The sequence below is a fragment of the Euleptes europaea genome, chromosome 8 (genome assembly GCF_029931775.1).
Source record: "Euleptes europaea isolate rEulEur1 chromosome 8, rEulEur1.hap1, whole genome shotgun sequence".
Lineage (NCBI taxonomy): Eukaryota > Metazoa > Chordata > Lepidosauria > Squamata > Sphaerodactylidae > Euleptes > Euleptes europaea.
Window position 1 is genome coordinate 1888207 of NC_079319.1, and position 130311 is coordinate 2018517.

General features: G+C 49.7%; 3 protein-coding genes and 2 non-coding genes across 6 annotated transcripts; 1 reads left to right on the forward strand and 4 right to left on the reverse strand.

Annotated features, from left to right (window-relative positions):
- Nucleotides 1–17183: 17183 nt before the first annotated feature.
- TONSL (tonsoku like, DNA repair protein) lies at nt 17184–40812 on the forward strand. Its single transcript, XM_056854133.1, has 25 exons — nt 17184–17271; nt 18962–19104; nt 20089–20272; nt 20511–20640; nt 21729–21900; nt 23521–23635; nt 23771–23919; nt 25061–25213; nt 25450–25575; nt 27029–27221; nt 28659–28720; nt 28857–28946; nt 30742–30814; nt 30921–31084; nt 32285–32408; nt 33209–33954; nt 34239–34315; nt 35771–35927; nt 37214–37292; nt 37560–37864; nt 38439–38610; nt 39507–39685; nt 39990–40063; nt 40233–40366; nt 40571–40812. Exons 3-25 carry the CDS (start codon nt 20176–20178, stop codon nt 40810–40812), a joined length of 3813 nt encoding a protein of 1270 aa, XP_056710111.1. The 5' UTR covers nt 17184–17271; nt 18962–19104; nt 20089–20175.
- A 973-nt stretch (nt 40813–41785) lies between these two features.
- Nucleotides 41786–46480, reverse strand: VPS28 (VPS28 subunit of ESCRT-I). Of its 2 annotated transcripts, none has more exons than XM_056854138.1 (10): nt 46455–46480; nt 45294–45380; nt 44892–44920; nt 44610–44647; nt 43850–43939; nt 43656–43761; nt 43385–43486; nt 43236–43289; nt 42336–42427; nt 41786–41914 (listed from the first exon to the last, which is right to left on the reverse strand). In XM_056854138.1, the coding sequence occupies exons 2-10, from the start codon at nt 45328–45330 to the stop codon at nt 41797–41799; spliced, it is 666 nt and encodes a 221-aa protein (XP_056710116.1). In that variant the 5' UTR covers nt 45331–45380; nt 46455–46480; the 3' UTR covers nt 41786–41796. The 2 variants fall into 2 exon arrangements, with proteins under 2 accessions (XP_056710116.1, XP_056710117.1); XM_056854139.1 differs by having other exon boundaries at nt 44610–44643; nt 44888–44920.
- A 4979-nt stretch (nt 46481–51459) lies between these two features.
- Nucleotides 51460–89709, reverse strand: LOC130481486 (protein EFR3 homolog A). The gene is made up of 22 exons (XM_056854143.1): nt 89634–89709; nt 86473–86600; nt 85793–85943; nt 81563–81684; nt 78991–79140; nt 78667–78804; nt 76261–76339; nt 71073–71208; nt 67879–68037; nt 66778–66892; nt 65650–65701; nt 64455–64627; nt 63535–63610; nt 61630–61788; nt 61344–61475; nt 59535–59602; nt 58170–58297; nt 56234–56322; nt 55341–55389; nt 54226–54329; nt 53219–53268; nt 51460–51605 (listed from the first exon to the last, which is right to left on the reverse strand). Exons 2-22 carry the CDS (start codon nt 86577–86579, stop codon nt 51500–51502), a joined length of 2343 nt encoding a protein of 780 aa, XP_056710121.1. The 5' UTR covers nt 86580–86600; nt 89634–89709; the 3' UTR covers nt 51460–51499.
- Nucleotides 55195–55266, reverse strand: TRNAA-GGC (transfer RNA alanine (anticodon GGC)). Its single transcript has one exon. It is a non-coding gene; the product is annotated as a tRNA-Ala (tRNA).
- Nucleotides 89710–110767: 21058 nt separating the features above from the next.
- TRNAR-CCG (transfer RNA arginine (anticodon CCG)) lies at nt 110768–110840 on the reverse strand. Its single transcript has one exon. It is a non-coding gene; the product is annotated as a tRNA-Arg (tRNA).
- Nucleotides 110841–130311: the final 19471 nt, after the last annotated feature.

A 130311-nucleotide genomic window follows, 5' to 3' on the forward strand; every position in this document is an offset into this window, starting at 1 on the left:
GGGATGCAGCCGCGGCTCTTGGAAGCAGGAGTGGGATAAATGGCTTGTTCTGGACCGTGTAGTAAGAAATGCTAGGTGTTTCTTAGCCTACTCTGACTCTTCCTTCAAAGCCGATGAGGGTCCCTGAGTCAGGGTTGGCGAGGCTGCAGTTTAGGTTGGCAGTCAAGATATGGCTGACTATTGTGCCAGGGCTGTTGAGGCCTTAGATAAGTGTACACCTAACCCATCCAGACAACGGGTGTTTGTAATCATGGTGTTCTCAGTACACCACAAAACAGGCTGCCCTCCTTGTATCGAGCATTTCCTCAGAACTAGTGGTCTACGAGAGAGTTCTTAAAATGGGCTCTGAAGGCCAGGACACTGCCTCAGAATGAGAAGGGCTGGCCCCATGTGCATGTGGGGATCTGCCTCGTATTAGGGGAACTCTAGCCAGAGCCAACTTTGGCTGATGTGTTTGGAACCAGGGTGTGCTGTCCCCTGGGGTCGAGATCCGATATGCACACTGGGGGAAACTTGTAGGCTGTTGCGATGCAGACAGGTGGGCGCGTGCTTTCCCTGAAGTGCAAGAGCTTACTTAGCGAAGCTGGCTGGGTAACCTTAAGTTGGAGCACATCTGGCTGTGGCCAGGCAGCTGTGGACTTGACCACAAAGGGACTCCCGTGTTTCTGAATTGTGCATACCAAACATCTCCCCTTAGTGTGTATGGGAATGGACTGTGGAGGCCAAGAGTCTGCCAGAGTTTGTGTGAAAGCGCCAGGAATTGTCTTCAGAGTTAGCTGACCTTTAAGTATGGTTGAGAGCGTATGGGGAAAAGGAAAGCTGCCAAGCCTTGTAGGCCTGCTTCGCACAAAGAGCCACAGGTTACAAACTTTACATGGCCAGTTCAAAAGGCTAGCTGCCCCAGCTTCTCATGAACGTTTCATGGAAGGTGCTGGAGCCATTTGGAAGAGAGCAACTTGCTTGGGGGGCAGCACCTTCGGCTGCATAGCCCAGAGCTACAGTTCTGGGAAGGAAGGGTGGCGCACAGCAGCCAGTTGAGAGCTTTGTGCCGCAGGAGGGCCACGTAGGTTTTCCCCGCCTGTCTCTTTGTGCCGCATCTCCAGCTGCAGCACACAGTTCTCCCCTGGCACCAACTGGGCTGCTGCTAGCTCCTTCCCTCCCCAGGAGGCTCCACTGCAAAGAAGTTTAGCGGTGGCTAGTCCCACTGCCAGGCCAGGCAGCTGGCGCTCGGGTTCTGAACGGCACCAAGTGGCAGCCACAGAGACCTTGGGAAGGGGAGGAGGCACTTCATAATCCCCTGGTTTTGGGGGGGGGCAAGATTAAATCTTGCCCAGTTCTTTCTGTGTAGCTCGTGTGAGTGGCCTGAATCCTAGCAAACAGAATGGAGTGAATTATTCTGTCCCTGGTGGCTGCTGTTTCTCATGTTATGATGATGGCAGTTACCTCCATCTTACCCCCAAGGGAAACCGTCGCGTTGGAAGTGGAGATGGCAGGACTGGCTCAGCGGCCCAGGTGTCAGAGTAGCAGCCACCCTCGTGGGCCGGGTTTCCCCAAGGTACGCCTGGCAGCCCGACTTACCACTGCCGGCCAGCACCATGCTTCTCTGCTTCCGTTCCTCCCCTTCCCCCTGGGACTCTGTCCCCCAACTCCTCCTCGGTAGCTGAGCCTTACCTGTCTAGTTCTGTGCTAGGCGCCTAAAAGATTGTAGCCTGCTCCTCCGTGCCAGGGCCTTGCTGGTGACTGGCAGACCACAAACCTCCTTACAGTATTCACTGTGGGTAATTTATTGAACTAGCGAATGTAGACTTTAAAATAATTTAAGAAGAGGAAAACGAAGGGTTGGGTTGCGAGATGGGTATGTCCTTTGTACTGGGCCTGATTTTCATTGTTTGTGTTCCTGTTCCTTTCTGTTGCAGAGGGAGAGGGTGGGGGCCCCTCGGGCAGGCCTTGGGCTCCAACTGGGAAGCTCCTGTGTGGAGAGAAAGAGGAAGACCGGAGTGGCTGGATGGGATTCAGCCTCCAGGCCCTTTTACACCATGGGATTTGCTGCCTGCTCTGCTTTCTCCACCCCCACCCCCCCACAGGCTGGCTAGGGAGACTCGGGGCAAGGACCACAGAGGGGCCGGGGCTGCTCCAGCGGCACTGCTGAGGGATCCGTCCTTGGCTTCTCTCGTTCCCTCGTGTCTTTCCCCCCACTTTTGTGAGCACTAAACATATACCTAAATGGCTTTTAACATGAGGAATGGTTTTAATGTTGTTGGGAATGATTTCTTCTGTTCCTTTCGTGGTCTGCGTTTGTTTGAAGTTTCTGTATGTAAAGTAGTTTAAAGAAAATTGCCAAACCATCCTGTCTCTGTGTGCGTGCTTGACCAAGACTCGGTTCCTTTCCAGAGTGTTGGCGGACTCGAGGACCGTAGCAAGCCGGGCTGTCTGCTTTCTCTGTCCGTTGACACCTGCCACGCGGGGGGCGAACTCTTAGCCACCACCTTCTGTGGAAGAAAACCTGTGTGGCTTCCTATTCCACAGAAGAGAAACAAATGGGCAAAGAATAGGATGAGGCCGGGCCCTGTGTGGTGTAGTGGTTAAGAGTGGTGGTTTGGAGCGGTGGAGCCTGATCTGGAGAACCTGGTTTGATTCCCCGCTCCACCACATGAGTGGTGGAGGCTAATCTGGTGAACTGGATTTGTTTCCCCACTCCTACACACGAAGCCAGCTAATTGACCTTGGGCTAGTCACTCAGCTCCACCTACCTCACAGGGTGTCTGTTGTGGGGAGGGGAAGGGAAGGTGATTGTAAGCCGGTTTGAGTGGTAGAGAAAGTCGGCATATAAAAACCAACTCTTCTGCTTTCTGGCCCTGTTCCTTTCCCCTGAAGTATCCCAGTACTGAGCAAGTATTGTGATGTCTTAAGCACAAAGCATGCGCACAGCACACTGACTTTGCCATTCTTGTGGTCTGTGGACCGTAATATGGCAGACCAGCCTAGAGGTTACAGAGCCACGGATAACTCTCCCGACATCCCTGCCCTCCTTTGAGGATGAGAGCTGCTGGATGGGATGGAGCGTATGGCTATTTTTGCCATCTGGGAGTCCAGCCCCAGGAGAAGACCAAGACTGGGGTGGGGCAGGGGGAGACAGCATGGATGAGCGGAAGAGCCAGAATTGCAGACCAGCGTCCCCAACATCTCAACTTCGGTAGACTTTTAAAAAAGTGTTTGTGCCCCTTTTTTCCTCCCAGTGGATACTCAAAACAGCTCACAAATACAATTTAAGCAATTAAAAGTTCGATACACTAACATCTTGGATCTACTGCTTGGTCCTGAACTGGATTTGCCAGGGATTGTACCCGGGACCTTCTGCCTGCCAAGCAGAGGCTCTTCCACTGAGCCAAAGCTCCTCCCCAAACTATTGGTCCATGAAGGTCAGTATTGCCTACTCAGACCAGCAGCGCTCTCCAGAGTCCCAGGCAGAAGGCTTTCACATCACCTAATGCCTGGTCCTTTTTAACGAGATGCCGGGGATTGAACCTGGGACCTTCTGCATGCCAAGCAGAGGCTCCCACTGAGCCCCCGCCCCAGCTAGGAGAGTGGGTGTTGTCCAGGGCCTTTTCACCTTGAATTGCAAAGCAGTTTAAAGGACAAAGGTGCAGTTAGGCCCGCTGCCTACTTTTAAGAGGCTGCAAATTGAGTCTGATTCCAGGTGCGCTGCCCTTTCCTAGTCCCTTGGAAGTTTGGTAGTTGAATTGTGCCAGGCCTTAAGTGGTCTGAAGTATTTTGAGCAGACTTAAAGGGTGCGGAAAAGAGCACAGCTGCTGACCCAGCCTAGCAAAGGCAAAACGTGACCCTCTTGTGCAGGTACTTTGGGCGAGGGTGGAGGAAAATGCCCATAAAAGGTAAAGGTAGTCCCCTGTGCAAGCCCCGCGTCATTCCTGACCCATGGGGTGATGTCACATCCCAACATTTACTAGGTAGACTATGTATACAGGGTGGTTTGCCATTGCCTTCCCCAGTCATCTGCACTTTACCCCCAGCAAGCTGGGTACTCATTTTACTGACTTCGGAAGGATGGAAGGCTGAGTCAACCTTGAACCGGCTACCTGAAACCGACTTCTGTCGGGATCGAACTCTGGTCATGAGCAGAGCTTTTTGACTGCAAGTACTGCAGCTTACCACTCTGTGCCACAGGGCCCATAGCCCCATTTAAATGCCCATAGCCACATTTAAAATACCAACAGAGAAGTTGCTAACCCTCTCGTGGGTGAAGGCTTGAACAAATTGTTTTTAAAAGTCATTTTTTAAAAATGGCTTTCCTAGAAGTAGCTTCTGGCTTCTGTTTAAGGCACCTGCTTGGTGTAGTTGGCTGTTTTATCCAAATATTAGAACAGCTTCAGGGCTGAAGCAGATCATAGATGAAGCTCTTGACTGCACTGCGGAAGGCACCAATTGCCTGCAGGGGTTGGGGATTGAGGAGGAACCGTGGGATAGGCGAGCTCCTTTGTCAGAAAAAAGAGAGGAAAGGTGTGTGAAAATTGCATATTTGCGGCTGGGCTGTTTTTGTTCACACTTCCACTTGTTTCTGTGATCGCTTTCTTGAAGTATTTGAAGGGCTGTCACTTAGAGGTGGGCATGGAATTGTTCCTATTGGCATCAGAGGATAGGACTTGTAGTAATGGGTTTAAATTGCAGGAGGAAAGTAACCGGCTGGTCATTAGGAAGAAATTTTTGACAGAGTTGTTGGACACTGGAATCAGCTACCTAGGGAGGTGGTGAGCTCCCCCTTACTGGCAGTCTTTAAGCAGAGGCTGGCAAGCACTTCTCAGGGATGCTCTAGGCCAGGGGTGGGGAACCTTTTTTCCACCAAGGGCCATTTATAACATCATTCGCGGGCCATAAAAAATTATCAACTTAAAAATTAGCCGACCAAGCTCCAAGCAGGCAGCTGCCCCAGATGACCCCCCCACACACAGGCAGGCAGGCATCCAACTGGTGGCGCACTCGCCCACCTGGTGGCACAGGATGATCTGTTGCACCAGCCAGGCGTAGCCGTCCAGCCGCATGCCAGAGTTGCTCCTGCTTTGCATGGTCGGGGCTGGATTCTACAGCCAGCTCCTGCTACCTCCGCCTGCATGGATGAAATGAGGACACACTGGCTAAGAACTCCCCCTGCCCCCCGCACATTCTGGCCCTGCCCTCTTTAACCCCTCTATTGTCACCACTTCTGCCCCCAGCCCTCTTGTAGTACAGAGGGAATATGTTTCTCCAGTTTCTTGGGCAGTTCTAGCAGCTCCATAGCTAACGACCCTTCTGCAAGGGGGGAAAAAGGTTCCTTTTCTCAGCAAAACAAACATCCGTCTTGAATAGAGGCTATTCCTGTCCGTGGGAGGGGGCAGATCACCAGTCTTAGATCCTTCTGAGCTAGAGATCTGCCATCCCACGAAGGGCCAGACCAAATGATTTTGCGGGCCTTAAACGGGCCCCGGGCCTGACGTTCCCCACCCCTGCTCTAGGTTGATCCTGCGTTAAGCAGGGGGTTGGACTAGATGTCCTGTATGGCCCCTTCCAACTCAACAATTCTATGTCCACCATCTCCTTAGAGAGTAGCCTGGTGATCTTGTCACTGTTCTGGAAGGAGAGGCAATGCTCATTTCTTTGCATGCATTCAAGCTTGTACGAGATGACTTTTTAAAAAAAAATTTTTATTGTTTTTTCATACACTCCATACAATCAATTAACATTGCCTTTCAATCTTTTCTAATTCTCAATTAAATCTAACATATATATAACAATCATCTTCCCCTACTTTGACTTCCCCTCTTCCTTCTTCTATCTCTAACTTATCTTCGTAATCCTCTTAGCAATTATTTTCTAATTCTTTATAAAATATTTTATAAAACCTTCTACAGTTATTAACAAAAAAGAAAAAACAAGAAAGTTAACTTAGACTAATTCAACTTGTTTTAAGTTAAGTCATAACCTTTAACATGTTGCACATTAAGTTCATTTTTACAATAAACAATCCACGCCTCCTACGAGATGACTCTTCATTCCCATGTAGACAGAGGAGGTTGCCTTAGAAGGAATCAGACCACGGGCCCACCTGTCTCCATGTTGTATATGCTGACATGCCGTGGCTCTCCAAGATTAGGCAGGACTCCTTTTTAAATAGGGTTCCCCAGATTTGCATCTGGGACCTTCTACAGGCCCAGCTGCTTCTGTTTGATGGAGATATCTGAAGCAGTCTGATTGGTTAGTGTGTGTTGGCCTACCCCAAATGAAATTAAGCATAAAGGCTTAAGAGGGAATGCTGCAGACCTCCAGCAACAAAAAGGGGGGGGGTGTCGGTGAGCTGTGATGGGAGGGAGGAAGGAAATTGGCTGAAGCATGGCAAGGTGCCAAAACTATGGGTTGGCTCCAGCCAGCCTTTTCACTCTGTCTCGTCCAGTTTCCCCCCTCCCTACTACAGCTGCTGCCCCAGGTGGCCTCTGTACATGATGCTTAGCATAGCTTGTTTTTTTGTGGCCGAAGAAAACCTTTCTTTCACCAGCAGGAAATAACCCTCTGTTGTGTCAATTTGGTGGCTCTGGGTGGAACAAAAGCCGTTACATATCTTTTGGGATTTGGCTAGAGAGCAACGGGGCTAGCTCTGTTCCTTTGTCAGTTATTCCATGGAAACGGAAATCCTTTGACTTGAAGCGGTAACTTTTGAAGCTGGCAAGTTCCTGAGGTCCCCTTTTAGGGTAGATGTAGAAAGGAAATGATGAATTAGTATCATGACGAATCAGAGATGTGGGATAAATGGCCAGGGTTGTGCAGTCTGAAAGCAGGTAGTTAGAGCCCAACGTCTTTCCCTGCAAAAAGGTGGCAGCACCTGGCAGAGCAGGTGTGCTGAATCATCACTGGGTATACAGGGAGAACTGCAGAGCACCTGCTTCGCATGCAGACAGTCCCAGGTTTGCCCTGTTCAGAAAAGCCCTCTGGCTGCTGCCACACATGTTGGACAATTTATTTACTTCATTTATATCCTGCCTTTCACCCCAATAGGAACCCAAAGCAGCTTACATCATTCTCCTCCCGCCTGTTTAATCCTCACAACAACCCTGTGAGGTAGGTTAGGCTGAAAGTGTGGGACTTGTCCAAGGTCACCCAGCAAGCTTCCATGGCATGAGTGGGGATTTGAACCTGGGCCTCCCAGATTCTTGTCCGACACTTTAACCGCTACACCACGCTGGCTCTCCATGCGCTACAGCAATCATTTGCAACTGGGTTTCCTTGTTTCACATATGCAAATCCAGTTGCAAACAATTGCTTTAGTGCATTGACAGTACACTACCTAATGATGTGTGAAAACACCATGCTTGCCATTCTGGAGAAACCGCTGCCAAAGAGTACACGGTACTGGGCTAGTTGGGTCACTGAAGGTAGCCTTGAATTTTTATTGGGAGGGGGGATGATGCCACATGGGCAGCCAGCAAATAGGCAAAGGCCGAAAGACTTGTCAGTGGGACTTTTAAAGGGCTGGAAATACTCCAGCGCCTGATGATAAAAGCTCTGCTGTTTGCCCAACTCCTCACACGCGCTGCTGCTAGGACCTTGCCTTAAGAGGGCATATTGTAACCTCAAAGGGCCCTTCAGAATCAACTCTTACAATTTTATTTAGACTAGTTCTACCCCACTGCTCTAAACAAACCAAGCCCAACGAGTCTGTCGTCTCCCTTGTTTGGTAGGAAAGAATGCCTGCCTGCTTTCCCTGAAAGGTCCTCAAAAGAGTTGCCCTCATTTAGTGCCCCAAAACAAATGGCCAGGCAAGTCTTAACAAACTCTTGTTCAAAGCACTGAACCTAGCGGCAGTGAGTTCCATGGCGTCACAGACCAGAGGAAGAAGTACTTTGGTCGTTTGGAATCAGAACCACTTGCTGGCCTCTCTGCATTCTCTCCAGCCCTCCATTCATAATTTTCCACCACCACCCGCCCGTCACTTTCAGTATGAACCAATGAACGCTCATTCAATCAATCAATCAATAAACCTTTAATGGCATATCCAATATTACAAAGAAGAAAAAACAGTATAAATACAACTATCAGCTAAAAAAGCTAAAACAAACATAAAATCATAACACAGAGTTTCCCAAATTTTTCATTAACACATCGACTAAGAAATTGGCCACCGCCACAGTGATCTCTACTGTTGTATCATTCAATAAAATTTGACATTTTATTTCATTAGGAAGATAATATTTAGAATGTATCCAAGTATTTAACCATTTCTTCCTAGCGGATGCATATAATGAGCAATCTAGCAATATGTGCTTGATTGAGTCCAAAGAGTTGGAGCCACATTCACATTTCCGTTCATGTTTAGGAATATTTTGAAACCTTCCATATAACAACTTTGATGGGAAGGCATTTACTCGCGCAAGAGAAAAAACTCTGCGATGGCTAGGACTATCAAGATTGGATAGATAATAGGGGATACATCCCGCAACATTCTTAAGATTTAATATAGCTGATGAACAGACGGGGTTGCGACAGCTGTATTTTTTGAAGTTCAATATCTAAAAGCCTCTGTTTAATCATCTTAAAAATATAAACTTCTGAGGAGAAAGTTAACTCCTCCAGGGAAATGCCAATGGATCTTATTTTAGATCGAATTTTATGATCCCAAGAGGTATTATAAATTTCCTTTAATAAAAAAGAAGCGAACCATCATCAGTATTAAAATACAGTTTAAGCCAATAACGAAGAGTTAACATCCATGCCTTAGTTTCAATTAAATTTAATCCTAATTCAGAACACAATGCATAATAAGAAACACAGTTTGGGAAGCCCATAATTTGTCTAAAAAAGGATGCTTGAATCGCCTCCACTTCATGATTAAAAGTGTTAAACCATATAGGAACCCCATAAAGAACCTGAGGTAAAATTTTAGAGTTAAAAACTTTAACAGCGGCAGGAACAAATTGATTTCCTTTGGAAAAAAGAAGGCTTTTAATTGATTGGAAGACAATTTCCCCAGATTAATAGACCTCCTATGAGTTGCCCACTGAAGGTTAAAATTAAATGTAATGCCCACATATGTATAACATTTAACTTGTTGGATCTTGTTCTTACCAATATGCCATCTATAGGAGACCCACTTTCTATTAAAAACCATAACATTGGACTTGGAATAATTAATTTTGAGCTCATTTAGGCTGCAGTATTTCTCAAAGGCCATCAATTAACGCTGAAGACCAACTTTGGTAAAAGATAGAATTGCCGTATCATCTGCGTACAGAAGGCAAGGCACTGCTCTGCCACCTAATTTGGGAGGGTGGCCGTCCACAGACTCCAACGCTCCAGGCAGATCAGAAAGAAAGAAATTAAAAAGAAGGGGAGCAAGAACACACCCTTGTTTTACACCCTTGTTGGATGGGATTTTGTCAGTAAGAAAACCATTTGAAGAAAATTTGACCCGGCACGAAGTACCAATGTGAAGTTTCTTCAAAAGGAGTAAAAGCCGCTGATCTATTCCTAGATTGCTCAACTTAGCCCAAAGTTTGTCTCTTATAACTGAATCAAATGCACTTTTTAAATCAATAAAGGCAACGTAAAGTTTCTTCGTGCCAGTTTTTATATACTTCTCAGCCAGGGTTAGTAAAGTTAAACAATGGTCCAAGGTTGATTTATTTTTAGAGAATCCAATCTGTTCAGGTCCAATAATATTGTTGTCCTTTACCCAGCAGCGCAAGCGCTGTTCTAGATGTTTCGCATATAGTTTGCCAGTTATGGATAAGAGACTAATAGGACGGTAGTTGTCTGGTATTTTAGGATCCCCTTTCTTGTAGAGTGGAATTATTATTGAATTTAGCCATGAATCTGGAATAATGCCATATAAATCAATAGATGTAAAAAGTTTGGCAAGAACAGGAGCCCACCAGTCAATAAACTCCTTAAAAACTTCTGCAGAAAGACCGTCAGGGCCAGGGGCTTTACAAGATTTCAAACTACCTATCAAGTCAATAATTTCCTCCTCTCTAATGGGAGGCCATCTGGGGATGTGAGGGGGTATAATTATTTCAGGAGAGGGTGCATCATTGCTATATGCATTTAAAAGTTTGGAAAAATGGTCCACCCAAATTTGAGGGGCTATATCAGCTTCAAATAGGGAATTGTTTTTGGATGAATTTACAATAGTCCTCCAAAAAGTCTTACTATCCTGAGATTTAAGAGAAGGAAGCATCTGAGACCATAAATGATGGAAATAGGCTTCTTCCTCGTAACTAAATCTTGAAATTGCTTTTTAAAGGAGAAAAAAAAACCTAGTCTGTCATAAGGTGTATCAAAACAAAGATCCTTAAACAAAACTCTGAGTTGTCTTTTAAGTTCTAAGCACTCTTTGTCAAACCATGGACATTGCTTGGGAGAGCCAGTCCGTACAGGCTCTGCCAGTGAAGAGCAAAGCAGCTCAGTCTGGGCAAATGACAAAAGTACCTCAGAGTGAGAATCAGAGTTCAAAATCATACTTTTCTGAGTAAGAAGTGTCTCAGAATAGAGAAGAGAGGGAAAAGAATTCTTCAAGGATTCAGACCACTTGATTCTTTTAAGAATCAGATATGACTGTGAATCAACTAATGGTTCTTGAGAATAAGCATTTTTATGTAAACGGCCCAAGGAAAGCAAAAGCGGAGAGTGATCACTTTCCGGATGGAAATCAACAATAACAGATTTAACAAGGGATAAAAAACGGGGATGGCAAATACCATAGTCGATCACACTTCTCCCTTGACGGGAGTTAAATGTGAAAAAATGAGAGGATGGAAATTGTATCAAGCCATTAAGAGTTAACAAATTCTGAGCAATACAGAACTCAATTAGTTTGTACCCCATATTATTAGAGCGTGTATCCTGTGAGTAGCGGGGGAAACCTAGCTGCGGGGGTAAAGGTTCAGAGTCAATCAGACCCAGAGTAGAAGCCCAAAACAAAGGGTTGGAACCAATTCTTGCATTAAAATCACCCAAGAGAAACACAGGAATCTCAGGGTATTTATGGACAATATCAGAAACAAAATTGGACAAATTTAACCAGTTGGTATCTAAAAAGTTGTCATTACCAAAAAAAGGAAGATACACATTGATTAAAATAAGACGTGGTAAGGAGAAATGCGCAATATGATTACAGTTCCCAAGTAGCTCAGATTTCAAAAATACTTTTTGTTTAATATTGCTAAACCTGCTTTGCAGCGCCCCCTCAAATTTTCTCGATGAGCTGGAAGAGAATAGGAGTTAAAACCCTTAATACTCAAATTTTCTATCATCAGTGTCTCCTGTAAACACACGCAATCAAAGGCCCCTAAGTAATTGATAAAGTCAAGATCATCTTTTTTCTTGTTCCAGCCCGTGATATTCCAAGAGGCGATTTGAACATAACAGGCAGAGTGAGAATTAAATAGTCAATCCCTTTCCTCGATAATATCCAGCCTCTTATGAGGGTCTTGGAAGATACAGCCATTTGCACTTGGAGGGAACTCTGGAACTGATAAAACAACAGTGGGACCTGAAGGCACTGGAAGGGTGTGACCCAGAGAATTGTCCAGTTGATCCACACTTGCCTGTGGCAGAGAAGTTTGGGAGGATAGGGCAGACACTGCAGTTAAACCAATCTCTTTAGGAGACAAGGGAATAGACGAAGTAGAGGAGGCTTTATACTCTCGCAGACGTTGAACAGTATTTTCCAATCTGTCGATAACATCCTGCTGTTCCATGGGTAAAAGATTCCCAAAGGTAAGGAAATAAGAGTCATTCTTAAAATCACAATCCCCCGGTGGCATCATATCCTTTGGCATTACAGATTGAGCTGGGGGCGGAGAAACTAAATTAGGGTTAAGAGGAGCACTTAATGACAGTTGAGGAGGAACAAAAGTATCCATTAAGGACATGACTTTGCCTGTCTCCATTGGAACATCCTGGTTTCTGTCTGTTGGTATTGTGGAGCTCAGACCAGAAACAGACACTTTCCTTCTCCCATAAGACTTTAAAAGCGGTTGGATCACTGGATCATTAAACACTCTTGAGAGCTGGATTCCAAATTTGGCCAAAAGCTGTCTCTGACGCATAAGTTTTACTGGAATGCTTGAGTTCTTGAAAGATAAAATTAATCTTTTCCCCATAGAGGAAAAAGGGAGGTGCTCAACCTTTACTAAATCAATGAATTTCTTGTCAAGTTTCAAAATAGAGGCCAATGATTGTAAAATAGAGTTTCTACTCTCCCACCTGGCAAAATTAACAGGCCTTGTTGCTATAGAGAGAGCAATCCTTTTACTCAATAGTACTCTCCTGGAACAGACGGGATCAGCTCTAGCAGTATCTCTCCCTGTAGCAGCTGGAGTGATTGTAGTTGAGTTTAACATCAGAGGACAGCTTCCCCCTGCACTCACTAAAGGTTTGCTTGAGATTGATGGGTCTTCGCTAATCAGCAGCCGCTCCTCAAGTGGCCTGTCAAGTATCTTATTCAAGTAGTCCCAAATTTTGGAAACTGTTTCAGCTATTAATATACTATGTTCAGCAATTAGCTTCACAAGGGCAGCTCTAGTCAAATGCCCAAAGGAGTCGTCAACAGAAACCTTGGGAGAGAGAGAAGCGGTAGAAGAAGGAATGTTTTCACTGACTTCCTCTGCTACTGATAGTAAATTAGTCTCTGCCTGCAGCTGTAGAGAAGGTGAAGGAGAGTGAGCAATGCCCTGATGTTCCAGCACCTCATATCTATTGTTGGAACAAGGAATAAGATAGTCCCCATCAACTTCAAAGTTGTTAGCAAAAAAATCCTTTATCTTCAGTTGTTTAGAACCTCGGGGTCGGGGGGAGTCAGGTGAATCAGCAGTTAAACATCCCCTATTTCTCTTTCTCCTGTTCGACATAGCAGGATATAATTAGCAGCTGCTAACTCCAAGCCTTTTCCGCAGTATGAACTCCCACCTTTCAGGTATAAAACTATAAAATTTGCCCACTTAACAGAAAGAAAAAACCAGCTCTTATCTCAAGCAGCAGACACTTGCGTCCTCCCGGCGGCCATTTTCATAACAGAATCCGAACGCTCATTCAAAAGAGAGTCCCAAGAAGGCTTGCTCTCAGTAGAGGGTTGTCAGCTCCAGGCTGGGAAATTTCTGGAGATACTGGGGGGTGGAATCGGGAGGGTGGGGTTTGGGGAGAGGAGGGTACAATGTCACAGAGTTCACCTTCCAGAGCAGTCCTTTTCTCCAGGGGAAAATGGTCACCATCGCCTGGAGATTAGTTGAAATCCCAGGAGATCTCCAGCCACCACCAAGAGAGTGGCAAGCCGACATAAGCAGGCACGTAGGCATGGTTTATTGTGGCTCAGAAGCACAGGGGGGCAGGTCCTGTTCCTGGAGGAAGCGGAGCACCACGGAAGCATGGCTTTGAGATTCAGGCCAAGGTAATTGGACAGCAGGGTCCAACTTCTTTCAGTTTTTGGCACGGCAACTCCCACTTGAGTGGTGCCCAGCTTTATTTTCTGAAGAGTTGTCTGCCACAGATAGATGGCCAAATGCATCCCTTGATTATTGCAGCTGTGAGCTTTCCAGAGTCAGCAAAGGAGCCCAGCAGGGAGAAAGCCATTGCCCCCTCTGGCTGTTTGACACTCTGGCTTTCTAGTTGTAGGGGATGGTTCCTCAGGAGCAATGCCAAGTGGCGATCCGCCTCTTACAGCTTGAAGCGCTGAAGTCTGTCCTACGCCTCCAACTATTAATTAAAATACTTCCATCTTGCTTAATAACACAACCAATGCAATTCTGGGCTGCGTCAATAGGAGTATTGTGTCTAGATCAAGGGAAGTAATACTACCACTGTATTCTGTATTGGTCAGACCTCACTTGGAATACTGTGTCCAGTTTTGGGCTCCACAATTTAAGAAGGATGGTCAAAGGTCTGGAATCCATGCCCTATGAGGAGAGACTTAGGGAGTTGGGTTTGTTTAGTTTGGAGAAGAGAAGGTTGGGGGGAGACATGATAGCCATGTTTAAATATTTGAAGGGATGCCATGTTGATGAGGGAACTAGCTTGTTCTCTGTTGCTCCAGAGACTAGGACACGGAGTAATAGATTTAAAGTAATACAAAAGTGATTCCACCTAAACATTAGGAAGAACTTTCTGATCGTGAGGGCTGTTTGACGGTGGAATGTGCTGCCTCGGAGGGTGGTGGAGTCCCCGTCTTTGGAGGTCTTTAAGCAGAGGCTAGATGGCCATATGTGGGGAGTGCTTTGATTGTGGGATCCAGCTTGACGGGGGGGGGAGGGTTGGGGTCACTGGGGGTGCGGGGGGGGGAGGTAGTTGTTAATTTCCTACATTGTGCAGGGGGTTAGACTCGATGACCCTGGTGGTCCCTTCCAACTCTATGATTCTAACCCTACAGCCCAAGGGACTTGCAGCCATCCTTTGCATCCCACTCACGCACCTGAATGACTAAACTGAAGCTATCATACTTTGGTCACATTATGAGAAGACCAGGGTCACTGGAAAAGACAGTCGTGCTAGGAAAAGCTGAGGGCAGCAGGAAAAGAGGAAGCCCCAACAAGAGATGGATGGACTCTATAAAGAAGCCACAGCCCTCAGTCTGCAAGACCTGAGCAAGGCTGTCAAAGATAGGACCTTGTTACCGCGCTTGTATTCCCAGCGATGTATTAAGAGTTTGAAAATGTTATAAAAAATACTGTTCGCACTTTCTATGTATTCCTACCGATGTATTAAGAGTTTGAAAACGTTATAAAAAATACTGTTCGCACTTTGTTTGGCCCCTTTAGCTGTGAAGACGTCTCCCAACCATTTATAAGCCGTGGTATCCAAAAACCCTTTTAAAGCGATGTTTTTTACAACATTTTTAAACTCTTAATACATCGCTGGGAATACAAAGTGCGGGAACCCCCGCTGATTCACAGGGTCGCCATGAGTCGGAAGCGACTTGACGGCACTTAACACACACAACGCACCTAAAAAGGAGCCACTCAAAGCTCCTCCGCCCAGGCTTGAAGGGAGACAGGCGGCCGCACTCCTGGCACCGCCCACAGGGGCGAAGCTGCACGTGGGAACGCAGAACACCCCCCCCCCGCTTCTCTTCCGCCTTCTCCAGGTAGACGCGCGCCTGCGCAGACGGGAGCCTCCCTTTGGCCGAAGAGCGGCCGTCGCGCGCGATTGGGCGAAAGGCCAGCCAATAGGGGCGAGGAGCGCCGCGCCGCGCTTTGCGGGTGGCCAATGGGGAGGCCGGCGTGGGGCGGAAGGGGCGGGCGCTCGCGCGGCAGTTGGGCGCTGAGGCGCGGAGCGGAGAAGAGGCGGCGGCGATGAGGGGAGACCGGGAGGCGCGCCGTGAGTGGCCGATCGGGGCCCCTCGGGGGGGGGGGCATCATTAGCACCGGGGTCATTAATTACGGCTATTAACTAATAAATGCTAATCAATCACCTCACCCGCCCCGGAGAGGCGATCCCAGCCCGGGCGCCCCTCCCCCACCCGCCCCTCCGGGCGGGTGGGGGGAGGTGGGGGAGGGGAGCCCGGGCTGGGATCGGCCCCGTCTAGCCCCGCCCACCGAGCAGGGTCGGGGGGAGACGGCAGCCCCCCCCCGAGCTGGAGGGTAGACTGCCCACGCACAAGGAGGCTCCACGAGCTCATTGCGAGGCTTCTGGGGTGGAGCCCGGCTGGGACAGACGTGGGGTTGCCAATCTCCAGGTGGTGGCTGGAGATCTCCGGAAATCTTCAGCTCATCTCCCGGTCCGTCTCCCTGGAGGAAATGGCTCCTTTGGAGGGGTGGGCTCTCCCAGCATTGTACTCCACTGCGGCCCCTCCCCAGACTCCACCCTCCCCTGGCTCCACCCCCTGATCTCATGGCACTTCTCAGCCCAGAGTTGGCACACCTGCCCCACGGGCGAGCAGGTGGGGTCTGCACATAATTCGGCGCCACGTTCTCCACACAGGTCCCCTCCCTCTTGCGTGTCCCTGGGGCTGAAAGGTAGGCTGCCTCTGCCCATGGAGGCTCCACCCAACTATCCTGGCTCATTGTTGTTGAGAGGCTTCTCCTGCCCACGCAGGCCCAAAGAAGATGGGACAAGGCTGTTGTGTGGGTGTGGGGGTGTTGAAGGCAAACCAGCCCTGCCCCTTGGTGTGCTTTAATGTCTCACTGCCTTTGAACATGCAGTTTCCGTTTAGTTTCCATCAATAGACCAGTCCAGTTGCCTTTGAAAGCTGCCCAGATCTGTGGCTAGCATCATGTTTTCTGCGGTCAAACTCCCAACCATACAAGAAGGGGGGCCGGGAGGATTTGCAGGGGAGGGGAAGGGCTGTTCCTTCTTGGCCCCCCGCTGCTTTCCTCTTGTTCTGCCTGGCTTGGCTTCCCTTCTCTTCTCCCCCCCCCCCATCATACACCCAGTGTGGTGTAGTGGTTAAGAGCGGCGGACTCTAATCTGGAGAACCGGGTTCGGTTCCCCACTCCTCCAATTGAAACTGTGACCTTGGGCCAGTCACTGTTCTCTCCGAACTCAGCCCATTTGGGGTTGTCAATCCCCGTTATTTCCAGCTAAAAGGATCAGGAAGGAAGTGATATGAAAGACATCTGCCTGAGACCCTGGAGAGATGCTGCCATTCTGAGTAGACATTGCTGACCTTGGTGGACCATTGGTCTGATTTAGTATAAGGCAGCATGGTGTAGTGGTTAGCAGTGGTTTGGAGCGGTGGAGTCTGATCTGGAGAACCAGGTTTGATTCCCCACTCCTCCACATGAGTGGCAGAGGCTAATCTGGTGAACAGGGTTGGTCTCCCTACTCCTATACATGAAGCCAGCTGGGTGATCTTGGGCTAGTCACAGCTTTCTCAGCCTCACCTACCTCACAGGGTGTGTGTTGTGGGGAGGGGAAGGGAAGGTGACTGTAAGCTGGTTTGATTCTTCCTTAAGTGGTAGAGAAAGTCGGCATATAAAAGCCAACTCTTCTTCTCCTTGAATGTCACCAATTGTTTGTCAGAAGCTGGTGGGGAGACGCTGAAATCTATGAGTCTTGACTTTTCTCATGTTCTCCTTAGACCTCCATTGGTACTCATAGGCTGAGCAGGTCTGGAAAAGCCCCATGCTGTTTTTTCTGTAAAGGGTGGTCCTATAAATCTGCATTATGTTTCTTCCATCCTTGGGGATAATCTTGCTTCTCCAGAACTCCAGAAGGCCAAGGAGAAAGCCCAGAAGAAGGGAGACTTCCAGGAAGAAGCTGCCATCTGTAACCAACTGGGCGAGATCTTGGCTCGCCATGGTGAGTGTTTGCCAGGCAGTAGGAAGGCCTGGAGTGCCACCTCCAGCGTGGGCCTTTTGTGGGGGCAACTGAGCTATGGAGACCCCTTGAAGTTGTTCATATGGTGACCATCTCCCAACCTAAGTGGCTAGCTAGGGGGTTCCAACCACTGTGTAGGGCTGACACTGCTATTGGCTCCATGTTAGGTGGGGCTTTTATTTCAATGTCCATGTGTGGGTGGGGCTGAGAACAGGAGGCCCCTGCTAGCGAAGATTGCCAGGCCTGGCGATGTAAGTGCTTGACTCTAAGGTGGGGGTTCCCAACCTTTTTGAGCCTGTGGACACTGTTGGCATTCTGACACAGGATGATGGACACAACCACAAAATGGCCATCACAGAAGGCGAAGCCAACCACAAAATGTCAGGGAGTAAGGTTATCCTTAAATCTGATGGTAGTTCTTCAGCATGGGTATTTTTAGCCTGAAGAGGAGATGACTGAGAGGAGATATGATAACCATCTTCAAGTACCTGAAGGGCTGTCATATGGAGGATGGTGCTGACTTATTTTCTGACACAAGCTCCATTTAACAAGATTCTTTTTTAAAAAATGAACACATAATTTAACCATATTTTCTTGCTTACGCACAAATATACATATTGAGCTAGCTAAGATAAAGTCATCTGGCAGTATCTTTCGGATCTCCAGTTGCCAACCAGAAGTTCTGCTGGCCCCCTCCACTTTCTAAAAACACTTGGCTAGCACCAGGAAGGTATCGGCGGGCATTATAGTCCCCATGGGCACCATGTTGGAGACCCCTTTTCTAAGGGGTAATATTCTCTGGGCCAAGCCCAATAGTGCATGATGTGTCACTGGCTCCTGACTCTTATTCCAAAGCAGCCAGAGGTGACTGCAATCAGGAATGGAGGAAACTTTAACCCTTTACTTGATGGCAATTTTCCCACTCAAAATCTCCCCCCCCCCCCAAAAAAAATCTGGTCTGCTGCCGCTGCTTGTTTTTATTTTGAAACCCTCAGTGCTGGGTTTGTGGCCTGTATCTGCTGCACAACCGTCAGCTGGCTTGAATGTTCATTTACAGTTGGGTAAAACCAGGCTGAGATATTGCGACATCTTCAGAACTTTTCAGAAAGCCCTGAGAGCTAGTGTGGTGTACTGGTTAAGAGCGTGGGGTCTAATCTAGAGAACTGGGTTTGATTCCCCACTCCTGTACACAAGATTCTAATCTGGCGAACCGGGTTGGTTTCCCCACTCCTCCATATGAAGCCAGCTGGGTAACCTTGGGCCAGTCACAGTTCTCTCTGAACTCTCTCAGCCCCACCTGCCTCACAAAGTATCTATTGTGAGGAGAGGAAGGGAAGGAGATTGTAAGCCAGTTTGATTCTCCTTAAAACGTAGAGAAAATGGGCATATAAAAACCAACTCTTTTTCTTCTGTCTTGAGCTGAGAGTTAAACTCAGCAGTCACTGGTTGGAGTCCAGCTGGCTAAATCCTTTGTGGGGGGTGAATAGTTAGGAGATAAGGGGTGGCTTTTGGCTCCATCTAGTATTTTATCTTGAAGAGTTTCCCATCCTTTTGCCTGTTACTTCTGTCCTTTGTCCTCTTGTGGCTGAAGATTCCACAGCCTAGGTCTTGTGGGGTCTTGGAATAGGCAGAGTCTGCCCATGTCTGGAGCTCATGGCTTGGTCCTTGGCAGGGCGCTTCCAGGAGGCACTGGAGGAGCACCGGCAGGAACTGCGTCTCTTGGAGAGCGTGGACGACGTCATCGGCTGTGCCGTGGCCCATCGGAAAATTGGGGAGCGCCTGGCGGAGCTGGAGAGCTATGAAGCAGCATTGAAGGTATCCGGGCCAGGGGAGGTGGGGGCTCAGAGCAAAGCATGCAAGTGCATCTTGGCTCAGAGCGCGGATCGGTTTGGGTTCCAGGTGCATTTTCTGCACCTTGCTGCTACTTCTAGGACAGTGGTTCCCAAATTTTCGGACCCCCCCCCTTGGTTCCACAAACTCAACCCCAGCGCCCCCTACCCTATCCTATAAAAAAGTATTATTCAAAATAGGGGTTTGCATGACTCACTAAAGAAAATAATAACAATAAAATTTAACAATTAATTGCACATATATTCAAAATTAAATTAAAACTTTTTAGTTGAAATTTATTCAACAAAACTGATGACCTTGACCCAGTGGTACCAGCTCTTCAAAGTCTGGAAATAAAATTCTGATAGTTTCCACCAAATTTGCCAGCATGGTGCCATAGCTTGATCGATTGTAAATTAGTGAATAACACAGTTGAAGGGGCCAACCTCTGGTGCCCCCCTGCTGCCCTCTTGCCTCTTAGTGCCCCCCTCAGGTAATCCCACCGCCCCCCAGGGGATGGTACTGCCCACTTTGGGAATAACTGCTCTAGGGCATGAGAGCAACTGGAGCATACGGAGGGGGCTCTCTGGTCACATCTCCCCACCTCTGGAACTCTCCTCCTCTGGAGGGTGGCAGAAAGTTGCACCTGAGCTTATCTGGACAAGTATTTAAGGCTTGTGGAGAAACGAGGCCTTATCTTCCTGGTCACGTCTCTTAGGCTTAGGTTGCTGCTGGGGGTCCCGACCCTTGAACACATGAAGCTGCCTTATACTGGTCTATCAAAGTCAGTATTGTCTACTACTCTACCAGCAGCGGCTCTCCAGGGTCTCAGGAAGGGGTATTTCACGTCACCTTCCTGCCTAGTCCCTTTAACTGGAGATGCCAGGGATTGAACCTGGGACCTTCTACGTGCCAAGCAGAGGCTCTACCACTGACCCTTGACTCTCCTCTCTGCATCCCTTTGCACAGCATCAGCGTCGCCACTTGGAGCTGGCGCACTCCCTCCACAACCACATTGAGCAGCAGAGGGCATGGGCGACACTGGGCCGCACGTACATGTTCATGGCCGAGAGCGACCCTTCGAGCGGGGCTCTGCAGGAGGCAGAGGAGGCCTTCGTGAAGAGCCTGGCGATCATCGAGGAAACGCTGGACGGTACAACTCTGTCTCCCTCGGTGTGAAGGGATGGGTGGGGGAACTGAGTGGGGGTCCCCCAGGCAGGGAATTGTCCCCCTGCAGCGGCAAACTCTGTTGGTGTGTCTGGATATCTCGCTCCCCCCATTCACCAGGGTGTGGGGCTCTTTCTTCCGAGGAGGACAAATCAGTCTTGTAGTACTTAAATGGTGTCTGTCTGGGGATCTGCTGCCTGACAGACGGCTGGCTGTTTTCCCAGGGGAGGTGCCACAGCGGGAGGTGAGTGAGATGAGAGCCCGACTCTACCTAAACCTCGGCTTGGTCTATGACAGCCTGAAGAACCCGGCCAAGCGCAGCGACTACATCAAGAAGAGCATCTACATCTCGGAGTAAGGGTGGCGGCGGCGGGGTGTGTGTGTCTCTGTTCCCCCTCCTGAGTTGGAGGGGCTTGGATTTAGAGCAGGGCGCCCACTACCATCTTTCCTGGCACCCACCCAAGTGTTTTTAGAAAGTGGGTAGGTGTGGGGGGTGACTTTTGCCCAACAAGGCTTCTGATTTGCTGTGCAGATTTTAAAGAAACATTGCTTTGGCAGCAGCTACCCTCACCCCCACCACAAAGATCTTCCCCATGTGCCTGCAACTGTTTCGTGGCTGTGCCCATCACATCCTGTCAGAATTCCAAAGGTGCCCACAGGCTCAAAAAGGTTGGAGACCTCTGATGTAGAGCCTGGCTGGACTTGTATGTCCATCTGGAAAGCCACGTGGGGCTGATCCTTGAGGAAGAGTATAAATATTTTAATAAATAAAATAAAATTCCTATATGACATGTCACACCTGGGGAGATCACTCAGGCCACAGCAGTCGGCCTGCTTGCCCTCTCTCTTCAGACGTGATTGGCGCCTTAACGCTGTAAGACCCACCTCCAGCGGGAGGGCAGGGGCGCCTGGTAATGCTAAGAGACTGGTGGAGGCAGCCTCTGTGGCTCACCTTGGCGTGTGCGGCCAGGCGATAGAAGGCAGTAGAGGTGTGGCCCCTTGGGAAGGAGGGGGTTCTGTCTTCCTCACCTACAGAGATTGGTCCCTCCCCTTGAGGCTCCCCGAAATCCCCTGGTGTGGCTCACACTGCCAGGAATCCAGGCTGCCTCGAGGTCAGGACTAGTTGGTGCAGTAGGTGGACTCTTTGGGGGGGAAAGAACACTCAGGCAGACTCCTGTCCTCGTCCCCCAGAGAGGGCAAGTTCTCTTCCCCTTCCCACCTGATGCTTTGTCAAATCCTTGGCCTACCTGTCCTGAAAGTCCTGCTCCCCATCCCTGTTTCTCCTCACCGGCACTCTGCACTTGCTCAGAAGTGCTTCCCGGATGTACTGCTTCTTCGAGGAGTTAGGATCCGTCGTCCTGAAATGCAGGCCTGGCTGGAGCAAAGGTGCAGCCAGGCTTGGCTCTCTCGTGAGCTGGATCTGTGTCTTCCCCCTCTCCTAGGCAGGCCCACCTCTACGAGGACCTCTACCGGGCCTACTTCAACCTGGGCAACATCCACCTGCGGGAGGGCGAGCATTCCAAGGCCATGCGCTGCCTGGAGAGAGCTCGGGAGTGCGCTCGCAAGATGAAGGAGAAGTACATGGAGAGCGAGTGCTGCGCAAGCCTGGCCCAGGTGAGAAGGGGCCCCTCGCTTTTGTTCACTCTGTGTGCACCCCCCTTTCGAGCGCCTCTGGCTGGAAAGTCTCACAAGAGGCTGCTTGTGTGTTGTCCATCTCTTCCCTGTTGTGGGATGGGGCCACGGTTTGGATTACACTTACCTGGTAGGCTTGTGGAGTTCGTAGAGAACCCTGGAATTCCCATTTCAAACTCTGATATCTCACTGGGGAGGAATGGACTCCCCCCCCCCCCCGGTTCCTCTGGGTCCCAGGAGGCTGGAAAATTAATAAATGCTTAAAAACTTCAGTGAGAGTATAAAACCAGCCTAAAACTTGTGTGTATAAAGAGCTATCAAGTCGCAGCCGACTTATGGTGACCCTTTCTGGGATTTTCAAGGCAAGAGGCATTCAGAGGTGGTTTGCCAGTACCTTCCTCTGCAGAGCAACCCTGGTACTCCTTGGTCATCTCCCATCCAGATACTAACCAGGGCTGACCCTGCTTAGCTTCTGAGATCAGGCTATACTATGCTGCCTTCCCTCCCAGCCTAAAACATACAGCACCTGAAAACTAGTCTCATTAAATGCTTTTTTGGCTAGAGGCAGGCTGTAAAAACAAGTTTCTGAGATCAGTGCCTGAATTAATAGCGTGATTAAAAAAAGAAAAGTTTTTCCCTGGCACCTGGAAGAGAATAGGATAGGTATCAGATGAGCAGAGAAGGTGCCACCACTGAGAAAGCCCTGTTTTGGGTTTCCACCCGCCTCACTTTGGAGGGCGGGCTCAGAGACTGGGGCTTTGGAAATCCAGCAGCACGTTCGAGATCAGCAAGATTTGGGAGGGAATAAGCTTTTGAGAGTCAAATACCCTTCATCAGATACCTTTGATTCTTTACCCTGAAAATCTTGTTGGTCTGTGAGGTGCTGCTGGACTTGTCTCTATCTGTTCTGCTGCAGACCAACATGACTATCCTCTGAGGATGGGTTTGGGAGGAAGGAAGGCCATAACTGCCAGGCTGGACATTATGGGAGGAGGTGGTCCTTTCCCCCCCCCCCTTTGCCTCCAACCCAGATGACCTGGCTGAAGGAAGTTCCTGACCACAGTCTGAACAAGGAATGTCTTTTCCCCTTAACTGTCGGCAAAGCCTGTTGTGGAAAAGGCAGCCCCCTGCCTCATCTGTCCCTTGGCTGCCCCACCCATTCCTCCCTTCTCAGTCCTCAGCCTCTGCGCTCCACCCTTTTTCTCCTTGGGTCAGGCATCTTCTGAGCATCTGTGTGTTGTGTACAGCACCTAGCACACGGTCTGCATTAAGCAAGAGCAGTAATTTGAGCTGAGCCCTCGAGGGGTCTTGCAGCTTGTTGCTGGGACATCTGTGACTGGGGGGCTCAGTTGTGAGCTCCCTCCTGGCTCCCCCCGACTCACATGAAGCTGCCTTCTACTGAATCAGCCCTTTGGTCCATCCAAGTCAGTATTGTCTCCTCGACCGGCAGCAGCTGTCCAGGGTCTCAGGCAGAGGTCTTTCACATCACTTACTTGCCTAGTCCCTTTAACTGGAGATGCCAGGGATTGAACCTGGGACCTTCTGCATGCCAAACAGAGGCTCTGCCACTGAGCCACGGCCCCTGCTCCGTGTTCCCTCCAGGTGCTGCTGAGCCTGGGGGACTTTGTGGCTGCCAAGCGTTTTCTGAAGAAGGCCTACCTGTTGGGCTCCCTGCAGCCTCAGCAGCGGGAGAGCGTTTGCCGCAGCCTGCGCTACAGTGAGTTGACCGCAGCTGACCGGTCCGCCCCTCAGGGCTGGTGTACTGTTCTGCAGGGAAGCGGGCCAGGGTGTTCATTGCACACCAGTGTGCTCTGTGCTTGAGAGGGTTTGTGAGACCCCTTCTCCCTGGCAGCCATGAAGGTGAGCTCCTTACAGCAGGCCCTGGAAGAGGCGGAGGCATCTAGCAAGCCGCAGGCGGTGGTGAGCCTATGTGAGCAGCTGGGGGATCTCTTCTCCAGAGAGGGGGATTATCAGCGTGCGCTGGAGGCCTACGAAAAACAGGTGAGGGCAACCTTCGGCAGGTTATGTGTGAACACATGAAGCTGCCTTAGACTGAACCAGACCCTGCTGGGCCCATCCAAGTCAGTATGGTCTACGCAGAGTGGCAGCTGCTCTCCAGGATCTCAGGCAGAAAAGGGTCTTTCACATCACCTGCTTGCTTGGTCCCTTTAACTGGAGATGCCAGGGATTGAACCTGGGTCTTTTTGCATGCCAAGCAGATGCTCTACCTCTAAGCCACAGCCCCTCTCCTTGATCCATCAAACTAAATATTGCCTGCTCAGACCTGCAGCGACTCTCCAGGGTCTCAGGCAGAGGTCTTTCACATCACCTACTTGCCTAGTCCCTTTAACAGGAGATTCCGGGGATTGAACCTGGGACCTTCTGCATGCCAAGCAGATGCTCTACCACTGAGCCACAATCCCTCCTGTGGTGAAGTCAAGTATTTTCAGGGGGCAATGGGAGACCCTTTTATAGGAGTGGGGGTTACTGATCGCAACCCATTCCACTACCAGGCCAAAACGTGTCTTGATCGGTGGCAACTTTCCAGGGGCGTGGATGGAGACATTTGCTCTCCTGGTTGCCTGACCTGGCAAGTAATAAGCCTGTGGAGCTTGAGCTCTTACCACTGGAAGATTCCCTACTCATGAGTAGGGACAATTGGGTGTCAGCGGAGGATATGGACCAGGGCCCCTTCCCTCTTGGTGGCCAAGGGCAAGTTTTGGGGTGATAGCTGAATTTTTAGGAGCAGTTTGAATGGAGATTAGAAAGAGAGGTTGCTCCAGGTGGCTGAATTTAGCAGGAGTGACTGTAGGGTTGCCAGCCTCCAGGTGGTGGCTGTAGATCTCCCGCTATTACAACTGATCTCCAGGTGATAGAGATCAGCTCCCCTGGAGAAAATGGCTGCTTTGGAAGGTGGACTCTATGGCATTATACCCCACTGAAGTCCCTCCCCTCCCCAAACCCTGCCCTCCTCAGGCTCCACCCCCTAAATCTCCAGGTATGTTCCACCCTGGAGCTGGCAACCCTAGGTGACAGTGATCCCCCCCCGCCCCATGCTGGCAAAGGGAAGAGGGAGAGCCGCGGTGCTGGTGGGGGGGGGTTTGCTCATTCTCAGTAGCAGTGTGGAACGATCTTGTTTCAGCTGCGCCACGCTCAAGCTTTGAAGCACCCGGCACATGAGCTGGCCGTGATCCACGTTTCTCTGGCTGCCACCTTTGGGGACCTGAAAGATCATGCTCAGGCGGTACACCACTATCAGGCGGAGCTGGCGCTGCGACAGGGGAACCCCCTGGAGGTGAGGTGGGCCTGGTGCGCGTGTGGATGTGTCGTGTGCGTGCACGGACGACAGCTTGGACTTCAGGTCCTCAGCTGGTGTACTGCTGCGCGCCTCCCTATCCTGTGTCTACACCAAGCAGCTGCTGAACTGCCCCTTTTCGTAACTCAGGAGTATTGCAGGAATCAAGGCTGGACGTTTGCCAGAGGCGAAGGAGGGGCGAGAGCTGTAACCTCTCTTCTTCTTTCTGTGGCCAGGAGGGGAAGACGTGGCTGAATATCGCTCTGGCCAAAGAGGAGGCCCGAGAGAGCTACGAGGCCCTGGAGCCCTGCTTCCAAAATGCTCTGAGAGGGGCAGAGAAGGCTGGCAACCTCCGACTGCAGGTGAGTTCAGGGGGGTGGGGAGAAAGACCCCAAAGAGAGCAGCTCCCGGTCTGGCTCAAGAGTTGGAAGGGACCAGCAGGTCATCTAGTCCACCCCCCTGCACAATGCAGAAAATTCACAACTGCCTCCCCCCCACACCCCCAGTGACCCCTCCATGCCCAGAAGATGGCCAAAAAAAAAATCCTGCAGGATCCCTGGCCACTCTGGCCTGGAGGAAAATTGCTTCCTGACCCCAAAGTGGCGCTTGGCATTTCCCTGGGTATGTTAGAAAGGGCTGCAGGTGCCAAGCACTGACACAACCCTTCCTGCCCTCCCTCTCACAATCTGCCTAAGGTCATAGAATCAGCATCGCTGACAGATGGCCATCTAGCCTCTGCTTAAAAACCTCCAGGGAAGGAGAGCTCACCACCTCCCGAGGAAGCCTGTTCCACTGAGGAACCCCTCTAACTGTTAGAAAGTTCTTCCTAATGTTTAGGCGGAAACTTTTAATTTAATTCCAACCCGTTGGTTCTGGTCTGACCTTCTGGGACCCTACTGTCTTTGCGTTATTAAACTTGTTAGGAAATCTGCCTCATCTTTCCTGGAAATGCATTCTTCTATTCAAAGCTTTAGCACCTTAGAAATCTCTAGATAGCCAGCATGGTGTAGTGGTTAAGAGCAGTGGTTTGAAGCGGTGGAGTCTGATCTGGAGAACTGGGTTTGATTCCACACTCCTCCATGTGAGTGACGGAGGCTAATCTGGTGAACTAGATTTGTTTTCCCACTCCTACACACGAAGCCAGCTGGGTGACCTTGGGCTAGTCTCAGCTCTCTTAGAGCTCTCTCAGGCTCACCTACCTCACAGGGTGTCTGTTGTGGGGAGGGGAAGGGAAGGGGACTGTAAGCCGGTTTGATTCTGCCTTAAGTGGTAGAGAAAGTCAGAATATAAAAACCAACTCTTCTTCCTCTTCTAAGGCAGGGGTGTCAAAGTCAATTGTTTTGAAGACCAGATATGACATAAATGCCACTTGGTCAGGCCGGGCCATGCCTCGCCAGACCGGATCGAGAGTGGAGGGCTGTGGCTGCCTCGGCTGGCTCGTGGGCCGGATCCGGCCCTTGGAGGTTACGTTTGACACCCCTGCTCTAAGGTGCTCCTGGGCTCAAGTCCAGCTCTTCTGCTGCAGACCAGCACGGCCACCCTCTGAGATTCTATCCAAGGGTGCTTTCCCGTCTCTACAGGCATCTGTATCTGCCTGATGGCTCTCGAGTCTGATGAGCTCTGGCTTTTCTTCCTTCCTGAAAAAAGTAGAGTAGTTGGGAGGATTGGCTGTGTGTGAGGTCAGTGAAATTAAAGCCAGAGAGTAAACAAGGCAGGCTTAAAGGATTCGTCCCAATGCTGGTCACCCCGGAGTAAGCTGGAATGCAAAACCCAGCAATGGCTTGTTATCTAAAACGGGGAAACCGTATCTTTCAGGGTCAGATCCTGCGGTCCTTCCATGCCTCGCAGCAGAGGTGTGGCCACCCCGAGGCCTCCGCCACGCTGGCCCGACTGGAGGACCTCCAGAGCTCCCTGGGCTGGCACTTGGATGGGGAGACTGGTGAGGAAGAGGAGGAGCTGCAGAGCAGCGAGCCCCAGGAAGAGAGCGACCTGGAGCTCTCGGGCAGCGGTGAGAGTGGGGCGGAGCATCCACGGCAGGTGTTGTGGGGGGGAACGATGCTGCAGGGTGCAAGAGGCTTGGAGCTGAGGTGGGGGCTGGCGCAGGGCCATCTGGGCTAGGGGTGGGGTGCCACATTTGCTCCTTGGCTTGCTCGGTTCACACTCTCGTCTTCGAATGAGAAGAATTCTTGTCCTGAGGGAACTGTTAAACATACCTCTTGCAGCTTTTTAGCTCCAGAAAAATGGGTGTGGGGAGGGGGGCGGGAGGGGCGGGAATAATGGAGACAACCGGATTGCAAGAGGTGTGGAATAACGATGGCAAAAAAATATTTATTTTTTATTTAAAACCTTTTAATTTTGCTTTTCCAACTGATCAGGGTTCCCAAGGCAGTGCACATAAAAACATTAAAATATTTGAACAATCTAAAAAAGCAGTTAAAAGTATAATTTAATTCAAGAAAAGTGTATAACAAACAATACTAGAGGAGGGTCAATAATGGTTATTGGGGGTATGCCAAAAAAAAAAAAAAAACGAGAAGTCGTCACCTGCTGGCGGAAGACACTGACAGAGGGAGAGAGATGAATCTCCCTGGGGAGGGGGTTCCAAAGTTTTGGTGCCATGATGGAGGAGGCCCTTCCTCAGGTTGCCACCCATCTAGCTTCATATGGCAGGGGCAACTGAAGCAGCGCCTACAAGGATGACCTCAGTAAGCGTGTAGGTTCTTGTGGGAGGAGGCAGTCCTTAAGGCATGTTGGTCCCAGACATTGCGGGGCTTTAAAGGTCAAGACCAGCCCCTTGAATTGAGCCTGGAAGCAAACTGTGGCTCAGTGGTAGAGCATCTGCCTGGCACGCGAAAGGTCGCAGGTTCAAACCCCGGCAGCATCTCCAGTTAGGTGATGTGAAAGACCTCCGCCTGAGACCCTGGAGAACCGCTGCTGGTCTGAGTAGACAAGACTGACTTTGATGGACCAAGGGTCTGTTTCAGTATAAGGCAGCTTCATGTGTTCAAGCTGGAAGCCGGTATAGATGGAACAAGACTGGAGTGATGTGGTCCCTACGACCCACTCCAGTCAACGCTCTTAGCCTCATGCTTGCGAATTCAACACATGAGGAGGTCCATTGGCATCAACAGGCAGTGGGTGGAAGTTGACGTACTTCACTGGTGGAACTCCTTCCATAGCAGGATAGTGCCAGGACCTGGAGAGTTCACAGCCACCTGTTCAAAGCCGGGGCTGCCGAGTTCAGGTGCGGTCAACCACCATCCCAGAGTCCGGCTGCGAAGGACATCTCGACCTGCTGGCTCCCTGGGGCAAGCCGGAGGCAGGCCTACCCTTTGAGTTGTGAACTCCCCAGGGGTGTCTGAATGGCCATTGACGGTGACCAGGGGTGTCCTGGGGCCTGGTTTGTGGATGTGGCTCAGTTCTCGCCTCTTTCTTTGTCCTCCAGATGGAGAGGATGACATGGAGGGCTACGGCAAAAGCGTCCCTGGCCGGCGGAACATCAGCAAGGTGAGGCTGGGTCTGCGGGCCAGGTAGGCGGGGGCTACTCCTAAAACGGAGAGATGAGCAGTCTGGCTGTGCTTTGGGCCTGCTTTGTGAATGAAGCGAAGGAGCTGGGTGATGCCTGACTGTGCCCCTTTCTCAGTGGAATCAGCGGAATGACAAGGGTGAGACGTTGCTGCATCGAGCCTGCATCGATGGCAACCTGCGCCGGGTCCAATTCTTCTTGGAGAAGGTGAGCCTGAAATACCCACACAGCGATTCTCCTCCCTGCCACAGTGGGGGATAGGTGCATTCTGCTAGCTGCCCTTAGCTCCTGGCTAACACTTGTAGCCTGCCTCTCCGCCTGCTGTCGGTGTGTGGAATTTCATTCTTCCTCTTCAGTTTTGAACCCCACCCTCAGAAAGTCCCAGTGAGAACCTTCAGATGAGGGTCAGCCCAATTCTCCTGGCTGTCTGTAGTTTCCCCCTTCCCCTTTGTTTCCATTTGTATTTTTCCATAGCTTGTTCTGTTAGAGGCTATTGGAGGGGGCACATAGAATTCCTATCCTGGCCCTGCTGTTTCCCTCCCTTCCGTTTCTGTGGTGAAATTTCCTGAGGAAGGAAGGTCCATTAAAACATATAGACATAAACAGTTCCTCCTCGATGGAAAGGAAAACTGCAACTCCTAATGGGAGTAAAAAAATGTCCTGCGTTATCAACCCAGGTCACCTTTCAAGCAAGCCCACAACCAGTTCCTCGCCCCCTGGAGCATCTCCCACCTGCCCTCACCGCCACCTTTCGTCAGAGAAACTGAAGCCAAAGCAGTTGACAGAATTAATAAAACATAGTCTAGAAGCATGACTTAACTGAGGCTGTCGTTCTTTGGTCACATGTTGAGAAGCCAGGAGTCACTGGAAAAGACAGTCATGCTAGGAAAAGTTAGGGGCAGCAGGAAAAGAGGAAGACCCAACATGCAATGGATTGACTCTATAGAGGAAGCCCCGGCCCTCAGTTTGCGAGATCTGAGCAAGGCTGTCAACAATAGGACATTTTGGAGGTCATTAATTCATAGGGTCGCCATAAGTCGGAAGCAACTTGATAGCACTTAACACACAGAGAGGCATACCAGCCCAAATAAGATATCCTTGATGTAAATCAAGGAATGAAGTCTGGCAAAATGACCTTCACTCAAAATCCCCAGCAGATGAAATTCCAGGAATAGCTCTCCTAAATAAAGCTTGATTTATAACGTGTGGGAGATGGGAGGGAGAGCCCATTTCACCATACAGGGCTGGCTGTTAAGAAAGCTCGTAACTCCCTATATGGGGGTGGGGTGGGGAGGACGGATTGGCTTCATAGCCATAAGCGACTCAGGGCTCATATAGGGATAGGAATTTGTAGGTCCCTTGCCTCCAAACCTGCACCTTTGATGGTGCCCTGAAACAAGTAAGGCTGGTGTGATATGCAGCCAGCAGAGGACAGGCCATCGCGTCTGAAGTAGCTGCGGTTTCTGGGTTATCTTTACGGGCAGCCTTCACGCCAGGGGCCCTGCAGGAGTTCAGCTGGGAGGTTACAAGAGTATTTGCTAGATTTCAAGCAGATACAACCTGCCCCAGCGAGGCTGCTGGTGGGTAGAAAGTGCCGTCAAGTCGCAGCTGACTTGTGGCCACCTTGCATGGTTTTCAAGGCAAGAGACGTTCAGAGGTGGTTTGCCATCGCCTGCCTCTGCAGAGCGACCCTGGACTTCCTTGATGGTCTCCCATCTGAGTGCTGGCCAGGGCTGACCCTGCTTAGGTTCCAATGAGCTGGGGCTAGGCTGGGCCATCCAGATCAGGGCAATGAAGCTGGGGCACACTCAAAGGCATGCGCCAACACTTCCTGCTGAGGTTGGGGAAGGAAGGGTGTGACCGTCTTGGGGGCGCTGCCTTGCCCTTTGCAGGACCTGCTCCCTCGCATGCCAGGGAGGGGGAACCGGCCAGGGGGTACAAAGGCAACTGATCTTCCAGCCACCTGGACCTCTTCTGTTCATGCTCCCCCTCTCCACCGCAGGCTCACCCTGTGAACCCTTGGGATTACTGCGGCTGGACCCCGCTGCATGAGGCCTGCAACCACGGGCACCTGGGTAAGCGCTGGGAAGGGGATTGGGGCCCTCTTGTCTGGGAACCGGGGCCCTGGAGTCAGGTGGTCGGGGCCGCCTGACATGACCCCCCCTTGCTTCTTCCTCCCAGAGATCGTCCGCTTGCTTTTGGACCACGGGGCTAACATCGACAACCCTGGGGGGCCTGGCTGCGAGGGCATCACCCCCCTACACGATGCCCTCAACTGCGGCCATTTTGATGTGGCTGAGCTCCTGATCCACAGAGGTGCCTCGGTGGTGCTGCGTAATGCCAAGGTAGGGACGAAGGAAATGCTGCTGAAAATAGGGGTGGAATCGAGCATTACTTGGGGGGCGCCGGCTTTAGACAGCCACTCTGTGTGTGTGTGTGTGTGGGGGGGTTTTCTTCCACTAGCCCCCATTTGCTCATGCAGTTTTCCTTGCCTCTGTTCTACCTTCTATGTTGCCACCAGAAGACTACTAAAAAACTACTGGAGAGCCAGCGTGGTGTTGTGGTTAAGAGCGGTAGTTTGGAGCGGTGGATTCTAATCTGGAGAACTGGGTTTGATTCCCCACTCCTCCACCTGAGCGGCGGAGGCTAATCTGGTGAACTGGATTTGTTTCCCCACTCCTATACATGAAGCCAGCTGGGTGACCTGGGGCTAGTCACAGCTCTCTCAGAACTCTCTCAGCCTCACCTACCTCACAGGGTGTTGTGGGGAGGGGAAGGACTGTAAGCCGGTTTGATTCTTCCTTAAGCGGCAGAGAAAGTCGGCATATAAAAACTAACTCTTCTTTTAACATTGCAGCCAAGTGGAACTCCTAGTCGGGGTGGGGTAAGGGAGGGGTCTGTTGTCCCAATTGCTCCTCCTGCTTCCAGTTTGCCTTTCTCATCCCCCCCCCCAAATTAGGACATGATCCCAGACACTCCATGGCGCAAATAGCAAGTCCCTGACTCCAGTGTGTAAATGTGGAATTCACTGCCAGAGGATGCGGTGATGTCCATAGGCAGAGGCCTTTAAAAAGGGATTCGACAGATTCATGGAGGAGAGATCTTCCAGTGGCTGCTAGCCATGGTGACTAAAGGGAACCTCCGTGTTCGGAGGCAGTCAACCTCTGAATTACCTGTAAGAGGAGGTAACATCAGGGGAAGGCCTCGGCCTCTATGCCCTGTTGTTGGCCCTCCAGAGGAACTGGTTGGCCACTGCGTGAGACAGGATACTAGACTAGATGGATCACTGTTCTGATCCAGCTGGGCCTTTCTGATGTTCTTAACTTGCAGGCACAAACAGGGCAATTTGGGAGTCTGTCTGTTTGCCTCCTGGGGTGCTGGGGGGGTGGGCTGCTGGGTTGTATTTGTCTCCCTCCGCCAGCAAGAAGGGCAGGGCAGGTCCAGTCACAGGTGTGCAGGCCAGAGAGTGTCTCACTGGCTCCGAGTGATGTGGGCTCCTAAGGAAGTTCTGCCATTCAACATTCCCGGCGTTTCCCCCTGTGTAGGGCCTGAACCCCTTGGGCACTCTTCAGGAGTGGGTGCGTCTATATGGCCGGGATCTGGACCGGGAAACTCGTGACCGCTGCAAGGCCATGGAGCAGCTGCTCAGGAAGGCCATGGCGAGTCAAGGTGAGGCTGAGTGGAGGGAGGGGGCCGTGGCTCAGTGGCAGAGCATCTGCTTGGCACGCAGGTCTCCGGTTCAATCCCCGGCATCTCTAGTTAAAGGGACCAGGCAAGCAGGTGATGTGAAAGACCCCTGCCTGAGACCCTGAGAGCCGGTGCCAGTCTGAGTAGGCAATGCTGACCTTGAAGGATTGAGGGTCTGATTCAGTGTAAGGCAGCTTCATGTGTGTTCATGTGAGGGAAGGGGAGATCCGGGGGGCAGGGGGATGCTGCCGCTTTCTTCCTGGATCTGCAGCTAGTCCTTGGGGTTTTGCTCGTTTCTTAGTGTTCTTTGCTGCTGCAGGGGAGGGAGGCCAGAGGGAAGCACCACAAAGAGGGCAGTCTAGGCCCCAGAGGAGTCCGTTTTAGAGAGCTTCAGACGGGGGCCGTGTTGGTCTGCAGTAGAACAGCAGGACTGGACTCCTGTTTTTGTTATTGTCATTTATAAGTTTTAAATAAATTTTCTGATTAAAAACATTTTTGGGGCATGAGCTTTACAGAGTCCAATCTCCCTTCATCAGATAGAAGTAGGGAACTTTCACTCTCGGAAGATCATACCCCCAAAATCTTGTTGGCCTCGAACAAGCTACTGGATTTGAATGGAGCAGTTCTATTTTGGATGGCGTGGGCTCTTCTGGATTTCTGCTTCTGTTTGTCTTGCCCAAACCAATGGCTTTCTGCTCAAACACCTGCTTTTTTCGGGGGGGGGTGTGTGAAAGGGGGGACCAGTTTTGCTAGCTGAGGGTTTCTGGCCTCTCCCCTCACAGGCTCCAAGTCTTGGGCCCCACGAGGAGAGCCAACGAGTCACCTTTTTGACTTGGAAGTCTCAGAGTCCCAGCCCTCCTGCCTTCCGCGTCCCGCTGAGAAGCCCCGCAGTCCCCGGAGGGCCCCGAGGCAGAACGGTGAATCGGGCCTCAGCGAGGCCTGCCGGGGGGAGCCCGAGGACAACTGCATGATTCCCCTGAGGCCTGTCAAGAAGAGGCCAAGGGCCGAGGAGCAGGTGCTGGGCCGAGCCGAGCGGCAGGACGCTGGCTTGGCTGCCGCAGCTGAGTACCAGGCAGCCATGCGGCGTGTGGGCAGTGCCCAGTCCCATCCGCCACCGACCGCTGAGCGCACGAGGCCCTCCGGGCCAGCCCTGATCCCCTCGGAGGAATACGTGGGAGACAATTGGCTGGAAGACGACATGGGCCCAAGCCACTGGTCCCGCAAACGAAGCCGCCGGAGTCGGGGCGAGGAGTCCGGGTCCGACTCGGAGGAATCCTCAGGGCCCGAGAGCAAAAGTGGGGGGCCCTGCCCGGCCCCGGAGTCCACGAGGAAGAAGCGGCGGCGCATCAGGCAGAGTCGCCTCACCCAGATCATGGACAGGATCCCCCTGGGCAGGACACGAGGGGCTGGCCCAGCAGGGAGTCCAGGGCCAGTGGGTGACCCCAGTCCCCCCTGGGGGGCAGGGGGCAGCAGCCCAATCGACAGCAGGAATTGGGGGTGTGAGAGCCCGCCCCCAGCCTCAGCACGGGTGAGCCTCCTGAAGGGAAGGGGTGCCCATCTTGCCCGCTGCCAGGGCTGGCTTCTCCGTAGCGGCAGCACTAAGGGGGAAAGCCCTTGTCCCCGGGCGGCCAGCAGACCAACAAAGCGCCGCCTTCCCTGCAGTGTTCCACTTCGCCTTGGGCCCAGGAGGGTGCTTGATCTCCAGCATAGCTGAAGGAAGGAAGGGGGTGCCACTGAGTGGGAGGCCCCGCTAGTAAAGGCGAGCAGCATGGATGGCCGGTCCGCCCTCATCCCTTTCTCTTCTCTCCACAGCGTCCTGTTCCCCCAGCCCCTATCCGGGTGCGAGTTCGGGTGCATGAGAACGTCTTCCTTATCCCCGTGCCCCACAGGTAAGAGGCAAAGGGGTATCTGTACCCCAGAACCACTCTCTGGGTTCCTCTGGCCCTGCTCTAGTGGCTGCCGTCATCTCGCCTTGAAAGGTGCTGCCTTGGAGGCCAAAAGGGCTTCCTTTTCTCATTGCCTGGAGCGTTCCTTTCTCTCCTCCTGCTTTGCCTTTTCACTAACCACCTGCTTCTCTCTCTCGTCCCTGCGATCTTCTTTCCTCTCTCCCCCATCCTAAGAAACACCTTGCTGGATCAGAGATCTGGCTGCCCCTCTGGGAAGCCCCTAAGGAGGACACTGAAGGTAATGGCCATCCCTGCTTTATCCCCAGCACTTTGTATTCAGACATAATGCCCCTGTTCTTTCCCCTTTCCAGGATCCCTGACCTCTTTTCTAATATTCTCCCCCCTCCCCACCAACAGAATTACTCTCCTGCTCTGTCCAAAGTCGTCTGGCTGAGGTTACTGGCCCTCGAAATCCTCTGGACCCACAATAGCCTCATGAGTTCTAGCTCTCTGGTAGTCCTTGAAGACTGTCCAGAAGCCAGAGTGCAGAATGCTGTGGCCAGAGTGTGGGTCGGAGTGGGTCGGAGGGACCACCTCTCTCCAGGTTTCTTCCACCCGCAGTGGCTTCCAGTTTGCTTCCAGGCCCAATTCAAGTCACTGGTCCGGACCTTTAAAGCCCCGTAATGTCTGGGACTGCTGTGCCTCAGGGACCGCCTCCTCCCATAAGGACCTACCTGTTCCCCCCAGTCCTCCTTAGAGGCCCTGCTTCGGTTGCTCCTGCCATTTGAAGCGAGATGGGTGGCAACCTGAGAGAAGGGCTTCCTCCCTCATGGCACCAAAGCATGGGAACGCCCTCCCCCGGGAGATTCGTCCTCCTCCCTCCGTCTGTGCCTTCCGCCAGCAGGTGAAGACTATTTTCTTTTGTTTGGCGTACCCCCAAGAACGGTTACTGGCCCTACTTCCTGGTTCTGGTGTTGTTTGTTTATATGTTTTTGTTGAATTGTCTTATCATTTTAAATGTTTTTAATTGTTTGCATGTTTGAACATTTTTATGCCCGCCACCTTGGGGACCCTGATCAGATGGAAAGGCAGCATAAACATGTTTTGCTAGTGAATAGTGTGAGCTAGATCACGACGGGTAGCCGTGTTAGTCTATCTGTAGCAGTAGAAAAGAGCAGGAGTCCAGGAGCACCTTCAAGACGGACAAATTTTCTGGCAGGGTGTGAGCTTTTGTGAGCCACAGCTCACTTCTTCAGACGTCCTTCAGAATGGTGTGAGCGTCTGAGCGAGCAGGTCTCTGGCTCCAGGGTGGCCTGTGGGTGGGCAGGGCTGGAAGGCGGATGGTCCAGTAAGAGCAAAACTCCCTTGAAAAAGAGAAGAATATCCTGCCTGGGGGGCAGGGAGGAGGATGGTGCCTGGCTGTGTCCCGCTGATCTGGGCTCTCTCCCCTCCCTGCAGTGACAGCGAGAGCCGTCCCATGTCCTGGCTGGCAGACCAGGCCTCCCAGCGCTACTACCAGATGTGTGGGCTGCTGCCGCGCCTCACACTGAAGAAGGAGGGGGCCCTCTTGGCTCCCCAGGACCTCATTGTGGATGTCTTGCAGAGCAACGAGGAGGTGAGGGGCCATTCCGGGGGTTTCTGCCTGCAGGGGAGCAGGAAGGCTGCTATCTCAAAGCTAAGCAGCTAGCCGGGAGGATATTTGCATGGGTGGTGGGAGAGACTCCTGCCGTAGGGTAGTCCACAGCTGCAAGGTGCGGAGGGCATGCTGCCTGGCATTCTGTTTAGTGACAAGCCAGGCAAGTCCTGCCTGCAGTGGTGATGCCATCAGGGAATGCTTAGGGCTGTTTAGCCTGGAAGGAAGGCGGCTAAGGGGAGACATGAGAGAGGTCTATAAAATTATGCATGATATGGAGAGAGTGGGCTGGGAGAAGCTTTTCTCCCTCTCTCATAATACTAGAATGTGGGGTCACCTGCTGAAGCTGGAGGGTGAGAGATTCAAAACAGATAACATAAATTATTTCTTCACATCACACATAGTTAAATTGTGGATCTCCCTGCCCCAGGATGTGGTGATGGCTGCCAACTTGGAAGGCTTTAAGAGAGGAGTGGTCATGTTCATGGAGGAAAGGGCTATCCATGGCTACTAGTAACAATGGACACTAGTCATGATGCATACCTATCCTCTCCAATCTCAGAGGAACATTCCTGTTATATTAGGTGCTGTGAAACACAGGCAGGAGAATGCTGCTGCAGTCCTCTTATTTGTGGGCTTCCTGGGGGCCCCTGGTTGGCCCCTGTGTGATCAGACTGCTGGACTTAATGGGCCTTGGTCTGATCCAGCAGGGCCTTTCTTATGTTCTTATGAACCGCACAGGCAGATAAGCCTGAAGATGCCCCAAGGTGTGTGTGGGGTGGGCGGTCTGGCTCCCTGCTGCCCCCTGCTTAAAAAATTCAGGTGCAGAATATTCCAAAGTGGGGTTTCCCGGAGTTGGAATCTGGCCGTTAGCAACAGGGGATGTTTTGGGTGTGGCTGCTCCACCCCTTGACCCTGGAGGTGGGGCTATGGAAATTTTCATCCTTCTCCTGGTTCCTGCCCTGCCTTTGAGAGGTGCCCAGTGTGCTGAAGGCAGGCCATGCGGAGTCAAGATCAGAGCAAACCAGTGTGCAAGGGTAGGGATCGGGGCCAGCTCCAAGATAGAGCAGAGATAGAGATGTTGGGCTGTGTCTTGGGGGCCATAATTAAGATTTTGGGAGAGCCGGCCAGTGTCTCCCCAGCAGAGAGGAGGGCCTGAAACACATTAGTTGGGCCTCAGGAGCCCCTGGTTGGGGGCGGGGGCAGACTCCTTTTCCCTGGTGCCTCGCAAAACAGTGAAGTTGTGATTATTGTGGCCTCCATGGTAGGTGTTGGCTGAGGTGCAGTCCTGGGACCTGCCGCCCCTTCCAGAGAGATACCGCAAGGCTTGTCGGAGCCTGTCTGTGGGTAAGCTCCAGCCCCTTGCCAGATGGGGCTCCTTTGGGGGTGGGGTGTAAAGCCGGCAGTCTGCCTGGTTCGGTGCATGGAGCCCTCTGGGGTGAGTGGGGAGGGGGGCTGGGCTATCGCCAGGACAGGAGGCCACGGCCTTCCCCCGAGAGGCTGGTCCCCCCCATGGCGTGGCATAAGGAAGCCAGGAGTTGCTTCCCCTCCCACTCCCTGGCTGCTTGCGGGGCTCTGGCCGAGGGTGACATGTGGGGTCTCCTCGGCTGCCAGGGGAACATCCGCTGCTGCTGAAGATGCTGGAGCGCCAGGAGGCGGGCCCCTCCTCGTTCAGTGCCTCAGGCATGGCCCTGCGTGGCCTCCACCTCACCCCCCTCCTGAGGGCACTCAAACGGCAGACCGCCCTCCAGCGTCTCTGCCTCTCTGGGACCGGCCTGGGGGACGACTCTGCGGAGGAGCTGCTGGCCAGCCTCAGCACCATGCCCGGCCTGAAGACCCTGGACCTCTCTGCCAACCGGCTGGGCCCCGAGGGGCTGCAGAAACTGGCACAGGGGCCCTCTGGCCCGGTCACCTTCCAGGTAGAGTGAGGGGGCGCTTCTGGCTGCTTCAGATTGGGGGGGGGACAGTTGTTGGGACTAGCTTTGGTGTTGGGTTCCCAACCTTTTCCTCACCCAGCCGCACCCACTTTCCTGACAACATGTGGCGGATGCCAGGAAAGGGGTCGGCGGGCACCATGGCACCCATGGGCACGGCATTGGGGACTCCTGGTTTAAGAGTTTTTTTTGTGGGGTGATCGCAAGAAATGCAGACAAAGATGGAGAATCTGGGAGGCAGGGAAGCATCGCCTGCATTTGGAGCCTTCCACAAACTAGCAACCTGCTCTTTTAAAATGAAAGTGATGCTTAAATGGGGTTCTGGAACAACAGTTCGACCTTCTCAGATGCTGCCCGTCCTGCCGCCACTCCTCTTGGGCTCCTTACTCAGCACAATTCAGCCTGGAGTTTGCCCCCAACCTTCTTTTTCTCGGTTTTGCTGGGGGGTTTCTGCTGTGACTAGTTGGCCGCTGTGTGGACAGGCTGCTGGACTTGGTGGGCTTTCGTCTGCTCCAGCAGGGCTCTTCTGATGTTCTTTCGACCCTCCCTCTTGTTTCAGAACCTGGAGGAGCTAGACCTGAGCTTGAACCCGCTGGGAGACAGAAGCTGCCAGGCCTTGGCCTCCCTCCTCCAGGCCTGCCCTCTCCTGAGCACGGTCCGCCTGCAAGCCTGCGGCTTCACCCCGGCCTTCCTGCAGCACTACCGCCCCCTAGTAGCCAACGCCCTGAGAGGTAAGGTACGGTCAGGCCAGCTCTGCCTCTAGGCTTCTCCCCCCACGCAGGCTGGGCCACCTAGCAGAGAGGCAGACGTCCATCCATGTGCATGTGCATCATGCTCCTGCTGGCGGGGGTGGGACAGCAGCTGCCGCAGCCAGTCCACACAACCTTTACGCAGGAGTCATTTCCCTGCAACGAGTCCCTGTGAGGATTCCTAGGAGTTCCTTTATTTTGAAATCATCCTTTCTTTGAGGTGGGGGAGGGACAGATGTTACCCTAGTTTTTCCCTGTTCTGGGGCAGCCGTCTTTTCCCAGGCCAAAGAACCATAGAGCCTCTGACCCCCTTCTCAAAGTGGAGTGGGGGGTCCCTTGTTCCTGCCGTTGCTTGGTTTCAGTTCCTCCTTGGACTGACCTACATGCCCCCCTTAGTGTCTGGGGCCACCTTTGGCGAGAGCAACCCTGGAAGATTGTCTCTTCCCCCCCCCCCCCCCCGCCAGCTTGCTTTGCTTTTGGCAGGTTTGGAGAAGCTTGGTGGTAAATGGGCCTTGAAGGGAGGGAGGTGGATGCCTGATGGAGGACCCCCTGTGCCCCTTCCCCTCATACGCTTCTTGCTGGTTAGCGCCCACTCAGTCCACATGCTCAGGGCATGTCTTGGTTGGGGTGTGTGTGCAATGCATCAGAAAGGGCATTGAAGTATGGGCGGGGAGGGGTGGGTGGGAGACTGTCAACATGGTTTGGGACAACAGGAAATCAGGGCCCTCGAGGTGTGTGTGGCCCATTTCTCCACTTTCTCTTAGTTGTGGGTGCTGCCCAACCCAGGATGCTGCTGACTCTCTCCCCACACACCCCCAGTCCTGTCTAAACTCTCCTGTGCTCCCCTGCCTTGAATGCTAACTGACCGCTTCTCTCAGGGGCCTTGCACTTGAAGCGGTTGGCCGTGTCCCACAATTCCCTGGGCTCCACAGGCCTCGGCCCACTCCTCCAGAGCCTGCCTGGCACTACGCTCACCCACCTGGAGGTTGGCTCTGTGGATGCACCAACAGGAGACCAGAAGCCACTGTGGGACGCAGTGGTGAAGTACCTGGGGCAGGTATGGAGGGGGGAGCAGGTTGGCTCTGTGGATGCACCAACAGGCGACCCGAAGCCGCTGTGGGACGCAGTGGTGAAGTACCTGGGGCAGGTATGGAGGGGGGGGGCAGGTGTCTGGCAGAGAGGCGCCTGCAGAAGAGGCTGTGCTGGTCAGTCACTGGCTTCGAGACCCTGGGGGAGGGGGCTGTTTTCCTCATTGGGATCAAGCCTGGGGTGCTGTTCAAGCTCCCCCCCCACCAGGATAGGGCACTCCCCCTCCCCCAGCAAGCGACTCCATTTCTGAACCTCACTTTCTCTCTGCGCAGGAGGGCTGTGCTGCTGCCCACTTGACGTTTTCTGGGAATCGTCTGACCGATGAGGCTGTTGCAGAGCTGGCCAGGTAGGGAGAGGTTGTCCTTTCTGGGTGCTGTTACTCTGCTCCTGACAGCCCGTGCAGTCCATGATGGCTCATCTTGTCAGGGGCAAGAAGGAACTCCACGGGGGGCTGCTGCCGCCTGTCTGGCTTAAGCACAGCCAACAACCCCTCCCCCAAACGGTCCTCTCTGCAGGTGCCTCTTCACTTGCCGCTCGCTGGTCTCCCTGGACTTGTCAGCCAACCTAGACATCAGCATCGTGGGCCTCCGGACACTACTCACGGCCCTGGAGGAGCGACGGAAGGGACTGCAGTTGCTCAACTTGGCTGGTGAGTGGGGGGGGGGGGCTGCTTGAAACCTCCGTCTTCTCTTGGGGTGGGTGGGGGGAGCCATAAAGTAGAAACTCCCACACCATTCAGTGTAGGATCTAAGGGGGGGTTAGAAGTGAAGGAATTGGAGAAAAGGGAAGTATTCGATGGCCCCCTCCCCTTTTTCCGACTGGGGCTGACCTGCCTCCCCCTTCCGTTGCTCAGGCTGCTCTGTGAGGAGCCCCGTGGACTGCACCACCTGGAGCAAACTCTCTGCTAACGTCCGCCACCTGCGGCTCTGCACGCGCCACCTGAGCCCCGGTGATCAGCGGGACGTGGCAGAGCTGTGGCCCTGCTCGCCGGGCGCTTCTCTCCGCACCGTCACACGGCAGCACAAGCTCTTCTGCCAGTGCCTGGCTCCCGTCTCTCCCGGAGCAGACCCTACAGCTCCCAATGGCTCCATTTGACCCTCTGACAACGATGGGAAATTCCTGTGCTAGGTGGAGCCCCCTTCCTGGCTTGTCCTGGAACGGAGAGGCAGATGGACTGCGCTGGGCTTTTGCGGCTTCCTTCTTCGGAACAGGCTGCAGGAACAGAGGGGTTGATCTTGGGAGAAAGATGAAGAACCGCTGCTGGGCCCAGAAGAGCAGGGACTCATGCAGAGCAGCAAGTCATCCAGTCCCCAAAACCTCTGCTTCTGTTAGCACAGATGCTGCATCTTGAGGGGATGGGAGGGAGGTGGGGGGGCAAGAGACCTCCACGGCCATTTTCCTGTTGTACCGTCTCTTCCTTCGATCCTCCTTCATGGGAGCTTAAGCTTTCAGCCCTCTACTATTTATTGAATATCATGTCTTCGGGATCAGACCCCACGTGCTTTCGTTTCTTCTAGCTTGCTGTGCATCTAGTGTATGCGCCCTGATTGTGTGGGGCAAAGGAGTGATGTCTGTCAAGAGAACACTTGGGGAGGGGGGCAGCTCAAAGACACCAGTCTGCCGCTGAGCTCAAACTTAGCAGACTTGTTTAGTCACTGTTGGGCGGGGGTGATGGTAGTACGGTCTCTCAAGACAAATTTCACTTGAGGAATGAAAACCGTCTGTAGTTACTATAGAAAGGGGGATTTATTTATTTCCAAAGCAGAAACAAAATGCAAATAAATACAAGCACCGCACAGCCATCAGCAGCCTCCCACCCACCCCATGTGGGTGCTGGCTGCAGAAGAGAAAACACCCCCACCCTTGGTTCTCCTCCACACACCCACACCCAGTTACAGCCGGAAGGAGAGCGTTGAAGGCTCCACCCTGAGGGCAGGAGGGGAGTTGGGGTCTCTCCCCTGACCCCATTCCATGCCGGGCTCCTGTCGCAGGGTCCTCCCAAGGCCTGCTCTGTTATTTACACTGGAGAGACTGAGGGGCAGCAGAGACACCCCCCACCACCACAGAGGCCCAGCCTCATCAGGAATGCAGAAAGCGGTTGAAGGCGTTGTAGGCAGATTCCAGGTCGAAGAGCATCTGCCGGACTTGGGAATCATCCAGTTCATCAGAGGCCGACATCCCGCTCAGTGTCTGCAGCCTACAGGGAGGAGCAGATTGGGGGTGTGTGTGTTAGGCAGAATGGTAGGTTGTCTTAATCTAATCAGACCCTGGAAGCTCAGCAGGGTCAGCACTTGGGTGGAAGACCACTAAGGAAGTCCAAGGTTGCTACACAGAGTTAAGCAATGGCAAACCTCCTCTGTTCATCTCTTATACACACACACACACTCATGACAGGGATGGAAATGGGACACATTTCTGTACAAAACATCAGTCAAGGCCCCATATCTGGATTCAGAAATGCACCTAACCTACCTGTTAAATTGTGGGGGGGGGGGGAGACACCCATGCCAACCACCAATGTAGCATCTCCCCCGCCCCCATCCTGGCAGCCATAGCCAAGCAGAACAAGCCATGGGGTGAACGGAGGTCTAGGCTGGAGTTGGGAGCAGGAAGCTTACCACTGCTGCACTTTCTGGCGTCCCTCGAAGTCCTGGGGCAGGTGGCTCATGCGGTTCATGGTCTCCATCAGTTCCCGAAGGTCGGGCTGGATCTAAAGAGGACAGGAATCAGCCAGTGGACTTGGAGAGTGGTCCTCCCCTCGCTCACCTGCCATCCTCACCTGACTTGCCCTTCATTTGGAGATCCTGCACCTAGCCAAACCTCACCTGATGGTCTGCTGGATTAGTCACCTACCCTCCCTCCTTTGAGAGGTGGACTGGCTGCGTGGCCCCTTCAAGGGCCACTGTTCCTTCCCAGTCTGCCCCGAGGCTGTGCTGCCATGGCCAAAGCAGCCAGCCTGCTCCCTTTACCAGCACCTGTATGCAGGTGGGCAAAGCAGCCCCTGGCATCACCTCAACCTGGTAGAGAAGAGGGCAGTCGGGTGGGGGGGGGGGAGTTTCCTTGCAGCAGGGGAGAAACAAAGCCAGTTGTTCCGGTGTCAAACTTTGGTGTCCCACCCACGCAGAACTGTGGCATGCACAGGGCAGATGCCTCTTCCCCTTGCTTGTGGAGTTGTATGTCACATGAAGCTGCCTTATACTGAATCAGACCCTTGGTCCGTCAAAGTCAGTATTGTCTATACTCAGACCGGCAGCGGCTCTCCAGGGTCTCAGGCAGGGGTCTTTCACATAACCTACTGGCCCAGTCCCTCTAACTGGAGATGCCGTGGATTGAACCATGCCAAGCAGAGGCTCTACCACTGAGCCACAGTCTCTCCCGGGATGCTTTCCTTTTGGAAACGGTCTCCCTCCCAAGGCACCTCCCCAAGCGAAAGGGACAGCTGACACACACACGAGGTGAGGGGTGCAGAAGCTCCTGCCCCAAAAAATGATGAGTCTTGAAGGTGCCTCTTCCCTCACCTCATCCATGGCCCGGATTTCCAGGCGCAGCTTGTCCATCACTGTGATGAAGAGCTGGAGGAGAGAAGAGACCCTCAGTTTAGGCAAGGCCCCCAGGGACACCCTGGGGCAGCATCTCAGGCCCTACCACCACAACCACGCCCACCTACCGAGACAATGTCCGCGATGCAGCGGTTCAGGTTGCCCTTGTCGTCCTTGATGGTGATGGGCCGGTCTTCCTTGATCCTCTCCATGGCCAGCGGGCAATCGAGCTGCAAGGCACAGGTGAGCAAGTGGACTGCAGCTGGTTCTATCCACTCTCCCCGCCTCCCCCACAGACTGTCCCAAGGAAGCAGGTTTCTCTACCCGTGAGGAGGGGTCCATATTCGGAAGCATGGGCAGAGCCCCCCCCCCCCCGAGCCCCTGGCAACAGCTGCTCACCCGAAACTTGCGGCAGAAGTCGTCGATGGAGTTTATCTCCAGGCCCTGCACCTGCTTGAAGGCGGCTTTGTACTGGACCAAGAGGCGGGAGCAGGCAGCCGTGTACCTGAGGTGGGGAGGGTGGCGTGTGAGAAAGGGCAGGGGCAACGGGACCCTCAAGGGAAGAGGTGTCCAGGGCCATGGCTGTGACTCACTCATTGGGGGTGACGCAGTCCTTGATGTAGGCCTTCTCCAGAGCCTGCATGGTCTTCACCACCGCAAACAGCTCGGCCATGTTGTCGTACCTAAAAGCAGATGGAACAAAGCCTGAGATGTAGCCCCAGTCTTAAGATCTTTCTAGCCCTTGAGACATAGCAAGAAATAGGAATGGTGGTGGCAGCAAGTTGCAGCTGTCTTATGGCAACCCTGCAAGGTTTTCAAGGCACATTTAAGAGGAGGTTTGCCATCGCCAGGCTCCATGTAGCAACTCTGAACTTCCTTGGTGGTCTCCCATCCAAGTACTGGCCAGGGTCAATCCTGCTTAGCTTCTGCGAGCTGACGAGATTGAGCCAGCCTGGGCCGTCCAGGTCAGGACCATTAGCAAGGAATGCTGGGGGGGACCTCAGAAGTCAGAACTCGCAGTGCCAAAGAGGCCATTGGGCTTCAGTGCCCTCCCTGGCCCCCTCGTCCTGCTCACTGTGGCCATCACTGCTGCTCCCCCCCCCCCCAATCAGTCTCCAAACCCTAAGCCAGAAACCACAACTCTTTGAAAAATGTGAGGGTGCAAAGAGCCCTGGGCCTCCATAAAAGGCTCCAAAGCTGCCACTGTGAGGAATGTCCCCCAAGGCTATTCCCTGTTCCCCAGTTATCTTTTGCTAACTATGTCTCTCTTGTGAGAGTGCAGAGAGGGTCTGAGCTTGGATGAGGATCGTGGGCCCACCGGGACCACCACACAAGCATGTGCAAGCTACTCACTTTTCTCGTTCCCGTGCATTCTTGTATAGCTTCACTTCCTGCAAGGGGGGAAAAATGTAAAGCTGCAGCCCCAAGAACTTTGGACCTCAAAGACGCAGGAGTGCCTTGAATTCTGGGGCACCCAGATGCCCTTCTAAGAGGGAGTCCCTGCAGAGATGGGGCACCCCTGCGATCTGGAAAAATTATGGAAGGTCCCCACAATACTGCAAAAGATACTTAGGTGGGCGCACCCCTCTATTGGGGGAGGAACTACGGGCCATACTGAAGCGGAATGCTACTTGCCTCATACAGTTCCGGCTTATTTGCTGGGGCTGAAAGCAAAGAGAGAAGCCTGAGTGACCCCAAAAATCCCACCGTGATCATGAAATTGCCCCTCCCCCTTGCCAACAGCATAGCTGGGATGAGAACTGCCCTCCCAGATAGCAAACAGCTGCATCCTTCCATCGAAACAAGAAACCTCAAGGGTTACCCCGGTGGAGAACTCAGAAAACCCTCCACTGAGCACATGAGGGGTGCAAAGCACAGAAGGAGCCCTGCAAGAGCCACTGCTCAAAAAACCTCTGGTACCAAAATAGCTCTTGTCAGAACTAAGTAATCCAAAATTCTTTCCACCCCATTGTCTGCCCATCATCATTTGCTCCTCACTTCCCAGGATATGCTGGCAAGCAGCATCAGAGGACTCACCTCCCATCCCTGGGTTGGCGGGGATTCCGTGGAACATGCTTCCTGCCCTCTGCCGCTGGGATCCGGACAACCCTCCACGCAGGCGCCCTGCCACAGAAGCAGAAGCAGCTGTAAAAGCGACCCAGAGCCACAGCAGAGCGACCCGCAGCTCCAGCTGGGGCTCTTTCCACCCAAGCAAAGCCTTGCCAAACAGTTCCCCTCCTTTGCCAGGTGCAGAAGCAACCAGCATGCGGCTGGGCCCAGGAGGCAATGGGGCTCTGTGTACAGAGACACTGCACGTAGCAGCACTGCAAGCCCACAGCCCAAGTGGATGTGAATCAAGCACGGGGCAGAGCCAGCATGGTTGGTGGAGCCTGAAATGGCCAGAGGAGCCGGGAAGGATTATGGCCCTGGGCAACGTGCGTCCAGATGAACTGGGACAGGGTCAGAGGAGGGCAAGAAAGATGGCAGACCTCAGCTGGTTATTAGGGAAAAGCCCCACAGAGAAGGCAGCTCCAGAACGGGGCTCATTTATTTATTTACTTCATTCTACCCTTAATTACCTCTTCCTCCCCAAGGGAGACCCAAAGCTGCTTACATCGTCCTGCTCTCCTCCCTTCTATCCTCACAACAACCCTGTGTGCAGGGTTGCCAACTCTAGGTGTGGAAATTCCTGGAGATTTGGGGGTGGAACCTGGGGAGAGCGGGGTTTGGAGAGGTGAGGGACTTCAGCAGACCCTATTACCATAGAGTTCAAAGCAGCCCTTTTCTCCAGGGGAACTGATCTCCACCACTTGGAGATCAGTTCCGATTCCGGGAGACCTCCAAGCCCCACCTGGAGGTTGGCAACCCTGCCGAGGTGAGGCCGAGCAAGAGTGCGCCTGGCCCCAGGTCATCCGGCCAGCTTCCAGAGGGGGGGGGATTTCCCACCTGGGGCTGGGTGGCCTTAAGCTGTTCCCCCTCGCTCGGCCTGGCCTGCCTCGCAGGGTTGTTGTGAGGAGGGCAGTCCTGACGCCTCGCGCGGGCTGAGAAGGCCCCCGAGGGCCAGATGCAGAGGAAAGGGCTGAGCCTCAGGGCCTGCAGGGCGGCCCAGCCAGCCCTCGTGCTCCCTGCAGCCTTGCGAGGAGGGGGGCGGGCGGCACCCTCGGCCTTTCTGCCCCTTTCGCCCCCCACGGGCCTCACCCCACTCCGGCCGCCGCGAGCCTCTTCTCGCCCTGCCCGCTTTCCTTCCGGGAAAATGGCGGCGGGGCTCTCAGCGACGGCTCGGTCGCTCGCCTAGTGACGCCTGGCGGTTCTGCTCGGCGCTCGATTAAGCGACCGTCGCGTCTGCTCTGCGTTCCTACAGGCCCGCCCAGAGAGGTTCGCGCTTCACGCTCTCGCCGCCAGGCGGCGCTGCCCGACCTCGGGACTCCCTGCCTGGCGCGTCATCTCCCGCCGCGCCCAATCAGAGGCCGCCTGGCGGCAGAGGGATGCCTGATCCCCGGGATGCGCTTCGGGAGCCGGGCGGAGGGAACCCGCTCTGTTGCCCCCTTTCCCGTGCATAAGTAGGGATGCCAACCTCCAGGTGGTGGCTGGAGATCGCCTGGGAGTACAATTGATCTGGAGGGTGAGAGAGTCAAAGCAGACAAAAGGAAGTATTTCTTCACACCACGCATCGTTAAATGGTGGAACTCTCTGCATACCTATCCTCTCCAGGATTAGAGGAGGCCCATTATATGAGGCGCAGTGGAACACAGGCAGGAGGGTGCTGCTGCAGTCGTCTTGTTTGCAGGTTTCCTAGAGGCACCTGGTTGGCCACTGTGTGAACAGACTGCTGGACTAGACGGGCCTTGGTCTGACCCAGCAGTAGGGTTGCCAGGTCCCTCTTCGTCACCAGTGAGAGGTTTTTGGGGTGGAGCCTAAGGGTGGGTTGGGAAGTGGAGGGACTTCAATGCCATAGAGTCCAATTGCCAAAGTGGCCATTTTCTCCAGGTGAGCTGATCTCTATCAGCTGGAGATGAGTTGTAATAGCAGATCTCCAGCTATTACCTGGAGGTTGGCAACTCTACCCAGCAGGGCCTTCCTTATGTCCTTATGATCTCCAGGTGACAGAAATCAGTTCCCCTGGAGAAAATGGCTGCTTTGGCAATTGGGCTCCATGGCATTGAAGTCCCTCCCCTCCCCAAACCCCACCCTCCTCAGGCTCCGCCCCCAAAGTCTCCAGGTATTTCCCAACCCTATGCATTAGGGCCTCAGCAGCAGCTTCTAGTGCCCCAAGCTCTGGGCAAGGCAGGGCTTTATAGTGCCACCCTCTGAGGTCAGATTCACACATGCAAGAGAAGGGGGTGGGGGCGGCAGCAGGGACTGCAGGTAGAGGATGCGAGAGTGTTGTGCTTATATTTTAAAAATTGCCGGGGGACGACAACTAGCAAGTTGTTTCCAATTACGCAGAAAGTCAAGACTACAAATTGCTGTTTTAAATATACAAAACCCATTCACAATATTGATTTCCAGCATCAATGTCGGGGCAGCTTTGTTTGTTTGTGGCGGTGGTGGATCACGCCCACAGTATAGCTGAGTCATATTTAGCTTCATTTCCTGGGCCAGAAGTAATAAAACAAAGTGCATCTTTAAATTTTGTGGTCTTTGGAATCTTTTGCAGACATGCTCTATTCCCAGCCTGCACCCAGGTGTTTGTGTGTGCCCCCCTAGAGGTCCCCCCCATCATGTGTGTCACAGCTGCAGCAGGAATTGGCACACTGTGGCCCTAATGCAGCAGAACTCTGCCATGAGCTGGTGCTGAAGCCAGCTCTCTGAAAGACCCAAGGTTGAAGAGGCGGCCTTCGAAAAGCAGCACATTAGCTGGTGGAGGTCTGGTCACCAGGGCAGCGGTTCCAGGACTACCTGGGCAGGCTGAAGCATCTCCAAAGACCGCCACATCTTCATGTGGTTTTCTGCTTTGTATATCTGACAGGTGTTTCCAGATTTGACTCCCTCCTAGGTAGAAGAGTTGGTTTTTATATGCCGACTTTCTCTATCACCTTCCCTTCCCCTCCCCACAACAGACACATAGAATCATAGAGTTGGAAGGGACCACCAGGGTCATCTAGTCCAACCACCTGCACAATGCAGGAAATTCACAACTACCTCCCCTCCCCACACCCCGTGACCTCTACCCCATGCCCAGAAGATGGCCAAGATGCCCTCCCTCTCATCATCTACCTAAGGTCATAGAATCAGCATTGCTGACAGATGGCCATCTAGCCTCTGCTTAAAAACCTCCAAGGAAGGAGAGCTCACCACCTCCCGAGGAAGCCTGTTCCACTGAGGAACCACTCTAATAGCTAGAAAATTCTTCCTAATGTCTAGATGAAAAATCTTTTGATTTAATTTCAACCCGTTGATTCTGGTCCAACCTTCTGGGGCAACAGAAAACAACTTGTGAGGTAGGTGGAGCTGAGAGAATGTGACTAGCCCAAGGTTGCTCAGCTGGCTTTATGTGTAGGAGTGGGGAAACTGATTCAGTTCACCTGATTAGCACACAGGTAGGTTACTGTACTTTGTGAAGTCTAAGGAAGGGATTGGTGTTTCCCCACAGTGGATGTTATCCAGGAGCCCACACTAAAAACCCCAGAGAAAAAGGCTGTGCACACGATTTGGTTTATTTTATTGCTTACACGTGGATTGCACGGTGCTTTTACATGTAGTCAAATTACACAGAGTGCAGAATATATCTAAGCATCAGTAAAATAGACATCTTCAGTCATTCACTGACTTTCTTCCGTGTCAGGCTTTTAAATACAGTGGGGCTTTCAAAAGTCAGACATTCTTCTAAACGGATCAGCTGAAATGCCCAGGTACAAAAGCTGGAATACAAACAGGCGCCAGCAAGACTCCCAGTGACAAAACACTCACAATGGTACCACAGTGGTCACAGGTAGCAGGCCCAAGTGCAGGACCCTCGACTCCAGCGCGCAAGCACGCACACACTCACACAAACACACCATCACAGTTTCATCCCAAGGAACCATTCTGAAGTTAGCAGAACTGTCGCCTTCCCCACCAGTTTGGCTCTGGTTCCCTTTGGGCCGAGGCGACGCAAACAGCCTTTTGCTTCCCCATGCCTATATAATGCACAGTGGAATGAATTATTTCGAACCCTGCATGGTGGCAGCCCGCTTGGCATCTCCAGCTGGCCCGACCCCCATTTAGTGCCACCTCCCCAACTTACGTGACAACTAAGAGGAGCGTCACTCCTGGTAACAGGTGCAACAACACAGGAGAAAACTCAAGTAAGACTTCAAAGCAAATGGGACATCGATGGGAGGCGTCTCTCGCATGCAGAGCTGAGTGTGGAGAAAGCTGGATGTGAGCTGCAGCGGCGGCACCGCTCACGGATGGCACAAATGCAAAGCAAAGAGCAGGTTTTTGTTTTTAATGTCTTTGTACAAAAGCAGTGATGCTTAAAGCGATGTGGACGGCTTCCTTGCTATGTGCAACAAAGCTCAGATTCACTTTCGTCTTTAAATAAAAAGCCACTCAGATGATACCATTCAGGTGCGAAGACATCTTACCTTCCCCAAACCAAAAAGTGGAAGCCAAAAAGGGTGCTGGAGTGGGGGGGGAGGCGCTGCCTCCGGTCTGAGCAGGGTGGGTTTGTGGAGCAGCAGCGGCAATCACAGGGGAGCGCGGCGCGAAAGAGGCGGTTTCGTCGTCCACTGGGAGCCGCTGTGATTGCGCTGTCAAACTGAAAAGAAGGGGGAGGGGTTACCGGCCAGCGCATGGAATGCACTTCATAAGGCAGAATAGAGAGCAGTTCATTCCACAGCAGGCAACGCTGAGGTGACTTTGCAGGCCACATTTCTTTGCCAAATGCAGCATTTTCTAGAGTTTCGTAGAGTGGCGAGCCCACCGTCTCCCCCCTTGCCCATTCCCTCCCACTTAACAATCAAACTTTGACTTGGGTACGTGATGAAAATATATTTGCAGAACTAAACAAGCAGCAAGAAAGCAAGCTGATGCTCCATGCCACGCCATAAAGATTCCGGGAAGGCTGTGGGGCAATGTGAGGAAAGTCTCGCTCATACCACGGGGTTCTCCTGCCTCCTCTTTCACCCTGCAGCCCTGAAACGAGGCGGCCAGCACAGGGTGTGGCACAGGTGACTGTAACTGGAGGTGGGAATCCTGGGAGATCAGGGTTCCCCTTGCATGAACAGAAACAAGGAGCAATTCAGACCCCACCTGCCAACGGCTTTCGCTTGCCAGCTCTTGCCGTGCTTTTCTGACTTCACTGACAAAATTTCATCCTCGGGTCAGAAACAATGCCATGCGGCCAGGGCTTTGCTTCTTGTGTGGCGGGCAAATGAAACAGAAGGACACTTTTTCTTGGTGCACGTAATTTTTTTTGAATAGCGTACATCAGCTGGGCTCCATTTTCCACCAGAGGAAAATGTGGCAATGAAATTAAAGCAAATGCAAGTCAATACATTTTCTAAAAAAATGAAGCCCCTTGCCAGAAGGGGAGGGAGGAAGGGAAGAGGATGCCCCCGTGCAACAGAAATTATACCCTCCTGCAGGATTTTTGTACAGCTGACGAAGTAACTACTAAAAAGACACACCATGGTACTGCAGAGGACTGTTTCGTAGAATAACCAGGCCAGGCATTTCCTAGCCAAAGCAGAGCACGCTATGAGAACGCCCACTCAGAGATCCTCTCATTCAGCCCAGACTGGCCCCGGGGGCTGAAAAGGCTCAAACCCTTGCTCCTTGCCTGACTTTCAGTCTCGTGGACTCAGCAATAACCAAAATCCCACCCCGCGCTGCTTAAGGCTGCAGAACAGTGGAGAGGAAACCAGCCAGCGAGGAATTAGCCCATTCATGCTGCAGCATTTCAGTGGAGCGAAACCACCGGGTCCCCCGGCTTCTGATCTAAAAAGCCCCCCCCACACACACACACCTCTGAAATAAAGCATTTTGGCAGAGTTCCCACTCATGTTTCTTTACACTGAGGGGAGAAAAAAATCAGTGGTTAAATCAGCTGATGATAAATCTCAAGAGCGGACTGAGGTGGGCTAGACCCCTCTACGATTCAGGCACAGTCCCAGCCCCGCTGTGCTACGTCCAGGGCTATTTCCAAAAGATCTATTAAAACATAAGAAAAGAAATGGTGAAAGAGTTCAAAATTCCTCTTGGCCTTAACAATAACGTGCTCTAATGCCAAAGAATGCCCAGCAGAGGCCAGAAGACACTTAATACACACAAAGATCCGGGAACTTCATCTCATAGACCGGAACGGATTGGTAGTGGGTGTGTCCAGCGGTGATGGTGAGGGTCCCCGAGGGGCTGGGAGGGGGGCTGCAAGAGAGGAACCAAAGTGGGTTAAGATTCCACAGCACATTTCTCTTTCTTGCCAGTGGGACTGCTACTGTGTTAGAGGGCGTCCATCTCTTTCCGCCCTGCTGCAGGGAGCCCTGGACTGCATGCTTCATGAGATCAGATCGGAAATTGTTCCTGCTAGATTCTCTCCTGGCCTCCTGACAATTCATTTTACAATTTCCCATTTTGCCTCTATCCAGTTGGTGCTTGGGGCAGCTTACAAGCAACGAAACTGCAGGGGCCGTGGCCCAGTGGAAGAGCCTCTGCTTGGCATGCAGAAGGTCCAGGTTCATCTCCAGTTGAGAGGACCAGGCAGTAGGTGAGGTGAAAGACATTTCTCTGCCTGAGACCCTGGAGAGCCACTGCCAGTGTGAGCAGACGATACCGACTCTGACGGACCAGGGATCTGATTCAGTGTAAGGCGGCTTCTTGTATGACCAAAATGTCTGCACCAATTCATCATTGCAATTCATGGACAAAAAGCCCCAGAGGGTTTTGGATTCCAGAACCTTGTGCTGGTCAGGCCCAGTTCTGGTTTTACTTGGGTGGCAAGGGAACCGACCCCATTCTTCCTGTGCTGATGGGTCATATGAGAAGTCCAGATCCATGCAGGGTGAGTCCAAGTTGCAATATCTTCCCATGTGCCTCCATTAATTTGGTTTCCAAAGAGCTGACGTTAGCAAGAAGCAGTGATCCACCTCATCCCCTCTGGTCCTGGGTGATCCTGGGTGGTGATCATCCCACTCAGCACCATAAGAAATAGTGGCTCTGCAGCAGCTCCCAGTGGACAGGGAAATGTGAGAATCCACCCACTGTACTAAGAACACTTCTGGTATTGTGTTGTCGAAAGCAGGAGGACACGGGAAGCTGCCCCCATACTGAATCAGACCCTTGGTCCATCAAGGGCAGTATTGTCTACTCAGACCAGCAGCGGCTGTCCAGGGTCTTTCACATCTCCTACTGCCTTGTCCCTTAACTGGAGATGGTGGGGATTGAACCTGGGACCTTCTGCATGCCAGGCAGACGCTCTACAAACTGAGCCAAAGCTCCTCCCCTAAAGTAACATGAACACATGAAGCTGCCTTTTACTGAATCAGACCCTTGGCCATCAAAGTCAGTATTGTCTACTCAGGCAGGCAGCGGTTCTCCAGGGTCTCAAGCAGGGGTTTTTCACATCACTTACCTGCCTAGTCCCTTTAACTGGAGATGCCGGGGACTGAACCTCGGACCTTCTGCATGCCAAGCAGAGGCTCTACCACTGAGCCACGGCCCCTCCCTGATATGTTCCTTTACAGGAGTTATACCAGTGAAGGCTTAGTATAGTAAAAGCTTTGCTATCCAGCGCTCATAGGGAGAGGGGCTGGCCGAGATAACCAAGCCTATTGCTCTGCCCCATCCCCCTACCCAGAGGAATCCGCAGCAACCCAACCTCTGAGACTCCTGACCAACCACACAAGCAGCGGGCCACAGAAAGACACTCCCCACCCACCGCACTCATCAGAGCGGCAGCTAATAACTGCAGCACGGAAGGAGGGTTCGGCAGCTATGCCCTTCTCTCCCCCCTCCCCCAATCTCTGGGCATTCCTCCTTACCGAATGGTGAGCTCCAATATCTGGGCCAGCCGGTCATGAAGAAGGGAGGCCTGCAAGGAGAAAGGACACTGCGGAAAACAGTGGAGGCGCAGCTGCGCACAGGAATCTCGCCCCAGCCTTCCTTCCCTGTGCCCACACTGCAAGAACCACAGAGGCAAATCACTGCTGGCCCTTTCCAGGGCTTGCAGTGTGTTGGGGGAATGCTGCCCTCTTGCACAGAGGGGAGTGCAGGGAAAAACACAGTGTAGCCTCTGATGGTCCAAAGGGACCAGGCTGCCTCTGGAGGGGGCCTCCGGGAAGGAAGAAGAAGAGTTGGTTTTTATATGCCGACTTTCTCTACCACTTAAGGGAGAATCAAACCAGCTTACAATCACCTAGGTGAGGCTGAGAGAGCTCTGAGAGAGCTGTGACTAGCCCAAGGTCACCCAGCTGGCTTCATGTGGAGGAGTGGGGAAACAAATCCAGTTCACCAGATTAGCGTCCACCGCTCATGTGGAGGAGTGGGGAATCAAACCAGGTTCTCCAGATCAGAGTCCACCACTCCAAACCACCATTCTTAACCACTACACCACGCTGGCTCCCTCTCCCAACTGCTGGGGGCCACAGTTCTGCTCAGCTGTAATGGAGGTGTGTATCACAGGGTGGAGGAAACAGCTGGCCCAGGCAGGCAGGCAGCAAAGGAGATTCCCACACCAGCCCCTCCCATATCACAGGGACCAGGCTGCCTTGACCACACCACAGGGGAGATGGCTCCAGGACTGAGGCCAGCCCCCCCCCACCTTTCACCACCCCCATTCCCCAGTCTCAAAGCCCTGCTGCAGAAAAAGGTCATGTAGCAGAGCAAGGAAGAGACCAGGCAGAAGCACCCACAGCAGGATTGAGGTGGGATTTCTCTGGAGCTCCAACCAAGCGCTCTAAACCCACCTGCCCTAAAAGTGTGCCATGCTCTCAGCTCACCCCCTTTCCCCTCTTACACAGATCTGCCAAAGGGCATTGAAAGCGCTCACCTTGCTTTCACACTGGGCTGCGATCTCCTCAAAGGGCGCTTTCTGGAACTTTTCAATCACAAGGCGCCTCCTCTCCTTCTCTTGCTCTTCAAGACCTGTGTTATCTTTGGCAAATGAAATGGGGGGGATAAGATTCCCGTCTCAGACTCTTTAGGGCAGGGCTTGGACAGCCTGTGACACCCCCCGCCATGCTGAATGCTGCCCGCCAAGGGGGTGGGTGGTGGGGGACACACTACTGCCATCCACTCCAGGAAGAAACCAGGCTCTGCGCTCAGAGAGCCTCTGGAATTCTACCCTGCACCTTTAACATGTTTAAATAAATTATGCACAGCTAAGGTTTTTGCATACATGCACTGAACATGAATGCCTTATTTCGGTAGAAAAACAGAGGGTTTTTTAAACAAGTTTCATTCTAAGCACAGTTTAATGGATGAAACTGATTTAGAATCTAGATTTGAGTCCAGTAGCATCTTACAGACCAACAAGATTTCTGGGGTATAAGCTTTTGAGAGTCACAGCTCTCTTTGTCAGAAACGAGTCGGAATGGAGATCTCTGAGTCTTTATATCCCAGTCAGAAGCTGGGAGGGTTGGAATCTGGTTAGAACCTGAGGCACCAATCTCTCAAGGTCACATTCGCACAATCCCAAACATATTGGAAGTGTGATGTGGTTTTCTCAAAAAATTTCCACTTTCAAACTTCCCAACATGATGAGAGACAGGGATCTTTGGCAGCAGGGAACACATTCAAGATATTACAGTGTGTGGCTCGTGGAATGACGGAACTCTGCCTCACAAAAGGACTGTAAAACTCTCTGCCCTGTGAACACACATGAACACATGAAGCTGCCTTATACTGAATCGACCCCTTGGTCCATCGAAGTCAGTATTGTCTACTCAGACTGGCAGTGGCTCTCCAGGGCCTCAGGCAGAGGTCTTTCACATCACCTACTTGCCTGGTCCTTTTTAACTGGAGCTGCCGGGGATTGAACCTGGGACCTTCTGCATGCCAAGCAGATGCTCTACCACTGAGCCACAGCCCCTCCCCAGCCAGAGGCTGTCAGAATGGAACATTGGGGGGGAAATGTGCTAAACAACAAATTACAATAAACCTCACCTATCGCCTTCTTCAGTGATTCAAAGGTAATTTCCTCTGTGTTGTTGACCTGGAGAGGAGAAATGAAAAAAGAAAAGGGGTGTTTTTAAAAAAATGTATTTAAATCACACAAGCAGCTGAATCAGAAAGAAAAAAATGACAACTGATTACTGCTATTTCTTCTCTATACAGCTCTAACGATACCCCCTGGGTTTTGCAAAGGGAAGAGGAAAGAACAGACGGTCAAGCAGGGGCAGGGATGCGCAGGCCTGCCTTTTCCTGACATCATCCTCAGCTTCCCCTTTCATAATAGGTGGCCAATGGCAACCTCAGGCCTCTGCTATCTGACTTTTTATTTAAGAAGGCTTATTAATTGAGTTTAACATACTGGCAGTGGGGAAGGGGTTTTACCGTATTTTGTGTGCTTTTAATGTTTGGAATTGCAAGCCACCTTGAACCACAAGGGTAAGGCAGAGTACAGATATTTTCATTAGTAAACATATAAATTGGATGGTATATTTTAAGCAAGGTGGGGAAGAAGCTTTAGGTGTGCTACAGACAAGGAAGTTGAGCTGTTCTGGTGAAAGGCAGCTGTGGGCAGAAGAAACAACAGCTACAAAACCCAGACACCAACAACAGTACATTAGCCATCAAGCAAAGTTTTTACCAACCCCGTCTTCTGACACTAGACCCCACCCCACCCCCACACAAATGGTTGCAGAGGGTAAGAAGCTAAATGCATGAAAGATGCCCATCACAAGGTGTCTGCTTGGCTTGGCACCACGCCTCAGAAGTCAACCTCTAAAGCCCTACACAGCGCAAAACCATGTGGCCAGTTCTCCACAACAAAGAGCCCAAAATAAGAAAAGGAACTTTACAAGATCCTTTCCCACAACCGGACATGATGGACTTGCCTTATCCTCTGTTCCGTTGCCAGCCAAAATGTCCACTTGGATGGAGACGGTGTCCACAATACTCTTCCTCCGCGACAGCCGGTCTTCATCTGTGTACATAACCACAAAAAGCATTCCTCTCATTCTAACATAAGAAAGGCCCTGCTGGATCAGACCGAGGCCCATCAAGTCCAGCAGTCTGTTCACACAGGGGCCAACCAGGTGCCTCTAGGAAGCCCACGAACAAGACGGCTGCAGCAGCACCATCCTGCCTGTGTTCCACTGCACCCAAAATAATAGGCATGCTCTGTGTGTCCTGGGGGGGGGGGTCCCTCTTGCTATGCAACCCACATTTGGCTTTATGAACAAATCATAGAATCATAGAGTTGGAAGGGACCAATAGGGTCATCTAGTCCAACTCCCTGCACAATGCAGGAAATTCACAACTACCCCACCACCACCCCCCAGTGACCCCTACTCCATGCCCAGAAGATAGGGAAAAAACCCTTCAGGATCCCTGGCCAATTGTTTCCTGGCCCCAAAGTGGCAATCGGCATTCCCCTGGGCATGTAAGAAAGGGTCACAAGAGCCGAGCACTGATCAACCCTTCCTGCCCTCCCTTTCATGATCTGCCTAAGTTCACAGAATCAGCCTTGCTGTCAGATGGCCATCTAGCCTCTTCTTAAAAATCTTCAAAGGAGAGCCCACCACCTCCTGGGAAAGCCTGTTCCACTGAGGAACCGCTCTGTCAGGAAGTTCTTCCTAATGTTTAGCGGAAAACTCTTGATCTAATTTCAAGCAAGCCCATATGTGTTAATCTGTTCTGCAGTGACAGTCCTGCTTCCAAGGGTCAGGTATGCAAGGAACTGGGAACGTGAGCAGCCAGGTCACAGAGATGCAGCATTACTGGGTTAATTGGGGCACTGAGACCATAAGGTCAGAAGGGCAGTCCTGGGGACACGAGGAGTACCGAAGAGGGCAACCAAGACAATTAGGGGGGTGGAGCACCTTTCCTATGAGGAAGGGCTGAAGAGTCCTGGACTTTTCAGTTTAGAAAAGAAATGACTAAGGGGGGCATGAGAGAGGCTTATAAAATTATGCACAGTGTGAAAAGAGTTGACATAGAGAACTTTTTCTCCCTCTCCCAAAATACTAGAACCCGAGGGCATCCAATGAAGCTGATGGGCAGAAGATGCAGGACGGACAAAAGGAAATACTTCTTTACACAGCGAGTGAATAAAAAAAGGAATTTGCTGCCAAAGAATGTAGTGATGGCCACAGGCACAGATGGCTTTAAAAGGGGATTAGACAGATTAATGTAGGACAGACCTATCAGTGGTTACTAGCCATGGTGACTAAGGGAACCTCCACGTTCAGAGGCAGTCAGCCTCAGAATCCCAGTGCCAGGAGGCAACATCAGGGGAAGGCCTCTCTGCCCTGTTGCAGGACCTCCAGAGGAACTGGTTGGCCACTGTTTGAGACAGGATGCTGGACTAGATGGTCCACTGGTTTCATCCAGCAAGGCTCTGATGTCCTTATGAGCTGTTGCTTCTGCCTCCCTGGCACTCTACTGTACAGGTATGCATGGCTGGGGAGGCCTTTCCCTCTGCTCCCTCCACTGCCTGATCAGGAGTTCCTGCTGCCTCTATGGAAGAATGACCTATACTGCTAAGCACGTGGTCCCAATTACAGTGTGGGAATGTGCGACCATCTGATTTTGTTCCAGAAGGAGAGAAAGGAAAGCCTGAAGGAACAGCATGTGTAGATGAGAGAACAGGAGCAGCTGCTTGGCAAAGGAAGAGGGAAGGGTGAGACCGGCACGCCTCCAGGAACAGAACTCTGGGGACTAGCATCCCGAGGTCTGATTCTTCCTAATGCTCAAGGAGGATGACTGAGGAGCCACAAGACACAAGGATTCACTGGCAGGTGCCGGGATCAGAGCTATGCAACGACTCACCTGTCACCTGAGGCACGTATGGCACAGACAGCCTCTCCGCGCTGTAGCCGCTGCCGCCCAGAGATTCCGCAATCTTGTTCATCAGGAAGAACAGGCTCTTGTCGTCCTTGTCAAAGGTTTTGGGAAGGCTGTTAAGAGTGCAACATTGAGGAACTGAGCAACACGTGAGGCTGAGAGGAAGCAAAACAAGCAGCCTTCTAACTCCCACGTACTTTCTGCGGTCAACTTTATTCCCACCACTACCCTGAACTCTACTAGGCCCTGAATCTCTGTGCCAATCCCAGCTTACCATTTTCGCCATGGGAAAAACACAGGGAAACAGCAGGGACCATTCTATAATTGGAAGCACCGTCTCCTTCCATATGTCCCTGTGTGCTAACTATGGTCCTCGGGCAGCTATGTGTTCCCTACCCCACCACCACTTAGGGTGGCCCGTCTGAACACACACGAACACACATGAAGCGGCCTTATACTGAATCAGACCCTTGGTCCATCAAAACCAGTTTTGTCTACTCAGACCAGCAGAGGCTCTCCAGGGTCTCAGGCAGAGGTCTTTCACAGAGGTCTGCCTGGTCCTTTCAATCGGAGATGCCGGGGATTGAACTTGGGACCTTCTGCATCCCAAGCAGATGCTCTACCACTGGGCCACAGCCCCTCCCTCTGGCATCAGCCACAGCCCGGGCCTTTTCCACTGTGGGCTCCCTGAAGAGGTGAGCCTCCCCCACCCAGAGATCTTCAGGAGGAGTTGCCAGGCCTACTGGTTTGCCAGGGCTTTGAGGGGGTTTGAATGGCAGGCATCTTTTAGAGGGGGAAGGGAAGGGATTTTGGGCTTGCTATTTTATCTTCGGTTTTAGCTGGGGATGTTTTAACTATTTTTGGCAACCACCTTGAACCACGAGGAAAGGTGGGATATATTTTTTTAAATAAATAAATAAGTAAATATAAATACACAGAATCTGGTCTCCACCCCCACCCCACCCCATTCCCAGCAGAGCCATCATGGGCAATGTAACCCACTAGTCAAAAGATGCCAGCAAGGGAGGGGAGAAAAGTGAGTAGATGACTATGACTATGAATTTCAAGGCCTCTTTCTTAGTGGGGTGGGGGGAGTAGTGAAACAAACTGCCCCATAGTTCTGACCTTCAAGAAACACGGCATTTGAAACTAGCCAGGGAGAGGAAAGATTTTGAATGCAGCCAGAATTTCCTGGAGCACCAAAGTAACAGAAGACGTTTTATTGCTTTGGGTATTAAATTCCTTTCTCCCTCCACATATCGCACTTTTGTGAAAGGGATACCATTTTGCTGCAATGTATAGTGTCTCTTTTTATCAGACAAAAAAAATTACAACCGAGCCAACCTGTACCTGCACTTGTCTCGGAATATGGTTTCTGGCAAGAAGTATGGACTTTCCACAGTTCTGGTTTCAATGACCTGAAAAGAATCCATTAATTGAACAGAATGAAGAAGAACTCACAGAGTCAGATCTGTCCCTGCTTGCTGGGTGATCACGAGCAGTATCTTTTGCAGAATGTAAATGGAGCACCTGGCTAAGTATTAACATCCTGTGGCCCCTAGGGAACAGCCAGGAAGCTCCTGATACACTGCAGTGCTGTTATTGAGTTCGCTTTCATCTTTCCCTTCCTTCAAAAGACTCATGGCAGTGAACCCAGCTCCGTTTATCCACCCAACATGCCTATGAGGTAGGCACAGTTGGGCTGCAAGAGAGGGTGACTTTCCCAGGATCTCCCAAGGAGCTCTATGGGAGTGTGAAGATTTAAGCCAAGTCTGAACCTCTGTCACCTACACCATGCTTCACTGGCTGAAGTTCTAAGCACCCACGGACCTGGGGGCAGCCCTAAATGGCAAACCAGTGAAGTGCAGTAAGGCACTACTTGTAAAATCCAGCAGCTTTACAATCATGGGGTACATGAAACAGGGTGAGGAAAAGTGATAATAGAACATCATCGTTCAGTTCTTCGCACTGAAAATTACCAGCTGTCTGGAACTACAACTCAGGGGTTTTTGTTTCTTTTTTTAAAGTCTGGGGAGGTGGAGACAGCACAGGCAACACTTAAATGGAAAGTACTTCCAAATGAGAATTTCATTGCAAACAGCACCTATCACCAAAAGACGGCTCTCCAGGCTTACAATAGTGTCCCCCCATCACTAAACAATGAAAGTAACAGAAGGAACATCCCAGTAAGAGAAGAAGACAGTTTCTAACCCTTCTCAGTGCCAGGGGCGAGAGCAAGGGGTGTCCAGCTGGCTGTCCCTAAACCAACTATCTATCAAGGTACTTGCTGATAAGCAGAGCTGTAAGACAACTGCACCATGACCTGGATGGCCCAGGCTAGCCCCATCTCGTCAGATTTCAGAAGCTAAGCAGGGTCAGCCCCAGTTAGTACTTGGATGGGCGATCACTGAGGAAGTCCAGGGTGGCTACGCAGGAGCAGGCAATGGCAAACCACCTGTTCATCTCTTGCCTTGAAAACCCTACAGGGTCACCATGAATTGGCTGTGACTTCAGGGCACACATTCCGTCACCCCCGTCAACTCTAGGTTCAGCAGCTGCAGCAGACAAAGCTCTTCCCTGACTGAATGCTGCCTCTCTGTGTGTGGATTTTTCATGCAACGCCTGGCCTGGCAGACTGGCACGCTCAGTTTAAGGAACCCGTATTGCCAGATGGTGTCAACCCCCTTACAGAGCTTCACTAATGGCGGAACAACTGAACTGTCTCTCCCCCTCCCCCAACAACCAGTGTCTGGAGAACAGGAGCAAGTATCATAGAATGATAGAGTTGGAAGGGACCACCAGGGTCATCTAGTCCAACCCCCTGCACAATGCAGGAAATTCACAACTACCTCCCCCCCACACACCCAGTGACTCCCTACTCCATGCCCAGAAGATGGCCAAGATGCTTTCCCTCTCATGAACTGCCTCTCATGAAATGCCTAAGGTCATAGAATCAGCATTGCTGACAGAAGGCCATCTACCCTCTGCTTAAAAACCTCCAGGGAAGGAGCACTTATAACCTCCTGAGGAAGCCTGTTCCACTGAGCAACCGCTCTGTCAGAAAGCTCTTCCTAATGTCTAGACGGATTCCTAATGTCTAGGCAGAAAGTAGATCGTTCTTGGGTTGGAACGTGAAAGGCACAACCAACTCCAACTCACCTTGCTGATGTGCTGGCAGAAGGCAGGCACAGCGATCATCTGACTCAGGAAGTTGAGGTACGCAGCGACCAGCGCCATGACACTGCACCGGCTGAACATTGGCAAGTTGTCCTCATTCAGAATGGCCAAATCCTGCACAGTTGGAGGGGGGGGGTAGAGAAGATGCCAAACAAGTGAGCTGTGTGATACGGCCTGAACATGCGCGGCACACCTTCCAGGACTCACTTCAGAGAAACATACGCCACATGCAAGTCTTCCGCCCCACAATAATCAGAGCCACACACACCTGCAAGGCAATGGCCAGGCGGATGAGATCCGAGACCACCTCCTCGTTGGCCAGCTCGATGGTTATTAGCGCCAGAGTTGTGTAGAGCAGCTCAAAGTTCTTGTGCACGTTGTCTTCTTTGCAGCCCAGGTAGATGTGCCTGTACAGTTGCTGGCCGTGCTGTGGAGGAGAGGCAAAGGTCATGCGGCCCCTGCAGCTGACGATTACTAGCCCCAGTTAGGAGAAGGCCCTTTGCAGTGCCTTGATCCTCTGCACCTACTTGCATAGCCCTCCTTGGGAGCCAGCGTGGTGGAGTGGTTAAGAGCGGTGGTTTGGAGCAGTGGAGACTGATCTGGGGAACCAGGTTTGATTCCCCACTCCTCCACACAAAGCCAGCTGGGTGACCTTGGGCTAGTCACAGCTCTCTCTCATCCCCACCTACCTCACAGGGTGTCTGCTGTGGGGAGGGGAAGGGAAGGTGTTTGTAAGCTGGTTTGATTCTCCCTTCAGTGAACACAAGAACACATGAAGCTGCCATATACTGAATCAGACCCTTGGTCCATCAAAGTCAGTACTGTCTACTCAGACCGGCAGTGGCTCTCCAGGGCCTCAGGCAGAGGTCTTTCAAGTCGCCTAGTCCCTTTAACTGGAGATGCCGGGGATTGAACCTGGGACCTTCTGCATATCAAGCAGATGCTCTACCACTGAGGCATGGCCCCTCCCATCTGTGGTAGAGAAAGTCGGCAAATAAAAAACAACTCTTCTTCTTCTCCTCTATGGCCACTGACACGCTCACTGGACTGCCCTGTCCCTCCGTCACCTCCCCCTTGGCAGTCAATTCATGGAGCTCCTGACCCAGCTCATCACTGGCAGAAGACCTGCTCTGCAAGCAGCAGGTCCCAGATTCAGTCCTTGGCATCTTCAGTCAATAAAGCATCTTCTCAAGTAGCAAGAAATATCCCTGCCTTGCAGAACATCTGCCAGTCAGAGTCAAACAGTACTTGGCTTGATGGACCAACAGTCGGCATAGGGAAGCTTCATATTGTTCTTCCCATGCTGCAAATGTTCACATGCCAGTTAATTGAGAAACACGTCAGCAAAATCTTTTAAAGATTCAGAAGCAATCCGGGAAAGGGAAGCCTGGCAGGTTCCTTTCCCACCGTAACAAAGCCCTGGGGAATAATCTGGGACTAGCCGTAACTGTAAAGAGGAGGAACACATAAAGAGGACAGCCAGCGTGGTGTAGTGGTTAAGAGCAGTGGTTTGGAGCGGTGGACTCTAATCTGGAGAACTGGGTTTGATTCCCCACTCCTCCACATGAGCAGCGGAGGCTAATCTGGTGAACTGGATTTGTTTCCCCACTCCTACACATGGAGCCATCTGGGTGACCTTGGGCTAGTCAGAGCTTTCTCAGCCCCACCCACCTCACAGGGTGTCTGTTGTGGGGAGGGGAAGGGAAGGTGATTGTAAGCTGGTTTGATTCTCCCTTAAGTGGTAGAGAAAGTGGGCATATAAAAACCAACTCTTCTTCTTCTTAATATGCCCTGCCACTGTGGAACAGGTAAGACCACAACTGAGAGGAGCCTTCTCACACAGGAACACACACACACATACACACAAAGCTGCCTGATACTGAATCAGACCATCGGTCCATACTGTCTACACAGACTGGCAGCAGCTCTCCAGGGACTTGGGCAGAGGTCTTTCACACCACCAACTGCCTGGTCCCTAGTGGAGATGCCAGAGATTGAACCTGCATGCCAAGCAGATGCTCTGCCACAGCCTCTCCCCTTCTCCGACTGGAAGTAATGACAACTCTGCCAAAGTTACATGGTCCCGTTTGTGGTGGATGGAGTGGAAGAAGTAACCCTCCCCAGAATATCTCCCTTCACAGATGGACAAACGAGAGCCTCTTCTTGCAATTACCTTCTTCATGAAGCTCACATCTTGCCGTGAAATTTTATCTCGCTTTATCTTCAGATCTGACACGTCTGGTATTATTCTAGAAAAGGAACAAATGCATAATTCAGGGGCTATAGCATAGCGCCTCAACTGTGGAACAGCAACAGAGATAGTAATGCATCTCTTTTCAGGTTAAGTGACATTAAATTTTCACTTTTTAAAAAAGGGCTATAGAATATCAGCAAATCTGATACAACTGTGTGTGTGTTAAGTGCCGTCAAGTCGCTTCCGACTCATGGCAACCCTATGAATGAAAGTCCTCCAAAATGTCCTATCTTTGTCAGCCTTGCTCAGTTCTTGCAAATTCAAGATACAACGTATTCTGATACAACTGCAGAATGTTAACCTTTTATGAAATAAAAAGACAGTAAGGGACTTGGTCTAATCAGAATCACAAGGCATAGGAACAGCTGGCTGCTTCTCATTCTCAGAAAGAGAAACATCTGATACTCGAATTCTGATCTGCTACTACAGAGGCTAGATGGCCATCTGTCAGCAGTGCTGATCCTATTACCTTAGGCAGATCATGAGAGGGAGGGCATCTTGGCCATCTTCTGGGCATGGAGCAGGGGTCACCATGGGTGTGGGGGGGAGGTAGTTGTGAATTTTCTGCATTGTGCAGGGGTTTGGACCCTGTTAGTCCCTTCCAGCTCTATGATTCTATGAGATGAACAAAACTCCCCACACCTGACACTCTGTTTCCAAGTGACTCTAAGTCTGCACACTTAAAAGCCAATCAACCCAATTTCAGGAGGTGGTTCTAAGATCTCAGCCTCAAAAGAGACTCCTGGGTCACATAATGCAACAAGATGCTGCCAAGGTGGGACTGTGTGTGTCTAACACAAAGCATGATTTATGACTGACTTTACTCAAGGGAACGCTACCTTATTCCTCTAAGTTTTGCTCGGTTGTCGTGCCGATCGATAAGATTGTGCAGCACTTCCAGGACCAGCTGCCGAAGTTCGCAGTCTTCCATAAGCGAAGAGGACAACAGAGGATCGAGGAAAGGGGCTGAGAGGACAGTTGCGATGCTCTTGGCGTTGTAGCCGGAGGTGACCTGCGGATTGGGGTCCAAGCCATAGTAAGCAGTATACCACTGCAGACCTCCTTAATGCCCCAAATATCCAATCAGCAGCTGGTTGAACAAACTGAAGGGCTACCGTGAAGTGGGCAGGCACCCGACATCCTGGAATGTGGGGATCACAGGACTGAAGGGCAGCACGTGGGCGTGAAGCAGCCCTTGATCTCACAGACACCTCCCCACTGCTGGTAGGTCACATGTGACCCGAATCCTGCCAATGCGATCTTGCCCATCCCTTTTTTGTGATGGCAGGGTGTGCACACACCCCTCCTCACACCTGATATTCTACAATTGTACAGGGTCAGGGGGGCACACAGTAATGACCTAGTATGCAAGTCTGAGTCTTATTCCCATAACCCACAGCATTCAGAACCTACATGCCAGGGGGGCCAGGGTAGACACATAAAATCGAAGCAGAATCCTGCTAGTTCAGACCAACACATCTAGACCAGCATCCCGGTTCCAAGAGTGGCCAGCCCAATGCCTCCAGGAAGCTTACAACACACCTCCAATGGGCCAATGGCAAGAGCCCGCCTCCACTGCTTGTACCCTTCCCTCCCCCACACAGAGGCATACTGCCTCTGAACGTGGAGGTTCCAATTTAACCATCATAGCTAACCGACAAATTCACAGGGGATACGTCTGTCAGAAGCTAGCTGACATATAAAGCCATCTGAGATAAGAGGCCATTTCTGCAACCCACGGCAGCAAGTCCCTAAGTTCACTGTGAGCTGTGTGAAGAAGCCCTGCCTTATTGTCCATCCTGGATCAGCCGCCCATCAGCTTCACTGGGTGCCCTGAGGTTCCAGTGTAAGGGGCAGAGGGAAAAGGAATTCCCCTTGTCCACTTTCTCCGCACCAACGGCTTCGGCTCAACTCTTTACGCCTCTCCAACTAACCAAAGTCTGAACCGCATGCACTACCACTGAGACTTCTCATGCATTCCACCCTGCTCCCCAAACACCGAATGCCAACAGCAGAGGCCAATGTCAGGCTTACCATAAGCAAAGAGCGCAGCAACATGATCTGAATCCTCCTGGTTCCCAAATCCCTGTGGGGGAAAATGGGGGCGGGGGAGATAATATAATTTAGAACAGAACCAGAGAAAATGGTTCAAGGTCCCAGGTCACTAACAGGCACGGAGTGTGTTCTGATGACATCTGGACTGGCATGTTGGGCTGGAAACGATGGCCGTCCTGCAGGGAGCCCCTCACTCTGTTCCAAACAGCCCATTTCTCATGCTAGCCTGTCCTGTGGCATGGAGGTCCCTACAGGGCAGGCTGGCAAAAGCACCCGCTGAAGGCAGCCCTGTGGGAGCAAAACTACAGTGGAGCTCCAGGGTCTGTTGAGAAGGCAGTGGGTGGAGCTCTCAGCGGGGCTGGGGTAGGTCTGTGCCCAGATGGCAGAGGCCCTGGACGCTACCTAGAAACCCTGCCTTTCTTTTACCTATTTCACTTCTATCCCGCCTTTCGATTCCCCACTCCTGCACATGAAGCCAGCTGGGTGACCTTGGGCTAGTTACACTCTCTCAGCCCCACCTACCTCAAAGGGTGTCTGTTGTGGAGAGGGGAAGGAGATTGTAAGCCGGTTTGATTCTGCGGTGGACTCTGATCTGGAGAACCGGGTTCCATTCCCCACTCCTCCACATGAGCGGCAGACCCTAATCTGGTGAACCACGTTGGTTTCCCCACTCCTGCACACGAAGCCAGCTGGGTGACCTTGGGCTAGTCACAGCTCTCTTAGAGCTCTCTCAGCCCCACCTACCTCACAAGGTGCCTGTTGTGGGGAGAGGAAGGGAAGGTGATTGTAAGCCGGTTTGAGTCTTCCTTAAGTGGCAAAGAAAGTCGACATAAAAACCAACTCTTCTTCTTGGGGCACAGACCTGTCTTTTCCCATATGTTACCATGTAAAGAACCATGTGCATTAATTGATGCATTAGATATGTGTGTGTGTGTAAAGTGCCGTCAAGTCGCAGCCGACTTATGGCAACCCCTTTTGGGGTTTTCATGGCAAGAGACTAACAGAGGTGGTTTGCCAGTGCCTTCCTCTGCACAGCAATAGATATAAATACTAATAATTAATAACACTTTGAACACCAGCAGCAGCTGGCAGGGGAAAAATACAAACCCAAGTTGGCTGTTTTCTGGGCTATGAGCCGTCATCCCGAACACCGGGACCTTCCCCATAATGAACATCATGATTTCTGACCGCTGGTAATCTGGGAGGTTGCTTCCAAAGAATCCTACAGAACAGGAAGGAAGGAGAGAAGCAGCAGAGCTGGTTCATCATAAAGAGGATTCAAGGACAGAAAGGATACTGTCTCATTTATATTGCCTTCCCTCCCATGTCTCTAGAAATAACAGTTACTTCATGCTGTCGGCAGCACATGTCTCAGTCACTCAATTCCAATTCCCTTTGCAGAAGGATGGAATGAAAATACAATAAAAACAGGAACTGGGGTTTTGTTTAGTGTCAAAATTCATCCACTTCAAGGGGGGGGGGAATACATTCAACGCAATCAATCAATCAATCTTTATTAAAAACAGTCATAGACCAGCACAGCTGGGGAGGGGCCGTGGCTCAGTGGTAGAGCATCTGCTTGGCATCCAGAAGGTCCCAGGTTTTATCCCCGGCATCTCCAGTTAAAGGGACCAGGCAAGTAGGTGATATGAAAGACCTTTCTCTGCCTGGGACCCTGGAGAGCTGCTGCTGGTCTGAGTAGATAATACTGGCTTTGATGGACCAAGAGTCTGATTCAGTATAAGGCAGCTTCATGTGTTCACAGCTCTTCACAATATTCCACTGAAACCCTTAGGTTTACACTCTACCCACAGGTTTATTCAAATAGTAAAAAATTATTTACACAATTTGCAAACTATATATACTACCCATTAAAATTACTGGCATACCGATGTTCTCAGCAGCATCTGACGGATTCTACAGGCGGCTGCACAAAAATTGCCGTTCCTACTGTAACCTGTGGATTTTCATCTATGAGCAACATTTCAGTATACTGCGGACCTGAATGGCTGGGATGCCGACTTAGCCAGGGGGAGATAAACTTTGTATAGTGGACAGCGCAGTAGAACGTGCTCTGTTGTTTCCAAGGGAACCTTTCTATATCTCCCATCCAAAACCACCGAGGGAAGAGCTTGGCATCTAGCAAGGGGGAATTGCTTTCCTGTATCTGAAGATCTCTAATGGGAAGAGGTAGTACATTCAACTCACCAATGGTTTGAATGATGGCATTCTGGACAATCTTTTCCTCACACTCCTTTGAGCGGGCGTCGATGCTGCCGCTGGAGCCAGACTTGGTGCCCAGCTCAAAATCCACGCTCAAGCTCAGGTGTTTCAGCAGAGTGTTGAAGACCTCCAGGACGGTGGGGCCTGCACAACAGACAACCAGAGCAGCGGTCAAGGCTACCTTGTGTGGACCATCTGCGGGGTGGGGGTAGAGGGTGGAACTGCATCCATCCTCTTGAGGACAAAGACACACTACTGCACCGAGAGGCGGAAGCACAAGCAAACTCACTTGCAAGCTCCCGCTGGGGCCTGAATACATGCCTAGAAACACCTGTGATGTTCTGTGAACCACTTGACACACACACAGACTGACTGACAATTGCAGACAGTTGTGATCAGGGCGAAACAGACTATACAAACCAAGATATGACCTGGGCCAGCAATATTTGGCCAGGAGGTGAAAGGGACACCAATGAAGCAGTGGTTCTCTGCTATGCAAGAGAGGGGTTGTGGCTAAGTGGTAGAGCATCTGCTTGGCATGCAGAAGGCCCCAGGTTCAATCCCCGGCAGCATCTCCAGTTAAAGGGACTGGGCAAGTAGGTGATGTGAAAGGCCTCTGCCTGAGACCCTGGAGAGCTGCTGCTGGCCTGAGTAGACAATACTGACTTTGATGGACCAAGGGTCTGATTCAGGTTAAGGCAGCTTCATGTGTTCATGTGTACCCTTCAAATGCCACAGAGGACCCAAGGAGGGGATATCAGGAAATATAGCAAGCTGCCTTGGGTTAGCTCTTGGAGAGCCTGCGTGGTGTAGTGGTTAAGAGCGATGGTTTGGAGCGGTGGACTCTTGACCTGGTGAACTGGATTTGTTTCCCCACTCCTCCACATGAAGCCAGCTGGGTGACCTTGGGCTAGTCTCAGTTCTCAGAGTTCTCTCAGCCTCACCTACCACACAGGGTGTCTGTTGTGGGGAGGGGAAGGGAAGGGGATTGTAAGCTGGTTTGATGCTCCCTCAAATGGTAGAGAAAGTCGGCATAAAAAACCAACTCTTCTTCTTCCGTCCCGGTGGCCCCCTCCAGAGGCAGCCTGGTCCCTTTGGACCATCAAAGTTAACACTCTATGTTCTCTTAGAGCTCTCTCAGTCCCACCTACCTCACAGGTTGTCTGTTGTGGGGAGAGAAAGGAAGGTGATTGTTTCTTTAACGAATCAACGAGGTTTGTTGTTCAGACATCAGGCCAAACAGTTTCTCATTTCTGGTTTGCTGGCCAAAGGCAAACCAGGACTTGTCAATTCAGGCATCACACTACAGACACAAGTTTCCTTAATCATGGTTTGGTGTGATGTCTGGACTGAGTCTTGAGTCTTTATTTAAAGATGGGAAAGGGATTCCACAGAGACAAAGGTAGCTTGTTTCTTTGAGAATATCAACCATTCAAGGCCTACTGTTGTAGAGAGGCGAGAAGCGTAAGTAGCCCCCAAAGTGAAAAGGCACACAATGGCTGCTCAGGCCTTTTGGAAAGAAAAAAGGGCACAATGAAGAGACATCTCCCACACACACACACACACACACACACACACACACACACACACACCGGCTTCCCCAGAAGCACTCTGCCTGGAAACAGCTCTCCTGGGATGCAGAGTTCCAACACGAGGGTAAAAAAAGGTTTGAGTTGGAACACAATGCTAAGCAAGCTGGACACGGACCATCCATCACATCTGATTTACAGCCACACCGGCTAAGAGGAGAACCTTAAGAGAATTGCTGCCATTTAGAATTTATCAAAACACAACACTCGAAGACATGTTAGAAAAACAAATCTGACCCGCCTAGCCTGCCTCACTGGCCTTGTGGGCGGTGCTCTGCTTTTCTACCTGCCACTTTTGCCCTGAGGAGTGTGGGCATCCTCCTTACCGTCTGGGTATCCTGTGCCTGGATCTTCCCTCATCACGGCTTGGCACCGTGCTCCGTCACAAACTCCCTCTTCCTGAGGCTCCATTTATACCACGCAGCCGCTCTCCCTCTTCCCTCTGGGCACGGCAAGTGCCTCTTGCGTCGTGATCCCTGCTGTGCCCCTGGCAGCTAAGCCTTGCCTTTGCCTTTTTGTGGGTTCCACAAGTCCCTGATGCAGCCGGACTTTCTGCCAGGCTCCTACGGCTCTTCTCTCAGGGCCGGAGCCTGAAGATCCTGTCTTTTATTTCCAGCTCCATTATCGCTAATTGGTCCTTGGGTGGCATGCAGTGATCACTTCCTTAAGAATTCCTGGCCGGAGAGTGTGGAATCCTTCTAATGGCTACTCACACCTCTCCTCGCTACAACTATTTCCTGTCATGACACACTGGAAAGGATAAATGACCTCTAGCCCATTAGTGCAGAAGGGAAACACAGAGCCGATGATCTGGCTGGCAAGGATTTTATGCGCAGATGAAGAAATACATGGGGGAGGGGAATATCTCATCCTCTACTGCTAATTTCCACAGCCTATCATCCCTTACCAAAAATCCCCCATGCTTTAAGTGGCATTCCTTTAACTAAGCTAGTGTTCGCCCAGGATGGTGCCTGTGGGCACCCTGGAACCTATCAACACCTTTCCTGGTGCCCGCCAAGTGTTTTTAGAAGAGGAAGAAGAGTTGGTTTTTATACCCCAATTTTCTCTACCTTTAAGGAGTCTCAAACTGGCTTACAATCACCTTCCCTTCCCCCCACCCCACTAGCCACAACAGGCACCTTGTGAGGCAAGTGGGGCTGAGAGAGCTTGGAGAGAACTGTAACTAGCCCAAGGTCACCCAGCAGACTTCATGTGGAGGAGTGGGGAATCAAACCAGGTTCTCTACATTAGAGTCTGTCGCTCATGTGGAGGAGTGGGGAATCGAACCTGATCCTCCAGATTGGGAGTTCACCGCTCCAAACCACTACACCATGCTGGGATGGGGCCAGGTGGGCCTTTTGCAAGGTTTCTGATTGGCTGTGCAGATGTTTAAAAACATTGCTTTGGTAGCAGCTGTCACTGCAGAACAAGGATCTTCACTGTGAGGGTGAAGGTAAGCTGCAGCAGCCATTTTATGGCAGGATCCACCTCTTGCAGCCGTTATTTTGCGGCTGCACCCACCACTCAGTGCCAGAATTCCAAACATTCCCACTGGCTCAAACAGGTTGGGGACCCCTGAACTAAGCTCACCAATAGATCCTTTAGCAGCAATGGCTATTGTCTCCAAAAGGACCTGGATGATGCCCGCTCGAACACGGGGCGAGTCTCGCTTGCGGAAGTCCAGGTGCCCTAGGATTTCCTGTATCACATGATGAGAATACTGGGCCTGGGAAGCAGAAGGAAACAGCAACGCTTTCTTATATCCCTGTGAAAATCAGGCTATTCCCTGCCCCAACTTGCATAATGTTTAGCAACCGTTTTTCCCACACTAGATCAGGAGCTGCTCAAAATGCGAAAGGGGAGGAGAGGTTTCTGCCCTCCCCAGTTGTCTTAGAAAGAGGCACATAAGAAAGGCCCTGCTGGATCAGACCAAGGCCCATCAAGTCCAGCAGTCTGTTCACACAGGGGCCAACCAGGTGCCTCCAGGAAGCCCACAAACAAGACGACTGCAGCAGCACCATCCTGCCTATGATCCACAGCACCTAATGTAATAGGCATGTTCCTCTGATCCTGGAGAGAATAGGTATGCATCATGACTAGTATCCATTTTGACTAGAAGCCATGGATAGGAGCCTTGTATACTCACCGTGAAGGCTCCTTCTGTTCTTGGTTGAAGGGCATCTTGATACTCGCGGGTATTACTATCGCGTGTCCAGGGAGGCAGGACTAAAAAATTTTTTCTTTCAACTTCCTGTCCCCTGGGCGGGAAACCCAGTTTTCGGACTCACCGAGCTAAAGGAGACAGGTAAGTGCAACAGACAACCTAGCAACAAACAAGGCGTCAAATAAACATGAACTCCTAACACATTAACACATATGGAAAAAACATAAACTGTTTGATTTTTTGGCAAGATGGCGGACATAGGGAGAATCTCGTACAGTGCCCCATCTGTCCCGATCCCCCCCACTGGTCATTTTCCCATATGGGAAGCTAAGTCTTGGATATTTATCTGTTCATTACCTAACATGGGCGGGCAAGATGCCCTTCAACCAAGAACAGAAGGAGCCTTCACGGTGAGTATACAAGGCTCCGTTCTCGTTCTGGTTGAAGGGCATCTTGATACTCGCAGGATATCCAAGAGCTGGTTTATCTGGGTGGGATCTAAGGCTTATCCAAGACATTCTGCAGGACCCTTCTACCGAAGGCTGCGTCAGCAGAGGCCATGGAATCGATCTTATAATGCCTAATGAAAGTAAAGGCTGAAGACCAGGTGGCCGCTCTACATATATCATCTAGAGAGGCCTGTCTATTGAAGGCAGCTGAAGTAGCCACACTGCGCACCGAATGTGCGGTGATACCTAAAGGAGGTGTAATTTTACAGGCCTTATATGCTTCAGTAATGCACTGTCTCACTGCACAACTGATAGCGGAACTAGACATTTTTTGACCCTTGGAAGGATTGGTTAGGGAAATAAGGTGTCCGAGCGCCGAATAGACTCGGTACGATTGAGGTACACCTTCAGTAGCCGTCGCAGGTCTAAATGGTGCCATTCCTTCTCCTTGGGATGGACAGGATTGGGACAGAATGAAGGTAGGTGGATTTTCTGAGAGCGATGGAAAACGGTATTCACCTTTGGGATGAAGGTGGGATCCGGTCTAAGTACCACCTTATCTTTGTGAAAAACACAAAGACTTTCTCGAGCTGAAAGCGCTCTAAGCTCGGAAACTCTACAGGCTGAGGTCACCGCAGTGAGGAAGATGGTTTTCATCCTCAGCATCCTCAAGGGAATCTCCCTGATGGGTTCAAAGGGAGTTCATGTCAAAGCCGTGAGCACCACATTGAGCCTCCACTTGGGAAAGCGGTGGACTGCTGGGGGCTTGGTCTGAACCACTCCCCTTAGGAAGGTAAGTATGTGTGGATGCCTGGAAATTGGTAGACCATCGCTGATGGGCAACACGGTGGACATTGCCGCCACCTGTCTGCGGAGGGTGGAGGCTTTAAGGCCCTGCTCAACCCCATCTTGGAGGAATTCTAAGACCTTGGGAATCCCAGGTGACAGTGGGTCAAGGTGTTTACATCTACACCACAGAACGAAAGCCCTCCATGAGGTGTTGTATATCCTTCTGGTAGAAGGCTTCCTGGCTTCTATCATGGTGTCCACCACCACTGCGCTATATCCCTTGCCTAGGAGTGACTGCCATTCAATTTCCACGCGGTTAAGCGCAGCCATTGAGGGTCTGGATGGAATAGGGGACCCTGATGAAGTAGGTCTGGGATTGCTGGGAGTTCCCAGGGCAATTGGATCGATAATTCTTTTAGGCTGGGAAACCAAGGTCTCCTCGGCCACAGGGGAGCAATGAGTATGACCGTTGCCCCCTCCTTCCTGATCTTTCTTATTATTCTTGGAAGTATGGGGATGGGGGGAAAGGCAAATAGCATTTCCCTCGGCCATGGGGACAGGAGAGCGTCCATCTCCTCTGCCTCCGAATGAAAGTATCGTGTGAAGAATCTTGGGAGGTACCCCGTCGTTGGTCCGGCCGAAAGGGCGCAAGAGAATGTGAGGTCCTGGAGTTAGGGAAAGAGGAGGCGGCTCTCCCTTCCTTCTTGTAAGATTTAGGAAGAACCTTCTTCTTATCATTGTTCTCTATTAAAATCTTTTCTAACCTTTCCCCAAATAGTTTGCCACTGGTATAGGGATAAGACATTGTCAGAGTCTTATTTTTAAACTCGTTTTGCCATGGACAAATCCAAAGTGCCCTTCTGATGGCTATGTTGGAGGAAGTAGCCCGTGCGGCAAAAGACATGGTATCAAGTGAGGCATCTGCCATAAAGGCAGAGGCCTTGAGTAATCTATTAAGTCCTTCAGCGATTTTGCAGTTGCCTCCTGTATAAAGCTGAATAATCTTTCTGAGCCACACTATGGAGGCTCTGGCCATGATAGAAGTGGCAGCAGAGGCTTGGATGGCTAATGAGGAGGCCTCATGAACCTTTTTGGAAAGGATCTCAGTTTTACAATCCAGTGGGTCCCTGATTGACCCCATCCCAACATCGGAGGGTAAGTCCGGAGAGTGGACGGCTGCCACAGGGGCATCTATAAGCAGAAGTTGGAATAGAGCCATGGCCTGGGGTACCATGGTATATAGTCTTTTGGTGTTGGATGTGAACTGCCTATTAGCTAGTGGCTCGTCTAATTCAGCTTGTACCTGATTCTCAAAGAATTCAGGAAAAGGAATTTCCCAAATACGTGGTTTTGTACTGGGGAAAAACTCTTTGGCTCCCTTTTTTCTAGGTTTAGGTATGGCTTCAGCCGCGGGAACTGGGTCCTCATTGAGGTCCAGAGTGATTACAGCCTTGCTCAATAGGCCTTGAAAATCCTCTGCTGCAAAGAGGCGAGGGTGCTGTTCTTCTAATAGGATTGGATTGTCCTCGTTTGAATCAAATTCGCCTTCCTCTCTGCTGTCTGTCTCTGAGACCACAGAGCCTTCCTCCAAATTCTGGAGGGATTGTGGTTGAGGGGGGGCTTTTAGTGCCGCCTTGGTGTGCCAGTGGGGGTTACGGCGTTCATCCTGCCTCTGTTGAGAAGTGGTGGTATTGGTAGGAGAGATGACCAAATCTGATCCTTGTATAAGAGGGGCAATAGAGTCTCTAAAGGCTGACATCATTTGCGCCTGTCTGTCTAAAACCCCGTTAAATAAATCAAGCATTTCCCTCCTAGTCACCGGAGTCTCAAGACTCAAAATGCAATACATTATCCCCCTGATCAGCTGCAGAAGATGATCCCTCCTGCCGAGGGCTCCTGGTGAGCGGATCAGATGCGAGCACCGTCTCGCGCAGCTCACCGCATTTGGCGCCATTTTTAGTCCTGCCTCCCTGGGCACGTGATAGTAATACCCACGAGTATCAAGATGCCCTTCAACCAGAATGAGCGAGAAAACCCTCTCCTCCATGAACATGTTCTGGCTGTACTGGTGACCTGTGCCTCCATTGTAAGGGTGGCATCCAGAGTCACCCCCAGGCTCTCGATGGATGCAGCTGCCGTTAACTGCACCCAGTCAAGGGCCGGGAGCTAGCAGCCCACACCCCCACACCCCCACACCCCCGGCCCAGCCACAGGGCCTCCGTCTTCAATGGATGTAGCTTCAGACATCTCTGCTTCAACCACCCCATCACAGCCTCCAGACACCTGGCTAGATTTTCTGGGGTGGCATCTGGGACGGCCCTCCATCAACAGATATGGAACAACACGCTCTCTTGGATTTCAGCTTACCGAGGCCTTACAGAACAAATGCTTCCATGAGATAAAATTCACTCTGAAATTTTCAGACGTGCCCATCAGTTTTTTTGTTCTGTTTCTGAACAGCCTTTTCCTACAACACTGACCCCACCACGAACACAGCAATGCAGTGCGGTTTTCGAAACACATCCCAAGATCCTCACAGCACAAACCCTTCTTCACAGCCTCAAAGAGTGGAGATGAGTAAAAAGACACTGGGGATCTGAGAAGAAAGTGTTCAAAATGTAAACCTTGGAAAAACATGTTCCGACGCCTCTCTTTACCTCCAACAAGGAGAAAGAAGCTCCCACACTGCCCACATCTAGAGGCAGACATGCTTTTCAAGGTTACAACAGGGCTTTCTAACACAGAGAAGTTTTCAGTTTTCCTTTTGCAGCTGCAACTACCGATATTGTGCAGTGGCAAATGGGGCTTTAAAAAAATTAGCAATTTAATACTGTTACAACATAATCTACGTATCAGGTTCTCTGGATTCCCGACTTTCATTTTTCAAAAAGTTTCAAGCTCCTTTAGTTGCAGAGATATGCCTTTTATCTTGTATCTCTGCAATGAAAGAGGCCAGAGATTTACTTTTTTCAACTGAAAGCTGGAAATTCAGAGAATCTGATAAACAGTTTATTATTTATATATTTTTAAATGCCCCCCTTTGGTGGCAGGGGGAGGAAACAGCTGCCATAAAGGAGGAATCATGAAACCCCAAGCGTTGCCACTTACATGGCAGCCAAACTAGGCTCAGCCGCTATCTTTCCCAAAACTTCACAGCAAAGCCGGTTGGGGAAAAAGTGGAGAATGGAAGGAAAACCCTGGGACATGCACGGATAAATCATGATGTGTGGGGAAGCAGGGAGAAAATCCACTTCCCCACAGCATCAAACCTGGGGCAAAAAACCTGTGTGGAAAATGTCTACCTCTACACCTGTTGGACTTAAGTAGCTAAGATATTTGGTCTAAAAGCTACAAAATAGGAACAATGTGAACCTACCTGAATGGAGTACATAATTATTTTAAAGCAATGGACAGCAAATTCATTGGGGTCCCACAGTTTGTGATGATCTAAATGTCTGTTGAAACAAAAAATGTACTATTATTAATTAGTGGTAATCAATCAGCCCCCCCCTTTTTAAAATAAAGTGCCCAGGCAAAGCCTCTACAGACTAAAGGGCACCCATTTCCCTTGTCACTGGAGTTAGCCAGATTCATGGAGGACTCATAGGGTTGCCAACTCTGAGGTTGGGAAATTCCTGGAGATTTGGGGGTGGAGCCTGGAGAGGGCAGGGCTTTGGGGAGGCGAGGGAAGGGGCTTCAGCAGGGTGTAGTGCCATAGAGGCCACCCTACAAAGCAGTCATTTTCTCCAGGTGAAGTGATCTCTGTTATCTGGAGACATGTTTTAATTCCAGGAGACCTTCAGGCCCCATTTGAGGGATGGCAACCCTATGGCGGAAAGGGATGCTTCTTACAGTGCCAATACTGAACACATAAACACATGAAGCTGCATTATACGAATCAGACCCTTGGTCGATCAAAGTCAGTATTGTCTACTCAGACCGGCAGCAGCTCTCCGGGGTCTCAGGCTGAGGTCTTTCACATTACCTACTTGCCCAGTCCCTTTAACTGGAGATGCCGGGGATTGAACCTGGGACCTTCTGCATGCCAAGCAGGGGCTCTACCACTGAGCCATGGCCCCTACTCAACGGTAAACTGCGCTCATGTTGTGACCATGATGAAGGGTGCACAGTTATGTAATGTGCCACTTTCCCCCACAGAACCGCCAAGTCACAGCCTGTATAAAGTACCCTTTGCATTGGACGTGACACTTGTGTGTTTTGTCCTTGGGCACCATGTAGAAGTACCGGAATGTAATCAGCAGCCATCAAAATACAAGGGCAACCGGGGGGGGGGGGGCAGGGGAGCCTCTCACTGTTCTTCTGTCACCTCCTCCATAACGTCTGATTGATTCAATCAGATCAGAACTCTCTACTCTGACCTGCAAAGGCTCTCTGGGGTCTTGGCAGAGAGGGGTTGCTCCCAGCACCTGCTTCCTCAGATGCCCTCATTCGCTAGACACACCAGGACTGATCCTGGGTCCTTCTGCATGCAAACAATGTGTTCTACCACTGAGCCACAGCCAACTCCCCCCCCCTCACTCCCATGTGGAAGGGGCTCTGGCGGAGCATCTGCTTGGCATGCAGACTGTCCCAGGTTCAATCCCCAGCATCCCCAGTTAAAAATACTAGGCAGTGGGTAATGTGAAAGACCCTTCTCTTCCTGAGACCCTGGAAAGCCATGGAGAGAGGTAGAACATCTCTTTGCAATCCCCAGCACCCCCAGTTGAAAGGACCAGGCAGTAGATGATGTGAAAGACCTCGGCCTCAGACCCTGAAGAGCCGCTGCCAGTCTGAGAGGACAATACTGACTTTGACGGTCTGTTTCAATATACGGCAGAAAAGAAGAAGAGTTGGTTTTTATACAAACTGGCTTACAGTCACCTTCCCTTCTCGTCCCCACAAGACACCCTGTGAGGCAGGTGGGGCTAAGAGAGTTCGGAGAGAACTGTGACTAGCCCAAAGTTACCCAGCTGGCTTCATGTGTAGGAGTGGGGAAACAAATCCAGCTCAAATCCAGGTGGAATCAGTCACAAAATGGATACCACAACTTACCTTCAGTCACACAGGGAAGATTCTTGTGTTGTGGTGGCAGCTGTTGCCAAAGCAACGTTTCTTTAAAATCTGCACAGCCAATCAGATTCCTAGTGGCCAATCAGAAACCTTGCTGGGCAAAAGCCCCCAGGCTCCGCCCACCTTCTAAAAACACGTGGCAGGCACCAGGAAAGGTGTCGGCGGGCAACACTGCACCCATGGGCAACATGTTGGGGACCCCTGGGATAGATCGTTATAACATTATAACACTCTAGCAGTATGTCAAGTGCTGATTTTTTAATTTAAGTTTTTGAAAGTCCTCTTGTGGCACATGGTGACAGGGACAGTATGATTGAGGGGGAATCTGTCATGCAGATGCTCCATTGCAATGAAAGCTAAACAGAGAATCGTCTCCGTATGGAAGCAGGCGAAGGCTGTGCCCCGTAAGCTTCACATTCCAAGTGAGGTTTGGATGCAGGTTCCCTCTGTCCAAATCTATGCTCTAACCACTGTACCACCCCCCAGGATTCAACCCTTTGCATCAATGACTCTCTAAGCGTCCTTCCTAGATCGCAAATGATGATAGTTACTTAGCAATACAGAAAATCACCACCATCTGGAGAAACCCCAAAAACATTTCAGTGACCATAACAAAATCAATTCAGGGAGAGTTTTGCCAGCCAGCCTGAAGGCATCCCCCTGCCCCAGGCCAAATCCGGGACAGCAATTGCACGAGAGGCATCCTACTCACGCAAAGACCGGTTTGACAGCATTGTTCATGTTCCCGTAGGTCGCCCGGGCCAGCAGCTCTCTGAAGCAGTTCTCCGCCAGCACAGCAGGGTTCTCCTCTTTATCGCCCCCTGTCGGAGAGGAGGGCGGGCCAATCCGGCTGGAACAAGCACACATTTTGAACACGCAGCCGGGCTTAACCCAGAAACCAGACCCCGATACCCTCCCGTCTCTCCAGCCACTTCCTCCCCACTCTCTCGCTCCTGTCACGGTCACTGTCACTTAGCTTCTAGGCCTACAACGAGACAACATCAGAAGATGCAGAGAGAGAGAGAGAGAGACGTACCTGTCAGCATCTTCGGTCTTCTGCATGTTATACAGCAGCGAGGGAACAATCTTGTCCATGTGCTGAGGCTCCCAGATGGTGGCTCTGAGCTCGTCATTCACGGTTTTGCGAACCACCCCCTGGATGCCCCGGATCCCGGCAATCCGGATCCTGGCAGGGAAAGCAGCGACATTCTCAGAAGAGGAAGTAACAGAGCAGCAGAAGGTCTGGAGGTTTGCTTTGTCGACAGGCAGTAGGGCTGGCAACATCAACTGCCGGAGGGGGGGGAGATACCCCTCCTTTATCCTGTTCTCACACAGTTCAAGAACTCCCTTTTGCATAATGCCACATGAGGGTAAGAACATACGAACATAAGAAAAGCCCTCCTGGATCAGACCAAGGCCCATCCAGCAGTCTGTTCACACAGTGGCCAACCAGGTGCCTCTAGGAAGCCCACAACAAGACGACTGCAGCAGCATTCTCCTGCCAGTGTTCCACAGCACCTCATAGAATAGGCATGCTCCTGTGATCCTGGAGAGAATAGGTGTGCATCATGACCAGTATCCATTCTAACTAGTAGCCATGAATAGCCCTCTCCTCCATGAACATGTCCACTCCCCTCTTAAAGCCTTAAGTACATAAGAACACCAGAAAAGCCCTGCTGGATCAGACCAAGGTCCATCAAGTCCAGCAGTCTGTTCACACAGTGGCCAACCAGGTGCCATTAGGAAGCCCACAAACAAGATGACTGCAGCAGCATTCACCTGCCTGTGTTCCAAAGCACTCAATATAACAGGCCTGCTCCTCTGATCCTGGAGAGAATAGGTATGCATCATGACTAGTATCCATTTTGACTAGTAGCCATGGATAACCCTCTCCTCCATGAACATGTCCACTCCCCTCTTAAAGCCTTACAAGTTGGCAGCCATCACCACATCCTGGGGAAGGGAGTGGTAACATCGTTCTATGCTAATGTGTATAAGTCTATCATTCTACTTTCTCAATGCTTCAAACTCTGCTAGTTCCTCTTCACACAAATGAAGTCTCACCTTGTCCAGCAAAGTCTTCTTTACACAAGAAGTGGGAACAGCCCTGCATTTCGACATAGCCCTGTGCATTCAGCCATGGCAACACCCCAGCGTGAGTGGGAATTCAGCCACCTAAAGCGACACATTTCCAGGCTGGGGCAGACATGTACAATATGCCTGTGAACGCTCACATACAGTCCACTCCACAAAAGGTGACACTTAAGTTGTGTAACGCCAGCAATTTTATTTCCTTCCCCTTCCAACTGTTTATAGTGTTGTCCTGTTCTGCCACACACACTCACACCGCAAAAAGAGCTCTGCTGGAGCTGACCAGTCGTCTATCTAGTCCAGCATCCTGGTTCACAGAGTGGCTAACCAGTTCCCCTGGAGGGCCAGCCACTAGGGCACAGAGCCGACATTGCCTCCTACCACTAGTATGCAGAGGTTTACCACTTATGGAGGTGGAGGGAGGGATTCTGTGCCCAAATTTCCCAACCATGGGGGCTCAAACACAGCTCATTACTTTCATGGCATTTTTTCAGTGCCAGGGAAGTTCAGGAATAAGCAGTTTTGAAAGAAACCCAAAAGACATTTCCTTTCACCATTTCTTTAAAAAAAAAACCCCTCAGATGTTCAAATATCAAATGGGAGTTCGGTAAGCCAGCGAAGCCGCAGAGAGGTTACAACAACAGCTGAGGTTCTGACTGGGCCCCTGTTAAGCAGAGGCTGCTTTTAATAAGCATTTTGAAAGCAGGCAAGTGAGAACAGGAAACGCGTACAAGGGAGTTGAAGCCAAGCTTGTAAAAGGTCACTTTCCTTTGGCAAGTAAAAACTGGCTTTAGTGATTAGCCGGGACAGCTCCTATAGACAGGAAGAGAGTCATTCCCCTTCAGGCTCTCCATGCCCCACAAATTACTAACACTGGCCTATGATTCTGAGATACCCCCATCACAACGAGGCCAGATTAAGATATCTTCAACCTGTGTTAAGATGGACTTCTTGGCGAATCCAACAAAGTTAAATTTGAAATTCTTTTGTCCAATAAAAATAACTGGGTATCCAGACAAGTTGCTAAATTTTGCCTCGGGATATGCAAGACTCGGGAAAATGGTAGCAAAGCCAATGTAAAGCTGTAGACTCATATGATTAGTTTAAATGATCAAGTTGCTACCCCTACTCTTCTGTTGTATCGAATTATTGTTTTAATGATGTTTTAAATCTGGAACTCTTGTTCACTCTGGTGATACTGGTCAAAGACTGCAGTAAATTTTTATTATTATTAACACTGGCCTATGCAGACAGACAAGTGAGTTCCCATTTCTGTGGGCTTTTGAGGAACGCAGCAGGCCGGGTCAGCGGCTTCTTCCACAAACCTCAGAAGAAGACCTGATACCCGCAGACAGTGCATGTGAACGGAACTTCCTTAGCATGGCTGGCAAAACTTTAAGGGAAGGAGACCCCTTGGCTTTGTCACCAGAGGTCGTCTCTCTGAGCAGCTCCTTTTCAGGAAAACCTGGAAAGTGCTGGCCCTCCCCCAGTGCCGAGAGACACGCGCTGCCACTTACTCGTTCTGTATTTCCGTGTCGTCATGGCAGGAGTGGCACATGGCACTGAAGCGGGACACAAAAAAGTCGTAGCGGCGATGATAGGAAGGGGTGTCCTCCTCAATGTTTGCAAATTTGACAAACTGTAAAGGAAGCGGGGTGGGGGGGGACGACACAGCCAAATCAGCAAAAGGGTGGTCTATGTAGTGTTACTAGCACACCAAAACACCTCTTTCTGCAACTGGAGTTAAAATTACCCTGAAATAATCACTATATTTATACCATGCACAACTTGGGAGCGCAGGCTGATAGTAAAATCCCTTGGAGTTGATCCTAGCACAGGGGTCAGCAAACCGCGGCTCACGAGCCGCATGCGGCTCTTTGGCCCCTTGAGTGCGGCTCTGCCGTACCAGGAGAGGAAGAAAGCAGAAAGTGCCCTAGTACTGCGCGTGCGCACACGCGACGGAGATTGCTAGCCGGAGCATCCTCGGGTCTGAGCCGGCGTTTGCAAAGTGCCCTTTTTGGCTGGGGGAGATGCTGGGGTCGAAGCTGGGTTATGAACCGCAGGGAGGGGGAGGACGGAGCTCTTTCCGAGTGGTGGTGGGGGGTCATTTTTCAGAGCCTGGGGAACTGGCGGGAGCCGCCATCCTCGGGACCGGCGGGGTCTCCTCAAAGGAGGGCGAACGGGGCCGTGGACGTTGGGTCCCTCTCTCCGCTCGGCAGTGCAGTGCTGGCAGAGTCGTTGAACCGAAGCCCCCCCCCCCCCGGGATCCGCAATCGGGCCCTGGTTTCCTCGCGTGCAAGGCAGGCGATGCGGGGAACGTGGTCGGTTCTCCAGCCCCCGGTGCACTGCGGCTGGCCGAGCCGGGCGCAAAAATCCACTCTGGCAGCCAGCGCCCTGCCCGCTTCGCCGGCTGCGCCTCCTCTCCCCTTCCCTCTGGCGTCCGGATGCAAGAGATGCAGCCGATCACCTGTTCCGGGCGGGCCCAGCCCTTCACCTCCCTCCCCGGCGAGCCGGAGCCTTCCCCCCTCCCCGGGCATTTGCAAGACAGAGAGACGCGGCGTCTGTGAGCCCTGAAGCTGGGCGGGCTCCCAAGCTGCCCCGGCGTCTCCTGGGAACTGGGTGCGCTCTCTCGGCAGCCCCAACGGGAGCTCTCCAGGCACCTGCAAAAAGCCCGGCCTGGCAGCCAAATCAATAAACACGCATATATATTCTGCTTGTGGGCTTCTTAGAGGCACCTGGTTGGCCACTGTGTGAAAAGGCAGCTGGGCTTGATGGGCCTTGGATGCACGGGAGGTTTGGCCTTGGCTCTGCTGCTCGCCAGATGCACATTTTCCCCATCCCAATTCTCAAAACTCTGCACTGGGGCTTCTTTTTGAGATCTGAGAATTCAGGGGGGGGGGGAATGTGCATCTGGAGAGCGGCAAATCCCAAAGCAAACCTCCTGTGCATCAATGGCCTTGGTCTGATTTCCGCTACACCTTTCTTGGGTTCTTATATATTTTTTAAAAATGTCTGCTCCCCCTGACTTCAAGGTGACCCCTTGAGACCAGGGGAAAGGGAAGGGAGGCGCGCCGAAGGGAAGTTTCCAGGACAGCTTTTATGTTCCTGCTGCTGCCACTGCCCAATGGCGCTGACCTTGCGTAGGGGGCAAGGCGGAGGAGAATCTCCTCAAAAAACACAAAAGTCGGGGGGGGGAAGTGGAGTGGTGGACACCGCGCCTTGAGGTGGGGAAGGCTGCGTTATAGGCAGCGGCGCCCATGAGGTGAGGTGGTCAGGCCTGTGCAGGCTGAGTGCAGAAATTGCCTCCTGATTCGCGGTGGGGTTTGTGGCAGCTCTGGTTGTGGCCCTTGGAAGAGGCTCTGCCGCCACCCCCCCTTTTCTGTATTGAGGGTGGGGGCGAAGGACGGGTGGACGTTGATTATCAAGAGTAAATTGAGAAGTCGTCTTATTGATGAGAACCTGGAATCGTGCCTAAAATTAAAAACAACAACCTACAAACCTGACTTCCCCAAACGTTCCAAGGAGATGCAAGGCCATTGTTCACATTGTTTGTCAGTCATTGTCATGATTTAATTTTATGGATATACATTACTTATAATTTATTTTTTATCAATAAGATCATTATTAAGTATGATATCAAGTTTTATTCAGTGTACCTATAGTTTAATTAAGACTTAAAACTTTAATTAAAGTTTATTAAGTTAATAAACAGTGTACCTACCTATACAGTTTAAGTTTAAGAAATTTGGCTCTCAAAAGAAATCTCAATCGTTGTACTGTTGATATTTGGCTCTGTTGACTAATGAGTTTGCCGACCATTGTCCTAGCAATTTCCCATAATATTTTACAGTGTTCTGTTCCTGCTCAGATGGGTGTAACACTTTCAGGAACGACAATATTTTCTTGACATCGCGTCAGGTCAGGGCGTGCCCACAGGGTGTCGTTGCCCCCAGCACCCTGCCCATCCATTACCCCAAGGCTTCGGCTTAGGACAGGAGGGGGCTTCCGCACCCAGGTCTCCCTCCTCCTTGCCTCACTAATCCTTTTTATCTTATTTATTTACAAAATTTGTATCCTGCCTTTCCTTTCTTACAAGGGCCATCAAGCAGGCTAACATTTTAAGACATACATGATAAAATCACATTTTAAAACCAAAACCCTCTTCCAAACACACATCATTTAAACGAATGCGCCCTGGCCTGGGTCCTCTTTCTCCCTCTCTGGCTGGGTCCAAGGAGCCAGAAGGGAAGTCATCCTTGGCCTTGCCTGATGAGGCCTTCAATAGCCTGCTGCAGGCTGTGCAGGTCCTTCCCCTCTCTCCTTTCAGTGGACAGCCAGAGCTCCCAGGTCTGACCTGTGACACCCAGGCAACCAGCCCAACACAGCCTCAGGCAGCCAGAGCTCCGAGAGACCGCCAGTAGCCAGGGCAACAACCCCACTGCCAAGCTCAACCACTTTGCTGGAACTTTGGCTGCCTCTGGCGCAGCCCTGCCACTCCTGTTCTGGACAGAGAGAGAAATCTGCCCAAACAGGGAACTACCTGTGGCAACCTCTGGTGGTGCCATTTTCTACACAGTAAGGACGTCATGGTCTCCAGATGCCGGACATGTGACCACTACAGTCATCTTCCAAGGCCCTGCTTTGGATGCCTCTGCCTTCTGAGACTAGGTGGAGGAGACGGGGAGAGAAGCAGACCAGCTTCCCCCACAACCCAGGAGAAGGCCTTCTCAGTCATGGCACCAAAGCTCTGGAACTCTCTCTCCCCAGAGAGACTCGCATGTCCCCTTTAGTTGCCATCTTCCGACAGCGGGTGAAGACTTTTTTTTTTGGTTTGGCATTCTCTCAGTGATCATGCTCAATGTTTTAATAGTTGTTTTTGTGTTTTTGTATGTATTTCAGGTTTTAATTGTTTTAATTATGTTATTTTTGAATGGTTTTTGTGATTTTATTATGTACATTTTAATTTGTTGGCTGCCTTGGTGGTCCTTATGAGGGCAGAAAGGCGGGCGTATATAATTTTGTGAAATAAAATAAAATAAATAGGCAAAACCCAAGCCAGCTGTATCGAAAGAAGTCGCAGATTTTACACCATGAAGCTCTTTTCCCTGTACCAAAATTTTCTTCTGACAGCGCCGTCGTGTGCTGAAGGCCTGGTATTTGCCGCATCAAGGAGAGCTCACTGGAAATCCTCCAGGATGGGGAGGATTTCCAAATCTCACCACAACAAGGAAAGTACCACCTCCTCAAATACTCAGGAGGTCACCTAAACTGGCTGCTGATGGATCCTGCATGATAGAAATGTTGCCTGAGTGACACTACCCAAGGGAGGCCTGAAAATCACCCAGCTAGAACAAAACTAAACTGAGACTCCTCCCTCTGGGCTCGGAGAAATTCTATCCCACATTTTATCAGCTTGCAACAACGACACACTCCTGTACAGCAGTCTCCAAGCTGATGCGGTGATAGAAGGCATTGTGCTTTACTTAATAAATAAGCACTTAATAAATAAGCAAACTGCACTTTGGGTTAAGGGCTTGCATACAGCCCCTAGAGATTTTTTAAAGTTTCTAGCCCACGCTAGATGGCCCGAGTTGGAAATAGAAGAAGCTCTGCACGGAGCATCCAGTGGGAAGAAAGACTTCCAAGTAGAGTTGCCAGCCTCGAGGTGGAGGAGGCCCAACAACAGGACACAGAAGCCGAGGCCTTCATAAAAAGATCAAAAGAGCCCCGCTGGAGGATTCACTCACCGAATTGGTCCCCAGGACTTGCAGTCTGGGCTCTCCAGACTCTAGCAGCTTGGCTACCATGTGGAGAAAGCTCTCCACAAATGGCTTGATGCTCTGAGAATGGCAAGCCATGAGGAGCTGATCCAAGGCTTCCATGGCAATGAAAACATATCTGAGAGCAAATGAAAGACAGGCAGAAAAAATGTCAGCCTCATTAAGAGCATCAGAAGAGCCCTGCCAGTTCAAACCAGTGGCCCATCTAGCCCAGCATCCTGTCTCACACAGTGGCCAACCAGTTCCTCTGGAGGTCCAACAACAGGGCACAGAGGCCGAGGCCTTCCCTTTATAAGAACATCAGAAGAGCCCCGCTGGATCAGGCCATTGGCCCATGTAGTCCTGCACACATCTCACACAGTGGCCAACCAGCTCCTCATTAAAGAAGCCATGGAAATAGCCAACTGGTATTACCAGTCACAAATGTTTTCATTATCTGGTCTGCACAAATGTGCCTATTTGTGGCATGCTGAGGGCCTAAAATGAAATTTTGAAACCCTCGGCCAGTTTACGAAATTCTCCCTTCCAGGTAGACTCTCTCTTGCCCCACGCTTTCCCCCCACAAGCCAGAACTGACACCTTTGGCTCTGCAAGGCTAAAAATGAGAAACAAATTCTGAAGCATACACAAGAACCTCTCATCCTTACCCATAGCGGTGCCTGATGACGTCCCTGCTTAGCTTCTCTGCTAAATAAGCACCAATCCGGTCCAGCTTCTCTGGGGCGGAGACAGCATAGAAGGTCAACTTCTCCATATCCGCTTTGACAAGGCCATCCTGAGCAGGTGAGAATCCCAGAAAACCATGTTAAAATCTCACTGCAGAAATCAGAATGCTGCCTTCACAGCCCCCCTTTCAGATCTGCCTCCACAAACAAGGGTCTCCGGTGGTAGAAAACTAAGTGGCTTGGCCTTTTAGTTCAGGACACTGATCGAGCATGATCGTTTACCGTCCTATCCGTAGCACAAAGAACGAGAGATACAGCTGTCACTGGATGTGATGCTATTGTACTCATTCACTTCCTTGATGTTCCTGCCTAGAAAATGACTACAATGGCTCCAAACCCAACAATATTTGGATCCAGCTGTAGAAAACGGTAACAAAAGCATCAGAGAAATAGGGAACGCTGGGTTTTTTCCAGGCCTAGGGAGGGGCCATGGCTCAGTATTAGGGTATTTGCACGCAGAAGGTCTCAGATTCAATCCCTCCCATCTCCTGTGAAAAGGACTAGGTAGTAAGAGGTGTGAGAGACCTCTGCCTGAGATCCTGGAGAGCCGCGACCACTCAGAGTGGACAATACTGGCCTTCACAGGCCAAGCGTCTCATTTGGTAGAAGGCAGTTTCATGCGGTCTATATTCATGGTCTTGCCATGGTCTTGTCAACCTTCCTGAACACAAGGCCCATTTTAAAAATGGAGGTAAGGAGTTCATTTTAGAAGCTAAAATGACTAAACTGAGGCTGTCGTACTTTGGACACATTATGAGAAGACAAGAGTCACTGGAAAAGACCATCACGCTAGGAAAAGTAGAAGGCAGCAGGAAAAGAAGGGAGGGGCTGTGGCTCAGTGGTAGAGCATCTGCTTGGCATGCAGAAGGTCCTAGGTTAAATCCCTGGCATCTTCAGTTCAAGGGACTGGGCAAGTAGGTGATGTGAAGGACCCCTGCCTGAGACCCTGGAAAGCCGCTGCCGGTCTGAGTAGACAATACTGACTTTGATGGACCAAGGGTCTGGTTTGGTATAATGCAGCCTCATGTGTTCATGTGACCCAACAAGAGATGGATTGACTCTACAAAGGAAGCCACGGCCCTCAATTTGCAAAATCTGAGCAAGGCTGTTAAGGATAGGACACTTTGGAGGATACTGATTCATAGGGTTGCCATGAGTTGGAAGCGACATGAAAGCACTTAACACACACACAAGGAGTTCACAGAATGGTGGGTCATTGCTGCAGTAAAGGGAGGAGACTTATGCTTACCCCCTTTTTTAAAGGGCTGACACGGTTGCTCCTGTGCTTAAGCAGTACAGCAGGAAGGGCTGCCATATATTTTTAAATGCACTAGTATGGCAGAGGCCCACATGAACACATGAGTAGAAAAGACCAAGAGTCCAGTAGCACCTTAAAGACTAACAAAAATATTTTCTGGCAGGGTATGAGCTTTCGTGAGCCACAGCTCACTTCTTCAGCTGTGGCTCACGAAAGCTCATACCCTGCCAGAAAATAGTTTTGTTAGTCTTTAAGGTGCTACTGGACTCTTACTCTTTTCTACTACTGCAGACAGACTAACACGGCTACCCATTGTGAATTATGAACACATGAGGCTGCCTTATACCGAACCAGACCCTTGGTCCATCAAAGTCAGTATTGTCAACTCAGACCGGCAGCGGCTCTCCAGGGTCTCAGGCAGGGGTCTTTCACATCACCTACTTGCCTACTCCCTTTAACTGGAGATGCCGGGAATTGAACCTGGGACCTTCTGCATGCCAAGCAGATGCTCTATCACCGAGCCACAGCCCCTCCCCAGAGTCTCCTGTTCTGTGCACCTCCCCAGATAAAGATCCAGGCAGGTAGCCAGGACTTCCCTGTTGCTGAAGCTCCCTTTATCTCACCCAGCTGATTCCCTTCTGATGTTCAAAAGACCCATTATGACTTCAAAGAACAGGAAAGCCTCTGAAATTTTGGTGGCGTAGAGCTGGTTTTAATTTACTGATGCTCGACTGTGCTGTTGGTATCAGGATTTTTGTGCACGCCGGTTGGGTTTTCAAACTCTGTTTAAATTAATTTGTTTCATATTAATGGTTTTTGTCGCAAGTTGCCTTGAGAGCACAAAAAAACTTAACTCAGGATGTGAAGTTTTACACACATAAAATTAAAATCAACTGTGCACTGCTTGCTGAAACTCAGCAGTCGCGCCTCTATCACTTCCTAGCATCCAGGAGATGAGGGACTGAAAGGTGTGACATCAGCTCATCAGCAACCACGTTCACTGGCAGTCTTCAAGCAGGGGCTGGACAAACACTTGTCAGGGATGCTCTAGGCCAGAGTTTCCCAAACTTTTTGAGTCATGGAGCACTTTCCAAGAGAGAAATTCAACACAAAGCTCTAATTTTCACCCAGCACCTATATACTAAACCAAATGACAGTAGTATTTTTCTTTCCAGTCTCTTCATGGAGCTCTAGGAGATGTTTCGCAGAGCAGCAAGTGCTCCTTGGAGCACAGTTTGGGAGCCTCTGCTCTAGGCTGATCTGGCATTGAGCAGAGGGTTGGACTAGATGGCCTGTATGGTCCCTTCCAACTCTATGATTCTATGATTCACTAGGTGGGGCATTAAGTCAAGTGGTATAGTGGTTAGAGTTCTGACCAGGCCGGTCATGCCCAGGTTCAAACCCCAGCTCAGCCATGAAGTGCATGGTCCTGGGAGGGGCCGTGGCTCAATGGTAGAGCAACTGCTTGGCAAGCAGAAGGTCCCAGGTTCAGTCCCCGGCATCTCCAGTTAAAGGGACTAGGTAAGTAGGTAATGTGAAAGACCCCCGCCTGAGACCCCAGAGAGCCACTGCCGGTCTGAGTTGACAATACTGACTTTGATGGACCGAGGGTCTGATTCAGTATATGGCAGCTTCATGTGTTTATGTGCTGACCTCAGGCCAGCCACGCCCAGCTTCCCTATGTTTTTGTGAGGGTAAAATGCAGGCGCAAAGCACCCAGAAGCCGCCTTGAACCCCTTGGAGGAAAGAATATAAATGCGACAGACAAAAAGTTCCACCATGACAAGGTACCCAGGCTTATACAGACACATTCGCAGGTGCTTACTTTGGGATCTTCGGGGAATATGTTATCCACCAGGCGCTTGTAACGAGGCCGCAAGGCAGCGCAGCAGCAGCAGACTCCTGCAAAAACAGATGCGGTGAGAACCCAGCTCTTGGGAAAACAGGCTGCGCTGCAAAGTGGAAACTCCGTTTAAAATGATGACACCAACCTTTTGCAAAACAGCAAATGCACAAGTTTAAGAGCAATATTGCCTGTCCATATATCTATCTTCCATACATGGCTAGTTTGAGAATATCATCAGTGTTTCTTTTTTTGAAGGAGAAGAGTCAGTAACTGGATGCGGAAGCTCATGTGTCAAAGAAGTGGAGGTCAGTCTACCTTCCTGGCCCTTGTTTTCACATCACAACATGTATGCCTCTCAGTGGAAGAGGACACTTAAGCCGGTTTCAGTGGAAGAGGACACTTAAGCCTGTGCATCTCACAAGCAAGCTCCTATTGCTCGGGCTGGAGAACATGATGCAGCCTTAAGCCCACAGGTCCCTGGGCAGATGCTTCCACCTCTAGTACCTTATTCCCTCCCCCCACACACACACAATTCAGAATACATCCATTCAACAGTTGTCTCAATCAGCACAGTGAATCAAGCCACTGAACAGACACCTGCAGGAAGGCAAAAATAGGAACAGAGTTCCACATGTGACATCCCAAATGTGATACTCATGCTGAAAATCCTGGGACCCTGCTTGAAATGCAAGGCATATCACATTTTCCAGCAGGGGAAAAAAAGTGAGTTACTCCTTCCCTGGAAACCAAAGTCTGGAGAAATATTTGGACAATTCATCCAAACTCAGCCCCCTACTGAAATGAACGGGGAACCCTCTGATTTGAATATGGGTGAATTTTCATGAAACCAATAAAATTAGGGATGTATGGCTATCGTATTTTGGTCACATCATGAGACAACAAGAGTCACTGGAAAAGACAGTCATGCTAGGAAAAGATGAGGGCAGCTGGAAAAGAGGAAGACCCAACAAGAGATGGCCATGAGTCAGAAGCGACTTGACGGCACTTAACACACACACATGGCTCAAAGACACCAGCATTTCAAGACCTTATAAACTCCAATTCTTGACACAGATTCTCTATGAATTATTCCTTAATTTTCAGGAAGTGAATGCATTTGGCAGTGGATGGGGAAAAGAATCCCTGCAATGAACCAAAGACTGGAAAATTTCATCCAGGGATGAATCAGAATTCATTTAGTGCATATAAAACCCTAAAAAAAATCACAGGCACAAGCTTCTTTCCTGGTGTCCAGCAATCCTCCCTAGAGAATTCCAGAAGTGTTAACATTTGCTTTTCCATATATAATGCCTCTCTCTCTCTCTTCTTTGCATGTAATGATCTACAGAGTATGGATTACACGAAGCTTGCTTCCAAACGCTCAAATTTCCAGGATTTCAGCAGAGTATATATTAGCTGAGTGATGAGACTCTCCATCAAACCAAAATAAACCCTTATAATTCCAGCAGCCAAAGAGGCACTGAGGTCCGGGTCGGACAGAGACACACACACTAATAATGTACGTGGCAGCTACTGGCAGCACACAGCAAGCGCATAAGTGCAGCTGAAGGGAAGGTAACCAGGGAGCTGTTTTTAAGGAAATAAGCAGAAAGCTTTTTAAATCTACAGCTGTTGTGAAATCAACAGCACAACAGCCGGTAGGGAGAGGAAATTCTGACACATCTTCTTGCCTTCTCAGAGAAACAAACTCTTTTAAAAGAATGAGTAACCCAACAGGCTTTCAAAATGTTGCATTGAATGAACTGAAGCTACTAAGAGAAGAAGATAACGGGGGCCTCTGAAGACGCCACCTACCCAAACCCACACAGGGACCCGGCTCCCACGCAGGATTGTAGTCGTAGGAGTTGTCTCGCTCCGCAGCTGGAACCAGAACGTATTCCTTCATCTCTGTCCTCGAGGGCTTTTCCTGCGCAACTTCCTTCCTCCTTCCAGCGCTAGCTTAGCAATGTCTATTTCATACACCAGCAACCAACACCGGCACTTATCTAACTAGCCCTACACCGACACAAAAGAACCCAATGCTCTTTCTGAAGGAAAGCGTATCCAGTTTCAGGAACGATGCCAAGTACTGACAGGAAGACAGGTGGAGTGGCCAGGTCATTCCACCTGACACCTGTGACAATCAACCTGCCTGTGATGCTAGGAGACACCCGATTCTAGAAACCACATCAGCTTAAAGAAAAACTCGCCTGGATGCTCAGTTTAGCTTATCATTGACAGACAAATAAGAGTAAAAAAAAACCCCTCAAAATATGATCTTCTATTAAAATACAACAATAACAACATTTGTGCATGTCGACAGACATTCCCCAAACTGCTGAAAAGGGAATGCCAAAACATCTCCTGGGGAGACGTTTGCTTTTGCTAACTTGTTATGGAATAATGACAAATGTCCCCTCGAAGCACAGTCTAGATGGTGACAGCACTTCATGGCAGCTCTCTACACAATCAAAAAGGGCAAAACCTCTCAGCAGTGATGTGTGGTGGAACATTTTCCGATGCAATAGTTTTCCATGGAGAACTTTCCATCCCACATATGAAAATACAGTCTGTATGTTGATAGTTGTCACAGCTCTTGTGCTATAAATCCACGTTAGATGGATGGAGAGGCAGGGGGAAGGGCCATGGCTCAGTTGTAGAGCATCTGCTTGGCATGCAGAAAGTCCCAGGTTCAATCCCCGGCATCTCCAATTAAAAGATATTATAGTAGGTGATGTGAAAGGCCCTTTTCTGCCTGCAACCCGGAACAGTCACTGTCATTCTGAGAAGACAATACTGACGTTGATGGACCAAGGGTCTGATTCAGGATCAGGCAGTTCTGTGTGTTCATATGCTAAATGTGAGATATGAAGCATGGACAAACTCCAGTACTTGTACCAAGGAGGATAAAAATCAGTGAATTTTTTAAAATAAAAAATCGGATTTTTTAATTTAAATCAGATTTTTTAAATTTAAATCAGATTTTTTTTTAAAAAAAATGCTTTTTGAGGAACAAAATCTATCTAAATATAGTTTTCTATTTAAGGTACATTATAGTCCAAAGGTTAGTCACAATTAAATAAGGATTAGTTTTTAATTATAGCATGAGGCTGTATATTCATGCAATGTTAAAATTATTTGGTAAATTAATCCCATTAACCCATTCACAATGTAACGCTCATCCAGAGGTTTCTGGAAGATTATTTTGGGCAATTTTTCTGTCTAGAAGATATTATCACAGATGCTTGCAGTTCTCAAAACTGTGAATTTGTGTCTGCAGAGATAACATGCCATTTCTTCACAGCAAAAGTGTTATAAAATTAACAGAGGTGAGAAAAAGACCTTAATCCCATTGTTCCTTTGCAAATATATCTACACAGAACTAACCCCTTACCTCGTAATTGCTAAGTTTCAAGAAGTTCAATAAATAGAAGACTGTTTGGAGTGGAACAGATCTGCACAAGGAGCTAAGTCTGAGGAGGGAGGGGCAAGCAGTAAAAATACAAGTGAAACCTTTTGAATAGAATTCTCCATAAGCCTTGGGACCTTTGTGTGCATATCATATTATTTTCTCCCAGGAGGAGAAAACCTATAATGGCAGCAGGCCGAAAAAGAGTGCAGAAAACCATTATTTAAATCTAGTCTTACTGACTAGTGATATTTAAATCAAATCTACCCTGACTTGTACATGGTCCAGGCTTGTACATGGTGTATTCGTGTTCTTTTGCTAATATTATGTAAAATTTCTTAACATGATTTGAATATTTATATTATTCATTTAAACTGGAAAATTCTCTGAGTCAAATTTTCCCAGAAAACCAACATCACTGCTTCTCAGGCATGCTTCACCTGCTACAGAGCAGAAGTGGGGACACAGGAAGAACTTCAGAAACACCCTGAGCTGGCCCTGTCATGAGGTAAGTTGAAAGAGCCGCCTCAGGCTCAGTGGTAGAGCGCCTGCTTTGCATGCAGAAGGTCCCAGGTTCGATCCCTGGCATCTCTAGTTAAAGGGACTAGGCAAGAAGGTGATGTGAAAGATCTCTGCCTGTGACCCTGGAGAGCCACTGCCAGTCTGAGTAGACAATACTGACTTGGATGGACCAAGGGTCTGGTTCAGGATAAGGCAGCTTCACGTGTTTATGTGTTCATTTATGCACCTGTAAATGCCACCAAGTTCATGTGTTCATTTATGCACCTGTAAATGCCACCAAGATTAATTTAATTCATGCCATCGTATTCCCTATTACTATGTATGGGTGTGAAAGCTGGACACTGATAGGAAGAAAGTAGATTACTTTGAAATTATGTGTTGGAGGAGAGTGTTACAGATACTGTGGACTCCCAAAAAAACAAATCAGTGGGTTATAGATCAAATCAAGCCTGAACAGATCCGAGAAGCTAAAATGACTCAACTGAGGCTATCGTATTTTGGTCACATTATGAGAAGACAAGAGTCACTGGAAAAGACAGTCATGCTAGGAAAAGTTGAGGGCAACAGGAAAAGAGGACGACCCAAGAAGAGATGGATGGACTCTATAAAGGAAGCCACAGCCCTAAATTTGCAAGATCTGAACAAGGCTGTCAAAGATAGGACATTTTGGAGGACTTTGTTTCATAGGGTCGCCATGAGTCAGAAGCGAATTGACGGCACATTGCATCCAGTTCAAGTTGCTCTTTTGTCGCTTTGAGAGATCTTCTCTCCCCCTCTCCATTCTGCACTCAAGCACATGGGATGCTTCACTCACCTTTGAAAAACATGCTTACAAAAAGAGACCTCTCTCTTTAGTCAGTAGCCAAGGAAAGGCAAGACACAAGAGTTGCGTTCAGAAAGAAAGGCAACGGCACTCAAATTTAAAAAAAAACATGCATTTTGCACAAAACACGAAAGTTGCAAAGTTTCAGAAGGATGGAGGCTTCACACAGACAAGCCATCTTTCTGAAGAGGGAGGCGCTCCGCTTTCCAAGTCAGTCCAGGGCACAAAGGAGCCACAGAACAAAAGGGTGCCTCTCACTCGAAATCTGATTTTCTTTCTTAATAAGTGGCAACCCTTCATTTTCTAGGTCAAAGCTGCTGAATAACTCCAGGGCAAAACTCAACAATGTTCCCACACAAAGATTTATTCAGCGAGCAGGAGGGGGGAGAGAAACACAGAATCTCAGGCATATAAGAAAATAAGCAAAGAATACATTTGTGTTTACCTATACACTCATTTTTAACTGTAAAGATGTAACTACTAAAATAAGGACTAAAGGGTTGGAGAGTCAAACTACTTACTGGTCTTGGCTACTTTGGCAGAAGCCCTTCAGCCAGTAAAAACCACCACTGTTGGCCAATTTTGATGCAGCTTTCATGACTGTGCGTACCTTTGAATGGCAGCATGGATTATGCAGACGTTCATTTTCTTCAACGTTTTTTTTTTGTTTAAACAAGGACCTCAGGTCCTGACCTCTCTCACTGAGATTTTTGATTCAAAAGAGGATTAGCCATATTGTTAATGCTAAGCACAATTCACTATACTTTTTAAATCACTCATAGCATAATCTGGCATTGGAGAGGCAGAGACTCACTGCCACATTTCAAAAGCTCAAGTCTATCACCAGCTAATAACTTCATAACTGCCAGAAGTCTTTGCAACAGTCACTGACATCAAGTCAAATTAATACATTTTGGAATAAAAATTAGCATGCCTGTCACATGAGAAGAGTTTTTATGTGCAGTATGTGTCATGTAAGGCTTTTTACAAGATATAATAATGAATTCATCTCAGAAGGCTCCTTGTACAGCAATTATAATGTCGTCATACTTACTACCAGGCATCTTTAATTTGGAGTTTGGCTGCTATGTTCAACCACGAGATGAACTGCAAGAAAAAGAGAGAGGTGTCTTGAAATTTAGTCTTATTGGCTAACTCCCACTGCATGCTTAGTCAAGATGGAGAAGGATAACCCTGTGAAGGACAATACCCTAAGAAAGAAAAACTGCCCAGACTCGGCCCTCGTTCACAAATCTTGCCCAACACACTGCAGTGCTAACTCTCTGGCTCCAGTACCCCTTTGCTGCACAGCGTCCAGAAGAAATAAGCATGACCTGCAAAGTGGCGCTTGCCTGGTGACAGAGGTCCAGGATTTCACCAGTAATGCACTCCTGTTCTTAAGTTTCTAGAGAAGAGCAGGTGAATCCCAGGTAAACTACTCCCATAGCTTTCGGAATGGCCTTCTCCATCGTACTGCTTCTCCTTCTCCATTGGTGCTTTGGAAGCTGAATTTGAGACCTGCTGGGATCTTTGCCGTACCTGCCTCCATGGCCTGAAATTATTATTACACATCCTCAAAACAACCTACGATATCTATTTACAGAAAGGGAACGGAAGCTAAGGGCACCAAATAATGCCCAGTGGTGATGGGATCTGAATTTTTGTTTGGCTCTACTCGCTGCAGAGAAGAAAACACGTGGGTAGAACCAGACAAGGAAGGCCAGTGAGATTTTTAGCCATGGCAGGTTGTGGAGGACTGGTGGTCTCCATCTCTCCTGCCCATCCTCACTGCAAGTGGAAGCAGGAAAGGACTGCAGTCCTAGGCAGTCTTTTCCAGAGGGCTTTTGAGTAAAGGAGGTCAGATTCATGATGTACTTCATATATTACCCTGATAGCCTCCACAGTGGTCTAGGACAGGGGTCCTCAAACTACGGCCCGCGGGCCGGATCCGGCCCCTCAGGGTCCTGAACCCGGCCCCTCAGGCCGGGCCCAAAACCAGCGCCGCGCCTCCCCGCCGGGAACTACGAGCCCCATGATGCAGAGCGGCCCGCCTCTGGGTGGAAACAGGAGGGGGAGAAAGCCTGTTCCCCCTCCCGCTGCATGCCGGGAGCGGTGATTCGAAGTGGCCCTCCACTGCCTTCGCGTGGGGATGGCCTCCGACTGGCTCCGCTTGGGCGCCATCTTGTGACCTGAGGCGGCCGTCACCGTCTCCTCCTCCTTTCCCCCTCTCCCTGCCTGCCTTTGTCCAGCCCTCCAAAAGAGGGAGCTGAGGAGACTGCCGCCAATTGCAGCCGCCGCCGGTGGTTTGGGAAGAAGCCGGAGGCAGCTGACCCGGACCTCAAGTTGGTAAGAGGGGCAACGGCTCGCCTCTGGGGCAGCCGGCCTTCCTCTCTTTCCCCCCCACCCCTTCCCCTCCGTCTAGCCTCCTCCCTCCTTCGCCTGGTCCCGAATGCGCCTACTCAGGAGTAAACCGCATTGACTCCCGGTAGAGCTTAGCCTGCTGCCTCCTGTCCGGAGTTGCTCCTGTCTAAGCTGAATTCAGCCAATTATGCACGGGAGGTTTTGCCTTGGATTTGTCGCTCTCTAGAGGCACGTTTTCCCCATCTTGAATTCTCAAAACTCTGCATGGGGGGGGGGGGTTATTGTTGAGCTTTGAGAATTCAGATGGGAAAAATGTGCCTCTAGAGAGGGGCAAATCCAAGGCAAAACCTCCCGTGCATAAATGGCCAAAAATAAGCCCCCATACAGAGTTTTGAGAATTCAGATAGGGGAAATGTGCATCTAGAGAGCGGCAAATCCAAGGCAAAACCTTCCACGCATAAACATTTCCCCCCATCTGAATTCTCAAAAACTCTGCATAGGGGCTTATTTTTGACTTTTGAGGATTTGGCTGGGGAAAATGTGCATCTAGAGAGCGGCCCTAGGATTGCACTGAGATAGAATTTTTTTAAAATAAATAAGCCCCATATAGCAGCATGCCCAGGAAGCATCAAGCCGACCTCCTGCAACACTAGCGACCCGCCCTGCAGCCCTCTCCTTCAAACTGACCTTTCCCACTTCCCCTCCTAAATTTACCTCTATTTTTATCCTTATTTATCCTTATTTTCCCTCTCCCTTTTTAAATTTAGCCAAAAGCAGGCCCATACTTCCCATTGAAATATTATAAGTTTATGTTGATTAAAATCATTCATTTTAAATATTGCATTGTTTTATTTTTTGTGCACTACAAATAAAATATGTGCAGTGTGAATAGGAATTTGTTCATATTTTTTTCAAACTATAGTCCGGCCCCCAACAGTGTTTGAGGGACAGTGAACTGGCCCCCTGTTTAAAAAGTTTGAGGACCCCTGGTCTAGGATGTAGACACAGCCCCACAGCAAGCTGAGTAGGGCTGCCAATTCTGGGGTGGGAAATTCCAAGAGATTTGGAGGTGGAGCTTGGGGTTTGGAGGGGAGGGACTTCAGTGGGGGGATGATGCCACAGAGTTCAAAGCAGCCATTTTCTTCAGGGGAACATCTCTGTAGTCTGGAGATCAGTTATAATTCCAGATTTCCAGGCCCCACCTGGAGGCTGGCAACCCTACAGCCAAGTTACACACACACACACACACACACACGCTGACAGGACTGCAGAGACAGCTTGCTCAGAACCAGGCCACAGCAACGATGACAACAGGCCTGGGAAAGTTTACATTTGGCCCAGACTGCTCCTGGCCACCAAGGGGCCTCCAGGGCACCAACCCTCCAGGAACTTTCCTGTTAAGTGAAAAGGCCAGACCTGTCCTGCCTATAAGAAGGTCTTCCAAGCAGCCTGCAAGACCAGAGGCCAGCTGACCTGCTGTAGCAAAGCGGCGTCACAGGGCTTCAGACCATTCCATCAGCAGCAATCCTATGCACACTTACGTGGGAGTAGACCCCCTTTGGATTTAGTGGCCATTATTTCCAAGGAAATAGGCATTGAATAGAAAACACCACTCAGCCCTTCGGCGTCCTTCTGTTAGAAAGGAGGAAGTGCACACGGTTAGGGAGACCTGGGTTCAAATGCCAGAGCCACTGTGACCTCAGAAGGACATGGCCTTAGAGCTCTGTCCAAAAGGTAGCTGAAAGGTAACAGGAGAGAGAGGTGCTTTATGTTGTCCAAACTAGAGACACTGTCATGAGTCAGCCTGCAGAGACCTCCTCTGACGAAGGGGAATTAGAAGCCAGAACACAGGGACATCCTCAGGCAGAAGTCCCACAGGAACAACCACAGGGACTACAGCCTGCCAGAATAGAGGAGCAGCCAAAGTCAGGAGATGACTCCCCATGCCTGCAACCTGCCAGTTCAAGGACTCCAGTTGGAACTGATACCTTGCAACATGCAGTGTCTCCAGAGGCCTCGCCAAGGCCACTGGAGCAGAGAAGAAAACAGGTCCATCTGGCAATGCAGCAGAGACGGCAAAGTGCTAGACTGAAGGCTTGACAGAGGAACTTCCTCAGTAGCAGTGATGAGGAAGAGCAGGGCTGAAGCACCATCTGTGAACTCAGCCTCATCAGCATCAGCTGGCTCTGCTACAGCAGCAGGGGAAGGGATTTAAGCCATCAGTTAGGCTTGGCTGTTGTGCAAGCAACTTGTCACCAACCTCCTTGTGTACCGGCCTTGTTTCCCTGCTAGCCTTTGGATTCCTGGTATCCTGACTTCTTGGACTGGCTTTGACTAACGCCTTGGACTTCCCTTGCTGGTATTGAGATCTTGGACCTTGCCTGAACTGTGAATGACCTTGGACTGTTCCCCAGACTACGCTTCCAGCTTCCAGCCCTCACTCCTTGCCTGCACCACGACAGACACTGCTACAGAGGCGCAATTTGTTATCCATCAGAGCAGATAACTGAATGGAAACACACACACACATGAAGCTGCCTTATACTGACTCAGACCATCGGTCCATCAAGGCCAGTTTTGTCTACTCAGACCGGCAACAGCTCTCCAGGGTATCAGGCAGAGGTCTTTTACATCTCCTACTGCTTGGACCTTTTAAACTGCAGATGTTGCTGAGGATTGAACCTGGGACCCTCTGCGTGCCAAGCAGATACTCTACCATTGAGCCACAACCCCTCCAAAAATATATGAAGCTGCCTTATACTGACTCAGACCATTATTCTATCAAGGTGAGCGCTGTCTACTCAGACCAGCAGCAGCTGTCCAGGGTCTCAGGCAGAGGTCTTTCACATCACCTACTGCCTGGTACTTTTTAACTGAAGGTACTGGGGATTGAACCTGGGACTTTCTGAAAGCAAAGAAGATGCTTTATCACTAAGCCACAGCCCCTCCCCAAAGACTACTTCTGTAGCTCTCGTTGTTAGCAATCCAAATTATGATGTAAGAAAATTCCACATTACATTCCTCACTGTATAAGTAGCGTACAAGTTAAGCGAGCAACGCTCTTAACCACCTTTACCTAGCTATATCATCAATGCAACTTTAAATACTTTCAACCTAGGACGTAGATGGTCCTTAGCTGTGTTTTAGTTAGACTCTTTTTCTAGAGTCGGGAGGGGGGGGGAAGCAAAAATTAAGAGGGATAGATGACACACACCAATGGCATATTTTCAGGAAAATATCTCCAAAGTCTATTTTCTTATGCAGACAAAAAAAGGGAGAAAAAGAACTCTGTCCTTTTAAAAACTGCGTCAAAGCAACTGTTCAAGCACTCAGAAAAACCGACAGCTTGCTAGGATAGCATTTAAGAAAAACACAATTTTAATGCTGTTTCACCATGAGACAAGAGTAATTGCCAAAGTATGTGGGCAAGTCTGGAACCTCTCTTCATTTAGGTGACAAAGGTTAAACAAGACACTCTAAAAAGACTGTTATTTCAACTATCCATTTCATGAGTTTTCTTGGTGAAATAACTAACAGCACCAGAGTATTCGTTTATTTGTTTAGCCATAGGCCATTACAAAACGTCCTTACATATATACAGAAAACTTAAAATGATATCAGAAAAAAATAAAATTACAACGGTATACATTGCCCTGGTAAAATCAATTTCATACACAATCTCTATTAAAAACATTATTTGATTTCCTGCGCAGAATTTTTCTTAATAACTTCAAGAGCTCTAATCTTCCTGGCTGCAATAGCAAATTGTGACATAACTAACAGTACCAAGTGCCAAATTACAAATGTACAAAGACTGTGTTGCGCATTTTTAAAGCACATTGACAAAAAAATCCTTCTTCTCTCAAACACCCTCATCCCAAGGACAAAGCTCACGTTCTGCTATGAATTTCCCATCAATGTTGTCAGAAAAGCTATGACTTCGTGAAGCCATTTTATCCCACAATATCCTGGGATCACCATCCCATGCTACACCAAGGTATAGCCCACTGCTATACCACAGCGTGGTGAACAATTCACAGGCTGGATGCTATCTCTGTCCCTCAGTGCAGTGCCACGGCTTCAGAAAGTCAGACCCACCTTGACGGGACACGCAGCCTCCGACGGCGCCAATGCGCAGCTAAAGAGTGCAGATGTACAACCAGGCAATCCAGGACATCAACCGACAGTATAAATGCCAGCTGCAAATACTGCATGACTGTAATTTGCCTTCTCCATGATGATAGCACCAATATTCTCAAAGCCTGCACTGTGCAGCAGTTCAAGTATGAACTAGCTAAAGAGTGTAAAATAAATAATGAGAGGGAGGGCAGGACGTGTTATGTCAGTGTTTGGCTCTCATGGCCCTTTCTTACATGCCCAGGGTAATGATGCTGATCACTACTTTGGGGGCAGGAGGCAATTTTCCTCCAGGCCAGATTGGCCAGAGTTCCTGGAGGATTTTTTTGCCATCTTCTGGGCTTGGAGCAGAAGTTATTGGGGTGGGGAGGGGGGAGGTAGTTCAGCTGGGTGACCTTGGGCTAGTCACTAAGTATTTGTGAATTTCCTTCATTGTGCAGGGGGTTGGACTTGATGACCCTGGTGGTCCCTTCCAACTCTATGATTCTTAGAGCTCTCTCAGCCTCACCTACCTCACAGGGTGTCTGTTGTGGGGAGGGGGAGGGAAGGTGATTGTAAGCCGGTTTGATTCTTCCTTAAGCGGTAGAGGAAGTTGGCAGGGAAGCAGCTTGTAAGCAGAGGAGGTACCAACATTTTATCTTTAAAAAGAGACTTGAACGGAATCGAAGTGATACATATCCGTACCTCGGCACTCAAGAAACAGCTGGGGGGGGGGTTCTATAAACCAGTAGCAACAGCTAACTGTTGTATGAAGTTGGGGATTGTGTGACTTGTGCCTTAGTTACCTCTGGGCTGCATTCAGCTGGCTGATGAATGGTTTTATTCACCCACTCAGTACATGCTAACTGGCAAAAGAGGAATTCTAATCCAGGGAGCCAAGAAATAGCAGCTACTACATCTGAACCTTTACAGAGTACAGTGCAAGTCATTGTGTCTGGAGTAAGTGCCCATTTCACACAGAGTTCTTTGAGCGGGAGATAAGCACTTTATTCTTAGCAGAAACTTCGCATTAATTTTCGCCCACGCTAAGTCTCTGCCTGAGGATCTTACACAATTTGAGTTTCATTAGGAGACAGGGCAAGGGGAGGGGCTGTGGCTCAGTGGCAGAGCACCTGCTTGGCATGCAGAAGGCCCCAGGTTCAATCCCCAGCAGCATCTCCAGTTAAAAAGACCAAGCAGTAGGTAATTAAATAAATCTCTACCTAAGACCCTGGAGAGCTGTTGCCGGTCTGAGTAGACAATACTGATTTAGATGGGCAATGGGTCTGATTCAGTGTAAGGCAGCTTCATGTGTTCAAATATATAAAAATGCATTTGTACAAGAATGTAGGTTTTGTTTCTGTAAGGAATAATGGTGGCCAGGTTCAGCTAGAGCCTTCGGAGGAAAAGTTGGCTTTGAGGAGGGATCTGAAGTACCACACAGATGCCCTTGGAGGAAGTTCCAGACATAATTCAAAGGGAGATGTACTTTCATAAGCTGGTTAAGAGCAAACGAGCCTCCAGAGCAATAAATGGGAGGGGGGTTAGAAGGGTTGATGAAAAGCTGGAGCACCTGTTGTGTGAGTGGACTGAGTGAGCCACACAAGGCGTTTAGATACTGCAGGGGGAGCGTCACAATAGTGTGACCCCATGCAAAAGCAGAGAGGGGTTCATTGCTTAACAGTTATAAAGAAAAGGAGCTTTCAGCAGCTTTTGTTTCAGACACTCTGAGACAACAAAGTGGACTCGATGCTCAACTAATGCAAGGCACAGAAGCCATTTTCATCGGGGGGGGCCCTACTTAATTAATAATTATACTTTGCATTTGCATAGCACTCCTAAGGGTGCACAGGACTTCCCAGACACGCTCTTGTTCCCAGGCTGGTCTTTTTAGTTAGCTTTCCTGAATGGCTGAGCGCTGCCTTCGGCCTCTAAACAGAGTGGCAAATACAAAAATGTTAAATTTGACCTCACTTGAAAATGTTTGAACAGTTACCAAAGAAAACTGACAGAGGGGAGAAAGTTGTCATCAGTGGTGTCACAGGCAAGAGTAGGAAGGATAGCAATTACATGCCCCCCAAGGGCCAAATTATCACAATACAATGGGGGGGGGGAATAATGCCCCAGCAGGAAGACCAGTTTAGAGAACTGGGAAGACATCACTCAGCCGCACAGCGTCGCCAGGCACTTAATTTTTTTTTGTTAAAGCATTTAAACCCCTCTTTCAATTAAGAGCTTTAAACCAGATAACACAAACTAAAACCACATTACCGCAGATGGTAAAAAAGCACATGAAACAAAAGCAGCAGAGTTCAGCCAGAGAAGCGGCAGCTCAAACCAAGGCACCCCCAAAAACCCCTTTGGTTTGGCACCCAAATGCCAGCAGGGAAGTAATGAGGCAAAACTCTCTTGACAGGGAGTGCCACGATTTGGGTGCCCCTGCAAAAAAGACCCACCATATTTCTGAGCACACAGGCCCAGCACCTCTGAGGAGGGTCTTAATAAACAATGCAGGAATCCTTCTCCAAGTGAGAGAATCCAACGTATGGCACTGGCATCTGAATTGGTTTTTGTTTTAAATCCAGGCCTGACTTCGTACACATGATTCTGCCTTACACTGAATTGGACCCTTGGTCCATCAAGGGGTCTCTCCCCCCACCCCCCAGCATTTATTTATTGTCTTTTTTACAGAGACTGAAGGCAGATTACAAAATATGCAATAAAAACAGTATAATAACATGACCAACAATGCAGTAGAAGCGGAATACAAATTTACAAAACCATGCAATTAAGACGGTGCAAAACTGCGCAATGAAATGACCTAAATTTTGCATAGACATTAAAGCTACACCTTCTTTAAAAAAAAAAGAAAAATGCCCCCCTGAACATTGGTTCTCGTAGGTTATCCGGGCTGTGTAACCGTGGTCTTGGTATTTTCTTTCCTGATGTTTCGCCAGCAGCTGTGGCAGGCATCTTCAGAGGAGTAACACTGAAGGACAGTGTGACAGTGCCCCCCTGAACAATTCCACATTCTGCATCAAGGTCAGTCTTGTCTACTCAGACCGGCAGTGGCTCTTTGGGGTCTCAAGCAGAAACCTTTCACTTCATCTGCTACCTGCTCCTTTTAGCTATAAATGGTGGGAATCGAACCCTGGAACTTCCGCATGCCAAGCAGCTGCTCAACAGCTAGTCATCGACCCTTCCTTTGGCAGCAGGGTAACAATGCCTAGTATGTATGAATGGATTCTATGATCTTTGGCAGATGATGAGAGGGAGGGCATCTTGGCCATCTTCTGGGCATGGAGTGGGGGTTACAGGGTGTGTGTGGGGGAGGTAGTTGTGAATTTCCTACACTGTGCAGGGGGTTGGACTAGATGACCCTGGTGGTCCCTTCCAACTCTATGATTCTATGACTTTAATTAATTTGTTTGATTAGCCATAGGCCATTACAAAATAAACTTACGTATGTACAAAAAAGCAAAAATGGTATCTAAAAAGGATAAAACTGCATCAACATACATTGCCTGGATAAAAACTATTTCATCCAAAATCTCTTAAAACAAAGATCACACTCATTCGCTTTCCTGTACAGAATTTTATTATTAGCTTCAAGAGCTCTGATCTTCCCGGACGCATATAGCAAACTGAGACATCCTGAAGGTGACATGTGGATCAGAGAGTAAAAAAAATAAATAATAACAATTCATCGATTTCAGAACAAAAAAATGACCCCCTTCAAGATCCCATCCCAGAGTTTGTCTCTGGTGGCACCAGCCAGTCTCCAGCAGGCATGCAAGGAAGGGCTGGCTCGCCCCTGCTTGGAGGGCTGCCCCTGCTCCAGGCGGGGTCAGCCTGCTGGGCCAAAGCAGGGTTGCCACCTCCAGCCTGGGACATTCCTGGGGGGTTGGAGGAGGGAGGCTGGGGGGCAGGGTGTGGGGAGGGCAGGGGCCTCCTCAGTGGGGCAGGATGCACGGAGTCCAGCCTCCAAAGCAACGGCCATTTCCTCCAGGGGGGTGGATCCCCGCCGTCTGGAGATGGGTTGCGATTCCAGGGGATCTCCAGGCCCCAGCTGGAGGTTGGCAAGCGCAGGCAGCACATGAGCCAACGGTTGCCGCAGGGCTCCTTCCTGAGAGACAAAGAGGTTTCTTTGTCTCAGAGGGGGTGGGGGTCCCCCAGACAACCCCCCCCCGGACACAACCCCCCCCAATCCCTGGAGAAGGCGCACCAGCAGCCCCTCCCCAAAACGAGGAACGGCATGTTTAATTTTAACCCACACCCCAGACATTTCGTTTCAGTATATATAAATGCTGCTGGGAGGGGGACCTATGGCAAGGGGGGGGGGGCTTACCTTACAGCGAAGCCGGGCTTTTCCTGCCCCCTCCCCAGCCAGACTCACCTCAGCCGCCTCGCAACAGGCGCCGCCATCTTGCTCCCTCGCGGCCTTATGGGAGCTCGGCCCGCGCGCGGGGCATTGTGGGCGTTGTAGTTCTCTCTCTCCCTCGGCGGCGGCGGCGGCCTCTCGTGCCAGGGGAGGAGGCGCGCGAGGGTCCTTTCGGGGTTGCATTTTGTTCTCAGGGCTCGGTTGCAAAGTGTTTGAACTAGCAGAAATGGCTACACTTACCGCTTTAGTAAATCAAGAAGACAATGAAGAATAAGTGACAGAATGGGAGGCATGGATAACACATTGTGAAAATGAATTAAATATGGGAAAGGTTAAAGGTTATGATTTAATCTAATTCAATCGATTAAAGTAGAAAGGATGAAGTACTCACTAATTAAAGCATATAGAATGATATGTAATTTATGGAAATGATACAATGTATTATAATGAATTAGAAAAAAAATACAGAGGGGATCATATAGATATTAAACTGATAGAGGATCGGAGAGGGGAAGTCAAGAAAAGTTAATATAGATTAGACTGATTAGATTGAAATTGGTTTAATTTATGAAACTTTGAAGATGATAATATTGAAATTGTATGTGATTCAATTAAAAAAATATTTTAAAAAAGGCTCGCAAATAGCGGGAGAGAAGCCAGGGAAATTTTTGCCATACTTTATTGGGTGCAAAGCAGGAGCAAGAAGAAGAGCTAGCTTTTATCCCCCGCTTTTCTCTACCTTTAAGGAGTCTCAAGAAGAAAATCAATATGCAGAACATATAATATATGCAGAACATATAATTAGGAAAGCTGGATTAGATTTAGATGGAGTGAAAATTGGAGGGAGGAACATTAACCATTTGAGATGACTACTGGTGAAAGTTAAAAGAGAAAGTGTCAAAGCAGGGCTACAGCTGAACATCAAGAAGACAAAAGTAATGACTACAGGAGAATTTCAAAACTTTAAAGGTTGACAATGAGGAAATTGAAATTGCTGAAGACTTTCTATTCCTTGGCTCCACCATCAACCCAAAGGGAGACTGCAGCCAAGAAGGAGATTGAGACTGGGAAGGGCAGCTATGAAGGAGCTAGAACAGATTCTGAAGTGTAAGGATGTGTCACTGGCCACCAAGATTAAGTTAATTCATTCCATCATATTCCCTATTACTATGTATGGGTGTGAAAGCTGGACAATGAAGAAAGCCGATAGGAAGAAAGGAGATTCCTTTGAAATGTGATGTTGGAGGAGAGGGTTACGGATTCCGTGGACCGCCAAAAAAAACCCAAATCAGTGGGTTCTAGATCAAATCAAGCCTGAACTGACCCTAGAAGCTAAAATGACTAAACTGAGGCTATCGAGTTTGGCCACATGAGAAGACAAGAGTCACTGGAAAAGACAATCATAATAGGAAAAGTTGAAGGCAACCGGAAAAGAGGAAGACCCAACAAGAGATGATTGGCTCAATAAAGGAAGCCACAGCCCTCAATTTGCAAGATCTGAGCTAGGGGAATGGGAGGATTGGATGAAATATTGTGAATATGAATTAAAACTGGGGAAAATGGAAGAATACTTATTAATCTGATCTAGAGGACACAATTAATATTAAGAGTTATAATCATTTATATTAATAGAAGATGTTTTATGAAAGTTAAATGAATTTATGATAGTTAAGATCAGACCAATTACGATGGGATGAATACTTTATTAAGAGGCGGAGAGAGGTGATGGGGAAGTCGTAAATTTTCCTTTAATTTGTTTTTTTTTGTTATGAATTCAAGAAACCATAACAACATAGAGTTAGAATTTTGGATTTCATATTGCTTTTATTGTTGTTTACTATCATGGAAAATTTGTATTATAAAAATCAATAAAATTATTATAAAAAAATTTTTTTGCAAGATCTGAGCAAGGCTGTCAAAGACAGGACATTTTGGAGGACATTGATTCATAGGGTCCCCATGAGTCGGAAGCAACTTGACGGCACTTAACACACACAGAGAGTCTCAAGTCGGTTTACAATCACTTTCCCTTCCCCTCCCCACGACAAGACACCCTGCAAAGTAGGTGGGATTGAGAGAGGAGTGGGGAATCAAACCCAGTTCTCCAGATTAGAGTCCTCCACTCTTAACCACTATACCACACTGCCAAGGTTTATGCCTTAAGCTGAATCACAGCCTTGGTGCATCAAGAGCAGTATCGTCAACTTAGACTGGCAGCGGCTTTCCAGGGTCTCAGGCAGAGAAAGGTCATTCACCTCACCTCCTTTGCCTGGTCCTTCTCACTGGAGATGCCGGGCATTGAACCTGGGACCTTCTGAATGCAAAACAGATTCTCTGCCACTGAGCCACAGCCCCGCCCTAAAAAATATACATGGGGGATTAAAGCCCCCCAAAAATAGAAGCGCAAAATGCATGCCAATGAAGCAGAGAATCCAGTGTCAGTCACTCTGAACGGACGGCATAGTAGCCTGTCTCAAAGGTTGTTCAGAGTGACTGACACTGGATTCTCTTACTTCTTTGGCATGCATTTTGCACTAGTTTATGGTCTTGAGTGGAAGACCACGACCAGGACCGAAAAAACCTCGGTGAAAAGAACTTTTACCGGAATCCATTCTCTCTGTTAGTTGGTCTCATTACGATTTTTCTACTTGCTTCTACTTCCAATTCAGGATGTTTGTATAGTGCTGGAACCTATTGGGTTACCATTTGTACACTTGGGGACTTTGTCAGTGTCAATTGCAGTTTGCAAAGTTGTTTGCTATGTTGTTGTTGGTGTAAATTGTACACTTGTGTGTTATTTGTTGTAACCTTGCACAACACCAAATGTGATTCTCTAAGAGCATAAATATTGCACGTTGCGTTAAAATCAATATACACCGTTGTGGTTTGGTTATATATTTATTGTTATAAGCTTTGTTTGAACAGTTTCCATTTAGTCATTTGTGCTACTTTTCTGTTTGTTCTTCAACATAATTTATCAGGGCAGCAGGCTCAGGAGCTGCTGCTAAGAAGTGAGGTGCAACAGTTAGATTCGAGTCCAGGAGCATCTTAGAGACCAACAAGCTTTCTAGAGCAGTGGTTCTCAACCTTTTTCCGACTGTGGCCCCCTTCCGACCTTGTTTCCTTCCTGTGGCCCCCCTGTCCTACCAGGTAGCTATTTAAATGTTTTGTTTGTAAATAGCCAAGGAACAAAGAAGCGTAAACAGCCACACAAAATGCACACATGCAGTTCTTATTGGGAAACTGAAATTTACAAAAAAAAATAGCGCACAAAAAGGGAATACAACATGCTAATAAACAACAATGTTCACATACAAGGGAGAACAAAGCCTCTACCACCGTTGCACAAGATTACAGCAATACAAAAACCCACAGTTGCAAACGATGCATAGAAGTGCAATGAAGAAAGTCATGTGTTAGGTTTTCAGTCCACTGAAGGTACAAATTGTATTTCTTTTCTGTTTTCTTTTCTTGGTCACTTCTCTGTTTTCTCACTTCTCACTTCCCTCTGTGCCCCCCCCCATTTATGCAATTTTCACCTGTGGCCCCCTTGGAATATCCTGCGGGCCCCCAGGGGGGCCATATGGCCCCAGGTTGAGAACCACTGAATCAAAACTCCCTTCGTCGTGAAATGCAGTGTCCACCACTGGCCATTCGGTGGAGCTCGGGGATTTATTTCGTAAATTCTTTAACCCAGCAGAGGAGAACGGAGAGAGTTCAGATCGCTCAGCATCTATAAAGGATGTGCGCACTGCATGGTTTTTATCATGTCCTGTAGATTTGACTCCACAGCCAACTCATCCAGCTGTCCATGTCCCCAATCAGATCAGGCAGTGAAGACGTTTTGAGGTTGCCAACTCTGGGTTTGGAAATTCCTGGAGATGTGGGAGTGGAGCCTGGGGAGGGTGGGATGTGGGGAGGGACCTCAGCAGTGGAAAACGCCATAGAGTTCACCCTTCAAAGTTGCCATTTCCTCCAGGAGAACTGAACTCTGTCGTCTGGAGATCGGTTGTAATTCCAGGAGATCTCCAGGCCCCACCTGGAGCTTGGCAACAAGAACTAACGATGCCGATCTAAAACTGCTGTCTTTTCTGGATATTTATATGTTAGGGTTGGCCATGGCTTTGCAGGCAGAGCCTCTGTTTGGCATGCAGAAGGTCCCAGGTTCAATCCCCAGCAACTCCAGTTAAGGACCAGGCAGGAGGTGATGTGAAAGACCTCCGCCTGAGACCCCGGAGAGCCGCTGCCAGTCTGAGTAGACAATAGTGATCTTGCTGGGCCAACAGTCTGATTCAATGTAAGGAAGCTTCATGTGTTCATGTGTGTTCATATGTTGCCTATTTTATTTTTGGAATGATTGTTTTAAACTCTTTAAGTGCTGCTTTGAGCTCTAGGTGTGACCTGGAGTTCTGGAATTACAACTGATCTCCAGACTGCAGAGACCAGTTTACCTGGAGGAAATGACATCCTCAGAGGATGTCATTTCCTCCAGGTAAACTGGAGGGAACTGGCATAATATCTCTGCTGTCAGGATGCCAGCCTCCAGGTAGGGCCTGAACATCCCCGGGAATTCCAGGTCATCTCCAGACTACAGAGATTAGTTCCCCTGGAGAAAATGGCTGCTTTGGAGCTTTGGCAAAAATGGGCGCTTTGAAAATGGGCGCTTTGTCAATTGGACTCTATGACATTGACGTTCCTCTCCTCCGCAAACCCCGCCCTCCTCAGGCTCCACCCCAAAAACCTCCTGCCGGTAGTGAAGAGGGACCTGGTAACCCTAACTCTATAGCATGGTACCTCACTGTGGTCCCCGTCCGCTCCAGGCTCCATCCCCAAATCTCCAGGCATTTCCCAACCTGGCTCTGGCAACCCTACCTCCCCATCCCCTTCCAGTGGCCAGAGGGGACCTGGCAACCCTACTTTGCTGAGTTCTGTCCCAAAATCCAGCCGGTCCCAAGAACCACCCCCAAATCTCCAGGAATGTCCTACACCACACTTGGCAACCCTATCTATATGAAAAGTGGAGCAGAACGCCTTTAAATAAATACTTGACTAAATATGATTTGTTAATAAAGATGGTTTGACGGTCCTAAGAAAAGGAGTAAGAGAGCCAGTGTGGTGTAGTGGTTAAGAGCGGTGGTTTGGAGCGGTGGGCTCTAATCTGGAGAACCGGGCTTGATTCCCCCGCTCTTCCATGTGAGCGGCAGACTGTAATCTGGAGAACCAAATTTGTTTCCCCACTCCTACCCATGAAGCCAGCTGGGTAACCCTGGGCCAGTCACAGCTCTCTTAGCCCCACCTACCTCACAGGGTGTCTGTTGTGGGGAGGGGAAGGGAAGGGGATTGTAAACCAGTTTGAATCTTCCTTAAGTGGTAGAGCAAGTGGGCATATAAAAACCAACTCTTCTTGCGAGTTCATGGTGTCGTTTTACTGATGTGCTGCTGGCAGCAACCCAATTCGTTTTGGGCTCTCTCACCTCAAAAGCATACAAAACAAAAGGAACCGACCCAGGTGGGACTTGAACCCACAATCCCCAGCTCCGGAGGCTGATGCCTTATCCATTAGGCCACTGGGCCTTAGTGGAAAGTGTTCTGTCTACTGCTGTGTATTCAGATAATGATCAGGGCTGAGGCCCTTTTTTTTTAACGTACTAATAAAAAAAAGGCAATTCACAGGTTCTCAGGGCAGGACTCAAGAAGAATGAAAAAGCAGAGAGACTCTCAGCCCTTTCCCACTGCCAAGGAGGCTGCAGCTCACCCTCCCTTTCAGAAGCAGTGCCTTCCAGAAGAAAGTCACAGGACCGAACTATGCCTGTCGAGGTCCTGGCAATGGGAAGGATATTGTGGCTACCACAGCATTCATGGCGCTTTCGCACATGCCGAATGATGCACTTCTAATCCCCCTTCAGTGCATTTTAACGCTGATTTGCAATTGGATCTTGCCGTTTCACACAGTTAAATCCAGCTGCAAAGTGCATTGAAAGTGGGCTGAAAGTGGACTATGCTGCACGTGTGAAAGCACCCCAAGTATCATCAACAACTAAGGCAGGAAGCTGCACCGGGAAACTTACAATCTAAATTCCACAGTAGGGGGAGGTGGTCCTGCAACACGTGCATGGGGGGGGGGTCCGATGGGGGTGGGACCGAGAGAGGACAAGTGGGTGCTATAGGGTCAGCGCCCAACATCACCTCAGGGACTCTGGCTTTGATGTCTCTCCTAAGGAGAATCACGCGCCAAGCTGTCACTTGTATTTTCTGCACTGCGGGGGAAGGAGGCTGCTACTGCCTGTATAGTTCTCCAAGCTTACAGTTTGGCTCAGTGGCTGCTTACGTTATTTATTCCAGGGGTTCCCAACGTCAGTTTTGGGCACCGCAGTTTAAGAAAGATGTAGACAAGCTGGAACGTGTCCAGAGGAGGGCAACAAAGATGGTGAGGGGTCTGGAGACCAAGTCCTATGAGGGAAGGTTGAAGGAGCTGGGTATGTTTGGCCTGAAGAGGAGAAGACTGAGAGGGGACGTGATAACCTTCTTCAAGTACTTGAAGGGCTGTCATACAGAGGATGGTGCCGAGTTGTTTTCTGTTGCCCCAGAAGGTCGGACCAGAACCAACGGGTTGAAATTAAATCAAAAGAGTTTCCGTCTAAACATTAGGAAGAATTTTCTAACCATTAGAGCAGTTCCTCACTGGAACAGGCTTCCTCGGGAGGTGGTGAGCTCTCCTTCCCTGGAGGTTTTTAAGAAGAGGTTAGATGGCCATCTGTCAGCAATACTGATTCTGTGACCTTAGGCAGATGATGAGAGGGAGGGCATCCTGGCCATCTTCTGGTCACTAGGGGTCTGGTGGGGGGAGGCGAGGTAGTTGTGAATTTCCTGCATGGTGCAGGGGGTTGGACTAGATGACCCTGGTGGTCCCTTCCAACTCTATGCTTCTATGGTGGCCGTGGGCGCCATGGTTTCCTGGAGCCCGCCAAATGTTTTTAGAAAGTGGATGGGGACAGGGGGCTCTAGCCCCACAAGTCTTCTGTTTGGACATTGGAGATTTGATTGGCTGGGCAGATTTAAAAAAAACAACACATTGCTTAGGCAGCAGCTGGTAGCAGAGCCCGAGGGTCTTCCCTGTGGGCTTGAAGGTAAGCTGCAGCAGCCATTTTGTGGCTGGCTCCGCCTCCAGGGGCAGCCATTTTGTGGCTTTGCTGTGTCACAACTCTACAGATTCCCACTGGCTCAAAAAGGTTGGGGACCTCTGATTTATTCCTTTTTACCACGTCTTTCTCCCAAACAGGGACCTGAAGCGGCTTACGTTGTTCTCCTGCTCTCCATTTTATCCTTGCAAGAACCCTGAGAGGTAGGTTTAGGGTTGCCAGGTCCCCCTTCGCCACCGGTGGGAGATTTTGGGGTGGAGCCTGAGGAGGGCGGGGTTTGGGGAGGGGAGGGGCTTCCATGACATAGAGTCCGATTGCCGAAGCGGCCATTTTTCTCCAAGTGATCTGATCTCTATCGGCTGGAGATCAGTTGTATTAGCAGGAGATCTCCTGCCGCTACCTCGCAGTTGGCAGCCCTAGGTTAGATAAGAGTGTTTGCATGGTGCAAGGTTACCCATCATGAGCCTGCATGGTGTAGTGGTTAAGAGCGGTGGTTTGGAGCGGTGGAGTCTGATCTGGAGAACCGGGTTTGATTCCCCACTCCTCCACATGAGCGGCGGAGGCTAACCTGGTGAACCAGGTTGGTTTCCCCACTCCTACACATGAAGTCAGTTGGGTGACCTTGGGCTAGTCACAGCTCTCTCAGCCCCACCTACCTCACAGGGTGTCTGTTGTGCGGAAGGGAAGGTGATTGGAAGCCGGTTTGAGTCTCCCTTAAGTGGTAGAGAAAGTCGGCCTATAAAAACCAAGTCTTCTTCTTCTTCAAGTTTCCATGGCAGAGCGGGGATTCGAACCTGGGTCTCCCATTTCCTTTGTCAGACACTAGTCTAACTGCTACACCACACTGGCTCTCAGAAGAAGAATAAAAAAAGAGCCCTGGTGGATCAAACTAGGGGTCCATCTCGTCCAGCATCCCATGTCATATAGTGGCCAACTAGTTCCTAGAATCATAGAGTTGGGAGGGACCACCAGGGTCATCTAGACCAACCCCCTTCACAATGCAGGAAACTCACAACTACACCCCCCGCATACCCCCAGTGACCCCTACTCCATGCCCAGAAGATGGCCAAGGTGCCCTCCCTCTCGTGATCTGCCTAAGGTCACAGGACCAGAATTGCTGACAGATGGCCATCTAGCCTCTGCTTAAAAACCTCCAGGAAAGAAGAGCCCACCACCTCCCGAGGAAGCCTGTTGTTCCACCGAGGAACCGCTCTAACCATTAGAAAATTCTAACAGGATAGCCTCTGTCATAAAGCTGCTCAGTTAAATTGGATGCAGCTGTTTCAAAGTCTTGTACGGAGGAGGCATTTCTTCAGGTGGAGGCCTCATCCCATCACCCTTTACACCTGAAGAAAAACATGTCGTTTAGACAATTTTTACGTTTAAAGAAAAATGCCTCCTTCATACATGACTTTGAAACAGCTGCATCCAATTTAACCGAGCAGCTTTATGACAGAGGCTATCCTTCCCAATCCCACGTGATTCAAGAGGCTAAGAACAAAACAAGATTAAAAGATAGCTCTACATTATTTTCCAAATCTCATACTAAACCAGGCCCAAACAACTTTATTTTTTCGTCCTTGACCTAAACCAAGTATACTCCTGATAAACAGCGTATTGTCAACACTGGCATCTAGTGCAACATATCCCTGGTTGCACACAATATCCTACCTTTGGACTCAGAAAAACATCTCCATTTAGAGATATTGCTGTACACTCTGATATTAGTTATTATGAATCAGGACCTGAACCCCATTTAAAGGGGTATTATAAATGTGGACACTGTTCAGTACGTAATCTTTCCTTTCCTGTTAAAATTTTTGAATCTACCAGCACAGGGTTCAAATTTAAAATCATAGAGTTGGAGGGACCACCAGGGTCATCCAGTCCAACCCCCTGCACAATGCAGGAAATTCCAAACTATCTTCCCCTCTCCACACACCCAGTGACCCCTACTCCATGCCCAGAAGATGGCCAAGATGCCCTCCCTCTCATCATCTGCTTAAGGCACTGGTTCCCAACCGGGGGTCAGTGGACCCCCAGGGGTCCGCGAGAACTAAATTAAGGTCCACGAAACAAAGTTATAAACCCATAATAAATTAATATTTTCAATTAAAAGTTCTCTATTATAAAAATATATTCAAATATTATTCTAAGTTTAATGTTTAACTAACAGTTATGATTAAAGTTTATTTTCAAATTCTCTGAATTTTTATTTTGAACCTTGGGGTACCTGCACCAAACAAAAAAGTCCTAGTGGTCCCTGGTCAAAAAAAGGTTGGGAACCACTGGCTTAAGGTCATAGGATCAGCATTGCTGACAGATGGCCATCTAGCCTCTGCTTAAAAATCTCCAGGGAAGGAGAGCCCACCACCTCCCAAGGAAGCCTGTTGCTGAGGAACCGCTCTAACTGTTAGAAGGTTCTTCCTAATGTCTAGACGGAAACTCTCTTGATTTAATTTCAACCCATTGGTTCTGGTCCAACCTTCTGGGGCAACAGAAAACAACTCTGCACCCTCCTCTCTATGACAGCCCTTCAGGTACTTGAAGATGGTTATCATACCACCTTTTAGTCTTCTCCTCTTCAGACTAAACATACCCAGCTCCTTTAAGCTTTCCTCATAGGACTTGGTCTCCAAACCCCTCACCATCTTTGTTGCTCTCTTCTGGACATGTTCCAGCTTGTCTACATCCTTCTTAAATTGTGCGGCCCAAAATTGAGCACAATACTCTAGGTGAGGTCTAACCGGAGCAAAGTGATACCATCACTTCGCATGATCTGGATACTATACTATACTTCTGTTGATACAATACAGCACTTTTCTACATGTGCTACCAAGAACATAGTATATGCAATTTTAATGCCTTATAATCTGTTATACATAGGCACTAGCACCAGAGCGGTGCACACCCGTGTGATGGAACACAAATCCAGAATACGCTTGCACGTTATAGATGCCTCACTGGTTACCCATTACATTTTGAAAGGTCATTTGGAAACAGATATCCTTTTTTGGTATTATGGTGCCTAAAAAAACCAAGACATAACCGCATCAACTCTAAATGTATTTTGTTACAGAAGGAGACTAAGTTTATTTACATGCTTAAAACAATAGCACCATCAGGTCTCAATACGGAGTTTGACCTTTCATGTTTTTTATGATGGGTGGTTATACCACAGGTAAAGTTTCTTTTATATTAGGTAGTTGTTTTCACCTTTTTGTATAAGAGAGAAATGTCCCCTTAACAACAACATCATTAGACCTTGCTTCTGAGTTTTCCTTTCTGTGTTTTCCACAACAGGTAGTTAACTAAGAGGTGACATTTTCTCATAATGGGTAGTTTTTTTGTTGTTTTTTTTGCAACAGGTAGGAATGTTCCTTTAATTAGGTCTCATTAAGGACCTTCTATGCTAGTGAATAAATGCCTCTTTCCTGTCTCTACTGGTAAATGCATCTCTAAAGCTGTGAATTTACACTGTGAATTCCAGGGAAGATGTTTCATGCATATACATCTCCTTTCTAGTGGTGAGATCCATTTTTATTTAGCTGTGTATGGTTATCTTATGTTTATAATTTATGAATATATTATGCATTGCCTGATTGTATTTTAAGGATACAGTTGGAACTGAGGAAGCTATGCGAAACGACTGAGTACTGGGGTGTCGTCTTCATCCTGTCTTCAGCCTGTGACCTGCATCTACAATTCTGTCTCCAATTTTCGATCATGCACATTGGACTTGAATTCTGAATGGCATCTGCAGTGTTATTGTTAGTAGTAATTTAATAGAGTTGTGCATTGATATTTTGGGATTGCATTGCAACATTGTTATTTAGGATCTTCTATAATCTATATACTTGTTGGCCTCGTGGTGCTGTTATTTCTTTACTATAAGTTTTGCAGAGTTTTGCAGCATCAGTTGTGTATTTTGTGTTGTTTTTCACATTGCAACCATGGCCAAATGGCAGAACACGTTTTCCTATACTAAAGAAGATAGAGACAGGATTATTGGTAACTTACCTTCCTTACAAGACATGAGTTCATCTGGCAAGTGTGACTTTTCTAACCTGTATAGATTACTAAAGAAAGGTGTCAGATGTGAGATGCATGCAACTTCTCTTTCTGACTATATCAAGGCTGAACGTATCCCAAGGGGCTTACGGATTCAAAAGGGACCCACTCTCTTTAAAAACAATGAGGTGTTCATAGAGAAATGGACTGCTATATTGAATCAATGTTCTATGGATCTACTTTTGCTCGTCATTGAACATTCTTTGAAAGAGGTAGATGCTATCCAGAAGGAATCTGAATCTATTAAAACAAATATAAAATCCAATATGGATATAGAGGCATTTAACCAACAAATTTCCAGTCTTGAACAAGAATTAAAGATCTACTCAGAATACATTAAATCTTATAAAATAAGGAAATTTCAGAGAGATAAGGAGGATTATGAGCGTGATAGAGTTTATACTTGGCTTACTAATCATGCCCACAAGGAGGGTGCTGCATTACCTACTGGGAACTCTGAATATCAACAACATAGGGACAACACCCATGACACAGACTCTTCTAGCATTTCTAGCGCTGGCTCCTTTGTGGAGGCATCTTATCATCTGAGATCACGCGGTAGAAGTGGCAACAATTATCCACATGCCCCAAACTACCGTCGTCCACTCCGCCAAAGGAGGACTTATTAGTTAATCTATCATCTTACTCCTTTTCTGTGTTTTCCACAACAGGTAGTTAACTAACAGGTGAGGCTTTCTCACAATGGGTAGTGTTGTTTTTTGTTTTATTTTTTGCCACAGGTAGGAATGTTCTTTAATTAGGTCTCATTAAGGACCTTCTATGCTAGTGAATAAATGCCTCTTTCATGTCTCTACTGATAAATGCATCTCGAAAGTTGATAATTTATGCTGTGAATTCCAGGGAAGATGTTTCATGCATATACATCTCCTTTCTAGTGGTGAGGTCCATTATTATTTAGTCGTGTATGGTTATTTTATGTTAATAATTTATGACTATATTATGCATTGCCTGATTGTATTTTAAGGATTCAGTTGGAACTGAGGCAGCTATGTGAAATGACTGAATACCGGGGTGTCTTCTTCGGCTTGCCTGTGACCTGCATCTACAATTCTGTCTCCAATTTTCAATCATGCGCATTGGACTTGAATTCTGAATGGCATCTGCAGTGTTATTCTTAGTAGTAATTTAATAGAGTTGTGCATTGATATTTTGGGATTGCATTACAACATTGTTATTTAGGATCTTCTGTATACTTGGTGGACTTGTGGTGCTGTTATTTCTTTACTGTAAAGTGGACCCCGTCAAGCCCCGGTACAGACGATCAAGCTGAGGCATCCCACCATATCTGCCTGGTTTATCCTTGGAAAACATGGCACTATCCAAGGTTAAAGGCGAAATTTATGTTCCTGGCAATGATGGCTGTTGTGCCTTGGGATCCAACCTGTTCTCCAGGTATCTCTCCTTGGCCTCCATGCCCTATGATGACTGCCGAGTGAACCCACTTTATGACCAGAGTTGGAGCCAGAATCAGGCCCTGCTGGGCTGTTTATGAGCCGTGTTATCGGCCTTGCTGGCAGAATGCTGTGTCAGATGCTGATAATTGGGGGATAATGGGTGGACAAAGGGCTCCCACCTGGAGACAAGCAAACAAGATGTGGGGAGTATGTCAGGTCAGAGAGCCTGGAGGGGGGTGGCAGGAAGGAACCAGTCATTTTCCTCCAGGCTAGATTGGCCAGGGAACCTAAAGTTTTTTTCCTTCCTCTGGGCATAGAGCACAGGGTCACTGGGCGAGTGAGGGGGGTAGCTGTGAATTTCCTGCATTGTGCATGGGGTTGGGCTAGATGACCCTTGGGATCCCTTCCAGCTCTATGTTTCCTGCACTGAAAACCTCACAATATGAATAAGGAAGCTCAGGCATCCCACTGTGGCTACCTGGTCTGGCCCTGGAAAGGGGGGCATAAGAACATAAGAAAGGCCCTGCTGGATCAGATTCAGGCCCATCAAGTCCAGCTGCCTGTTTCCAGGTGCCTCTTGCAAGCCCACAAACAAGACAACTGCAGCAGCATTGTCCTGCCTGTGTTCCACAGCACTTCATATAATAGACATGCTCCTCGAGATAATAGGGATGCATCATGCGACTAGTATTCATTGTGACTAGTAGCCATGAACACCCCTCTCCTCCATGAACATGTCCACTCCCCTCTTAAAGCCTTCCAAGTTGGCAGCCATCACCACATCCTGGGGCAGGGAGTTCCACAATTTAACATGCAAAGGGCAGAGTGCTTGTCCCTCTGGGGTTTTTTTGCCTGGCCCTAGCACCCATGGTGTATGTGAGCTACCCAGTACCACTCAAACAAGATTCTGCTATGCCCAGGGAAGTGACCAGAGGTCAAGGGGAAGGGCAGAGTGTGATTCTTCATTGGACTTGCCTAAGAAGCATCTTTCGTTCAGGGCAGTAGAAGCCAGCAGGTGCCCCCTGACTGCTGGGCAGTCTGAATACCCTGGCTATCGGCTCACCTGGCCAGGAACTTCTTTGGAGGAACTTCTTGGAGAAGCTCCAGACAGCACAGAGACAATGAAAAAGTGGCAGCAGTGAACTAATCACAAGTATTAGTCGCTCAAATCACATCATGCTTGAAGCACAGTGGATTCAGTTCCACCGTAATCTTGTAAATCTTTGGCTGGGGTGCTGTGAGCAGGTTTGCCAACTTCCAGCTGGGGCCAGGAGATCCTGGTTTTGCAACTGATCTCCCGACTGCAGAGATCCATTCCCCTGGAGAAAATGGCTGCCTTGGAGGGTGGGCTCTATTGCAGTAGACCCTGCTGAGGTCCCTCGCCTCCCCAAACCCTGCTCCAAATCCGGTTGCAGCAAAAATAAACAAGAGTCTAGTGGCGCCTTAAAGATGAACGAGATTTTATTCCACCATCCCATGTTGGTGGACTACAGCCCTTGTAAGTCTTTAAGCTGCCTGTTTAGGTATGGGTCAGGTGCCGGGCTTTGCGGTAAGGAATGGTGGGATCAAGTCTCCCCTGGGGGTGTTGTGCTCATGTGTTTGCTTCTGTCAATCAATTTTTTTGCAATCATAGATCATCAGACAGAGCAAATTTACATAACTAAATATTATGGGATAAAGCAAGTACAAAATACACTTGAAATTAAAATGCTTAAAAATGGCAAAGGTTACAGAGGTATATAGCTAATTAATATCAAATAGAGCAAATACTACATATAGTTAAAATTGTAATGCTTATTAATAGCAAAATATTACAAAGGATATATCTGTCAAGATAAACATACTTAAGTATATAGATACATACAGTACACATTCACAATTTCCAGAGACTTAAGCCAGGGGTGGGGAACCTTTTTCCTGCCAAGGGCCATTTGCACATTTATGACATCATTCAGGGGCCATACCAGGTGTAGATCTCCCGGTCTGGGGGGAAGAGGCTAGGGTTGCCAGGTCTCCAGCCACCACCTGGAGGTTGGCAACCCCAGGGGAAGCCACACAGAGAAGGCCAGCAGGGTGCCCCCCCTCCCCCCTCCCAGATGGAAGGGCAGCCAGTAGTGCGCCCGAGCAAATGAGGTGCCAGGGGGGCACAGCCCACAGTCGATCGGCAAGGGAGGAAGGAAAACAGAGAAAGAGGAAAAGGGAGAGAAAGGGAGAAAGAAATGGAGAGAGAGGGAGAAAGAAAGAAAAGGATGAAGGGAGACAAAGAAAAGGACGGAGGGAGACAAAGAGACAGAAAAAGAGAGAGAGAAAGGAGAGTGACAGAAAAAGGAAGAAAAGAGAGAAAAGCCCTCCCCCCCCCACACACACACCCGCTGGCCCCGCGTGACCGGGCCCCAGCCTCCCCTGCCCACACACACACCCGGCGGCGCACAGAGCCCCACGCAACCGGCCCCAGTCTCCATGCCCTTTCCTCCCCAGAGTCCACAAAAGCCCCCCCCCCGAAGCCCAATTGGCTCCTGCATGCATGCTCTGCCGCCGGGAGCCGCCAGCCTCTTTCCCCCTCCCTCTCGCTGCTCAACAGCCGACAGTCGGCGAGAGGAGGTCCAAAGGGCGCCGCAGCACCACTGTAAGCCGTGGCGCCAGGAACACCCTCTGGGAGGGCCGCCCTGCGCCCCGCCTCTGCAGCAGAGCCCTGGAGCTCCCGAGGGCCGCAAAAAATGTCCTCGGGGGCCGCATACGGCCCCCGGGCCTGAGGTTCCCCACCCCTGACTTAAGCGATCTCTGCCTTATTTTAATTGCAAGCCAAACAAATCTGGCCGTGCTAAGTTTGCCTCTGTCATTATGCTGCAAAATAGGAAGGACACAGACTGCACACCTCCCTTGGCGGAGCTTATGGCCAACACAGTGAATTTTGTGGCGAGAAGCTCAGCTGAAGGTTAAGTTAATTAACGGTTATGATCATGAGCCAGAGATCTGAGCTAAGAGCTTCCGAGTCAGAATCGAAGCTCAACAATAACTTTGCAAGGTGGTCTTTGGATGGCCCGCCTGTCAGCCAGTGATTGTACCGACCTGGCCTGCCTTACAAGGCTGCTGTCAGAACGATCTTCAGCAAGCCTTGGGAGGTAGTGTGGTGTAGTGGTTAGAGCAGCAGGATGGGAAGGTCGGGATTCAAAGCTCCCACTCAGTGTTGGAAACAAGAAGAGCAGGCATCCCATTCAGAGGCTTCAAAAGTGGACGGAGGCCCAGCCGTGGGTCCCCAGGTGGTGCCTGGAGATCCTCCAAAATTACAACTGATCTCCAGACCACTGATCGGTTCCCCTGGAGAAAATGGATGCCTTGGAGGGAAGAAGAAGAAGAGTTGCTTTTAATACCCTGATTTTCTCTGCCTTTAAGCAGTCTCAAACTGGCTTATAATCACCTTCCATTCCCCTACCATAGAATCATAGATTTGGAAGGGGCCATAGAGGCCATCTAGTCCAACCCCCTGCTCAATGCAGGATCAGCCTAGAGAGCATCCCTGACAAGTGCTTGTCCAGCCGCTGCTTAAAGACTGCCAGCAAGGGGGAGCTCACCACCCTCCCTAGGTAGCTGATTCCCCTGTCCAACAACTCTTACTGTAAAAAATGTTTTCCTAATGTCCAGCCCTCAATTTAAATCTTTTCTGCCCTCAATTTAAATCCATTTTTGCGAGACACCCTGTGAGGTAGGTGGGGCTGAGAGAGTTCAGAGAGAACTGTGACTAGCCCAAGGTCTCCCCACAACAGACACTTTTTATGGACCTTATGGCATCATACCCCGCTGAGGTCTCTCCCCTTCCCAAACCCTGCTGTCCCCTGGCTCCATCCCCCCACCTCCAGGAATTGCCTAACCTGGACTTGGCAGCCTTACCTCCGGGCTGGAAATTAGCCCACCACTATCTAAGAACTGTCTCCATGTGCGTTGGTTTGCTGCCTTGTTTTAAATTGTACTTGGTTTGGACGTTTCTGCAAGCTGCATTGGGGAGAAAAGTGGCATACAAATGGCTTCTATAATTCAGTTGGGGGATGCATGTGCGAGGGAAAGACAGGGTGCCCTCTTCACCATCAGCGAGAGGTTTTTGGGGCAGAACCTGAGGAGAGTGGGGTTTGGGAGGGGAGGGACTTCAATGCCATAGAGTCCATCGGCTGGAGATCAGTTCAAATAGCAGATCTCTTGCTACTATCTGGAGGTTGGCAACCCTAGTGAGAGAGCTGCCAAGCTGCTGGTGGGGCATGGAGGAGAGAAAAGTGGCATACAAATGGTGGGGCATGGAGGAGAGAAAAGGGGCATACAAATGGCTTCTATCCTTCAGTTCAACTGCTGGTGGGGCAGGTGTTTCTTCCCCTTCTGCTCTCACTGTGCAGGAGCCACGCTCAGCCGATCCGGTGTGGGCAAACAGCCAGTCTGGCAGGTTGATTAATCAGATGAAAAGGGACCGGGGAGACTCCTTGCATAATATGAGACAGACGCACCTTAACTCCGGAGCTGTTCCTGGAAACAGGGGTGAGAAGCCGTCCCTGCCTTCTCTAGCTTATTGGCACCTTGAATTCTTTCAAAGGTCTGCATCGCTTTCTCTCCTCCGTGCAATGTGCCTGAAGCAGCTTTCAGTTATCCCATTCAAACACACACATCAAAGCAAAAGCCTCATAAAACAAGACAGAAAACTGTATTTAAAAAAATGAGGGGGGGGAAAGAAAAAGAAAGCGCATAAAAACAGAGGAGTGCCTGACACAAAAGCATGAGAATGAAGGCTGTAAACGCAGGAGAAGGGAAATACCAACAAGATCACACAGTTGGGCCAGGGGCACTGAAGAGTGAATAGGTAAGATCATCTTTACCTAAAAGATGCCAGGTTTTATCCTGGTGAGCCTTGGGGAAGAGAACCTTCTGACGCCAGATCATAGGGTTGCCAACTCTGCGTTGGGAAATTCCTGAAAATTTGGGGGTAAAGGCTGGGGAGGGGCCGTGGCTCAGTGGTAGAGCAGAAGGTCCCAGGTTCAATCCCCAGCATCTCCAGTTAAAGGGACTAGGCAAGTAGGTGATGTGAAATAATTTTATAGACCTCTATCATGTCTCCCCTTAACCGCCTTCTTTCCAAGCTAAACAGCCCTAAGCTTTTTAATTGCTCCTCATAGGGCAGTTGCTCTAGTCCCCTGATCATTTTGGTTGCTCTTTTCTGCACCTTCTCAAGCTCTGCAATATCCAGGGTGTATGCTTCTGAGAGTCAAAGCTCTCGAAAACTGTCCTCTTGAATGTGATGAAGGGAGAATTGACGCTCAAAAGTGTATACCCTGAAAATCTTGTTGGCCTCTAAAGTGCTACTGCACTCGAACCTTGCTCTTCTACTGCAGACCAACACGGCTACTCACCTGAAACGTTTAAACCAGTGATTAACAGTGCAGTCCTAAAAACAGCCACACCCTTCTAAGTCAAGAGAACATCAGAATGATCTGCTGGATCAGACCAGTGAGGGTCCATCTAGTCCAGCATCCTGTCTTACCCAGTGGCCAACCAGTTTCTTTGGAGGTCCATCAACAGTGCTCAGAGGCTGAGGCCCCTTCCCCTGATGTTGCCTCCTGGTGCAGGGATTAATAGAATGGCTACCTCTGATGTCCATTGATGTCACAGGGCTTAGAAGGGTGTATCTCTGCTTAGGGCAGTACTGTAAGTATCACATTCTGAGATCAGTTGTGCTGGTTTCCATGTAGGGTTGCCAGGGCCCTCTTCACCACTGGCGAGAGGTTTTTGGGGCGGGGCCTGAGGAGGGTGGGGTTGGGAAGGGGAAGGATTTCAACGCCATAGAGTCCAATCGCCAAAGCAGCAGTTTTCTCCAGGGGAACTGATCTCTATCGGCTGGAGATTAGTTGTAATAACAGGAGATCTCCAGCTAGTACCTGGAGGCTATGCAGACAAAAACAAAACTCGAGCTGCCCTTGTGAAGCTACTATACAAATTGCAGCCACTGTGACTAAAGATATTAAATCACTAAACCAGGTTCCAAACACAGTTGAAATACATAGAATCACAGATTCATAGAGGTGGAAGGGACCACCAGGGTAATCTAGTCCAACCCACTGCACAATGCAGGAAATTCTGAACAACCCCACACACACACACACACCAGTGATCCATACTTCATGCCCAGAAGATGGCCAAGGTGCCCTCACGATCTGCCTAAGGTCATAGAATCAGCATTGCTGACAGATGGCCATGTAGCCTCTTCTTAAAAACCTCCAGGGAAGGAGAGCTTACCACCTCCCAAGGAAGCCCATTCCACTGAGGAACCGCTCTAACTGTTGGGGAAAAAAATATTGTTGTTATTCATTATATACACATTTAAACTTGCATCCAGAAATATACTAACTGAAGTGCACAACACCAAATAAACATCATGTTAATTACATGTCAGTTTCACCATTCAACCAGAGTCCAACAATTCCAACACAATACTTATGCTGAGTCCTCTGTATTCCACAGTTGATATGGCATAACTGAAGCAGAGCAGCGATTCAAGGGTAGAACAGGTTTCTGGTAGTTCTTTTCGTGTTTCCTGGAGGCTGGCAACCCTATTTCCATGTTGTCTTGTTGGGAAAATCTCCACATCTCCCTGCCTGCCAAGCGGCCCCCTCCCTGTGTTATGGTTGCCAACATCTGGGTGGGGGGCTGGGCTTCTCCTGCAATCACAACTGGTCTCCAGACTACTAAAATAAGTTCCTTCTGAGAAAATCACGTCTTCAGAGGACAGACTCTATGGTATCAAATAAATTCAAGGTAAGATCCTTCTCCAAATTCCCTCCTCCACAAGCACCCCCCCCAATCTCCAGGAATTTCCTAGGCCTGAGTTGGCGACTGTACTCTGTGCTTTGCAAGGGATATTGAGGACAGAGATGGGGGGATCTGCTCATTAATTACATGCTGGAAACTATTGGATTAAGACTTCGTGTGTTTTTATTATTATTATGAAGTTTTTAGGATACAGAAAAGAAAAAGCGGGTAGGGAAGGAGATCATTTGACACAAAATTGTCTCTTCCGAGCCTTAACCAAAAAATAACATTAACAAAGAAAAATTGCAAGTTTATATCAAAATTTCACATCTTACTCTGTAACCTAGATCGTCTTAAAACTCTTTCAAATGGCTTAAACATGTCATAATAGTCATTCAATAGTCATTCTAAACCATAGTCCTTGGAACGTCTTCTTGTTCTTGACGTCTTTGTCTCCCAACACTTTGTGAGTTGCGCATCTTCTGTGCAATAAACACATTCTGAGAACAGGTACTTGTGGCCGGAGGCATTCTAGCTATGAGGAAGAGCGAGAAAATGCTGACGGGGGAAACCCCCCCCCCCAAGTCATTTAGTTCAAATTCCCAGCATATTATTGATAAGTAGGTAAATGTTGATTCTCCTCCTTGTCCGTAGAAGGTAAACCCTGAAACTAAGGAAAGTCCATGAGAGGGCAGGAAAAAGGAGGAAGGAACATTCTGGCCTGACTGGAAATGAATCACTCCCTTTCAGCAGGCAGACTCACATCTCGTAGAAAGGCAGATGGAGAAATATCGCTCTGTCACGTCCTACAACGTGGCTCTTGAAAGAATTACATCCCTTTTCTGTTCGACACAGCACCTAGCGCATGACTACACACGGCCGCAGTCCTGCGCATGCTTCCTTGCGATTAAGCCCTGTTGAATTTGGTGGGGCTGCAGCAGCCAAAAAGAGAAGCTCTGGCGACTGCTAATTGGCCTGTTACTTCAGTTAATTAAATTACATTAGGGGCTAATTAAATATTTATGTGCTGCCTTCCCACACAAAATAAATGGGCCCAAACTGCCCTTTGTGGGGAAAACAAACTCACCAGCAAAACAACTACAAAAGGTCCCACATTCATTGGCAAACTTGAGTAATACCCTTTTAGTAGTCTGGAGCTACTGTAGTGTAGTGGTTAGAGTGTTAGACTACAATCTGGGAGACCCGGGGTTCGAATCCCCTCTCTGCCGTGGAAAATCAGTGGGTGACCTTGGGCCAGTCACATATCTCAGCCTTACCTACCTCACAGGGTTGTTGTGAGGATAAAATAGAGGAGAAGAGATGGATGCAAGGGGCTTCAGGTCCCCCATGTGGGACAAATGAGGGCTATAAATTAAGTAAACAATAAAATAGTGTGCAAAGTGCTTCCCCCCCCCCCACTCTTCCTCAGCCTCTCCACGACCCTATGAGATAGCATTCCTTTAGGGAAGTGCGAAAGACCCTTGCCCAAAGCTCTGTGGTGGTGAGTCTGTGTGGAGGAAGAGCCCGTCTCTCTGCCAATTCACACTGACTTGCTGGGAGAGTCTCCCTCAATGGGTCTCAAATGCAGTCACACCTTAAAAAGCAGGATGCTCCTGGCTATCCCCATCTTGCCGTTACTGGGTGGTCCTGACTAGCCTCTAACCTCATCAAATCTCACCTGCTAAGCAGGGTCGGCCCTGGTTAGGGTTGCCAACCTCCAGGTAGTTAGAACTCAAAGAAAAGACTAGTGCCAAATTGGGAAATAGTTATGAAAAAAACAACCAGCACTTATGGCATGAAATAAAGATATATCTCAGACTAAGAACGTGTTGTAATTCATAAATTCACATAAACACATATCATCTGAACTTAGCTCTTAGAACACTAAATCATTGTGAAATACAACATAGCAGTAAAGAGTTCCATGATATAGAACAATTTTCCATGAATGCCGTAATAATTTTTCAAGGTTCTGCAATAGCAGGAGAAATATCTTCCACGGAAATATCTTCCATTTGCAAAATGGGGCTACACACCAGCGTTCCTTGAACAAATATTCTGAACGGCTCAAGTTGAACTTCGTGGGACTGCCAACATTGAAAAAGCCTATGCGAAACAGACTATCTTTTGGAAACCTATTTTTTGGCATCCGTGGAAGAAAATTATTACGGCATTCATGGAAAATTGTTCTGTATCATGGAACTCTGTACTGCTATGTTGTATTTCACAATGATTTAGTGTTCTAAGAGCTAAGTTCAGATGATATGTGTTTATGTGAATTTATTAATTACAACACGTTGTTCTTAGTCTGAGATATATCTTTATTTCATGCCATAAGTGCTGGTTGTTTTCATAACCTCCAGGTAATAGCAGGAGATCTCCTGCTATTACAACTGATCAGTTCACCTGGAGAAAATGGCTGCTTTGGTAAATGGACTCTATGGCATTGAAGTCCCTCCCCTCCCCAAACCCTGCCCTCCTCAGGCTCTGTCCCAAAACCCTCCCGCCGGTGGCGAAGAGGGACCTGGCAACCCTATCCCTGGTTAGTACTTGGATGGGAGACCACCAAGGAAGCCCAGGGTCGCTATGCAGAGGCGGGCAATGGGAAACTACCTCTGTTTGTTTCTTGCCTTGGAAACCTCATGAGGGATCGCCATGAGTTGACTGCAAATTGATAGCCCTTTCTACCACCACATTTTACCAGGTGAGCCAGCAGCAGAAAAGGACTTTTTCCCCCTGCCACTGGGTTTCCTGGGCTCGAATGCACTTTCTCAGATCCATGACCTGTTATGTACAGTTGGATGATAACAGTGTGCAAAGGTGGGGGGGGCATAAACCCTGGAGCAAAAAAACACCAAGAGCTCCAGGAGATCTGTGACATTTCTATGCAAAACTGAAAAGTATGCCAGGTACTTCATTGGCCATAGCCAGAAGGGAGAGGGCAGATTTCTCTCCAACCGTGGTGTTTAAAGAAGTCAGGGCCCTCCGCTTGCAGGACCTGACCTAGGCTGTTAACACAGGATGTTCCGGAGGTCATTAATTCAGAGGGCTGCCATAAGTTGGAAGCAACTTGATGGCACTTAACACACACACACACACATACTCAGAAGGAGGAAGGGGGGACTACAAGAGCAAAGCTACCCAGACAGTAGCCTGATGGGCAAACCTACACCCACTCTTGGCCTCTGCTACCAGGGGCCAAGTCCAAGTGAGCCAGCAGGGTGTAGTGGTTAAAGGGTCAGACTAAGATCTGGGAGACCCACGTTCCAATCCCCACTCTGCCATGGAAGCTTGCTGGGTGAACTTGGGCTGGTCGCACATTATGTCAACCACTTTGGGTCCCAACTGGGGGCGGGGGAAGTGAGGTATAAATAAGCAAATAGAGCAGTCCCAGCAGCACTGGCTCAACTCAGAAGCATCAACACCAGAGGAGCCGAGGCCTGTTGTTTTCGTTGCTGGTCAGGTCTGAGCAGAATAGCCCCTGCCCCACGACCGGCAGCTCTGGGGCTCAGTTCGGTTGGCTTCAGGGTATCAACAGCCCTTGGAGATCGGTTGTAATTCCAGGAGCTCTCCAGCCACCACCTGGAGGTTGGCAACCCTAGGTGAAGGGTCTCAAGGCTATCTCAAACTCATCCCTGACTGACCTTTCTCAAAATCTAGTTTTGGGGAAGAGCGACTGATGGTAATGCCTCTGAACTAGGGTTGCAAACTCTGGTTGGGAAATACCTGGATAGTTTGGGGGTGGAGCCTGAGGAGGGCAGGATTTGGTGTGGGGAGGGACATCAGCAAGGGGTTATGCTATAGAGTCCACCCTCCAAAGCAGGCATTTCCTCCAGGGGGACTGATCTTGGGTGGGGCTGTGTCCAGGAAGGGGTGGGATAGAAATCTACTAAAATAAAATAAACATGCAATAGCAGGAGATTTCCGGAGGTTGGCAACCCTATTCTGAACCCTACTATGCAGGTTAGAACATAATAGGCATGCTCATAAGAACATAAGAAAGGCCCTGCTGGATCAGACCCAGGCCCATCAAGTCCAGCAGTCTGTTCATACAGTGGCCAACCAGGTGCCTCTAGGAAGCCCCCAAACAAGACAACTGCAGCAGCATTGTTCCACAGCACTTCAGTTAATAGGCCTGCTCTTCTGATCCTGGAGAGGACAGGTATGCATCATGACTGGTATCCATTTTGACTAGTAGCCATGGATAGCCCTCTCCTCCATGAACATGTCCGCTCCCTTCGTAAAGCCTTAGAACCAGAATCATAGAGTTGGCAGGGTCATCTAGTCCAACCCCCTGCACAATGCAGGAATTTCACAACCACCTTCCCCACACACACCCAGTGACCCCTACTCCATGCCCAAAAGATGGCCAAGATGCCCTCCCTCTCATGAATTGCCCAAGGTTGACTAATTTATTTGGGACTGCATTTGATTAATTTGGTGGCAGTCTTAAATTGTGGTCTTAAGTTCTGGTTTTAATTATTGTTATTTTATCTATATTGTAAGCCGCCTTAAGTTTTGTAAGGTGGAGAGGTGGCTAAGTGATGTTTTAAATAAATGAAACAAATTAAATAATCCTCAGTAGAGGAAAGACACTGCAGATATTCAGAGGCATTCTTATTATTATATTATCATTCTGATTATTGGTCCCTTAACTAAATCCTTGCAGTTTTCACCAGCAAGAGCAGAGGCTACAAACCAGCCTGGGGGCGGTGGTGGAAGGGAGGCAGGTGGGATGACTCGCCACCCCCCATTTCCGTTTTCTGCTGTGGGGCTAGCAGAGGGCCTTCACTTTCCTTCTTTGGCAACAACTGGCCTCTTAGAGAAGTTAAGCCCCAGGGATTAGATAAATCCTGGGTGGGGGTGGAGCTCTAGGCAAACCCCTGGCTGTTAGAGAATGAGGGCAGGATTGGAACCCCCACCAGGTGAACAGTCCTTGCTTGTGCACCCTGTTTGTTTTGGCTGTACCTGTCTGGCTATTAGGGGAAATTATTTCAACCACACGGGACTTAAGCAATAAAAACAGCCTGTTTGTTCTGCCTGGCAGAACTTCTGTCTTTGGAGATGTCATGCTGGGATTCTTTATAGTCTCATTCTAATACCAGGAAGGCATTACTCATGGGTATCAGTGGAGATGAAGCAAATGTTTATGCAATCCCTGCTTTAGAGGTAAGGCTCCGTGAACTCAAAGGGAAAACAAAACCTTTGCAGGTTCTTGGTTCCTCAGTAAACGGAGGATTTTGATAATCATATAAGCACTTCAGAATATTCAAAAACACTCCCCATACTTACATTTATTTACTTAAAAGGTTTATATATGGCCTCTCCAGAGAGCAGCTCACAAACCAAAACAATACAACGCAACCAACAGCGTAAAAACAAGCCATTCAAAATAAACTGGGGCATAAAAGCAGCATGGAAGAACCACAGTGTATGAGAGTCGGCATGGTGTTGAGTGGGAATGTTGGACTAGAAGCAGAGACCTAGGTTCAAATCCTCACATACCATGAAGCTCGCTGGGTGGATGTGGGCGAGTCATTCTCAAGACCGACCTTATGGGAGTCGCAGTGCCAAGCATGAAGGGGACTGGAACCTCCTGGCCCACGTAATCTTGAAAAACCCTCACTCCCCCCCCAC

Bases quoted from the DNA above. Each gene is read 5' to 3' on its own strand.
- TONSL (XM_056854133.1), top strand. From the start codon at position 20,176: ATGTTCATGGCCGAGAGCGACCCTTCGAGCGGGGCTCTGCAGGAGGCA. The intron at 25,576-27,028 runs GTGAGTTCAGGG...CGTATCTTTCAG, and splicing joins CTGGCAACCTCCGACTGCAG to GGTCAGATCCTGCGGTCCTT. The intron at 32,409-33,208 runs GTGAGGCTGAGT...CTCCCCTCACAG, and splicing joins GAAGGCCATGGCGAGTCAAG to GCTCCAAGTCTTGGGCCCCA.
- VPS28 (XM_056854138.1), bottom strand. From the start codon at position 45,330: ATGTTCCACGGAATCCCCGCCAACCCAGGGATGGGAG. The intron at 43,290-43,384 runs GTAGGTGGGCGT...TCTCTCCTCCAG, and splicing joins GCATCGCGGACATTGTCTCG to CTCTTCATCACAGTGATGGA. The intron at 42,428-43,235 runs GTGAGGGAAGAG...TGTCCTCTTTAG, and splicing joins AAATCCGGGCCATGGATGAG to ATCCAGCCCGACCTTCGGGA.
- LOC130481486 (XM_056854143.1), bottom strand. From the start codon at position 86,579: ATGGAGAAGTTGACCTTCTATGCTGTCTCCGCCCCAGAGAAGCTGGAC. The intron at 79,141-81,562 runs GTAAGTGGCAGC...TTTCCCTGCCAG, and splicing joins GACACGGAAATACAGAACGA to GATCCGGATTGCCGGGATCC. The intron at 61,476-61,629 runs GTGTGTGTGGCT...CCAACTGTGCAG, and splicing joins GCCTGGCCATTGCCTTGCAG to GATTTGGCCATTCTGAATGA.